At 41.1% G+C, this 144179-nt stretch overlaps 1 protein-coding gene and 1 long non-coding RNA gene across 7 annotated transcripts; both read left to right on the top strand.

Moving 5' to 3' along the window:
* Positions 1-5607: 5607 nt before the first annotated feature.
* Positions 5608-92052, top strand: esrp1 (epithelial splicing regulatory protein 1). Of its 6 annotated transcripts, none has more exons than XM_048529482.2 (16): positions 6351-6711; positions 6885-7013; positions 8217-8330; positions 8665-8779; positions 15044-15142; positions 15222-15276; positions 20413-20523; positions 26448-26580; positions 28644-28686; positions 29541-29842; positions 31854-32072; positions 32923-33121; positions 42765-42939; positions 60365-60509; positions 84728-84850; positions 87473-87587. In XM_048529482.2, the coding sequence occupies exons 1-15, from the start codon at positions 6574-6576 to the stop codon at positions 84815-84817; spliced, it is 2067 nt and encodes a 688-aa protein (XP_048385439.1). In that variant the 5' UTR covers positions 6351-6573; the 3' UTR covers positions 84818-84850; positions 87473-87587. The 6 variants fall into 6 exon arrangements, with proteins under 6 accessions (XP_048385441.1, XP_048385439.1, XP_048385440.1 ...); XM_048529483.2 differs by having other exon boundaries at positions 84728-84854; positions 87473-87492; XM_048529484.2 differs by lacking the exons at positions 6351-6711; positions 84728-84850 and adding an exon at positions 5608-6105 and having other exon boundaries at positions 87473-92052.
* A 14007-nt stretch (positions 92053-106059) lies between these two features.
* On the top strand, positions 106060-116929 carry LOC125452052 (uncharacterized). The gene is made up of 2 exons (XR_007247447.1): positions 106060-106134; positions 116717-116929. It is a non-coding gene; the product is annotated as an uncharacterized LOC125452052 (long non-coding RNA).
* The last annotated feature ends 27250 nt before the right edge of the window (positions 116930-144179 follow it).

Raw genomic sequence — 144179 nt, forward strand, 5'->3', positions numbered from 1 at the left:
GGAATTGCTGATGTAGACCAAATTAACTGTTAAGCACAGGAAATGTTTGCTTTACACTCAGACATTTCCAGGGATTATGATACAGAAAAATACCATACCAGTGCATGAGATAGCACAGTGTGGAGCTGGAGGAGCACAGCAGGCCAGGCAGCGTCAAAGGAGCAGAAAAGTTGATGGTTCAGTTCGTGACCCTTCTTCAGAAAACTTCCCTGCTCCTCTGACGCTGCCTGGCCTGCTGTGTTCTTCCAGCTTCACACTCTGTTATCTCTGACTCCAGCATCAGCAGTTCTTACCATCTTTGACACCGGTGCGTGAGTTGGCTCAGAAGCAAACGTGCAGAAGTTTCAAAAGTTATGTAAACAGCCTGGACAAACCACATTGAATTTCAAAGGATTAAGTGAAGTAATTTTGACAGGTGGGAGGAATATTAGAAGTTGAAAAGAATTTTAAGAACACACTATTAACTGTTGAAGACCAGATAGGCAGCAGTAATGCCTGAGGATTATGATCTGATCCTCAAAACTAAATCTTTTTTTCCTATGATAGTAGGAACTGCCGATGCTGGAGAATCTAAGATAACATGGCGTGAAGCTGGATGAGCACAGCAGGCCCAGGAGCAGGAAAGTTTGACGTTTCAGGTCGAGATCCTTCTTCATTTGTCTAGTCATTTTCTCACATTTCTGAAGAAGGGTCTCGACCCGAAACATCAAACTTTCCTGCTCCTCTGATGTTGCTTGGCCTGCTGTGTTCATGCAGCTTCACACTATGTTATCTCCTTTTTCTCTTGTCCTCTCTGTAAACTTTAGCAAGACTTCCCGATTTGTATTCTCAATTTCTTTTGTAATAAAGGAAAATTCTTTTTCCCTACTTTCGGTTGAACTTATCTGCTAGATTTCTGTGATTTATGCATGAAGACTGTTCAAATCCCTGTGTGCTGCAGCTTTCTACATTTAAATAGTATTCAGCTCCTCCATTCTTCCTGCCAAAGTCCATTACCCCTCAATTCCCACATTATTTCCATATACTAAGTTTATACATAATATACCTAACTAAATCCCTCTGCAGATTCTTTGTGTCATCCTTACTTCTTGCCTTCCCAACTATTTTGTGTCATCTGCAGCTTATTGAATTCTTCATGCCTTGTTTATTCTGTAATCAGCAACAGGTAATCAATAGATTCTTAACTGAATTCAAATTCCGTCACAACAAGGCAGAATTTAAACCCAGATTCCCAGATCTTTACTTTAGTTTCTGGCTTGATGGATCTGGCAATAGTACCACTTGGCATTGCCTCCCACACATAATTATACTTATGACAAATGTTAAGTGTATTATACAATTGAAAGCTAGGTTGACTACAGAAGCTTCAAAACGAAATTGACACAGCAAATTTAAAAGAAAAGAGAATATGAAAATGACACTGACAACTAACATACAAAAGTATCCTAAAGTGTTCTATTGTCATTAATAGTTTGAACAGGGAGGGGAAAAAAGATCATGTGCAGGCAGATGGAATTAGCTTAGAATGGAATCATGGTCAGCGTAAATAGTGAGCCAAAAGGCTTGTGCCTGTGCTGTTCTATTTTTTTTTGTTTATAATATAATATAAACTATATTATTGTCTTTTTGTCAGAATCTGGCTTTGCTGATGAACACCTAACCGAATTTATCTTTTATTCATTCATAGATTGTGGGTACCACTGGCTGGGCCAGCGTTTACTGTCCATCCCGTATTTCCCTTTGATCTATGGTCATTTCAGAGGGAGGTTCAGAGTCAATCACTTTGTGTGGGTCTGGAGGCCAGACTAGGTAAAATATATGGTTTACAGAGAGGACAGGAGAAAAAGGAGATAACACAGTGTGAAGCTGGATGAACACAGCAGGCCAGCAGCATATATATATTCTTTAAAAAGTTAGTAGTCTCACAAGGATTTGTCCTTGTCTCTTTCTGTTTCTTATACACCAAGAAAATGGCTAGATAGTGGACCTCATTACCACTAAAAGTAATTGAGACAAAGTATGTAGATGCATTTAAGGGAAAGTTAGATAAACACAAAGGTGAGAACAAAAGGGTACCATCTGCTAACGGATCTCTACTATGCATGTCTTAATGTACAACCCTTCTGATGCCAAAAAACTTTTCTGTCCTCATGGATATGGGGAATGCTGTGGCAAGGAAGATGGAGAATAACATTGGCGTGTTCACATTGTCTTGGTTGACCCTGGTTTACAAATATATTGGATCGTTGGTAGATCTGTTGGTGAAGATGATTGCTTGAATGTCCTTGTGCAGTGGACAGGAGAAGGTGATGAATTTCTGTAGACAGCCAAATTTAAGAAGGACACTCCATAATCACTCCAGGGTGATAGGGTTGAAGGCTTTTGTCTTTTTGAAGCTGCCCCTCTCTATACATTTTGTGAATTTGTCTTGCTGTGAAGATCACATCTACTGTGCTTCTTGATCGGCGGAACCCCCATTTTGACTGTAGTAGGAGCTTTTTATCCACTGGTAGGTTCGGATGAGAAAGAGTTTTGCAATAACCTACCCTGTGGTGGATAGCAGGGGTGACCCATGAAATTTCTGCAATCAGTCTTATCTCCTTTCTTAAGCATGGTCAAAGTTGCAGCATCTCAGAGATATGCAGGCTATATGCTCTTTTTTCCAGATGAAGGAGTTGAGGTCAGGAGTACTTGCCTTATTTCAGATCTCAGCAGGGATTTGAAAAGTGATGGAGACCTTACTGGTTCACAGCTGTCAGATGGCCTTTTCAGTCTGGTGTCAAGCTGAGTTTGTGATGCAATGTTGTTTCAGCTAGAAGGGTGTGCAGGGCATTTGAAAGTGAGGTGAGAGAGAAAACAAAAACACAAAAAGGCGTATATGTATGTAGTGTCTTCTACAACCCACTGTACCTCCTAAAGTGCTTTGCAGCATTTGCCACTTTGTAGAGAAGAAGAAAACACAGCAGTTAATTTACACACAAGCTCCCACAAACAAGAAATGTGATAACCAGGTGACTTAATAGTATTAATAGCAATACTAATAGTGATACCCTTCGTTGACCTATTGGGGCACCAAGAAGATCTCCCAGCTCTTGTACAGAGTAATGTCAAGGAATTTATTATGTTCACCTGAAAAGGCAGATGGGACCATGGATTTAGATCTCATATGGAAGATGACACCTCTAACATTGTTCTGAAAATGTCTTGATAGCTACGTGTGTATTTTTGTATTATTTCTCATCACAAACAAGAAATGCCACCCATTGTCGCCATTCAAGAGTCTGCTGTTCAAAATAACTAATTCACCACTCCTAGACCCAAAATTGAGGATGGAAGTTTTTTTTTCGAAGAATCTAGCTGATTTCGTAATTCAGTCCTTGTTCCAATTTAATATTCTTTTAAACGATTCCCACAGTTTGACCACCCATTGAATATTTTGAACTTGTAAGTACTATAGCTATTTAGCGAATTAATACACTGAATAACATAGAGCCCATGATTTTCATTTCTTAGCAAAATAGAATGCATAGCGGGAAACTTTGGAACTGATTTCCAAAGTGATTTCCGGGAAGTTAGGGCATCGGCTTCAAAATTTGGCTACTTAAAATTAACACCTTTCTTCTTTTCTGAAGTACTTCCAGTTGGGATAACAGGATTTAACAAAAAACATGGCCAGTTGTATCAATCGAGATTTAAGTAATTCTTGTCCTGTGACACTGATTGTGACCATTTCAAATCTGCCCTTAAGAAAAGATAACAAGGTGTCGAACTGAGCACAGCAGTCCAAACAGCATCAGAGGAGCAGGAAAGCTGATGTTTTGAGCCTAGACCCTTCTTCAGAAATGGGAGAGGTGAAGGGGGTTCTGAAATAAAGTGGGAGAGAGGGGGAGGAAAAGAGAAGATGGATAGAGGAGAAAGTAGGCGGAAAGGAGACAGACCTGTCAAAAAGGCAGGGATTTAGCCAGTAAAGGTGAGTGCAGGTGGGGAGGCAGGGAGGAGATAGGTCAGTTCAAGGCGGACGGACAGGGCAAGGGGGCGGAATGAGGTTAGTAGATATGAGATGGGAGTGGGGCTTGAGGTAAGAAGAGGGGATAGGTGGGAGGAAAGACAAGTTAGGGAGGTGAGGATGAACTGGGCTGGTTTTGGGATGCCTGCCTCTTTGTAGGTTACATGGAACAATCCCTCTTCCGTACCTACAATGGCCCTAAACCCCACCTCTTCCTCTGTTACATTGTTGATTGTATCTGCGCTGCCTAGTGCTTGCACGAGGAGCTCAAACAGTACATGCACTTCACCAAAACCTTCCACCCCAACATTAGGTTCACTTGGACCATCTCTAATACCTCTCTCTCCTTCCTGGAGCTCTCCGTCTCCATCTTCAACAACTTCCTAGAAACCAATATCCATATCAAGCCCACCAACTCCCATAGCTACCCAGAATACATCTCTTCCCACCAACCTTCCTGCAAAAATGCTATCCCCTATTCCCAATTCCTTCACCTCTGCCATATCAGCTCCCAGGTTGAGGCATTCCACTCCCATACATCTGATGTCCTTGTTTTTCAAGGACTGCAACATCCCCCCATCAGTGGTCAAGAATGCCCACAACTGTGCCTCCCGCATTTCCCACAACTCATCCCTCACCCCCCCCCACAATAACAACCAAAACAGAGTCCCCCTCATCCTCACGTACCATCCCACCAACCTCCGGATCCAATCATCATCCTCTGACATTTCTGCCATCTGCAATCCGACCCCACCACCAAGGACATTTTTCCCTCCCCAACCTTACCTGCTTTCCAGAGGAACCACACTCTCCGTGACTCCCTTGTCCGTTCCACACTCCCCTCCAGCCCCACCTCACCCAGCACTTTTCTCTGCAACCGCAGGAAGTGCTACACATGCCGCCACGCCTCACCCCCATCCCAGACCCCAAGAAGACTTTCCATATCAAGCAGATGTTCACCTACACGTCTGCTAATGTGATATACTGCATCCGCTGTACCCATTGTGGCCTTCTCTACATCGGGGAAACCAAGCCAAGGCTTGGGGACCACTTTGCAGAACACCGACACTCAGTTTGCACTAAACAACTGCACCTTCCAGTCGCAAACCATTTCAACTCCCCCTCCCAATCCTTAGACGACACGTCCATCCTCGGCCTCCTGTAGTACCACAACAATGTGACCCGAAGATTGCAGGAACAGCAACTCATATTCCGCTTGGGAACTCTGTAGCCCAATGGTATCAATTTGGATTTCATAAGCGCTCTCCCCCTATCGCATCCCAAAACCAGCCCAGCTCGTCCCCACCTCCCTAACCTGTCCTTCCTCCTACCTAACCCCTCCTCCCACCTCAAGCCCCACTCCCATCTCCTACCTACTAACCTCATCCCATCCCCTTGACCATTCTGGCCTGACCTATCTCCTCCCTACCTCCCCACCTACACTCACCTTTACTGGCTCCATCCCTGCCTCTTTGACCGGTCTGTCTCCTCTCCACCTATCCTCTCCTTTATCCATCTTCTATCCGCCTCTCCCTATTTATTTCAGAATCCCCTTCCCCTCCCCCATTTCTGAAGAAGGGTCTTGGCCCGAAATGTCAACTTTCCTACTCGTCTGATGTTGCTGGGCCTGCTGTGTTCATCCAGCTCTACACCTTGCTATCTCGGATTCTCCAGCATCTGCAGTTCCCACTATCTCTGAATCAAATCTGCCCGTATTCTCTTGACCTTGAGAGTGCAGTTAAAGGTGTGGACACACCTTCCCACGGGATCCAGTGAGAAAAGATCACGCCCGCATCCAACATCCGACGTGAATGCCTGTCACGTACATATTCACCTTGATCTTGGGATTCCTTCTATTCTCAAACCTCTACCTTGATCCAACTCCGATCAACCCGCTGGAATTTGGCTTAATGCAATAACCGAGCAGGTTCGATCTCGGGATAAGATCCAACTTTTCCATTTTGAAACGGTGTTCTCAAAAGTTGCTAGGCGGGATAAAACGAAAACAGAGATCAAGTTTTGACAACTGAAACTTTTTTGGATATATATTTAATTCAATGAGGATCTTTAATCTGAATACCTATTCGTTTGTGTTGCAGGTAAATGGCATGAACTCGTCACGGGGGTGCATCATTTCCCTGCCCACTTTGCAAACGGAACAAAGTCGGCTTTCCAGTGTCTGCCACTGAGCGCAGTATTTTTTCTGTTCTGTTCTGTTCTGTTCAGTCATAATGCCACGTACCTGCAGTAACGCAGCCAATGGCTCCTGTTGTGTTGGAGCCAGGTACGTTTCTCAACTCACGTGGTTGTGGGCAGGTAAATGCAAAACAAAACGAGCCCGTTGAAGGTGGAGCAGCGTATTTGCATGGATTCTCACGCAAGCGAAAAAAAAATTCGAGCGACCTCCCCTCCTCCGGGCCGCTGTATTTTATTTGGGTGTAGTTGTCCTGGTGTAGGTGTGGGGTGGCTTTGTCCTGTCTGCTTTCCTGGGGGGCGGGGAGCGTTTCGTTTAGGGTCACTTCTCGGGTTTTAATTGGTGTTTAGAGTTCTGTGTTTCTCTTTTCCTCATGAGCATGACGGCGTCTCTTGATTATCTGGTTGTTTTATTTGGGGCAACTGCGGGGGCACATGGGAAAAAGCTGGGATCTGATGAGAAGGAGTTGGTGCTTCTGTTGTGGCAAGTGGTGGATTTGGTCAATCAAGAGGTACGGAACCATTTTATAACTCTCACTGCTGTGAGAAGTTGTGGAATAAAGAAAGAAATCGTTACTATTGCAGACAGAGAGGGAGAGAGAATGTCTAGTCTCCCATCCCAGTCCCGAAATGTGAATACAACTGTTTTGCTTTATCTGTTCTTGTATGTGTTTATCTTCCCTAGGCGGGGGAAGTGCACAAAGTGTATGTAAAGCCGAATAACTTGGAGCTCACAGAGCAATGTTCGGAGCGCACTAACATCACTGTGGAGGAGCTGACCACGGCAGAAAGTCTGGAACAAGCCCTTCAACAGGTGATTGTACCGCCTTCGCTGCTTCATCGAGTTTGTGCTATTGGCAGACAGAATCCGGGCTACTCGCCGGCGGGGTGGTTTCGGCGTGTTTTTCTTTCCCCTTGCCACTTGGACGGTTTTTATAATTTTCATGTCAGTACGACTTGGAGGGGGCGTAGAAATTGTTTCGTTCTACTTTTGAAATAGTTTTAGTTTGGGAAACTTCATATTTTGTTCGTGGAAAGTAAGCGTTAAAAAAGGCTGATTCGAACAGTAGATTGAACTCGAATGATGCTGTCAATAAATTCGATCTTCTAAGTTCTGCTATTTTTTTAATCCCGAACAAGACGTAGATAATAAGTTGCCATCCGGCAGAAACAAATGCAAACTGTTTAACTACGGCATTAAGGAGTTTGGAGAATGACTATTTAAATGATTTCAGTAAGGCGCATGATAATGAATAAAATGTTGTAATGATGTGTTTTTTTTAGGCAGTGTGGTGCGGGGTTATTTTGAATACTAAGGTTTACGTCTGAATGTTGTTCGGCGATGAATAGTTAGATGTATGGAGCGGATAGATGCAGACTTGGAATCTGTTGAACTATGCTTTTGTACCGATCTGTTTAACCGGCAACACAGCTGAATCGCACTGTCGGCTACAGTATTAACAGCACAACAGTGTTCCAGGCTCCCAGTAAAACCACTGTGCAAGATTCCTTGGAGCACACGAGAAACTGAACGGACCCTTTCTGCAAGCCCTAGTAACAAGATGACCCTCGACTTAATTTAGCGCGGCAAAATGAACAGACTTGGATGGCAAGATTCGAAAAATAAAAAGATTGATTATACAATGTATCGAAATCCGTTTTTGAACATTGTTTCACATTAAATCATTTGAGCAGAAGTGATTCAGCGCGTTAATCAACGTAATAACGTTTCAAATAGGAGCATAAAGGTTAGCTCATAGACATGCAGCGATCAAAAGCAACGCCCCTTTAATGAACAGAAGTTGTCAATAATGATTTGTGTTTTATAACGTTCTCGTGGACTACTTTAGGATTACCTCAAAGGTTCCACAGACACACAAATTGAGGTGAAGTTTCATGCTTGATGTTTGTTTCTCCCCGTTTATGTGGAGAAGGGTGTGACTTCCATTGGTGGATCGTTTATTTTGTGGAGCTCACGGGCAAGTGCTGATATTGATCATCTATTGTTCTTACGCAGTTCAATCGATCTGTGAGCACTGAGTTGAATATCGGAGTGGGCACTTCCTTCTGCCTTTGTACAGATAGCCAACTACTAATTCGTCAAGTCTTCCACCCTGAAGCTTCCAACAAGGTCTGCACATTCACAAACGAATCCTTTTTTATTTAAAAAAGTAAATGATTCTAATGTCTATTTCAAAGAAAATTACAACATATCAACTTTGGCCTCATGATATGGGGTCAAACCTGATATTAAACCTGTGTTTGAGATCAGTTTAACAACCATGTTTAAATTGTGTTTTTACTAATGTACTGCGGCCCATTGCCCAATAACTTTACTGTGCTTCCTGCTGGTGTTAGAAATTACTTCTCCTTGTCATTTCTAATACACGAATACGGTCTTTTGTGAATTACATTTCATAAACCAAGGGTTGTGACTTCCATTTCGTAATTGCTTCCTCTGACAGAATGTCGTGTTGCCAGAATGCTTCTATTCTTTCTTCGATCTGCAAAAAGAGTTTAAGAAATGCTGCCCAGATGCGCCAGCTCTGCAGGAGCTCGATCTCCGTGCTATGTCCAAATGTATCCTTCACAATTTTTAATACTCTCTTTCCACCCCACCCCCATCACAGCAGGCAGTGGTTTGTGTTTCACATGCGGAAGTGAATTTCTCCGAAATTCCCCGGCAGGGCTCTTTCAAAGCCATAAGCGAAATCTGGAACATTTGCCACCCAATAATACCGTGCCGGAAAAAAAAACAACCTGCTGGACATGGTGAAATTCAGAAAACCAAATCCATTTCAAGAGATACGGTGTTTGGCAAAACGCATGTCTCACTTAGTTTGCAAACAAAGGCGTCCCATAAGGTATCACACATTAGGCTAATTATTAAGAACCCATGTGTTGGAGGTAATATATTGGAACCAATTTATAAATAATAGAAAGCAAAGCTGGGATAAAGGGGATGTTTTCATAATGACAACCTAAAACTAGTGTCAGTGGAATCAGTGCTAGGGCCACAATTTTCTACAATATATATTCATGATTTGGATGAGGGAAGTGAATGTAACATTGCCAGGTTTGTGCTTGGCTTAAAAATAGGTAAAATGGCAAATAATGAGGATGGCATACAGACTCTGCAGAGGAATATAGATAGGTTAAGTGAATGGGCAAATATTAAGTGAGATATAATGTGGGGAGAGGTGGGTGTGTAGTTTGACAGGTAGAATAGAGGGGCTGAATATTATTTAAATGGAGAAAGACAGCAGAATGCTACAGCACAAAGAGATTTGAGTGTTCCTGTGCATAAATCACAAAAATAAATTGGCATACAATTTCAGCAGGCCAATAGAATGTTGTCCGTTATTTCAAAGGGAACGGGCCTAAAAATAGGGAGGTCTTGCTAAGACTATACAAGGAGCGAGTCAGATTAGATCTAGAATTCTATGAACAGTTTTGGTCCCCTTACCTAAGGAAACATATACCTGCATTGGAGGCAATCCAGAGAAGGTTCACTAGGTTGATCCCAGGCATAGAGGGATTTTCTTCCAAGGTGAAGTTGGGTAGGTTAGGCTTGTTCTCATTAGCATTCAGGAGAATGAGACAAGACTTTATTGAATGATGGAAGCTTCTTAGGGGACTTGATAGGGCAGTTCTAGAGTGGTTGTTTCTTTTTGTGAGAGTCTGGGAGTAGAGGTCAAATCTCAGATTAAGGGGTCACCCATATAAGACAGACATGAAGACATATTTCTTTCTCTGTGGATAGTGAATTTGTCAAATTCCTTGCCTGGGCTGACAAGGCTTTGTCAAAGTATATTCAAGCTGAGTGGACAAACATTTAAATAGTAAAGAAATCAAGCATTATAGGCATAAGGTAGGAAAGTGGAATTGCAGATTGTCAGCTCAGCCCAGCCATGATCTCATTGAATGGCCAATCAGACTCAGTGGCTTCTGTTCCTGCATTCTATGATCAGATAAGAAATGCATTCTTGTAAACTGTATAGCAACACAATGGTGATCATTCTGTGGATGATGTGACTGTGGGGGGAAAAAAAACCATCATCTTGTGAGCCACCATTCCCCAAACATCAAGAGCCCCTCCTGCCTTTACTCTAATATTCTAGTCTTGATGAAGTCTTAAGTGATCCTCTCCTCAAGGACAATGTGCTATGTTACTAGAAATGTGTGATGATGATGAGGTAATGATAAAACATGCCTCATCAAAATCTGCCTACAAATTCAGCACTGAGGCATTAATTGTTTTACAGAGATCTATTATTTCAGCAAGCAAATAAAAAGTGCTAATTTAGAATCCTCAAAAGATTCCATGAAGGCTGTATACAAATGCATAGTGCACTGAAGCACCAAGTCCTACAGACCAAATTAATTCTATGCTCTGTACTAGCTTGTACACCAGTCAATTGTATGTAGTGGGAGGTAACTGCACTGGACCAAAGATTCTTTGTGTAGATCAGAAAAATCAGCAAAAGTAGCTCCATTGCACTCATGACCAGTATTTTACCTTCTCCCTGGCTAATACCAAAATGTACCCATGTCCCTACTTTTACTAAGTTGTACTCACTGATCCATGTTGGAGCCCAGCAGAGCAATTCCTTATTTTATAGACAGATAAATCTTATTTTTCAAACCCCTTTGTGACTGAAGTAACTACACAAAGGCACGGAATGGGTAGCAAGCACCCTTTGTTTACTAGTGTGCAGTACACTGGCTGTGGCTAGCCAGCTTGGAGTCAATCCTCAACTGTGGTGACTCTAATCTCCCACTGGTCAGCCAAGGCTTTACTGCTTGGTTAATAACCACAATCAAGAACCTCATTGTCAATGAGGTCTATCTGGTCCCGATCACTCCAGTGATCTATCCCGTTCTGTACCAATCCAATTCTGTAATCTCTTGCATTCCCATAATCCATGAGGTGCTTTCATTCTGGTGTTTTGGGCATCCTTGGCCTTAATTTTTCCACAATTGGCATCTGTATCTTCACTATAGATCCTAGGCCCTGAAGTTGCTCACCATTCAACTTCACTTGCCACCTTTAAGACATTACTTATACTTTTCTTTTTGGTAAAGCTTTGCCTATCTAATATAATGTCTCCTTATTTGGCTTGATGTCATACCTTGGAATGGTTTTATTCCATTAAAGGCACTATATAAATACAAGTGACTTGTTGGAATGACTTGTGCTAAAAATGTATTTGTGTTAACATTGGGTGAAAACAGAATGTGGTGCTGATTAATATTTCCATAATCCAAAAAGTCTTTCTACTCCATCATCTAGTCTTGCACGTGAATACTGGACAGATGAGAATTTTTTCAGTGATCCAGGTTAAAGGCTTCCAAAATCACCATAGGCTGTTATAAGTTTGAGCCACAACGTGTGATGAATTTTCTGAAATGAGCCAGAGTTTCTGCTATTATTCTTGCTGTTTCTTAGTTAGAGGTGACAAATCAGCTGTAGTTTTCATTGCTGATTGTACCCAGTCACCCTTGCTGTGAACATGGTGGTGAGACCCAGACAAAGATAGCCAATGATGCACATTCAAATCTCCCAATTAAAGTCACTGGCTTAGGTTCATACAACCTTTTTCTTTTCTGTAGTCAACTAGTCATACTAGGAAATCATTTCACAAATGACAAACCAAATTTGAGGTTCAATAAATTCTTTGCAAGATTACGGTTGTGTTGAGGTTGAGTTTGAGCCAAGGCACTCAAATTTCAGCTAGCTGTGTTGATTGTGAGAGCCTAATCATGTCCTCATTTAGGGTCAGTATATCCACTTTTCAAAAACTAGGTGTCACTGGATCTAGAACAAGGATACTGCCTGTTAAACTACCCAGTCAGAGGTAATGCTGTCATATGTGTTCACCATAGCTGAGCCCTATTAAACTGGAACAAATGTGGTTCACTAGTAGGGCTATTGTGGTGGCAGTTGCCCTACCTCTGAGTCAAGAGACCCAGGTTCAAGTCCTAGTTGCTCCAGAAGTGTGTAATATCATCTCTGATCAGATTGGTTTGATCTTGTTTACGTAACTCAATACCATATCATGCAGTGCAATTCTTCACTAAATTAGCCACTTGGAGTTTAACATTGGTTTTGAAAGTCTCTAATGATCCAACGTAGAATTTGTTTTTCTTTCTACCACCCAAGGATACAGTGGAGATACTTGGATGGCACATAATTTTTCTCTTGGATACACTTTCACGTTAATAATTTAAACAGGTATTTTGCAGTTAACCCTTTAGCTGTTCAATCACCTCATTACAGAATGAACTTTTGTAAGAGAGCTGAAAACAGTTGATTGAAAAAAAAATTTCCATCCAATAAGTATGTCTTAAATGTTTCAAGGTAATGGGGTACCTTTAACCTCACATTGGTATTCATGAGATTTTTCAACATATTGCCCCCTTGATTAAGTTCACATTCAGTCCTGACCTGATTATTTAAAATGTATCAGTTTATTGCTGCTTAAACAAAAATGTATCCATTTTTCTGGATGCTTCAAGCAAATGTCTCAAGTTTGTAAGTTAACAAATTTTAGTAGATACTCTTCAATTATGCAGTCACATTTTACTAATCAGAATCCGGGATCCAGTTCTTTTCTGTGATACTCCAAATTGAATTTACTTCAGTAAAGGAGATTTTTAAAAAAGAAATAACAAAATTTCCCTGAGGTGGGTGATCTCCATGATGCATTTGAGTGCAAATGTCAGTATATTTTCATTGCGAGAAATTGTGCTCAAAGTAATGAAGCATATTTTATCTTTGTCAAAGCTTAACGGCACCCACATTGTTCGTTAAGTGTAGGACACTGATACTAATACACAATAGGATCAATTGTGCAGTGTGTAAAATACAAAATATTGGTTTTCTGCCTCCACATAGGGTAAAATAATGTCAAAGACTTGATCAAAGAGTGGACTCATTTCAAGGACAATTATAGGATAGTCATGATCTTTTGACAGTGCAAGACATTTCACTGTTCCCCACCCCCGAAGTTCCCTCTTATTACCCCCTTTCCCTCTCAGCAGAAGTGGTGATATACTCCAATAATGGTATCATAATGTGGACAGATTCCTGTTAACTCATTGTAGTAGGTGTTAATTTGGGAACATTAACTGTGGGTTGCCAGCAAACAAGAAAGATGTCAGAAACAAAAACAGAAGTTGCTGGAAAAACTCAGCAGGTCTGGCAGCATTTGTGAGGAGAAATCAAAGTTAATGTTTTGGGTCCAGGGACCCTTTCTCAGAACAGAAAGATGTTAGAGATAATGGTAACTGCAGATGCAGGAGAATCCGAGATAACAAAGTGTGGAGCTGGATAAACACAGCAGGCCAAGCAGCATCTTAGGAACGCAAAAGCTAAGGAGCGTTTGTGCTCCTAAGATGCTGCTTGGCCTGCTGTGTTCATCCAGCTCCACACTTTGTTATCACAGAAGGATGTTAGTTGCTTTCGGAGCTGCTCATATCTATCGTCCAGGCATGTGCAGTGAAAATCACTCTATAGTATTTTGAGCAGGAATCCTAACTGATACTTTCGTACTGGCTCAGGGTGCTTAAGTCCATTATGACTATCTGACAAATTTCACTGCCTGCACTAATACAAAGCAGGTTGAAGATAAAACCTGGTATCTTTCCAGCCTGAATGCTCAGTACCAATTAATAGAATAGAAGAACAATTTATTGTTAGGGCATTATTACAAAAAAATGGAAATAAGTCACTGTACCATGGGACCTAAATTAATGACAGAATTCATAAATAAGAAAAAAAATGTAAAAGTTCTTTGCAATTCTGACAGTACAATCATATCTTCAAGTCGTGTACGTAGAAGGAGCAGAGCACTGAATGCAGGAGTTGGGACACTGTGTTACAGCTGTACAAGACACTGGTCCAGCCACATCTGGTATATTGCACACAATGCTGGTCACCCTGGTGTGGGAAGGATGTTATTAAAGTGGAAAGGGTGCAAAAAAGATTTGTGAGGATGTTACTGAGACTGGAGGGTTTGTGTTATTAGAAGAGGTTGGAGAAGCTGAGACTTTTTCCCCCCCTGGAGTGTTGGAGGCTAAGGGGTGACCTTGTAGAGTTTGACAAAATCATGAGACATTGACCAGGTGAATAACCAAGGTCTTTTTCCCTAGGCAGGGGAGTCCAAAAATCAACGGCATAGATTTAAGATGAGAGAAGAACAAAGAAAATTATTGCACAGGAACAGGCCCTTCAGCCCTCCAAGTCTGCACCGATCCAGATCCTTTGCCTAAACCTGTCGCCTATTTTCCAAGCATCTGTATCCCTCTGCTCCCTGCTCATTCATATATCTGTCTAGATACATCTTAAATAGGCTATCATGCCCACCTCTATCACTTCCGCTAAGAGGAGAAAGATTTAAGATGGACCTGAGTGGCAACTTTTTCATACACAGGGTGGTGTGTTTGTAGAATGAGCTTCCAGAGTAAGTGGTACAGGCAGGTACAATTACACCATTTCAAAGACATTTGGACAGGTACATGAATAGGAAGGATTTAGAGCGATACGGGCCAATTGCAGGCAAATGGGACTAGTTCAGTTTAGGAAACCTGGCTGGCATGAACAAATTGAGCTAAAAAATGTATGTCCCTATGACTATAGATGGGGCTGCTTGTATTTAGACGTTGACATAAATTTGCGTCTATGCCATGTCATCCAATTAAGCAGTAAATTCATGGTTTGTGTCATGGATAGATCTTATAAAATCTGCAATCAGTTCCTCAGATGTCTAATCCTACATTGCACTGTTATGATGCTGTTGGACCATTATTTTTAAGCACTTCTTTCCTTGATAATTTCTGCAGATCTACACCTTGAAGATAGATCGGACTCCTTCCAGTTTGGTGTTTCAGATATTATGACTTCAAGTGACATTATATTAACCATTGTAGCTGAACCCCACAGTAAGGCAACATCAGCTCAGCAGACTTCTGTTTGTTTTAATGTGAATGAATTGAATTTATAACACTTTGTTCTGTTTAGATCACAGGTTTATCAATCCAGAAAGAGTGAATCACAAATTTGAAACAGGCACTTGGTAAGTCTTCAAAATCTAATAATCATGAAGCTCAGAGACATTCCATGACAACGATATTTAGTGTTTATTTCTTTATGCCTTATAATTTCTGCTGTATCTTTATTCCTACTGAAACGTGAGTGTTATTTAACAGTGGAACAATTGGAATTGGTGGCAAAATATTTCGGGTTAAGCTATTATTTAGGATGCAGGAAGTAGAGTAGTGCAACAAGTCTTGTATTCCACTTGCCAAGTGATGTCCTCCAGGTGTCTGTAGTGAAGGGTCAGCTTTTTATGATATTCTTTCAATGTCATTTTAAAAATATAGAACCTGCTGTCCAAGATAATTGGTTTTAGTGGGGATAGAAACTTACAACATAACATATGAAAACAGGAATTGATTCTGCTTTGCCATTGAATACAATCATTGATCTTTTGATTTCAGTTCTACTTTCATATCCATGTCCCATATTTCTTAATTACCTATAAACAAAATCTATCTCTCAGATTTAGATCCGTTCAAAAATGAAGCATCAGCAATCTCTGCAAAATGCTGTTTCATAGAATAGAATCATAGAATCCCTACAGTGTGGAAACAGGCCCTTCAGCCCAACAAGTCCACACCAAACCTCAAAGCATCCCACCCAAACCCATCCCCCTATAACCCACCTAATCTACACCTCCCTGAACACTACAGGCAATTTGACATGGCCAATCCACCTAACCTGCACATCTTTGGACTGTGGGAGGAAACCCATTCAGACACGGGGGGAATGTGCAAATTCCACACACAGTCACCCAAGGCTGGAATCGAACCTGGGCTGTGAGATAGCAGTGCTAGCCACTGTGCTGCCTAAATTTGTAGTGTATGTGACTAGTCAGTGCTGTGAGAGGTGAAGTTAAATGTGGGAAACTTATGAAATCATCCCACCTGAAAATCTTTCTCTTTTTTGCCCCCCAAAAACAGACTAATAGAAACTTTCAAAACTGAAATGAATAAATATGTTGGACTGGGATGTTTGCAGCAATAGACCCAAGACAGGTAGATGTAGTTATGATGGAGACCATCAATGATCTAATTGAATGGCACATCAGACTGAAAGGGCTAAATGGCTTATTTTTGTTCTTGCTTTCTGATTTGAATATAAAGAATTCATTGCTGTGGTCCACATCACAGGCAATTGTTATGAAATTTATGTTGCAAAGTCAAGAATGATAGATCAGAGTAGTTTAACCATCATGAGCAATCAAAGTGCAGAGCAACAGTGAGGTTTAGTGGTCTCCTGTGAAGATGAGGATAGCTAGACTAAATAATGAAAAACTCTTAAAATACTGACCTCTTTCTCGAGGTCTGAACTTTTAAGTAGTAGAAGTTATTTTACATACACGTGAAAATCTGATTAGACTCCATTTAGACTATTAAGTTTAATTCTGAGCAGTATGCTTCAGGAAGTGTATACTAACCTTGGAGACACCACAAGGCAGAATCACTAAAATAATATTAGGATGAAAAATTATAATTATGAGAAATGATTGCATAGGTGAGCCCTTTATTCCCTTGAGTGTGGGAGTTTAATTAATAATATAGTTGAGATGATTGTGTTAATGAGAGGTGTTGGCATGATAAATAAGGAAAAACTACTTCCTCTATTGGTGGTTGGGTGTGGTAGATAAGAGTCCAAAACAATATCTTTAATTAATACTAACAACATTCAGGTGTAAAATTAAGAAGCATTTGTTCATACTCGGTACCGAAAAACCTGAAAATCTCTTTCTCTCTGTCCCAAAAAAATGATCAATGAAAAATTTTAAAATTGAAGTCGACAAATATGTTAGACCGGGAAATTCACAGTTATAGAGCCAAGGCAGGTAGATGCAGTTATAATGGAGATCAACAGTGATCTAATTGAATGGTAGAACAACTAAAGAGGTTAAATGGTGTTTTTCTGTTCTTGTCTTCTCATTTGGATATAGTGAACTCATTGCTGTGGTCCACACTGCAGGCTGTTGTTATGAAGTTTATATTTTACTGTGCACAGACTAGTGAAGGAGTTTGAGTAGAATTGATTCTCTCCCTGTTCTTACCACTTACCACCACGTGCACTTTACAGCAGAGACAAAGAAGATGTCTGTGCTGCTCTGAGGACAAGATTAAACTGACCTGTTATTGACATACCTTTTGTTGTGTTTCATTTCCTTCCCCTCTCTTGGAGAAGCATTGAAAATGAACTCCACCATTCCCTCGTTGGAAGATTGGAAATTTGCTTTATGGGCTTTTGAGTCCAAAGTAGAAAGCACAAATCCATACTGTGAAATAAATTTAAAACATTGTCACTGCATCATACTGTTTGCCATTGCACAAGAAGTTTGTAATTTTGATTCCAGGCTTTGATTCCACCTACAAATAATTGTCTTCAACGATTGCCTTTAGCTCTTCTACAAATTCCATATCCTTGCCACACATTCCCTTCCTAACCTGTTTCTGGTTTAACCAGGCATTTGACAATTTCAACATATTCACCCCTAAGCTAAATTTTTGATCTCTTATTCTCACCATCATAATAACTGCCCACTTACACATAAATAATTTTGCCTGCATATACTATTGAATATTTATGACTGAAATATTTATTCCTGCTTTAAAGTGATCAAATCTGGATTCTTAATAGTCTTCGTACTGCCTTCCCATTTTGCAGCCTTCAAACATTTAAGCTCATTCAAACCTAAAATTATGGCTGGAAGAGCTGCTCCTTTTTTTTTTGAGGTATGAGGTATTTTCGGTGTTGGAACTGATTTCCTCGAATTCTAGGAGCAGTAATTACTGTTTTATAAGCAGTTACATTGTTTTGGAATATTGGGAGAAGATCAAAACAATGGCACTTTCAAAAAATCAGGAAGGGAGACAAAGACAGTGACTATATGGTGGAAGTAAATCAGCGGAGAATAAAACCTACACTGCTGTCTGACCCTGCAATGAACCTTTACAGCGATTGTCTCTGTTGTTTGGTTTCAAGTACCTAAAATCGTGAGGAGCATGAATAGGGTAAATAGGCAAGGTCATTTTCCTGGTGTGGGGAGTCCAAAACTAGAGGTCATAGATTTTAGGTGAGAGTGGAAAGATATAAAAGGGACCTGAGGGGCAACTTTTGCATGTAGAGGACAGTGCTTGTATGGATTGAGTTGCCAGAGGAAGTGGTGGAGGCTGGTATGGTTACATTTAAAAGGCAGCCGGATGGGTATATGAATAAGAAGAGTTTAGAGGGATATGTACACAATGTTGGCATATGGAACTAGATTTATGTAGGATATTGGTCAGCATGGACATAGGGTCTTTTTCTGTGCTGTACATCTGTGACACTTCCTGTATTCATATCCTGTTCCAAAGTCGCTCACAAAACTTTAGGTTCAAGTCCCATTCTAAAGCTTGAGTGTTTTTTAAAACGTTGATGCTTTTGGAGGTGCCACATTTGAATAAGAATTTGAATTAAGGCCCCATCTGCCTCCACTCCCATGGCATTATTTCAAAGATGAGCAGTGGAGTTGTCCCCAATGTTTTAACCAATTGGCAACACAAAAAAGCAGTTTATCTGAACAGTTTTACATTGCTTTTTGTGGGTATATGTTTCGTACAGTATAATAATGTTTACTGTTTTAATAAATACTTCCATTAGCTGCAAAGTGCTTTGAGTAATCCGGTTATGAAAAGTGCAATTATAAATGCAAGCTTCCTTCCCTCCTTTTAACCTTAGTTCCTTCTCCACTGCCTCCAATTTTAAATTCTTATCCTTGTTTTTAATTTTCTCTTCCAGACATTTCATCTCTTCCAAGCACTTCAATCTTCTAAAGCCTACAAATTCTTCTCCTTGAAAATTATTCTTACTCCAATCTAATCTTCTGTGAGATTTCCGTCCCTGCACCTCAGTTGTCAGAGCCCTGTCTTCTGCAGAGCAGGCTGGCTTATTTGAATTGAACTTGATTCTTCCCTATTCCTACAGATAAAGGGAATGCTGATAACACTGCCAACTATTGAGGTACTAACAAAATGCTCAACTGCACTTGCAACGATACCACCATATTTTCGAATTCTCTCTCCAAACCTCTCCACTTCTCCATCTCATCCATTTACTGTAAGACCTTTTATAAAAATGCACCTCTGGCCAAGCTTTTTGGTTTTTTTATTTTCGCTTTCTTTTGCTCAGTATCTGTTTTTCCTTGCACCTCTATAAAAAGCCTCGAGATAATTTTCTAACTGCAAGCTGTCCTGGTTAATTTATTTAACATGTAATGTCTGTGCATCTTAATGATTTACTTCACAATTATTTGAATAAATGATAAGTATTTAAGCATGTTGATCAAATGTAAATGCCTACTGTGTAAATGCTAACTAGTATGATCATTGTGTAAATTGTTCCTTGCTGTTCTTGTTGAGGAAAGAAAAATGATTATCTCTTAATTTGACACACACCTCAATATACTTTGAATATAAGAATAGAGTATATATTGTAAAATACTTAGCCATTTTAATTCAGATTTGTCACTGTTTATTTTAAATGAATTAAACAAGCTTCAATTAAATAAAAGTTTTTTTTCCCTACAGAAATGTGAAATCTTTTTACATCAATACATGAAAACTCAACTTTGAGATGAAAGCAGGTTTTCCTCTTAACAACCAATAAGAATTCATGAATTTGCCTAGTGGAATTATTTCCTCAGTTTTTTTTGAATCGAAAAAAAAAAAGCAGCTGTTAACTTCATTTGTAATATTCAGTCCAGATTATTTAATATTTCTTCATGATAAAATACTGTTTTCAATATCAAAGTAACTTAGCTGTTACAAAATCTCTTTCTGACTCAGTCCGAGCATTAATACTAAAGCAAGATATCGAAATTCTAGACTTATGAAGTAAAAACAAAACAGTACCAGAAATATTCAACAACCTCTATTTCTAGGACACGAGAAAATGTTGAAATATTAATATCTTTGTCACCATGGATGCTGCTTGACCTGGGTATTTCCAACATTTTCTGTTTTCTATTACAATTGGCTAATTTTGAGTGTGTAACAACTGAGCACTGGTTGTTTGAAATTTAAGCCTTACAAAATATTTCTTGTATTTTTAAAATTTACAAATATTTATTTTCTTAATTTACTGACAGCAGCAAGATGGAGATCATTGATGACAATACAGTAGTCAGAGCAAGGGGGTTACCCTGGCAGTCATCTGACCAAGATATTGCCCGATTCTTCAGGGGTCTGAACATAACCAAGTTAGTATTTAACAAAACAACAAAAAAAGGTTGTAATAATGGTACAGTAATACTACTTTCCAAACAATTATCCTCTAGTTCTAATATATATAATAGTTTTAAAATGTAATTGTCATCTTGTTCAGGTTGGCCATCTTTTTCTTTTTCTTCTGTCTCTGCATGTCAAACTTTATCTTCTCCCTTGTTAAGAGAGCATGTCTTCTTAACCTGTTTCCACCCCACCAATGTCAAGTGCACAAATTTTAGGTGAACACTTCTCACCAAAAGGAATTGACAATGTGAGAAAAGAATCTTTTGGATACAAGTCAAAAGGAGAGATTGCAAAGGTCTGTCCTGGCCTTGTGATTAGTTGTAAATGAATTGAGAACATTGGAGTATAGTCTTTGCATTTTGCACTTCTGGTATCAAATGAATATTTCCAATCCCTGCTCTGCGCCTCTGTGCAATGTCATTGTTGGAATCTGGATTTAGTCCTTTTTGAAAAATGTGATGCAACTCTACATAAATTCCAGTTTGTTTAATCTCTTTCTCCCATAATTCCTTTGAGTTAGAATCATGGAATAGTACAGTACAAAACAAGACTATTCAACCTATCAAGTCTACATTAGCTCTTGAATCTAATTAATGTCACTCCCTCTTTCCCATGACCAGACATTTTTTTTCCTTCATTGCAATTCCTTCATGAAAGTTACTATTGAACGTGTATGCACTACCCTATCGGTACATTTTAAAAAATCCTCAAGTCACCCCTGCTTCTTTAATTAATCACCTTATTACATATGTTTCATTTGACTTTAACAGGGTTTGACTTTAAAGCAAAGTTTCTCTTCATTTACTCGGTAAACAGTATATAATTTGAAATCCCACTCTCACAGCTCCCCTTTGCCTTCCCTATTCTAAAGACAAAAAAAACTTCTCCAATCTAACCATGTAACTAGAACCCTCGTTCTTGAAACCATTTGAGAAAGTCTCTTCATGTCTCTAAAGCCTTCAATTTTTCTGAATGTGTGATGCTCAGACTTGGGCCCAAATTCTACCTGGGCTGAATTAATATTTTTATTTAGGTTCGGCTGCATAATTGTATATAGATTTTTGTTAATGGCCTAGTTATGCAGGGGCTTAGACTATTGACCAAAAAGCATCGATTTTATGCGCTCTCATCAAGTGTATTTTCATTGGGGGAGGGTGTGGGAAGAACTAAAATAGGCCAGATGGCTAGCCCGTCACCTTTCTACCCATAAGCTCCTCTGCTAATACTGAGGCTGGGCAGGAACTGAGATCAGCAGCCCACCGACCATACGTAAATAAATAATTAAAGGTCAATTCAGCATGTTAATAGCACAGTTGGCCCCAATATTACCTTGCTTATGCCAACGTATGTTTGGAGCAACCCATCTTTTAAAAAAGCTTTTGAAAAAAGCATGAAGGAAGGGATACATCTTTTGAAGTGTACTCTTCTTTAAACCTACCATGGTACCAATGTTACTCATGAGCTATGCAGCCATGTGCACATGTGTGTGCAGCTAGAGTGTTCGTGTACAGCGTTTGGCATGCTGATGTCATTTGCAGGGTTGATTCCGGTTGTGAATGTCGATGACTTTGGAGGACTATGCAGAAGAAAAACACTATTAACAAGAACACTTCCTTCAGCCACCCATCGCTCGCTCCCTTAGGTCACACACCCCACCCCCATCACCACCTGCCTAAAGCCCTTGATTGACCAGCATCTGGCATCCATGGGGCCTACTAAGGGACCTATCTGGAGTTTCAGCAGTGCCTAGGATGGGATTTTGAGCAATCAATGTATTCCTTGACCAGGAGCCCATTGGAAATGTCTGGTAGCTCCAGATAATGAGGCCTCCTCTCCATTGAGGGGATGAAGTCCCATTTTGCATTAATTTTACCCATCTACAGCACTTAATTATTGCTAGGCTCATTCTTCATCGGTCAGTTTACTGACATCTGTCCAACCCTTGTCTTTCCTCATACCTAGATTCATAGAAAAACAGAACTCAAGAGCCAAAATAAACCACTTGGTCATGTGAATCTGCTCTGCCATCACGATTATGGCTGATCTGATTGTGGTGTCAATTCAACTTTCATGCCTTAGTGAATCACTGCAATTCAGCCTTGGTGAATCACTGCAATGCATATTGAGGACGATGCACACTGTTGCCACTGTCTATCAAAAGATCAATTTTTCTGCCTTGAATAAATTCAATGACCTAGCCTCTGCTGACTTGAACCTTCTTATATGCTCCATAAATTTGAGGTAATCAGAAACTGTGCTGTTCATGCCGGACCTCTTAGCAAATTCATTTCATATTTCTGTTCCTCTACTTATGTCAGCACCCTGTCAAGCAAAATCTTGCTTTTAAAATTCTTATCCTTCTTTTCAAATCCTTCTATTCTTTCATTTCTTCTCCAGCACCACAACGCTCCATGATTTCTGTCAAACCTTCTTAAATGGGTGTGAAACATACTGATCAAGAAAATATGCCTGAACACACCTTTGAAATATCTCCCTCTCCCATCCTTAATATAATCACTGATCTAGTCAATATTGGAGACAAATAAAGCTAAAGTTCAATTAGAAGGAATCTAACTCACATTATTGTGGCTCTAAAGATCTTGGATGTCTTGGTAGTACTTTGTAGACATGCTCTACTACATCCTTCACATTATTTGGTTGTCAGTATGATACAGTGAGTAGCATATTTACTCTTCTTGTCTTTTGCTTCTCAATAGAGTCTTTCCTCATCCTCCCTTCAAGCTGTGCAATATTTTATCTCCCTACCTTTGCTGACACTTATGGATATTAGCCATCCAGTCATCCTTTTCTTTATGAGATAGGTCTCCGTTATAAGTACCACCTACAAGATTCAAGTCAGGAGTGTGATGGAATACTCTCCACTTGCCAGCATCAATGCAAGAAGGTTATTACCATTTAGGATAATACTGCTAGCTATCCCATTTGCTACCTTCAATATTGTTCACTTCACCACTGATACACAGTGGCAACAGTGTGCATCATCCTCAATATGCATTGCAGTGATTCACCAAGGCTGTTCTGACAGCACCTTCTACCAGCTAGAAGGAAAAGGGCTGGAGATGGTACGTGAACACTACCACCTGCAGGTTCCTATCCAAACCATAATTTTCTTCACGTGGAACCTTTCCTTTGCTGTCAATAGCTCAAAATCCTGAAGCTCCCTCACAGCACTGTACTTAACTGTACACCCCAAGGATGTGTTGCATCCTTGCAGGGTATTGAAGAAACAGCACATCATCACCTTCTCTAAGGCACTTGGGGATGGGTAACAAACACTGGCCTAGTTAACAAGGCCCACATTCCATGGATACATTTTTTTAAAAAAAACAAGATGCACAACTGGCCTGGCTGTCCACTGGAATATCAAATTAGCACCGCATATCTGCTTTTGTCTCATAGGACCCGACACCTTAAAATTTTGTTTCCATTAATGGTGTGCAATGCTGAATACTGGTTGAGAAATAGCATGTTTTCAAATCATTTGTTCACTGCCATCCTCTTCCTCTCCTTTGTGGTTCCCACCTACTTACAACTTTGAACTCTTAATGTTAACTTTGATTTTTTTTCATCACAGATGCTGTTAGACCTGCTGAGCTTTTCCAGCAACTTTGTTTTTGTATCTAGAGACTGACTACTTCCTGCAGCCTTTAATCAGGAACCTTTTTCGCTGATCAAATGCTGTGCAGCAGATCCAATTGCACCTCAAGCTCAGAAATCCCTTAGTGTGCGTTGAGGCAGCTGGTGGTATTTCCTGCAAACGTAGGCCTCCAGGACACACATTTTGTTGTTGCTGCTTGATTCAAGTATTGCAGTTTGCAGCTCATGTATGTGTCTTAATTCTAGTTAGAATTATTAAAATAAAACTTATAGATAAAGGATGATATATGTGGTTATAGTTCCTCTAGGCATAAACTATATCAATCTTCTACATTTTGCCCAAACTAAATCAATCAAAGGTCAAATTCTTTACCTAAATTTAACAAGAAAATGAGATACTGGATTTGTATATTAGAATCCATGGATTCTATTCGTTGAAGATTCTGTAAGCTGTTGCAGTCATTACAGATATTGTGTTATTCCTTCTGGGGTTGGGTATTGAAGGCTTAGCCAGCATTTTTTTTAAATCTATCCCTAGTTACCTTGAGGAAGATGGGAATGAGCTGCCTGCTTAAATCACTTTGCTGTGCCCAGCTAAGTCTACAAAATCTGTGTTTAGCCTTATTTTATATATCTTTATGCTACTTTATTTTACAATAAGACTCATGCTGGGTATGGTTTCGCGAGAGCTGAATACTCTTCAGCAACTTGCTAAAATTGCTACTCCTCATATGTGTACCTGGTCATCTGAGAATAAACAAACTTCACAACCATAAAGCCAACATCCTACCTACACCCTCTTCTCCCAGCGTGTGCTTCAGGGCATTTTCCATAGAAATCATTGGACAATGATCATAGACTCATAGAATCTCAGTGTAGAAGAAACCTATCAACCTGTTGTGTCTGCTGACATTTTTTAAAAGATTTGTGCTTAGTTTCACATCTCTGCTTCTTGTCCATAGCCCCAAGAAGTTCTTCATTCCCATTGTTTGTTAGTGTTCTTTGCTCCCAGGATAATAGTCCTAACTTTGAAACTTCAGTCTCTCATCCCTGGCAATGTGCTTGTAATCCTCCACTGTAACCTGGCTTTTACATCAAATAAAACAAGTTTTATTGATGTTCTCCACCTTCCTCTGTTGTCCCATTCAACTGCTAACTTTGAGGTGCTGAGTTGCCTCTATCAGTGTCCTGGCTACATGTACTAGGCCTCAGTGCAGATGAAAGGTCAAACCTGGGACCTTATGTCTGTATGGCTTGCTTCCACACTGGATTGTGAACTTTGTAGCAAAACCATTGAAGAACCTTATATTATACTTTGTTTCATCTGCATTTGTTGTTTATTTTCAGCTTATTAGTTCAAAACAAAAATGTGGAGAATTATATATTTGGGATGAAATGACTCCTTGATTTTGCAACTTTTGTTGACATGCAACTGCTGCAAATATCAAGATTATAATTCACTAAAGATTTGCAAATAATGCGTGAGGTCTCATTTGCAAAACTATTACAACTTTGAATTTTACATTACCAGTGGTACTCATTGAATCCTAATTTGACAGACTGTTGATAACTCAAGATATGGTATCTTTGGCGATCACCCATAATGTGGTATCACAAATGCCAAAAATACATCTTATTAAAACTAAAACGATTAAGTAAAGAAAAAAGCTTTTGGAAAACTTTTTTAAAAATGATAATAAATAACAATTCATAATTATTACAAATAGGTAGCTGCAATAAAACTAAAGTATTCAATGTTCGGATGACAAAGATAAGTTTCTTGAATTTAGTTCTTTCAGTTGCTGATCTCTTCTGGAGTGATCTGTTGGTTAACTATCAACTAATTCACTGGAAATGTCTAATGCCCTCCATACAGAATTATATTGTTTACATTTACTTTAAATTCCATAAGTTCACAAAAACTATTTAGCAAGGTCTTGAACTGAATTTAGCTTTTAAATTTTTTAAAATTATCTTTGTACTGCTTTAGATATAGTTTCCAGTGGTGTTTTATTTTGAGGGTGATGTAAGAATAACAATGTTAAATTAAATGCTCTGCTGCTTCTGAAGAGTATTTGTTTGAGGAAATAACTGGTACTTTAATGATAGTGATTGTTATCACCATGAGATTTTTTTATTCAGCCTAAAATTTATGCTTAATCAGTTACATTACTTTTTTTGAGAGAAAATGTATTCACTTCATTTTCTGTCAATGTGTTTGTCTGAGTAGTATTTTTCAGCCCTTAGTTATGAATGTTCCAATGCTTATTTAAAGGGGTGGTGCCGCATTGTGCCTAAATTCACAGGGAAGACGAAATGGAGAAGCTCTTGTAAGATTTGTTAACGGTGAACACCGAGACCTGGCATTGCAAAGACACAAGCATCATATGGGAAACAGATATATTGAGGTATCTATCATGAATTCCTTGAATCTTTGAGGATTGCTGAGTGATGGATAATCTGTAACCTTTATGTTTACATATCATACGCTGTTAAACCTCTGTAACATTTCTCCACATTTTCCTGCAGTGTCATTTGTGAGCGTGACATTTTCACTGTGTATCTCGCTGTTACAATTACAGTTGATAAATTTCAAAATCAGTAGTTTCCATTTATTGATCCTCTTAGTCAATGTTTACAGTTAGGAGGAATATTTAATTTAGCACAAACTGATTTTGTCTGAATAATGCTGAAAGCTTTGCAATATTTGAGCTATGAAACATTCACATTTACAGAAATAGATACATTCATGACTAATGAAAGAGTGAATGGCCACCGGAGAAATGTCGGAACACCAAGTTTAGTTCGTACTCCTATCAGGCAAGATCTAATTGAATGATGGAGCGGGCTGAATTGACTACTACTGCTCCTAATTGGGACGTTAATTGTACTAACTTGTATTGAATCGTGAAATGAACTACTTTTAAAAAATAACTATCATTTATTTAGAGTAATTTAGAATGCTTATTTAAAGGGGTGGTGCCGCATTGTGCCTAAATTCACAGGGAAGACGAAATGGAGAAGCTCTGAGAATAGCCATTTCTAAGGGGGCACATCGTGTGCAATCTATACAACTGATGATTTAAGTGAAGTTTGACAATGCTGTATAAATAATCAGAATCACCAGGGCAACATCTCTACCAGTTGGCATCAGTTTGCCAACCAAGTGCCAACCAAACAGCACTCTCATCTCAAGCAATGTAAATGTCATTTACCCTTTACGTTGGCATTGCTTGAGGAGTCATATTTTGAAGCTTTTTGTTTTACACTCATTAGGACAACCAAAAGCAATGCCAATGTAAAGGGTAAATGACATTTACATTGCTTGAGATGAGAGTGCTGTTTGGTTGGCACTTGGTTGGCAAATTGATGCCAATTCGTAGAAATGTTGCCCTGGTGATTCTGATTATTTATACAGCATTGTCAAACTTCACTTAAATCATTAGTTGTATAGATTGCACACAATGTGCCCCCCTAGAAATGGCTATTTCTCAGTTTTACTCTAAATAAATGCTAGTTTTTTTTAAAGTAGTTCATTTCATGATTTAATACAAGTTAGTACAATGAACGTCCCAATTAGGAGCAGTAGTAGGGAATTCGGCCCACTCAATAATTCAGTTAGATTAGATGAAACAGTGGAGGCCAAAATACAGGTATTATTTCAGAAATATTGAATGCTGCAAGGGGTTCAGAATATAAAAAAGTAAGATGGGTCAGTTATCATAATTTTTGAAAATCAACTGGATTGTACAGTCTACTTTTTTTTCTGCTTTTCAATACTTTACACCTCGGGGTTAAAAAGAGTTGTAAATGGCCTTTTCACTTATCTTTCTACCTAAGTTAACTGTGTCTCACATTGCTGTAGCATTGTAATTTTCTTATATTGTCTGAGTGCAGCACAGATTAGGTGTATGGAGGTAGCAAGGTGTACAGCTGGATGAACACAGCAGGCCAAGCAGCATCAGAGGAGCAGGAAAGCTGATGTTTTGGGCCTAGACCCTTCTTCAGAATTCCATTTAAGATATTGAATATGTTAATTTACAGCTAAACTCATATATACAGTAGCTAAACTCATATATACAGCACAGAGTAATTTCCAGATATACCCTGTGCTTTCACGCAGACAGTCTGTGGTCACGTGATGACATTTAGGTACTTCATTCCTTCATTAAAGGGGCATCATTCCAAAGTGATAATGCACTACCATGCACCATTTTTGTTCTTTTATTTTGTGCTTAATGTATTTTGAATTCACAAATAGAGTGAATTTCATGTGACAACTTGACTTTAAAATTGAATGTTTATAAAACATTTATGTGTCAATGATAGAAAAAAACTTGAATTTGAACAGTGCCTTTTACAATTTCTGGGCATTCCAAAGCACTTTACAGCCAACAAAGTGCTTTTGAAGTGTATATTGAAAACACAACAGCAAATTTGCACAGTATTCTCATTGTTAAATCTTCAACAGGTATACAAGGCAACGGGGGAAGATTTTCTGAAAATTGCAGGAGGTAAAAATTTTCGGAGCATATGTTTCTTGTACTTTGATGTTACTTTGCAATCCAAGAAAATAGAAATACACACTTTACAGATCAAATTTAACATGATAAACTGATAACATAGAGGGAAAAGTTGGCAGCTGTATAATCAAGATAATTTGAAGCACAGATTCTGTATTCAAATACAGAAATTTAATACTGAATGGCAAAGAATCAAAATATATGGAAAACTATGTGTGCTAATGAAATCTGGATGAGCATTTCTGGTTTGAATTTAATCAGGTTATTTGGATTTGCCAAGCTACCAACTGTCAAAACAAAAGCAAACAGACTTTAGGGTTTAACTAGGAGAATAATTGATACTAAGTTAATCAGTTGTTTGATTTTCATAAACCATTGACTGCTATATTTCCTTCTTTATCATCCCATATTTTTCCCTATCTCCTGATGAAGCTGACAAGGGTACAGTTCTACAGGAATCTGCCATTTATAATTTTCTCCCTTCATGTCCCTAAAGCAACAAAGTAGTCAGGACATCTCAATAAATTATGATCCCATATTTGTCATTGTTTGTGCACGTCAAAGACTGTGGTGTAGACTGGCAGCCAGTCACTGATCTATTGACCCAGAATAAATTCAAAGTAGAAGATTTCAAACTTGAAAAAATTATGTATTCTGAAAGTGTGAAAAATGCCCCAACTACAGACACGTATCAAAATAGTTGCTTCAGAACCTATGGTTCAAATCATTTGTTTGGCCAATTTTTGCTGTACTGTTAACTTATAATTAAACCTTCATATGATATGCTTTATGTGAATGTATGTGTATTATTTTCTTCTTCTATTAGTCACTTTGAAATTTTTCAGGTACCTCCAATGAAGTCGCACAGTTCTTATCAAAAGAAAATCAGGTTATTATTCGTATGCGTGGTCTTCCATTCACAGCCACAGCAGAAGTCGTCTTGACATTTTTCGGATCAAACTGCCCAATAACAGGTGGAAAAGAGGGAATTCTTTTTGTCAAATACCCTGATGAGAGACCAACGGGTGATGCTTTTGTATTGTTTGCCTGCGAGGAGTATGCCCAAAATGCTCTCAAGAAACACAAGGATATCTTGGGCAAGCGGTACATTGAACTGTTCAGAAGTACAGCAGCTGAAGTACAACAGGTTAGTCTTGTCATACTTTTTAGGTTCACGTCAATTAACTTAATTCATGAAATGGAGGATTGAAAATATCCTGACGGCACCCTTTTTCAACTTCCACTTTTTTATTACAATCATTGTCTTTGAATTGTTGAGCCTCCTTTAGTAAACTCCATCAATAAAGATTGTGTGTTAAATTTCAGATCTGCTCACAGTTTTGCTGTTACTTAAAGCACCAAAGTGAAGTGCAACTAGAATTCTAGTATAGTCACATGCTCTATTTTGATATTTCTTCAAAATCATTTGCCTGTTCATGTTCTTTTTCTGCTTCCTGATTTCATCAGATGGCACAAAAGAGAATGTCATTCATATTGTTTGTATATATTTTTGCAAATGGTCATACTCAGATACAACAACGTGGTTTCATGAATGCTATGTAGTGCAGTGAATACAGGATTGGGAAAATTGAAATCCATCAGGCCAATTCTATAGTTAAGAGATATGGTGTGGTTATTGTGGCTTAGTTTGCCTGTTTGCAATGCTAACCCTTTTAAAATGAACTGAGTAACAGTCAGTGATGCAATTGTGAAAACCTAAGGTTCCTTTTCAGGTAAAGTTTAATGACCTCTTCGCTAATAGTTTGGATGCTCTGTCTGAGAAAACTAATCACATCATGATCATGCATCAACAAATTTCAGAAATGGGCCTAAAATAGAAGTTGGGCTCGCTGATCTGCACAAGCAATGGACATATCACAGAACCTGGTGGATCCTTCAGCTTGAATTTCTTGGTCTGACTATTCAAATTTTATACTAACAGGATGGCCATTTATCCAAAATACGAAATAACTGATATTACCGCAGGAATTTTACCAAAGCATGAAGAACAGAAAGGAGACTATGGTGGTTGGAAACCAAAAATATAAACCTGCCTCTGGCTTCAATCCAGTCTCAGTTCACGTTAACTTTGAGCTCTCTTTCTATGCAAAAGTAATATAAAGCAAAGAGAATCAAATTTAAAAACCCACTATAGTTGGCACTGAGTTTTCAGTAAAGCTTGATGAGACACAGGCATCAAGTAATGGCTTTCCCAGCTGTGCTTTGTTACTAATGATCTGGATGGATTGTTAACCCCAATACCAAATTTCAACTGCTTTCCCAGCTATATGAATAAAACAAATTTGTTTGCCAGGGTTGCAAAAAAATTTGAATTTTCAGGAGTACAATGCGTTATTGTGATGTAGTGAATAAATACAAGAAGCATGTCAAGCCGATTTAGTGACAGCATTACCTACTTGTGCCCTCTTCCATAAGGATAAAACTAACACGGGGGAAAATGTAGATCCAAAGCAACACTGCTATATATTGGCAGTACCGCAACATAATGGTGAGGTGGCACTCAGAAGCAAGGGCAGGGACTTGGTTGTCAATTGCCACCCTCCCATTCCATGTTCTTGCCCTCATTCAAGCAGAAATTACAGCCTGGTGAGAGCCCCTGCCTCCTCTTCAACTAGCAGGCAACCTGCACAGAGTAGCTGAAGTGAATAGAATCGATGCATTCAAGGAGCAGCTCAATTAGCTCATGAGGGAGAATGGAATGGAAGGATATGCTGATCATGTTGGGAGATTTAGAATAGACTAGTTATGCCAATGGCCCATTTGTCATAGTTCATATTTCATAACAAAATATGTAGAATCACTTTACTTCAACAAGACAGTTCAGACATATAAGGTCTCCTTATGTAGATTTTTAATATTTTAATTTGAACAGCAAGACCCAATTCAATAAGTAGTTACTGAGATAGCAGGAACTACAGATGCTGAAGAATCTGAGAAGGGTCTAGGCCTAAAATGTTGGCTTTCCTGCTCCTCTGACGCTGTTTGTCCTGTTGTGTTCATCCAGCTCTACACCTTGTTATCTGAGTAGTTACTGAACTAGTTTTAGCAGTTTCTAAAATTTGAAATTTAAGGGAATTTTCCTTAGGTATTTGCTTTAGAAACTTAATATCCTTTTTTGATGTTTAAATTCTCTGCAGGTCTTTAACAGGTATACTTCCACTCCTCTCATGTCCATACCTACTGCTCCAATCATTCCTATGATCCCCCAGCCATTTGTGCCATCTACTAATCTGCGTGACTGTATTCGTCTACGAGGCTTACCTTACACAGCTACTATTGAGGACATTCTACAGTTCCTGGGTGAATTTACTTCTGACATACGACCTCATGGAGTGCACATGGTGTTAAATCAGCAGGTAAGAAAGTAAATCAAATTTTATTGAGAATCTCTCATCAATTTTAGAATGTTAGTAGCGGTGTGTTAGATGTGATATATGTCAGGAGGGAGACTCGTTCAAAGGTAAAATAACAAGTAATATAATAGTATTACTTCTGCAATTATGATCTAATGCTCATTATCTCGATAGATTTATTATGGTTTACTCAGTTATGGAAAGTGCTAGTTTTTGAAAATGCAGCACTCTGTATCAAATTGTGGAAGAAGCTTGGCAGGCCTCTAGAGGCAGCCTTCCTGCATTAGCCTGGCGGCCAGTACAGCCTCACTATTTTAGTAAACATAGTGATGGACTGGTAAATCATTTTCTTTAGAGGATTCCTCTACTTTGAAGAACCCTTATGTTAATTTTCCTGTAGCATTTTTCAGCTCCTCTGGGTGAGCTGCTGGCAAGACAAATTGGCAAATCTGCAAATTGACCTAATAATGGATGAGTCAATCGGAGACAGACCGGCCAATTAGTTGTCTCCGGTATGATTACACACATGAATAAATAGGTATCAGCAGGGTTCAGTTCCCTTAGTCCCAAGTTCTGAAAATCTTTAAAGGAGGTAAGATTCCACTATATGAAAAATGTCCCCCAATGAGTATGTATGAGATGGAATGTACAGACTGACAAATTATCCAAAAGAATAACTTCCATCAAAACTAGCTTTCTTCCCAGTTAAGAGTAGATTGGAAACTAAGTCTGAGTTTATTGAATTTCTTTAGTTCTTCAAGCATGGTTAATAAAGCTATATCAGAGAAGGGATTTCTTTCTGAGGAGGGAGAGTTTTGCCAGACTTGCTAACAGAAGCACAATTACCTTTTAGGGTCGTCCTTCAGGTGATGCCTTTATCCAAATGAAATCGTCAGAGCGAGCATTCCTGACTTCTCAGAAGTGTCACAAAAGAACGATGAAGGACAGATATGTTGAAGTATTCCAGTGTTCAGCTGAGGAAATGAACTTTGTGTTAATGGGTGGCATTTTAAATCGAAATGGGTTGTCCCCACCGCCATGTAAGTTACCATGTAAGTTTGCTTAGCGCTTGATGGTGCTCTATGCTGCTTGCTGGTAGGTGCTGGAGCTTTGATTCTTTACATTCTGGGCTCTTTGATTCAAAAGGTTTGGTGCTATGTTCTGAATTTCAGTGGTCTGACTCGCACTCGTTTATTTTGCCTTTGGTTGCGGCTGGCTAAATTAAGAAAATGTTATTCTTTTAGGCTAGCCATGGAATTTGATGCAGTATATATTCTATTTAATGCTGACCTTGCCAATTCAAATCAGGTTATTAATGTTCTTAAGTTCAAGTACAATCATTAAAGTCATGATGACTTATTGAACAATAGTTTAACAACTATTTCTATGAAAAAAACATTATAAGCTCCCAGAAATAAAGAAAAAAATGTGCTGGTGTTAAATTTACCAAAAGGTCCCAAGTTTGATGGTTGATTGTACTAATGTAGCTGGTCTCTGTCAAGTGATCTTAATGTTATCCTCCCTCTTCCAGGACAGACAGTCCAGTGATGAAGCGACAGTGCTCGACAGACTAACCTCTCCAGCACTGAGTATCATAAAGAAACTCCCATACTATAATAGTGTATCAATATGCCAGCAGTACGAACTGCTGAATAAAGATATTGTAATTAGTACCCTACGGCCAAAAATTAATGGTGAACGTAAAATCAATGCTGCAGATTGGTCACCAAACAACTCCCCTATCATTATCTCAAGTTTTATTCAGCAGTCTTGTGCAAAATGAGTGTTCTACTTGAATGAAATCTTTCATATTGCTCAAAGTTTTAAATTCATAGGCGATGTTTATAGCAGTTATACATGAACTTCCAAACCGATCTTAATTTACGTTTACAGACGCTGATGTTTTAATTCCATGGCAAACCTATACCTAGTAGTTCCTCTATTTCTGACTGGGTTTTTGCAGGTCTCCTTTTTGGAACAAAACCAATCTGCTGAGATAATAATTGCAGTGAGGGTTAGGTTGAGTAGTAGCTGCTTGGTGAAATAGTAAAAACGTCTTTGTTTAGTTCAGGAAGGTTGGTGTAAATGGGAAGTATGGGTGAGAGACTCCCCAGTTAGATGTTCTAAGGACTGTTAAGCAATTTTGTGTGTGATTGCAGCAATTAAACTCATCCATAAGTGTTACAAAGTGTTCTTTGCCAATCAAATGGGCTTTCTAATGTTGATACCTATTTTTCAGTTACATGATGCCCCTAGTCAGCATTATCCAAAAGCATTACTTTTTATATCAACAATGATGATGGCTGGCCATCCTCAACAATACTACTTTTTTAATTTATCCATTATTGCTAAACCATGAGAGTGATTATCTAATATCTACTGCTGGGTCAGCAGAAATTTCCTCCAATTAAATATTTGGAAGACTGCACCTATTGTTTCCCATCCTCACACCAAACTTTGTACCCTAGCTACCAACTCAATTCCTCTTCCTGACAACAGTCTAAGATTAAACCAGTCTGTTCACAAAGTATGTAGCATGTTTAACAACCTGACGTGAACGTCTGACTTCATTCTTGCCAGTATTAAGTCTGCCTCTCTTCACCTCTATAATATTGCCCGACTTTGTCCTGCCATCTCAGCTTATCTGCTGTTGAAACCTTCATTATCTCCTTTGTTATTTTGACATGGAACCATTCTGATGCACTCCTGGCTGATCTTCCACATTCTATCCTTGGTAAACGTGAACTCATTCAAAACTCAGCTGTCCATGTTGTAACCAGTAACTCGTCTCATTGGCTGACTTTTGCTCACAGTCAGTGTCTTGATTTTAGAATTCTCAGTTGTTTTCAAACCTCTCTGTGGCCTTGCCCTCCCAATCTCAACTCTTCCTCTCAGATATCTGGGCTCCCCTCATTCTGGTCCACTGTTGGTGACCAATTTTTAATTACCTAGACTCCCATTTTCTAAAATACTTTCCTACATCTTTTCCTTGATTTCCTCCTTTTCAGAGAATCATTAAAGTTCTTTTCTTTTGGCCAAGCATTTGATTATCTGACACACAATATTTCCTTATGTGGCTCACCATTTTGGTTTGTTTTGTAATACTCTCCAGAAGTGCCTTGAGACATTTCATTGCATTAAAGCACTATATAAACGTAGATTGTTAGAATTCAACTAAATTAAAACCATTAAGTGAATGCAAAAAGATAGTGTAAAATTTTTGATTACTTGTTTGGATTCTTTCTATCAGGTTTCTGACAATCTGAGAATAGAAACTGCTCCAACTAAAATGACAGGTGATGAGCTGTAATGCATTAAGTCTCCTGTCATCCTTGACTTCTGCACATCTTTTGGCATAATGGCTACACCAGGTTCCTCAAATATTCCTACTCCATTTTCCAGTTTCATGAAGTGCAATCACTTAGTTCTATTATTGCTATTTAACTGGAATATTCCTAGCAATCACATCCCACTCCCATATCATTACCCTTGGAAATCCTCAAAATATATTCTTGGCCCAAGATCTTTCTGATCAAAGTTCTCTTCATTGATCCCCATAATCTCAAGACATTGAGTCATTGTTCACCTCTACACCAACCTCTGGATTCCTTTGTTAAATCTTTTCTCCTGGTACCTAGATTTGGGAGAACTATTACTCTAATTGATTAAACATTTAGGCCAGACCAGGCATTCACTTCACTTACTATAGAATATTAGGAGCTTCTAGCTGTTTAAATCATATAAGGAATGGACACTCTAGCACAAACAATATTGCCTATAAACTATGTACAGAAGTACAGACAATCAAGCTTAGTTTCTGCCTCCAATCAGGCCTCAGTTCCATGTGGTCTGACATCACAGTGACACAGTTACTAAATGTGTGTTTAATGAATCATTATTAAAATATTTGTATAGTTAACCCTTTACTTCGCACTTTCTTTCTGTTTATTGCCTCAGTATTGCTGGACTGTAACAAAATGTTCTGATTAATCTGTAATTACCTAACAATTAGGAAGGTTGCCGACATCCACCTCTATGACAATATAAACTTCTTTCCCTATCTTGGCTAATCTGCTGTTGAAACTCTTCTACATGTGTGTCTTTGTTACCTGTGCAGACTCACTTGTTCAAGTTATTGGCTGATCTCTCATCCTCATTCTATTTGTTAACTAACGCATTATCTATATTAATATACTACTCTCAACACCATGAGCTGTTTTGTTATTAGGTAGCTGTGCATGTGGTACTTTATCAAATGCTTTTTGGTAATTCAAATATATAATATCTACTGGTTCCTATTTGTCTATTCTGCTTGATATATCCTTGAAGAACTTTAATAAATTCCTCAGCAAGATTTCCCCTTCATCAAGCCATTACAACTGTCCTTGATTATCTTGTGTATTTCTAAGAGTTTTGTTATTACATCCTTTATAATGGACTCTAACAAATTTCCAATAACAGATGTTAAGCTAACTGTCCTATAGTAATCATTTTTTGTTTATCCTCCGTCCCCTTTAAGTAAGGGTCGGGCTAGCTCTCTAGCTATTTTCTATACAATTATATGATGCAACCCATCAGGTACAGGATTCTCATTGGTCTTTAAGTCCAACTACTGTTGCTTTCTGAGGATGGAAATACCAGAATAGATAAGAGACTACCGGTGAATTTGTTGTATTAGGACTTCAAGAAAGCTTTAAATGAAGCTCCACTTCAGAGATTATTGTGCAAATTGAAGCTTGCCCACTGTGCTGGGGAAAGCAATGGCAGAGTATTTTTTTAAATGATAGATTGGGAATGTTGATGTCTAATGGGCTGTTCTTGTACACGGTCATTGAAAAGAGACATGCGGGTACAACAAGCAGTTTGGAAGGCAAATGGTATTGAGTCCTTTTTTGCACCAGGGTTTGAGCACAGGAGCAAGGAAATCTGAGGCTCTACAGGACCCTGATGGGATCACTCCTGGAGTATTGTGTGCAGTATTGGTTAGATGGATTGGTCATTTTAAATTGCCCATAGTGTTCAGGGGTCTGTAGATTAGGTGGGTTTTAGGGGAATGGGTCTGGGTGGGATGTTCCAAGAGTCGGTGTGGACTTGTTGGGCCAAAGGGCCTGTTTCCACACTGTAGGGCTTCTATGATTCTATTGGTCTCCTTACCTAAAAGAAATACCTGGCATATTTGGAGTACAGCAAAAGTTTGCCAAACATTGCTGGGATGGTAGGCTTTCTATATGAGGGGAGAATGGGTTGACTGGACTTGTATTGAAATTTGTAAAATTCTAACAGGGCTGGACAGACTGGAAGCATGGATAATATTTCTGCCAGCTGGGTTGGGGTCCAGAATGCAGGGTCATTGTCTCATGGTACATAGTAGGCCTTTTCGGCAGAGATAAGGAGAAATTTCTGCATTGGAGTGGTGAACTTACGGAATTGTAAATAGAAAGGAAAATAGAAGGCTTTTGAGGCAAAATCACTGGATATACTTGAAAGTGTAGATAGATTTTTAGAGGCCAAAGAATTAGAGTGAGGAGAGAGAGCAGGAGGATGGTGTTATGATAAAGGATCAGTTACGACTATATTGATATAGAAAAGTGATGGGCCAAATAGCCTACTCATCTTCCTACTTTCCACATTTCTATGATATTCAATAGCATTAGCATTGCTGAATTCCCCCATTGTCAACATCCTGGTGGTTATCTGTGACTAGAAACTCAACTTGACCAGCCGTATAAATACTGTGGCTCTAAGTGCAGGCTAGGAATTCAACACGATCTCACTTCCTGACTTCCCAAAGCTTGTTTACTATCTGCAAGACATACATCAGGAGAGTGATGGAACGCTCTTCACTTGTGTGAATGACTGCAGCTCCTACAACACTCAAGAATTTCAATATCATATAGAACAAAGTTTGACAGTCATTGCATCTAGCAATTTAAACATTCACTCCCTCTTACACCGGTACACAGTGGTGGATGTGTGTACCTGAAAAAGAAAACCATCTTGACTTTAACCTCTCGCCGTCCTTCAATGGCATGGACACATTCTAATCCAAGGAGTGGTTTCTTGTAGTAAGATAGCTTGAAAGATTTATGATCAGGACAACTCCAATGGCTCACCTAACATTCTTTACAACTCTACTCTGCAAATTACCTGGTTCTGGAGATTTGTCACTCTTTACTTGCGTTACTTTTTTCATTGTTATTTTGCAACACTTGAGATGAGTTCCTATCTATTATTCAATATTGGCTCATTTGGGACATATGGTATGCTATCCGCTTCCTCTGAAGTAAAAAAAACTTATTTGATATATGCAAGGCCCAATGCATGGCATTATTCTTGCAATTATTAAAATATATTTTCCACATAGAAAATTAAATAAAATAGGTTTTAAAATCTCTATAATGCAATCCTTTATTTTTAATTTAAAACTATTCTGGTCATCAGTAGGTCACTAATTTCTTTCAACTAATGGTTCTCAAACTGGGTTCTGCAGAGGTCCTCAGGGGATCTGTGACACAGTTCACATGATGCAAGTGAGTGATCACTGAGGATGCCTTAGTCAAGCATCAGCAAGTGAACCGAAACTGAAGGTATAAACTGCTTTGCCTGTTCTCTAGCACTCTCCTTTATTCCTGTCTTTGGCATTCTGCTGTCCATGTGCTGTGCTTCCCCAGTGCTCTGCTCCTCTCCCATCCCCTTACTTTTTCCGGATGCTTTTTTCTCCATGTACTTCTGATGAGGATGGACAGACTTTACAGAAAGACCAGCTGCAACTTTCCCAATGATCTTTGTGAGTAAAGATCATCTGTTTTTTCCAAAAGCATTACATCATTCACATGCAGTGATTTCATGTTATGAATTCCATTATTAAAGCTGAGTTGGTGTTTCTTTATGGAAAGTTGACCTTCAACCCAAAACAATTCGATTCATTGCTTTAAGCATCTCAAGATCAAGCTAGAATTATTTATGATCTAGAATGGTGGAATGGGCAAGCATATGGGGAGAAAACAAAGGGATGGCACTAGGTTTCACTGATAGGCATAACTGGCCAAATGTCCTCCCTTTTGCGCAGTGACAATTCTATGAAAATGCACCTACATTGGTGCAATCTGATAAAATGTGCAGATGTCTTCAACCATCATCAACATTTAAATAATACTAACATATCTCTAATGTCATTAGCTACAGTGAGTCAATGTAGCATTGTTTTCCACCTCCCCAGTCTTTCACATTTAAAATAGTCATCATGTCATTGCATATAGACATCGTATATGTAAACAAGTTGTAACAAGGCATATAAATAAGTTCAAGGTAATCAGGGAGAGTCAATATGCTTTGGTGAAAGACAATTTAAATTTGACTAATCTATTGGAGTTCTTTTGAAGTAGTAATACATCCTCTGGATGTAGGGGATCTGGTAGATGCACTATACTTGGATTTATAAGAAATTTGATGAAGAGTCATATCAAAATTAATTGCAGCAAATAAAAGCTCAGTGTAAAGACAGTATATTGACATGGACAGAAGATTTGCTAGCTAATAAGTAGCAGAGGGTAGGTGTAAGTGGGAGTTCTTCAGGCTGGCAAGATTCAATGATTAATGTGCCACAGGGATCGGTGCTGTGATTTCAACTGTTCACAGTTTTTGTAAATTACTTAGATGCATATTATTGGTCACCTTCTTTAAGGAAGGACATAAACTCACTGGAAGCAGTTCAGAGACAGTTTACGAGACTAGTACCAGTAATGGGCGAATTGCTTTATGATGTGAGGTTGGACAAGCTAGGCTTGCATCCACTGGATGGATGGATCCACTTAGAAAAATAAGAGATGACCCAACTGAAATATATAAAATTCTGAAGGATTTTTACCGTGTAGGTGTGGAGAGGACCTGCTATGGGAGAATGTAAAACTAGCGGTCAAGGGTTAAAAATGAAGCATCGCATATTTAAAACAGAAATGTGATTACATTTTGCCTCAGTGTCATGAGTCTATGGAACTCTCTCCCTGAAAATGTGATGGAAGCAGAGTCATTGAATATTTTTAAGGCAGAGATAGATAGATAGCTCTGTTTTGTTAAGCAAGAGTTTGAAAGGCTTTGGTGTAGGCAGGAATGTAGATTTGAGGTTACAATCAGATTATTCATGATCTTTTTGAATAGCGGAGCGGGATCAAAGAACCAAATGATCCAATCCTGCTCCTGATTGAAATGCCATACGTAGCAAAGCTACAATTCAATTACCTTATCTCTATCAACAAAAGAGATCTATCAACCAAATTCATTCATATTTCTCAATCTTTAATGTCAAAACAAAACTTCTTCAATAAAGATTGAATAATTGGTTAACATACACAGTCAGCAATACCTAACCATAAATTCTTATCCCTATCAATGTTTCCAAAATACAAACTTACTCACTTCAGGTAAAGAGGAAATAAAAACAGATTTATCTGCAGGGATTGGCTTGTTGGCCAAAGAATTTTTGTTTTCAATGAGGATAAAAGGATAACATGTATCATGCTCCAGAGTGTGTTTCTCTTTTCTGGCACGTATGGTCAAATCACAAATTTCACAATGTCTTGCAGACACAGCTTGTTCAGAAAGTACAATCTTTAGATGCTCTTTCAATCACTCATTAAGAAGAACAAATAGCTTTTACCCTGAAATGACATGAGAGTTTCTTTTCAGGAGTGGGAAGGATCAGCTGGGCAACTCAGTCAGAGCAAGCTTTTCTCAAACTCAGTTTGTTCATAGCAGGTTTCCCTCCAACTGAACCACATTAAGGAAGAACCTCTCCAAGCCAGAAATTAGACAGCCCAGTAGTAGTCTTCAGCAAGCAAACAGTTAACACCAATCAAATGATTTCTAGAAAGCCTTGTTTAAAATAAATCTTAATGTCCACAGTGAACATTCAATGACCGCTTTTTAAAAAAAAATCCACTTCAGGCATGCGCACTAAGTTTCACATAAAATTCTTCAAATCTTAAATCTTCCAATCTGTATTAAGTATGAAGCTTCTTCATAACAGTGTTTATGTTAAATCCATGCCCGCACCTCTAGTATTCTGAACAAAGATAAAATGTATTGTCTAGGTGTCCCACTGCTAACCATCAAACCACTTCAATAAATTCCAGTCTAGTCTTCAATTTTCTTACCAACAAACATCTCAGCCCATTGTCCAGCATGCTCGTTTCCTCATTGTTAACAGGCAGCAGTAGTTATCTACAACTTCACATTTAGGCCTTTCCCAAAGAGGCTTCTGCCTATATTTAATAGGAATACGCACTTAATACAATTCCCTCTTTGTATGGCTGTATATATCCATGAAGTATGCCTCTGATGACAAAAAAAATTCTGAAGGAAAAGAACCTAAATTCTCCAACTTAGCTTCTTGCAAAATTATGAACTGACTCTATTTGATGTTTCTTTTTGTGTGTAATTTGGAGTGACTTGATAATCCCCAGTAGGTTTTACTTAATTTTGAAATGGTCTGAATGGGGACTGCTTGACAAGCACTGAAATGTGTTGCCTTGACAAAGTGGCACAATGATAAGAATGCACCTTGCCTGAGTTTCATTAGACTGGGACCGTTTCCCTGAAAATAATTGATGGAACTTTGAATTTAGCTGTTTGTATTTGCTCACTCAGTAGTGACCATGAAGCAGACTGTATTTACTTTAAATGTTCAACCTGGAGTAAGGCATTCAGGATGTACAAAAAATATTTTAAATAATTTTGGAGAAGTGTTAAGAATGGAATTAAAACGTTTGTTTTCAAAAAACAAAACATGTCCTTTAAAAGATGATATAAAATGTAAACAAAATACCAGACATAAGAGATAATGGGAACTGCAGATGCTGGAGAATCCAAGATAATAAAATGTGAGGCTGGATGAACACAGCAGGCCAAGCAGCATCTCAGGAGCACAAAAGCTGACGTTCCGGGCCTAGACCCTTCATCAGAGAGGGTCTGATGAAGGGTCTAGGCCCGAAACGTCAGCTTTTGTGGTCCTGAGATGCTGCTTGGCCTGCTGTGTTCAAAATACCAGACTTCAGTTTTATTAACCAGAGTACTTGCAAATAATATACAACCACAGCTTTATTTTTAATAGTTAATCCACTTATTTGTAGATTGAGTTACTGATACTGAGCCAAGTAAGGATGCTGAATATTAGGACCAGTGACTGACAGCTTTGTGAAAGTAACAGGCTTTCAGGAATGTTCTTTATAAACTGTGTAGAAGAAAAGTGAAGCAATTTAGGGTTAATTTCCAGAGCTTGGGTCTGGTTGGCTATAAGCTTACCTTCCAGTTTTGGGGTGCAATAAAAGAGAAAATTTGAGGCCAGAATTAGAGTAACATAGAACTCTTGGAGGTTTGTAGAACCAAAGGCAGTGGTGGTGAATGGTGAGGCTGTGAAGGGGTTTGAGCATGAGAATTTTAAATTTTAAATCCTAACTCTTGCATAAACCATATAGCCACTTGATCAAAGTACTAGTATTTTCTTTGTCACTGAGAAACCCTGGTACTGTGAACTATTTGGCTTCAAAAGGGGTATGGGAGAAAGAAAAATAAATTGCTTCTTAGATATTCATGAGATTGCTTACTATATGTAATGGGCAAGGTGATCTAGAAGTTTACAGCTTCAAAACTCTCTACACATGAGTAAATGTTATGATTTTTCTCCACTTTCCTGTCTAGGCTTGTCACCATCAACATACAATGCATTTACAACACAGGCAACTGTCATTTCAGCTGAATCTGCAGCTGTCTATCAGCAACCTGTGTTCATCAGTCCACGAGCTCTTCCACCTTCTACAGCATTCTACCCAGCTGGTGCCCAGTTCTATGTGAACTGTTCTGCATTCTATCCAAGGTGAGATTTTACATTGTTTGTTATTATTACAAGCTTCTCAATGTCATGTCTAATTAGTGAGTCCATTAATCATGTACTATAGGATGGCTAATCCAAAACCAGAAAAAGTTAGTTCCTTCTTCAATGACATACTGTTGCTGTTGCTCTGACTCAGTCAAAGCAATCTTGCCTGAAACAATAGCACATGGGTTCAAGCCATGTTCCAATGACTTGTTCACAATCTAGGCATGTATTTCATTGCAATGCTAAAGAATGACTATACTGCTAAAAGTGCCTTTCTTTGGATGAGACCAAGGCCTGTTCTCCCCCCTAGATGAGTGTAAAATATACATAATATGACTCAAAAAAAGGAAGCATTCCTTGCATCCAGCTAACATTTAAAACAGGACCTGGACATTTATTTTGCTGTTAATGGGATCTTGTAGCGTGTAAATTTGTTGCCCTCTTTCATTGATCACACGCAATAGCGATGAAGTATATGAGCTTTGACCATGTGGAATCTATATGACTAGAGCTGAGAAGCATTCAGGGCAAAATACATTAGTGGGCATTTTATATAGACCCCCAAACTGGACAGTATGTTGGGAATGGCATGAAACAGGAAATCAGAGAGACATGCAATAAAAGAACATCTTGTAATTATGTGTAATTTTAATTTGCAAATAGATTGGGCAAATCAAGTTAGTAGCAGTACCATAGATGAGGAAATCCTATAAACAGGATGATTATCTAAAGCAAAATGCTACAAAACCAACTAGAGAACAGGCCATCCTAGCCTAGTATTGTGTAATGAGAAAAGGACAATTGGAAATCAAGTCGTGTGAGGCCTCTTAAAGATCAGAGACCACAGTATGATGGAATTCTTCATCAAGTTGGAGAGTGATGTAGTTGATTCTGCGAATAGAGTCTGTAATGTAAACAGAGTAAACTACGGTGCTTTGGGATATGAGTTACTTGTGATAAATTGAGCAACATTATTCAAAGGGATGATAGTGGAAAGAGCACATAGGTGAATTGCAACAACTGTTTATTCCCGTCTGGCGCAGAGTAGAATGGAATATTGACCAAATCATGGCTTATAGGGAAATTAGACATAGTATTTGTTCCAAGGATGTAATACTAATTGGCAAGAAAAACAACAGACCTAAAGAGTTTAGAACTCATTAAAGGAGGACAAAGAAATTGCTTATGAAACGAAAAATAGAGTGTGAGAGTAAATTTGCAAAGGATATCAAACTGGCTGAAAAGTTTCTGTAAGTATGTGAAAAGAAAAAGATCGGTCAAGACAAATTTAGATCTCTTAGAATGAGAAACAGGGGAATTTGTAATGGGAATCAAAGGAATGGCTGACAAGCTAAAAACACACTTTTGTCTGCTCACAGAGGAGGACACAAATGGCATGTCAGAAATGTTGGGGAACACCGAGTTTAGTGACAGGGAGGTACTAAAGGAAATCAATATTTGTAGGGAATTGCTTTGGGGAAACTGATGGGATTAAAGGCCAATAACTTCCCAGGCCCTGACAATCTATATCCCAGAATACTTAAGAAAATGGCACTAGAAATAATGGATGCATTGATGGTCACCTTCCAAGATCCTATAGACTGCAAAACAGTTCCTCCACACTGCAGGATAGCTAATGTGGCTCTTCTATTTAAGAAGGCAGCAGAGAGAAAACTAGGAGTTATAATCCATTCAGCCTGACATTTAGTAGTGAGAAAAATGCTAGAGTAGGTTATAAAAGATTGCATAGATGAGCATTTGGAAAACGGTAGCAGGATTGGACAGTGTCAGCCATATTTACAAAAGGGAAATGATGTTTGACAAATCTACAAGAATTCTTCGAAGATATAACTAGTAGAACCAATGAGGGGAAGCCAGTGGATGTCGTTTATTCGAATTTTCAGAAGGCTTTTGACAAAGTCCACAAGAGATTAGTCACATTAAAATGCATTAAATTAAAGTGTATTGAGATGAATATAAAATGAGTTTGCAAACAGGAAGCAAGTAGTAGGAATAAACAGACAGGCAGTGACTAGAGGGGATACTGCAGGGATTGCTGCTTGAACCCTATCTATTCATAATATATATTAATAATTTGAGGGAACTAGAGGTAGTATCTTCAAATTTGTAAATGACCCAAAGCTGGGTGTGAAGATGAGCTGTGAAAAGGATGCAGAGATGTTGCAGTGTGATTTACACAAGCTGATTGAGTGGACAATGTAGTCTAATGTGAAAAATTGTGAGGTTATCCACTTTAGTAGCAAAAAGAAGGCAGCAGATTATTATCTGAATGGCTGTAAATTGAGGGGAGAATTTGCAATGAGACCTGGGCGTCCTTGTGGTATAGATTGATTCCTGGGATGCAGGACTGACATATGGGGAGACATTGAATCAGACAGGATTCAGAAGAATGAGGGGTGATCTCATAGAAACTTCTAAAATCCTAACCAGACTAGACAGAATAGATGCAGGAAGGATGTCCCCAATGGGAGGCGAGTCCAAAACCAATGAACCATTTAGGACTGAGATAAGGAGAAATTTCACCATCCGTAGAATGGTGATCCAGTGGAACTCGCTACTACAGAAAGCAGTCGAGGCCAAAGCATTGTATGATTTCAAGGAGGAATTGAAAATGACACTCAGTGCTAAAAAGGATCCAAGGATGTAGGGGAAAGTGGGAATGGGCTGTTGAGTTGTTTGCTCAACCATGATCATAATGAATGGCAGAACAGGCTCAAAGGGATGAATGGCCTATTGATGCTCCTATATTTTTTGTCTCTGTTTATTTGTTTCTCAGTATCCTACTCTGCTCAAGTTCAGCATGATGTGCAAAAGAGCCTCCTTGAAGGGAAATCTTTTGATTTGGGAGTTGCAAAACAGAACATGAATTGGTTTGATCGGCTTGGTTCTTTTTCTAGATTTTTTCTCGAGATTCTCACCGACCCAAACGTTTACTCAAATACCCTCCTGAACTTCCTGCCTTTTACCTTAAAATTATTCCCCCTTGTTATTGACCCTTCACTTAAGGGGAACAGCTACTCATTATCCACTCGGTCCAAGCCCCTCATAATCTGATACACCTCAATCAGGTTGCCCCCCCCCCCCCCTCCTCGTCTTCTCTGTTCTAAAGAAAACACCCAAGCCCGTCCAACTTCCCTGATGACTTAAATTTTGCATCCCAGGCAACGTCCTGATGAATTTCCTCTGCACTCCATCCGGTGCAATTGCATTCTTACAATTGTGCTATGTCCCAAACTACACATAGTACTTTAGCTGTGGCCTAACCAAAGTTCTGTACAGCTCCAACATAATCTCCTTACACTCATAATCTATACCTCAACTGATAAAGGCAAGTGTCCTTTTACCACCTTAACTACCAAATTAAACTACCTTCAGGGATTTGTGGACAAACACCGCACGATCCGTCTCTTCCTCCAAACTTCCTAGTGTCTTACCATTCATTGAGTACTCCCTTGTCTTGTTACTTCTTCCAAAGTGCATCAGCTTACACTTCTCATGGTTACATTCTATCTACAACTGAACTGCCTATCTGACAAATCTGTTTACATCCTCCTGTAACCTAAGACCTGTTTCACTGTCAACCATCCAGCCAATCTTTGTATCATTAGCAAACTTACTTACCATTTCAGTAGATTAAACAGAAAAGAGTCAATGTATGACACTTGTTTTAAAAACATCACTGAAAAACCAACTCCACTCACAAAACTGGCCACACTACCAGATTGGGTCAATTGCAATGATGAGTTTTGTCAAATTGCACCCATTTGTGGGCCTTTCTGGGGCTTTAGAAATCTGGTGATATTTTCAAACAAGCACAATAAGAGGCATATTTTAAAAAGTGTTCTGTATTTTAATTTCAATTTACTGAGAAACTGACTACAGTATACTTACGTAACCAATACATAGTTTTGTGTAATTTTTAAGTTCTTCAGTAATTTAAAATTTAAGTTCCTTAGTCAATGGATTAAACACAGATTTGATGATGCTTTTTTCTGTGATAGGCTCAACCTCTGCTACATTAATCAAATATCACCAAGATACCTTCTTGAATGTATCAGAAACTCTTAAATGCATTTTTTTTTTTTCAAAAGTGTTTTAAAATACTGTCCACATGGGTTGGTTCCTGGAGTTTGTCTTCAAGTATTTGAAGAGAGCCAAAAAAATCCAAACACAACTTAAACGTAGCACATTTTTCAGATCTAGAATGTGGAACCCTTGCACATCTTTCAGAAAAGACGTTACATCTGCCACCTTACATTCCTAATTTCATATCAGTTGATCAGCAGGCAGTGAAGAAAGCTAATGACATGCTGGCCTTCATAACAAGAGGACTTGAGACTTTAGGAGCAAAGAGGTCCTTCTGCAGCTGTACAGGGCCCTGGTGAGACCGCACCTGGAGTATTGTGTGCAGTTTTGGTCTCCAAATTTGAGGAAGGACATTCTGGCTATTGAGGGAGTGCAGCGTAGGTTCACGAGGCCAATTCCCGGAATGGCGGGACTATCACATGTTGAAAGATTGGAGCGACTGGGCTTGTCTACTCTTGAGTTAAGGAGGATGAGAGGGGATCTGATTGAGACATATAAGATAATGAAAGGATTGGACACTCTGGAGGCAGGAAGCATGTTTCCGTTTATGGGGGAGTCCAGAACCAGAGCACACAGTTTAAAAATAAGGGGTAGGCAATTTAGAACAGAGTTGAGGAGAAACTTCTTCGCCCAGAGAATGGTAGATATATGGAATGCTGTGCCCCAGAAGGCAGTGGAGGCCAACTCTCTGGATACTTTCAAGAAAGAGATAGATAGAGCTCTTAAAGATCGTGGAATCAAGGGTTATGGGGAATAAGGCAGGAACAGGATACTAATTGTGGATGATCAGCCATGATCATAATGAATGGTGGTGCTGGCTTGAAGGGCCGAATGGCCTACTCCTGCACCTATTGTCTATTGACTTTTAATTCCAATGGCACTCCAACTGGTAAAAACCAAAAAACCACGGAAGCTGGAAATCTGAGACAAAAGCAGAAATTGCTAGAAAAGCTGAACAGGTCTGGCAGCATCTGTGGAGAGAAATCAGTTAACATTACAGGTCCAGTCACCCTTCCTCAGAATGGTAATGTTTGTTCAAACAAATTTGTCTCCTTTTGTGTCATGGAAAAGGAGTATACCAGGACATCCTGGATTTTGAATAACATATCACAGAAAATGTAAACAAGGACCGTCTGCCAAATGTAAAGACAAGTATAAGAAATAATTTACAAGTCAGAGGAGGGTCTTCAGCCCATCACATTTACACCGCCTCTTTGAAAGAACAATTCCTTCATCTGACACCCTTTTAGTGCTTTAAAGCGTTAAAATAATTCTGTTTAAATATGTCAAAGGCAAGTGTTTCCTCCATAATTTTTGACAGAATTTCAATACATTTTGTAATCATTTGTCAGGCTTTCTTGTAACTGTGGTATCCAATAGCTGCAAAAACTTTTGTTTCTTCCAAGGTTATTACTACCAAGGCTGGAAAGTACACTCTCTCTAGTCCCATCATTGTGTTGGTCACAAAATAAATCTAAATACTTTATCCAGTTACCATTGTGACCAGTTATATATTTGAACTACATCAAGCTTGGATTGAACAATAAACATCAACTAGGTTTCTTTAATGAACATCAAAAGTATTGCTTTATTGTGAAAATAGTAGTTATTCAACAAAAATAACAGTTTAAAGTAGGAAAATATAACATTTTACCCTCTAAATAATCCATAACACACAAAACAATTACAAGAAATAATAAAAACCTTTCTCTGCATTAATTCTGGGGGAATAACTTTGGCCAATAATTGTTTGTCCTTGAAGGAAAGTGTGAGATATTTTAAATGTTTTTCAAGCATATGTCACTAAACAAAGGCCGTTACCGCTGGGATCGTTTTAGATACTGTTTATTCAGAAATCACAAAGAATTCAAAGCGATTTTAGAAGATTAGCTGCATTGGTTTCAATTATTACATTTGAACTACTGAAATTATTCCCTCGGAAAGGCAGAGGATATGCGAGGTAGGTTTTCTCTGAGGACTGTACCTGAACTGAACTCCAAATAACAGCTAAAAGAAAGCCATACAGCCAGGCATGTGATTTCCAGTAAACAACCAGTAGCTTAAACAATGTGACTTCCACTAAGTACCTTTTTAAAAATATGCCTTTTTATTGACCATATTTTTAGAAACCATTTGTTCCAGATGCACCTCTGTCCGCAATCATTTAATATGCATCTTAAGTGAATAAAGAAGTACCTTTATAACAATGGTCCTGATGTTTAAATTTCCATATTTCAAAGGACATGCAGAATGAGTTAGATAAAGCAAAATGGAATAAATTGAAAATCTTTAGCAATTCTGATAGCATCTGTGGTTAGAGAAAGAATTAAAATTGCTGGTATTTGAATTTTGATCAACACAGTTCTGACCTGAAATGTTAATATAGAGTCTCTCTCCAAATGTGATGCCAGATATTTAGTCGCTCCAAGATTTTTCTGTTTATTTCAGATTTCAAGCATCTATAGTATTTTGCTTTTGTTGGATGAAAAACGTTATGGAGCATAAAATTACCACTACGTTTGGATATGCCAGTTATAGGATTTTGGCTCTCATTGGCTGTTACACTCATTGATACTATACAATGACTGAGTCCGAAAGGGAAATCCACTCTAGTAATACCTGTCTAAAATGACGTCACACCAAGTCTATGAGTAAGTTTGGGGTGGTTGGGAGGGAAGGATGGTGTACTTTTTAAAAAATACCTTTTTGTCCCTGCAGCACTGGGTTTGCATCTACTCCAGGCTGTTGTAAAAAAATTGTGTCCATGTCTGGAGCAGTTTACAAAATAATTATGCGGTCTTTTTGTGGCATTTTGGGTTCATTAGAAAATAATTTGTCCACCTTTTATTGTGTTGAAGATAACAAATAGATAAATTCAGAGAGGTGAGTAGGTACTGCTTTATCTTTCATACTATGAACAACATTATTTAACAAATAACTGCCTACATCTACAGTGGGAACTCCTATTTCCTCAGTCTTGTGCTTTCGACTACAATGCTCAGTCATTACTGCAGAGGTGCAATTACTCTGATCCAACCCACATTATACTTAATTTGAGGATATTAGGGTTAGTATTAGATGACGTAAATGAGGTGCTCCATTCTATAATATTGGTGCCTCAATATTTGTTTGAGCACATTGTATGTTTTAAAAACATTTATGACCTTGTGTTTATTATGTTAAATGCGCTAAATAAATGTTACTTGCAAATGCTCACCAGCAAGAATTTATTTGGATTATTTTATTTCTCTATTTCAATGTTTAGTACGAAAAACACAGGCACACAGGGGTGAAAATGATCAAGCATTTCTTGTGAATTTTGTGTTACTAGCACAAGGTGAATGGAGTGCTTCTTCTATTCCAGGTCTTGGTCCAAGATTTTCACCTACAAAGCAAGAATCTAGTTTGGGTCTGTTTCCAAAGTTGTGATCTTACCTCCAGCCTGGAGCTAATAACGATGGGAAATCTTTAGAATGCTCATGCAACTGCTATAGGAAAGATGTTGTCAACGGGTTCAGAAAAGATTTACAAGGATAGTCAGAGCTGTAGGGTTTGACCTATAGGGAGAGGTAGAATAGGCTGGGATTATTTCTCCTCGAGCATCAGAGGCTGAGGGGTAAATTTATAGAGGTTTATAAAATCCTGAGGGGCATAGATGGGGCAAAATGACAAGGTCTTGCCCCAGGAGTGGGCATTGGTTTAAGGTGAGAGGGGAAAGAATTAAAAGGGACCTAAGTGACAACTTTTTCACAGAGCATGTTGTATGTTTGGAATGAGCTGCTAAATGAAGTGGTGGAGGCTGATACAATTACAACATTTAAAAGGTATCTGGATGGGACTATGAATAGGAAGGGTTTAGAGGATAAGGGCCTAATGCTGGCAAATGGGACTATGTTTATTCAGGTTATCTGGTCGGCACGGACAAATTGGACTGAAGGGTCAGTATCCATGCTGTACCTCTCTATGACTCTAACTGTCAAAACAGGCAAACACTCATTCAGCTCTATTTGGAGGAAAGCCTTTAATACTCAGGCACTCGTAAAACTGTTAAATCAAACATAGTCATTCAAATTTTTACTTGGAAATGTAGTCCTATTCAGTGGTCATATATTTGTCAAAGTAAACCCATATTCAGAAACTTTTCCAGGAGACAATTCTCTTGTGAGCTCATTTAATCATTGATCAAGATAAACTTACAGTCCCACTGAAGCTTCCTCCATGGGTGTGTGGGGGGGAGGTGTTGGTGGTGGTGGTATGGAATTGGACCTCAGCCAAGTACCATTGAACATAGAACAGTATAGCATAGTACAGGGCCTTCAGCCCACAATGTTGTGCTGAACTTTTACCCTAATCCTAAGGTCTATCCAACCTGCAACCCTACCTTATACTATCATCCATATGCCTATCTCGTAGCTGCTTAAATGCCCTGAATGAGGTTGACTCCACTACCCTCTCTGGCAATGCATTCCACGCCCCGATGACTTTGAGTAAAGAACCTACCTCTGTTACTCCCCTATATCAACCTCTATGCACTTTAAAACCACGCCCCCTCGTAATAACTACCTCATCCTAAGTATTCATAATGTGATTCAATTACATAACTGAATTAACAAAACATTGTGTCAGAGGGTGAATACATAAAAGCTTTTGAAGTTATGGAACAGACACTAATCTGAATCAAAGATTGATTCGAACCTAACAAACAGAGGAGAAGTCAAAGCTTAGGTGCAGCTGACATTGTGAAATTAGAATGCCACATTATTCAAGATAGAAGAGCACCCTATCCGGTGAATAACGTAGTATGACTTGTCTGAATACTTTTCTACAATGATAACCACTTTCTAAACAAAGCCCTATCAAAAATCACTGTATTGAGAACATATTCAACTTATCATACAGAAGTGAATTATGACGAAAATTTGGCAGCTCCTTTTGAACTCAAAACTAGGATGTCTTCTGTGATTCATGACTCCTTTGAGATGCTGTGAACCATGTTCTGTCAACAGGCTCAACTCCATGAAACTGGAGGCAATCTGAAATGTCTACCCCAGCAATGGGATCAATGTTCCAGCCTTATCCTCTTGCACTGAGAGTATCCAGTGATGGAAGTAGGGGTGGGAAACCTGGAATCAGGACCCTCGCATCATTTTAAAAGCCACTAACCTCTATTCTGACATGGATGGAGACATGACAATTTGATTTGTATTAAGCACTTTGAATAAGATAGGTGAGGTTAAATGTATTTTAAAGGTTTTATTTGTATTAACATTGTACCTTACCTCCAGTTTCATTACACCAACCTACACCAAACAGACAGAATTGATTCCACTCTTGCCAATCTTTTGGATTGGAGATGTCAATGCTGTGCCGTTGTCTTTTTCCCATTTTGAACTGAATTGAGAGACTAACTATAATCACTTTATGTAGACCCCTTCCATCAATAGATTGTTATTTTAATTAATTTGGTTTGGACTTGTAAGCCTTCCATACATGAAGGTGGGAAAACAATTTGTACTCTAAACTTCAACTAGAACAATCAGTTTAATGTGCGTATCTCTCCGTGTTGGTGTATGTCTCAACTTTCCTGCTAAGCTGCATGATCATCTGCATTTTTCAATTGACATGCAGATGCATTGACTTCTGTTTCCAGAGGTCACTGCCATGTACAGACCTTGCAGATCAGCACAGTGGCAGGAAATATTCGACAGAATACAGGGTTAAGTCATCTCACAGTATGAGCTCCAGTATTTACTTAAGTGTTTACAGAACTCAGCCCGTACCTACAACTTTTGACTTGAAGATAGGACTGTTAATATTAAGCCCAAGACTGACTCTCAAGTAATTTACTGTGACACACCTATTAAGTAAGCTTGCCATGCAGCATTTTAAGTAATGAAAGCAACCAGTCATTATTTTGGTCTGACTGTATCAGAGTCAGGCTTAACCAATTAATGACACTGTTATCTTGAGTTAAGATCTTTAAATTCATGGACATGGAAAAGCAATAAAAGTATTTATAAAAATAGAGCAAGTTAATAACTAAACTGCAACCAATAAACTAACTGTGTTACCTTTATCATAATGTCAAGAATGTTTTGACCCTTCATACAGTTGTGAGCTACTTCTTGCTTTTTACTTACAAGGTCACATATTATTGAGCAGTGGTTCAGATGATCATCAGCTCCTAATCTCTGGAAATAAACAAGCAGCTTTCCTCAGTAAATTGTTTTTTTGTGCAGATGATTGTTGTTTAAGTGGAGAGAATGTAATAGTTGATAAGCATACTAAAGTTCTACATGTGTGGAATGCTATAATACAGGTCTGTGCCTGTGTAGCCCACAAAGTGACCTCAGTTATGTCAGTGTTGGGAAGCATCCAATTAGAAGCCTGCAGAAAAGTATGGAGCAATTGCACAACCGTACCTTCCGAAGGCTAGTAATTGAACCAGACCAGTGTGGTACGTATTGCATGTTCGGTCCTGAGGAAGCTTTGCTGAGGGGTTTGGGTGAGGTGGAGAGGTGATCAATACAGAAGATGAAGAGAAATTAATATTTATTATTTAAGTAGATGGAAACCCTGTGAACTCTTTTCAAATAAACATAAGACGTAGGAGCAGAAGTAAACCATTCAGCCCCTCAAGCTTGCTCCACCATTCAATGAGATTATGGCCAGATCTGATAATCCTTGCCATCACAGCCTTGCCTTTTCTCCATAACCCTTGATTCTCTTACTGATTTTAAAAATCTGTTCATTTCAGCCATGAATAGACTTGAAGACCCAGGCTCAACAGCTCTGTCCAGTAAAGAATTCCACAGACCTTCTGAGAATTGAAATTCCTCCTTATCTCTGTCTTAAAAGAGTAACACCTTCTTATTTTGAAATTATATCGCTAATCCTAGACTCTCTGTCAACAGGAAACTTTTCCAAATCTCTACTATCAAGTCCCCTGAAAGCTTTTTATGTATCAATAAGTAACTTCTCATTCTGTCAAACTCAAATGAGTACAGACCTAAACCACTCAACCTTTTTTCATATGGCAGTTCCTCAATACCAGGAATCAGCCTAGTGAACGTTCTCTGCACTCCTTCCAATGCTGATTTATTTTTATTCTTAGAGAAGTTGCCCAAAACTGTTCAGTTCCAATTGTGGAACAAAAACAGAAGTTGCTGGAAAAGCTCAGCAGGTCTGGTAGTGTCTGTGAAGAAGAAAATCAGAGTTAACATTTCAGGTCCAGTGATGCTTCCTCAGAACTCAATTCCAACTGTGGTCTGACTAGTAACTAGTATAGTTGAGCAAAATTTCATTCTCCTTGAAAAATAAAGTCATTTCCATTTATCTTCCCTGTTATCTGCTCAACTCATATAGTAGCTTTTTGATAGTTGTGCACAAGGACTGCTGCATCCATCTGTTCGTAGCTTTCTAACATCTGCAAACTTGTCTACAGTACATTCCTGCATGATTTCTGAAGAAGGGTCTCGACCCGAAACGTCACCTTTCCTGCTTCTTTGATGCTGCTTGGCCTGCTGTGTTCATTCAGTTTCACACCGTGTTATCTCTGATTCTCTAGCAGCGGCAGTTCCTACAATCTCTACAGTACATTCACTTTGTTTATCGTTAATGTATGTTACAAATAACTGTACTCCCAATGCTGATCCAAATGCTCATGAGTTACAGATTGCCATTCTGAAAATGCTCCTTTTATACTAACTGTAGTTGACCAATTCTCTATCTGTATTAGAGATATGCTACCTGCAACGCCCTGTGCTCATCATAATAAGTAGCTTAAAATGTGGTACCTCATCAGTTGCCTTTTAAAAATTCAAATATATTACAAAGCCTCCTTCCCTTTCCTCAAAGAATTCAAATTAATTTGCCATGCATGATTTCTCCTTTGTGAAGCCAGACTGACTGACTGCTTGATTACATTCTGTATTTCTAAATGTTCTGCCTGTGCATCCTTTCTAATAGATTCTGTCATTTCCCAAGAACAGGCACTATGCTAACTGACCTATTGTTACTGACCTATTGTTACCTGTTTCATTTGTCCCTTTCCCTTTCTAAATGAAGGTGTCACATTGGCAGTTTTCTCATCCTCTGGGACTTTTCAGAGTCGAAGAATTCTTGCAAGATTACTACCAATGCATCTACTATCTCATTTAGCACCCATCAAGTCTAGAGTACTTACTGATCTTTAGCCCCATTGATTTCCCTAGCACTTTTTCTCGAGAGTCATGGATTCAGATAGCACAGAATCAGACTCTGGGGACTGGTTTAGCTCAGTTGGTTGGACAGTTGGTTTACGAAACAGTGTAATGCCAACAGCACGGGTTCAATTCCCATCACCGTCTGAGGTGACCATGAAGGACTGTCATTCTCAATGTTGATCCAACCAGTCCATGCTGCATAATCCCAAAGTAAACTAGTTCCACCTGGCTACTCCCAGCCCATATCCCTCCAAACCTTGATAACAAAGTGTGGAGTTGGATGAACACAGCAGGCCAAGCAGCATCTCGGGAGCACAAAAGCTGACATTTCAGGCCTAGACCATTCATCAGAGAGGGGGATGGGGAGAGGGTTCTGGAATAAATAGTGAGAGAGGGGGAGGCGGACCGAAGATGGAAAGAAAAGGAGATAGGTGGAGATGGAGAGGAGAGTATAGGTAGGGAGGGGATAGGTCAGTCCAGGGAAGACGGACAGGTCAAGGAGGCGGGATGAGGTTAGGAGGTAGGAAATGGAGGTGCGGCTTGAGGTGGGAGGAAGGGATGGGTGAGAGGAAGAACAGGTTAGGGAGGCAGGGGCGAGCTGGGCTGGTTTTGGGTTGCAGTGGGGGGAGGGGACGTTCTGGGCTGGTTTTGGGATGCAGTGGGGGGAGGGGAGATTTTGAAGCTGGTGAAGTCCACATTGATACCATTGGGCTGCAGGGTTCCCAAGCGGAAAAGGAGTTGCTGTTCCTGCAACCTTCGGGTGGCATCATTGTGGCACTGCAGGAGGCCCATGATGGACATGTCATCTAAAGAATGGGAGGGGGAGTGGAAATGGTTTGCGACTGGGAGGTGCAGTTGTTTATTGCAAACCGAGTGGAGGTGTTCTGCAAAGCAGTCCCCAAGCCTCCGCTTGGTTTCCCCAATGTAGAGGAAGCCACACTGGGTACAATGGATACAGTATACCACATTGGCAGATGTGCAGGTGAACCTCTGCTTAATATGGAAAGTAATCTTGGGGCCTGGGATGGGGGTGAGGGAGGAGGTGTGGGGGCAAATGTAGCACTTCCTGCAGTTGCAGGGGAAGGTGCTGGGTGTGGTGGGGTTGGAGAGGAGTGTGGAGCGAACAAGGGAGTCACGGTGAGAGTGGTCTCTCTGGAAGGCAGACAAGGGTGGGGATGGAAAAATGTCTTCGGTGGTGGGGTCGGATTGTAGATGGTGGAAGTGTCGGAGGATGATGCGTTGTATCCGGAGGTTGGTGGGGTGGTGTGTGAGAACAAGGGGGATCTTCTTGGGGCGGGGCGTGAGGGATGTGTGGCGGGATATGCTGGAGACGCGGTCAAGGGCATTCTCGACCACTGTCGGGGGGAAAGTTGCAGCCCTTGAAGAACGTGGACATCTGGGATGTGCGGGAGTGGAATGCCTCCTCCTGGGGGCGGAGGCGGAGGAATTGGGAATAGGGGATGGAATTTTTGCAGGAGGGTGGGTGGGAGGAGGTGTATCCTAGGTAGCTGTGGGAGTCGGTGGGCTTGAAATGGACATCAGTTTCCAGCTAGTTACCTGAGATGGAGACAGGTCCAGGAAGGTGAGGGATGTGTTGGAGATGGCCCAGGTGAACTGAAGGTTGGGGTGGAAGGTGTTGGTGAAGTGGATGAACTGTTCGAGCTCCTTTTGGGGAGCAAGAGGTGGCGCCGATACAGTCATCAATGTAACAGAGGAAGAGGTGGGGTTTGGGGCCTGTGTAGGTGCGGAAGAGGGACTGTTCCATGTGACCTACAAAGAGGCTTTCCTATTCACATAACCATCCAAATGTCTTTGAAATGTTGTAATTGTCCACGTGTCCACCATATCCTCAGGAAGCTCATTGCGCACACAAATCACCTATTCTTTAAAGAAATGTCGTCCTTATGTCTTTTTTTAATTCTCTCTCCTCTCATCTTAAAAATATACTCCCAGTCTTGAAATGCCCAATCTTACAGAAAAGACAATTACTATCAATTCTATCTCATTATTTTATAATCTTCTAGCAGGTCATCTCTGAACCTCCTATGCTCCAGTGAAAAAAGTCCCAGCCTATCCAGCCTTTCTTTATACCTCAAACCTTCCATACTCGGCAACATCCTGGTAAATCTCTTCCAAACCCTCTCCAGCTTAATAATAATCTTCCTATAAGTGGGCGACCAGAACTGGACACACTGTTCCAGAAGAGGTCTCACTAATGTCCTGTACAATCTTAACTCCTATACTCAAAGGACTGAGCAATGAAAGCAAGCATGCCAAATGCCTTTTTAACCATCCTCTCTATATGTGATGCAAACTTTAAAGAATTATGCAGCTGTACCCCTAGGTCCCTCTGTTCTACAACACTACCCAGGGCCCTATCATTAATTGTATAAGTCCAACCCCTGTTTATTGCACCAAAATACAATACCTCACACTTACCAGACTGAACTCCATCTGCCGTTTTCCAGCCCATTGACCCATTTGATCAAGATCCCTGTGTAACCTTAGAAAACCTTTCTCACTGTCTACAATGCCACCAATTTTGGTGTCATCTGCTAACCAAGCCTTCTACATTCTCACCCAAATCATTTTACATGAATGACAAACAAAAGAGGACCCAGAACCGATCCTTGTGGAACACTGCTGATCACAGGCCTCCAGTCCAGAAAGCAACCCTCCACCATTACTATCTGTCTCCTGTCATTAGGCCAATTAAATAGCCAATTGACAAGCTCAACCTGAATCCCATGTGACCTAACTTTACTAATTAGTCTACCACGCAGAACCTTGTCAAAGGCTTTACGAAAATCCAAATAAACAATGTCTACTGTTCTGCCGTCATCAATCTTTTTGGTAACTTAGTCAAAAAACTCAATCAAGTTTGTGAGACGTGATTTTCTTAGTACAAAACCATGCTGACTATCCCTAATCAACTTTTGCCTCTCTAAATGCCCATAAACCCTACCTTTAATAACCATTGCCAATGATTTGCCCACAACCAAAGTCACGCTTGCAGCTCTGTAGTTCCCCAGTTTCTCCTTACAACCTTTCTTAAACAAAGGTACAACCTTAGCCAGCCTCCAGTGATCGGGCACCTCACCCATAGATGATGCAGATATTTCTGCAAGCGGTGTCGTAATTTCCTCCCTTACTTCTCATAACATCATTAGATCAGGTCCTGGAGATTTATTCAACTTTATATTCTCTAAGACCTCCCGAACTGCTTTTCTGTAATGTGAACTGTTTCTGAAACAACAAAGTTTATTTCTCTGCATCCTCTAGACTTTGTTTTATTTTGTCACATGATAGTCCAATGATAGTTCTTGAACCTACTGCCTCTCCTTTTTTTTGCCCCTGATTATTTAGTAATTTTGGAATGCTGTTACTGTCTTCTACTACTAAGCCTGATGGAATGTATTTAATCAATTGCTCTGCCATTTCCTGGCTTCCCATTATTTCCCTAGTCTCATTCTCTAAGGAACCTATGTTCACTTTGTCTTCTCTCTTTCTTTATCTATTTAAAGAAGCCTTTGCTACTGTCTTGATATTACTTGCAAGTTTGCCCTCAAAGTTTATCTTCTCCATTTTTTGATGATCTTTTGTTGTTTTTTTCCAAACTTTCCCAATCCTCTGCCTTGCCATTAATTTTTGCCACATTAACATAGAATAGTACAGCACAGGAACAGGCTCTTCAGCCCGCCATGACAATGCTGACTAGGGTGCCATTCTAAACTAATCCCATTTCTTTCAGTTCGATACTAGCCTTAATCTCCCTGGTTAACCATGGTTAGTTTTATTTCCCTTCCCAGAATCCCTTTTTCTCCCAGGGATGTAACGTTGCTGTGAACAACTAACAATCTTCTCAAATGTCTGCCTTTTTTTTCTCAACCGTCTTTGCTGCTAAATTCTTCTCTCTGCCAACTCCAGCTTGCTCTGGCCTCATTCCTTTGTAATTGCCCTTATGTAGGCTGAGCACAATTCTTTCTAACCGAAGATCATCCCCACTCAACACTAAATTCTGCCATATTATGGTCACTGTTTCTGAGATCTTTTATTCTAATATCATTTATTGCATTTGCCTCAGTTCACATCACCAGATCTAAAATAGCCTGATCCCTCGTTGGATCCACAACGTATTAGTTTAGGAAGCAGTCTCATACTTACTGTGTGGAAATTGTTCCTCATGGCTACTTTTACCAATCTTTACTGAAGAGCTATTGTAGCTTTGAGTCATTAAATATATTCAAGTTTATGATAGATTTTTAATCAGTCAAGAAATCGAGGGTTTCATGAAAAACAGCAGGAAATTACGGTCAAGGATTATCAAATCAGCTATGATCTCATTGAATGGCAGAGAAGCCGTTGATGGGCTGAATGGCCTACTTCTGTTCCAATATTTTATGAACATTTGGTTTGAACAAAAAAATATCATGGACAAAGTTTTTTTAAAAAAAGTGTTTAAAAACAAAATTGCTGGTTCTTTTTACAATTAGGAAACTTCCAAAATTACTCAGACGAAAATCCGATTTATTGTAGTGCTGTTACACAATTAAAAGCTAGAAACATAGTTGAGAGAATCATTATTTGACGGGATTTCTGTATTTCAAAGTGTTTAATCTGTTGACTTTTGAAAATGCTGCATCTCTGTGTGAATTGTTAGACATTTTTAACTGAATTATTGGATATTTTGTGCAAATTCTCAGTAGTTTATACTTGCATGGTTTCTAGGCATTGCCATCTTTTCCTTACTGAATAGGAAACACTTTTATAACAAAAATCATTCACCAATATGATGGACTAAAAGGAAAAGCATAAATGGTGTGAACTTGAAATTTTCCTATATGGTATTGTAAATGACAGCAACCAAATGGGAAAGAAAGCTTAGCATTTCAGATGTAATCTTTAGTTAGAGCTGACATAAATAACAAGGGCATAAACATGGAGATTTAAATATATTGCTATTTATTTTCATTAGAAACAACAGCTGGAATGTTAACCCGTCTCTAAGATGTTGGTCTGCCAGATGATAGTTTCTATTTCTGTACCAATGTATGCTTCAGATAACCTCGCGAGGCATCTTTAATCTTTACTTGTCATCACTTTATTTCTAGTCCTCCTGGTTCCCCAACCAACATTGGCTATTTCCCTTCACCTGCTGCCACTTTGCCAACCCAGCATGGCACCATTGTCAGGATGCAAGGACTAGCTTACAACACTGGAGTCAAGGAAATCCTTAACTTCTTCCAGGGCTATCAGGTTAGTAGCTTCATGATAAAAAATTGGATTAGTGTGTATATTTAAGACTGAGAAAGTAGATTCTTAATCAGTAGGGGAATCAAGACTTAGAGGAAAAGGGCAGAAAAGTAGCCTTGAGGAGAGTCAGATCAGCCATGATCCTATTGAATGATGGAACAGGCTCTAAGGGGCCAAAAGGCATACTGCTGTTCCTATTTTTTATGGTCTGTCAGCTCATGGGACTTTTACTCAGTTATGTAAAGATAAACTTAATTGCATCTGCAAAACTATTACAGGAACATGCAGAATTTCCATCATAATTGGATCCATTCCATTGTACAAATTGTGTTGAAACAGTCTTATTGATTGGCATAATATTGTGTGTTTCATAAGAACCAAAAGAACTGTGGATGCTGTAAATCAGGAACAAAAACAAAGTTGCTGGAAAAGCTCAGCAGGTCTGGCAGCATCTGTGGAGGAGAAAAAATGAGTTAACATTTCGGGTCTGGTGACCCTTCCTGAAAGGGTCCCTTCCACCGGACCTGAAACGTTAACTCTTTTTTTCTCCTCCACAGATGCTGCCAGACCTGCTGAGCTTTTCCAGCAACTTTGTTGCGTGTTTCGTTCTCAGTTTGTGCAGTGTTCACTGATGTCAGCTGACTATAGCATGTGATCTTGCGTCATAGCCCTTCTGTGCAATAATCATGGTTTTGGGGTCTTTGCACTTGTGTTTGATTGTGATCACTGTACAGTTGAGTGACCTGTTGCCTGACGCAGTCCTGGTGTACTAGTGATAATGATTAAATGGGTGGGGTACTGGAGGTTTGCTACCACTAGTGCAGCCGCAATGTATTAAGCTCATTAAGGAAAAGAGGAACAAAGTGGAGACAGAATTGTATTTGCGTTTTAAGTGTTCATTGGATTGTGATATGACAATAGGTTTATTCACCATTTGACTCCTGGGGCACAAGCTCTTCACAGATTTTGGAACTCTAGTTCAGGTTTGATTGTGCTGAAACCTTTTTACATTTTCATCAACAAATTTTGGAAACCAGTTGCCAACTTAATGTCAAATTTTGTTGGTGGCAAACAGCTTCTTAAACATTTTTAGAAATACAACATGAAATTGCAACAGGACAAAAAACATAATTATGGCATCAGTGGACAGGATAACCAGAGATTACCTGTGACAATGCTCGGATTCACTTAAATCTCTAATGACCTATGGTATATGATACGTTGGTATGTGTGAAAGTCAGTCAACAATAACTGCTGTAATACCATCCCTTTTAGCCTGTTTACAGAAACATGATCATGAAATTGATATTCACTATCAAAGTAGAATTATTTCATATTTACAGAGCACAACATTATTGGAGCATTATACCCAACTGACAATTTATAGCAGCATGAATACATGCATTATGTTTCTCTCATTTTAAAAATAGGGTGGAATCCTCAATGAATCCTGTACTGCACTTGTTTATGATTGTTTCTAACTAACAAAGATATGTGTAGATATTAATTACTATACAATGTCTCATTGATTCATAGTTCAGGTGAAATAACCACAAGAGTGCCAATTATTGCTAATAGTCTAAGTAGCAATTCTTCACAGTGAATGTTGACCAACTGTTGGGTTTGTTGATATCTGATGCCAAAGTTCATTATTCAAATAATCATTTCCAACAAGAGTTACTGGAAGCAAAAACATCTGACTCTTGGTATGAGCACGTTTGAGACCAAATATTGTATTTGTTTTGAGCTAGCAGATGGAGTAACCTAGTATAAAATAGAGATTCTTCCCGGGCATGTATTAGACAATGTCACCTCATACAGTGCACATGCTCACTCTGTTCTTGATGCTGTTTGTATCATCGTACTCACCCCCATCTTTAAGAAGAATGAAGTTTTTTGAAATACTTCAATGATAACACCTTGTTACGTATGTGGGGATAAATTATAACACATTCCTTTAATGCAAGCAGAGCAGTGTCAGCTATATTATTATCTGTTGGACTAGCTGATCATAAAATGTTATTTTTTTTTGTCATAGAATCCCTACAGTGTGGAAACAGGCCCTTCAGCCCAACATGTCCACACCGCCCCTTGAAGCATCCCCCTATAACCTACACACCCCTGAACATTACGGGCAGTTTAGCATGGTCAATCCACCTATCCTGCACATCTTTTAACTGTGGGAGGAAACCGGAGCACCCAGAGGAAACTCTCACAGACATGGGGAGAATGTGCAAACTCCACACAGACAGTCACCCGAGGCTGGAATCGAACCGGGTCCCTGGCGCTGTAAGGCTGCAGTGCTAACCACTAAGCAACCATGACGCCCTTTGATACTTTTATTTTATCTATCTTAAGTAATAACATTATAGCAACAAACATTTCAGAATATTTAGTGTTGACTGTTTACTTCTCTTTTCACCAGTGGTTCCAGGAAGCCAATTTTAAGGCCTTTGGAAAATTGGACATTACAAAGTGTTTCAACATATGTTATTGGCTTTGCCACTTTGTGATTTTACCGAGCATTATACTGATCCGAGTGTGCTAAAGAGAATTCCATTCACAAAGAGTTATTTGTGTGAATTGAGGGAAATGTCAATATTGTGTAATTTGTTCCTACACTGCCATGTTAATCATCAACAAGGATAGAAATAGTCACATGATAGCATTATCTCGTTGGTGTAATGGAAATTTGACTTAACCAGGGATACAAATGGCAGCTCAACATCGATGGACATTGAATTTTTCAGGCAGGATAGAGAAGGGAATAAAATTGGGGTGCGGCATTATTGGTTAAAGAAGGGATTACGGCTCTGAGGAGTAATGATATATTAAATAAAGCATCAAATGAGTATGTTTGGTTTGAGGTCAAAACCAGATGGGGCAGTTACACTATGAATTATGTACTATAAATCTTAAGTGTGAGACAGAGATAGAAAGCAAATATGTCTGCAGATTGTTAAATGCAAAAACAAGATGGAAATAATTGTTGGGGCCTTCAACTTCTCAATTATCAACCAGAACACAAGCAGTGTGAATGGCAAAAAGGGCATTAAATTCTTAAACTGCATTCAAGATAACTTTTTGAGCCAGCATCTACTAAATCCAACACGAGGGGTGTAATTCTATATTTGGTCTATGGAAATGAAGCTGGCCAAATGGATGAAGTAGCAATGGATGACCATTTTGGAGACAGTAATCTCAATACAGTTAGTTTTTGTATCATTTTGGAATAGAACAAAGATAGTACAGAAGTAACAGTTCCAAATTGGGAAAATCAAACTTTACAGGATTGAAGGATGATCTTGTAAAGGTGGACTGGTTAAATCAACTTTAAGTCGGCACAACATTGTGGGCTGAAAGGCCTGCTCTGTGCTGTACTGTTCTATGTTCTAATGAAGTCAGTAGCAAATAGTGGAAGATATTCAATGCAAGATTCTATGGCCACAGTAAAGGCAAATGAAAGAAAAGTACTGCCAAAGCTAAAGCCCTTTGGTTATCCAGAAACACATGGCTTAAGATGAAACAGAAAAATAGAGCTTCTCATAATCCCAAAGAAGTGTAAACGTGTATAGAAAGGATGGAGGTGAAGTTTTAAAAAAGAAACTAATGGATGTGAGTTTGCTTGCTGAGCTGGAAGGTTAGTTTTCAGATGTTTTGTCACCTTTTTTTTATTTGAAAAAATACACTTTATTCATAGAATGTACAAAAAATAAAACATTTATACACCTACCCAGTCATGCAAGCCACTCCGGGTTACCCAGGGGGTACGTACACCAACTAAAGGAAAAAAAACAAACAAAGAAGAAAAAAAAGCAAATGAAAATACCGTGGCAGTCGTCACGCCACACAGTCCCAGTTGGCCCCCTGACCAGTTGGGGAAGGCGCCAGCTGGGCCCAGTTACCAGATAGGATTCTTTTCCCTTTTCTGGACGAGGGGTTTCATACCGTGGTCTTTCCCCACCGCGCCTTGGCGGAGGCTGCCCCAAGCTTTAGCACGTCCCTCAGCACGTAGTCCTGGACCTTGGAGTGCGCCAGTCTGCAACACTCGGTCGGGGTCAGTTCTTTCAGCTGGCAGACCAGCAAGTTGCGGGCAGACCAAAGAGCGTCTTTCACCGCATTGATGGTCCTCCAGGCGCAGTTGATGTTGGTCTCGGTGTGCGTCCCCGGAAACAGCCCGTAGAGCACGGAGTCCTGCGTCACGGAGCTGCTCGGGACGAACCTCGACAAATACCACTGCATCCCCCTCCAGACCTCCTGCGCATAGGCACACTCCAGAAGGAGGTGATCGACAGTCTCGTCCCCCCCGCAGCCACCTCGAGGGCAGCGTGCGGTGGTGCAGAGATTCCAGGCATGCATAAAGGATCTCACTGGCAGAGCCCCTCTCACCGCCAGCCAAGCAATGTCCTTGTGCTTGTTTGAAAGTTCTGGCGATGAGGCATTCTGCCAAACGACTTTGGCAGTCTGCGTGGGGAACCACACGACGGGATCCACCCTCTCCTTTTCCCGAAGGGTCCTGAGGATACTACGTGCTGACCACTGCCTGACGGCCTTGTGGTCAAAGGTGTTTCCTTTCAAAAATTTCTCCACGAAGGACAGGTGGTACGGAACGGTCCAACTACTCGGAGCGTTCCGCGGCAACGAGGCCAGGCCCATCCTTCGCAACACCGGGGACAGGTAGAACCTCAGTAAGTAGTGACACTTGGTGTTTGCGTACTGAGGATCTACGCACAGCTTGATGCAGCCACACACAAAGGTAGCCGTCAGGGCGAGGGTGGCGTTCGGTACGCCCTTTCCCCCATTTCCCAGGTCTTTGTACATGGTATCTCTGCGGACCCGGTCCATCCTCGACCCCCAAATGAAGTGGAAGATGGCCCGGGTGACCGCAGCGGCGCAGGTCCAGGTAATAGGCCAGGCCTGCGCCACATACAACAGTACCGAAAGCCCCTCGCACCTGACAACCAGGTTCTTACCCGCGATGGAGAGGGACCGGAGCGTCCACCTGCCCAGCTTCTGCTTAAATTTGGCGATACGCTCCTCCCAAGTCTTAGTGCATGCCCCAGCTCCACCAAACCAAACACCCAGCACCTTCAGGTAGTCTGTCCTGACGGTGAAGGGGATGAAGGAGCGGTCGTCCCAGTTCCCGAAGAACATGACCTCGCTCTTACCCCTATTGACTTTGGCACCCGAGGCCAGTTCAAACTGGCCGCAGATGTCCTACTCACCGACCGACGATCGGTGCAGAAGACGGCGACATCATCCATGTACAGGGAGGTCTTGACCTGAAGGCCTCCGCTGCCTGGGATAGTCACGCCCTTCAGGCTCACGTCCTTCCTGATGGAGGCGGCGAAGGGCTCCACACAGCACACGAACAAGGCAGGAGAGAGCGGGCAGCCCTGCCTGACTCCAGATCTAACAGGAAAACCGTCTGATTCCCACCCGTTGATCGAGACTGCGCTAACGATGTTGGCGTAGAGCAGCCGGATCCAATTGCGGATGCCCTCCCCGAACCCCAATTTGGAGAGGACGTCCCTCATGTAAGCATGAGAGACCCTGTCGAAGGCCTTCTCCTGGTCCAGGCTGACGAGGCAGGTGTCCACCCGCCTGTCCTGTACGTAGGCGATCGTATCCCTGATGAGCGCGAGGCTCTCAGCGATCTTCCTGCCCGGCACAGCACAGGTTTGGTCAGGGTGAATCACTGACTCCAGGACAGACCTGACCCGGTTGGCAATGACCTTGGCCAGGATTTTGTAGTCCACGTTCAAAAGTGAAATGGGACGCCAATTCTTAATTTCTTCCCTCTTCCCCCTTCCTCTTGTAAATGAGGGTGATGATGCCCTTCCTCATGGACTTGCACATTTCCCCTGCCCGAAGCGCACTATCGTACACCTCCAGCAGGTCCTGGCCTTCCAGGCCCCACAGAGCAGAATACAGCTCGACCGGTAAGCCGTCACTTCCGGGAGTCCTATTCCTCTGCAAGGACATGAGGGCTCTGGCCAGCTCGTCCAGGGATATCGGCCGGTCCAGCCACTCCCTCGTGCCGTCGTCTAAGATCTCCGTGATAGACGACAGGAACGACTCGGAGGCCGTGCTGTCCGTGGGCTTCGTGTCGTACAGTCCGGCATAGAAGGATCTGCTGATCCTCAAAACGTCAGGCCGAGATGACGTCACCGAGCCGTCGTCCTCCTTCAGCCGGCTAAGCACAGAGCTCTCTTTGTGCACCTTCTGAAAGAAGAAACGCGAGCACGCCTCGTCCTGCTCCACGGAGCGGACCCTGGACCGGAAGATTATCCTGGAGGCCTCCGCGGCGAAGAGCGAGGCTTGCTGGCCCCTCACCTCGCGGAGGTCCTCCGTGACATCGACCCCCATCAACTGCAGAAGGAGCAGGTTCTGCACCTTTTTCTGGAGTCGCGACAGCTTTCCCCGCCTCTCTCTTGCCTTCTGAACACCCTTGAGGACAAAGAACCTCTTGATGTTCTCCTTCACCGTCTCCCACCAGTCGCCTGGAGACTCAAAGAGGGGTTTCACGGTTCTCCAACCGGCGGACTCCCTCTTAAGCTCCTTGACGTTCTCTGGGGTCAACAGAGTTGTGTTGAGCTTCCACGTCCCCTTGCTGGCCGGCTGGTCGTGCTGTAAGTGACAGTCGGCCAACAGGAGGCAGTGGTCAGAGAAGAACACCGGCTCGACACTGGTGGATCTGACCGAGAACGTCCATGACACAAACAGGAAGTCTATCCTTGAACAGATAGACCCGTCTGGCCGCGACCAGGTGTACCTCTGCTGCGCTCCGTCTGCAGGGGTGCTGAAGACGTCGAGCAGCTTGGCGTCCTTCACCGTGCCCATCAGGAATCTGGACGTGACGTCCAGTTGAATCCCCCCACCCGCTGTCCCCACGCCAGATCTTCCATCTGCATCAATGATGCAGTTGAAGTCTCCGCCTAGGATGACCGGCCTGGACGTAGCCAGCAGGGGTGGAAGCCGCTGCAGGACGGCCAACCGCTCACTCCGTACCGCTGGGGCGTACACGTTGATCAGCCTCGGGGGAGCATTCCTGTAGGTGATGTCAGCCACTAGGAGGCGCCCCCCCCCACCACCTCCTGAACTTGAGAGATGGTGAAGTTGTGCCTCCGCAGCAGAATAGCCAGGCCCGAGGAGCGACAGTTGTTACCCCCCGACCAGATCGAAGGCCCACAGGTCCAGGCGCCGGACCATTTCCCGTACCTGCCGAGGTGCGGTATCCCGCACTCCTGCAGAAACAGGAGGTCCGCCTTGATGGTGGTCAGGTAGGCCAACGTGGACACACATCTCGCGGTTGACTTGACGCTGCGCACATTAATGCTCGCAATTTGTACCCCCATTGTGGGCAGTGACCGCAGTACCCTCCCCAAGTCCAAGGTCCAACCCCTCCATCTGTCCCTTCATGCCCATTGCCCGGGCTAACTGCTGGACGCTCTCTGGGCTCAGGAAACCGTCCGTGCTGCCTTCCGGGTGGCATCCCCCCGTCAGGGGTGCGGAGGCAGGAGGGTCCGGCTCCGGGTCAGGCTGGGGACGTGCTGTTTCCTCCTTCCCGCCTGGAAGTTCCGGGGGTCCCTCCAGTGCTCCAGCGGCACTTGACTGGGTGTCGGAGGGAGCCTCAGGACGCCTCCCGTCACCTGGAACCGGGGTGCTGCATTCCTTCCCCCTCGAGACCTTTAACTTCTGCTTCGGGTGGGCCCTCTCCGAATCCTCCTCGTCAGAGGAGCTCTTATAGCCCCCCCTGTAGCTGCCTCTTCCCGCCTGATTGTTGCGGTTCCTGGGCCCGTTGACGCACCTTCCTCCTCGCTTTCCGGACTGTTGTCCACTCCCCGGGTCACCTGTCGCCGCCTCCATTGGCTCCGGGTTGTCGGGGGGGATCGGAGCCTGCAGGGGTGCTTTGCTGGTCTCGGGCCCATCCTGCAGGGCTGGGCCCTCCTGCACGGCCTGGCCCTCCTGCACATTAGTGGGGTCCTTGCTGGGCCCTGGTGCCTTCCTCTCCTCCGGGGGGCCTGGCCCCGCATTTCCCCTGCCGGCAACCTGGACGTAGGTGGTACCCCGCCGCGGGCATGCCCTATAGAAGTGGCCCGCTTCCCCGCAAAGGTTGCAGCTTCTCTCTCGTGGGCAATCCTTTGCAAGGTGTCCCTCCTCCCTGCAGTTCCTGCAGATGGTGGCTTTGCAGTCGGCCGCCATGTGACCTGACCTACCACAGGCATGGCAAACTTTAGGTTGCCCTGCATAGGTCAGGTAGCCCCTGCTCCCGCCAATCGCGAAGCTGGACGGTGGGTGTGCGACATTCCCGTCTGCGCCCATCCTCAGCGTCACCTTGACCTGCCTCTTACTCGTCCAGATGCCAAAGGGGTCCACAATGTCAGTTAGGTCCCCTTCCACCTTCACATACCTTCCGAGGAAGGTCAGGACATCAACTGCTGGCACATGCGGGTTGTACATGTGTACAGTCACCATACGGCTCCTCTGTGCTGGCATCACAAACAGTGGGACAGCGGTCAATACAGAGAGGGGGCCCTCGCCTCCTTTCTCCTTGAAAACCTCCAGGAAGCGCTCGCAAAGCTTGGCACTCCGGAAGGTCACATCGTAAGAACCTCCTCCGGGGAAATCCTGCAGGCAGTAAATGTCCGCAGCAGCAAACCCACAACAGTCCAACAGGACCCTCTTCACGAAGAAGGTGCGGTCCACAGGTGCACCTTCATCCACCTTCTTTACAGAAACACGGGTGGTGTTCCGGACCCCCTGACCTGGGGCACGAGCACTTGCCGCAGCCATCGTTGCAGGTTGGCTGCTTCCCTGAACCAGCGTTAGGCCGAAGCCAGCATTAAGATCCACTGGTCGCAAGGGTGCACAGCCAACCCGACGTCCTCCTTTCACCTCCAAGACAGCACTCTCCTCCTCTCGGTCCACAAGAGAGTGGGTCTTTATTGTGTTCGAGATGTAAGCTGGTTCACTGAGCTGTAAGGTTTGTTCCCAGATGTTTTGTCACCATTCTAGGTAACATCATCAGTGAGCCTCCGACGAAGCGCTGGTGTTATGTCCCGCTTTCTATTTATCTGGTTAGGTTTCCTTGGGTTGGTGATGTCATTTCCTGTTCTTTTTCTCAGGGGATGGTAGATTAGCTCCAAATCAATGTGTTTGTTGATGGAGTTCCGGTTGGAATGCCATGCTTCTAGGAATTCTCGTGCGTGTCTCTGTTTGGCTTGTCCTAGGATGGATGTGTTGTCCCAATCAAAGTGGTGTCCTTCCTCATCTGTATGTAAGGATACGAGTGATAGTGGGTCATGTCGTTTTGTGGCTAGTTGATGTTCATGTATCCTGGTGGCTCGCTTCCTGCCAGTTTGTCCAATGTAGTGTTTGTCACAGTTCTTGCAAGGTATTTTGTAGATGACGTTCGTTTTATTTGTTGTCTGTATAGGGTCTTTTAAGTTCATTAGCTGCTGTTTTAGTGTGTTGGTGGGTTTGTGGGCTACCCTGATGCCAAGGGGTCCGAGTAGTCTGGCAGTCATTTCGGAAATGTCTTTTATGTAGGGGAGCATGGTTATGGTTTCTGAGCCCGTTTTGTCTGTTTGTTTGGGTTTTTTGCTGAGAAATCAGCGGACTGTGTTCATAGGGTACCCATTCTTTTTGAATACGCTGTATAGTGGCAAAAGGAATTCAATGCAGAGAAATGCTGGGTAGGGCAAACAAATCAAGGTAATACACAATAAACAAAAGGGTATTGAGAGTGTTAGAGGAAGTGTGAAATCTTGGAGTTGTATGTGCACAGGTCCCTGAAAGCAGCAGGACAAATCAATAAGGTGGTAAAGCAAGCATATTGGATGCTTCCTATAATTGGGCAGGGTACTGAATACGAAAGAGAGATGTAATATTGCAATGATATAATAGACTGATTAGGCCATAGGTGAAGTTTTGTGTACATCCTAGTCACCACATTACAGGAAGAACATTTTTGTTTTAGAGAGAGTACAGAGGCAATATACTCAAATTTTGCCAAAGCTTGAAAATTGCAACTGTGAGAAAAGTTTGGATAGACCAGTGTTACTTTCCTTAGAACAGAAGGAGCTGAAAGGTGTCTTAATTGAAGTGTACAAAATAATTGAGGAACTTGGATAGCATGATAAGGAAGTCCCGTTTCCCCTAGTGAGGAAGTCCGTTACCAGGGAGAATTAAGGTAGGAAGATCAGAGGAGACACAAGGAAGCAGTTTTTCACTCAGGCAGAGGTGGGTTTTAGGTCAGTTTAAAGTTGAGGCAGAAACCCTCAAGACATTAACAAAGAATTTGGATCTGTATCTGCAGCATTGCAATATGGATCAAGAGCTGGGAAGTGGAATTTGAATGGGTGGCTAGTTTATTTAGCTGGTGCAGGCGCAATGGGTTGAATTCTGTACTATAACTTTTCCATCAATTTTGGTTTGAGTGTGTAGATAAAACAAGTGAATAAGTTGGTTTTTAACAAGGATTCAATGATCTCTTTCAAGAAATTTGAATTCCCAGTAATTGAGTTAGAAGAACTGCACAAGATTTCAAATATTAAGCCTTTATCTCAGTTTTCCAGAAATCCTAAGCCAGTCTCCAACAGTAGTGTTCATTCTCTTGATTCCTTCCTCTGGCCAAGTCAGGATTAATCATCTAATATCTTTAAATGCCCAAAGATTCTGTCTGTTTGAACAGAGATCACCTTCCCCCACTCATTCTGTCTGATAGTTAACAGACAGCAACTTTGTTACTCATAGTCTGTGCCCTGTCGCTCTTGCCCTCTCTCTCTGGTCTCCCTGAGAGTCTGTTGTATTTAACAAGATATAGTTTATTGAATGTTGGGCAAAATACAGATTACATTGACATCATTGATTTGAGAGACTTTGAAGTGGACCAGATGTTAGTCTGGAGGGTTATGTTGATATTCTACAACATGCCAACATTTAAAAAAAGGAGGGTGTTGGCTATTTGTGCTTTGAAATGCATTAAGGTAAACAAGCCCCTAAGATCTTATGGGATGTACCCCAGAATACTGATGAAGGCAGGTGAGGAAAATGGTAGAGCCTTGTACGAAATTTTTATGTCTCCTTTAGTCATAGGAGAGGTCCCAGAGTACTGAAGAATAGCCAACGTAGTTCCTTTGTTTAAGAAGGGCAGCAGGGATAACAGGGAAATTGCATGCTGTGAGCCTTACATCAGTGGTAGGAAAATTATTGGAAAAAATTTTTAGGAATAGGATTTACTCACATTTGGAAAAATATACTTAACTAGCAATAGGCATCATGGTTTTGTGTATGAAATATTGTGTCTTACAAACTTGATTGTCATTTCTTCAAAAAAAAACTCAAAGATTATTGATGAGGGCAGGGTGGTAGATATTGTCTATATAGCCTTTAGCAAGGCCTTTGACAAGATCCCTCATGGTAGGCTGATAAAAGGTGGAAGTCACATAGATCTGCAGTAAGCTGGTAAGATGAATACTGTTGTATAGTTGGATCGAGTATTTGTGGATTGGAAGGCAGGACATTGGGATTTGATGTTTGTAAAACGATGGGGGGGAAGCATGTGTGGTTTCTGTAAAAGATGCTTTTTTTTTAGGCTTGAAGGTATAGAAAAAAGTCTTCAGGCATCTGCAGATGTACAGAGAGTTCTTGAAATCGAAACATTGTATAATAGGGCTATACTCCTTAGCAGGCAAAGCAGCATTTTTTTAAACCAAGAAAACAGGTTTTTGAATTTAGCCAATTAATTTAAACCAGGCCCTAGATACCAAAACCAAATTAAATTTAAATCTGATGGTTTTGACAACCTAGGACCAACCTTATTATAAGAAATTGATAGGTCATCAAAGGTGTAGAAGAGAGGGCATTTGAAAATCAGGTGAAAATCAATTGTCATCTGCCAAGAGAACAGCTCTCAGTTGTAAAAGAAATAATAACTGGCTCTCATAGAATTCTCCAAGTTCTCAGAAAATCATCATCTAAAGAAACAGTACAGTGCACTCTTAGCTAATATTCCTAACAGAAGAATTTGACAGAGAAAGGTATTCCTGACAGAGGAATTCGATGGAGAAAGGCATTCCTGACTGGACAACAGTGGAGAAGGCAAAGAACATTCTGGAGGACTTATCCTGGCTGTAACTTCAAGAGACTACATTTTAAGTTGTTTTTATTAATTTGGTTTGTATAGGTGGGACTTATATTTATTGGAACAGCATACCATTAGAAATTTGTTTTATGCAGGGATAGTTACTAGTTTAGGGGGAATTGTTTGCTTTGTTAGTAGATCTGTTAATTTGTTTACAGTTAGAGTTAGATAAATAAATTTTTATTTATCGAGTATCAAGTGAGTATCAGGGAGTTCTTTCATTTTACCAATCCTTTATAACATATTGAGTAGGTGAGAGGCAGGTTTTACCACTCTTCATTCTTCCTCTAATAGATTACAAGGCAAGGCAAGCTTCTCTATGTGTTTTGGTTTTAGTTATCGGGGTGGGGGGTAAACCTCTCCTCCGCTTTATATAGGACTGGCTTAGTCACAGAAGACTGAGAGTTGGGGTGGAAGGGTATTTTTCAGATTTGAGATCTGTGACCAGTGGTTTTCCACAAGAATCAGTACTGGGACCCTCTTGTTTGTAACGTATATAAATGACTTGGAGGAGAATGTACGTGGCCTGATTAGTAAGTTTGCAGATGAAGCAAAGATTGGGGAAGCTCTGGATAGTGAGGAGCATTGCCAGAAGATACTTCAGGAAATAGAGAGACTGGAGACTTGGATAGAGACATGGCAGATTGAGTTTAATTGGAACAAGATGATGCATTTTGGAAGATCCAATGCAGGAGGGAAGTATATAGTAAATGACAGAACCTTTAGAAGAATTAATATACAGAAGGATCTAGGCATCCACAGTTCCTTGAAAGTGGCAACATATGTGAATAAGGTGGTCAAGAAGACATATGGCATGCTTGCCTTCATTTGGTCAGAGCATAAGTATAAAAATTGGCAAGTCATATTGCAATTATGTAGAACCTTAGTTAGGCCACATTCGAAATAGTATGTTTGCATCTGGTCACCACACTCCCTGAGGATGTGAAGGCTTTGAAGGGGGTACAGAAATGGTTTCCAGGATGTTGCCTGGTTTGGAGAGTATTAGCTGTGAGGAGAAATTGGACAAATTTGATTTGTTTTCACTTGAATGTCAAAGGAGAGGGGTGACCTAATAGAAGTTTACAAGATTATGACAGACATGGATAAAATGGATAGTTGGAGTTATTTTTCTCAATCTAGAAATGTAAATTAGTAGAGGACATAGGTTTAGGTGGAAAGGAATGGTAAAGGAGATGTGAGAGGCAGGTTTTTACAGAGTGGGTGATAAGTGCTTGGAATGAGGTTGTCGACTTGCTCGCCAACCGAGCTTGCTTGTTTTTGTTCAGACGTTTCATCACTGTGCTGGGTAACATCATCAGTGAGGTCTCACTGATGATGATACCTAACATGGTGATGAAAACAAGCCAGATTGGCGAGCAAGGCAACAACTTCGCCTACAACCCAAGCTACAAATCTTTGCTAAAACTTTGAAGTGTTTGGAATGTGCTGCCTGAGGAGGTGTTGGCTTCTTGACAGGTATATGAGTAGGCAGAGAGGAGAGGGATAAGTATAGCATAGGGGCAGAAAGCTTTTGGTTTGGAAAGGCACCATGTTCCACACAGTCTTGGTAGGCCAGAAAACCTGTTCCTGTTGCTGTGCTGTTCTTTGTTTTTTTTGTTGCTATGGTAATATTTCAAAGAATCAGCTGAACAGAAAAAGTAACAAATGAAGAAGTGCAGAGATTCAATAAATAAATGTGTTGCATGTATTTATGTAATGGTAGAGAGCCTAGAAAAGATGCAACTTCAGAGGGAATGGACGAGTAAGATACATCAGAGGAAAGACCTTTTTTTCTAAAAAAAAAAGGGACGTTTTCCCTTGTGGGTGAACCCAGAACAAAGGGCTCTCTTTTTAAAGCTTATGTCCAATCTTAGATGACTTGCAAACTGAAAAATGCTGTTGGGAAGTGATAGGACCTGCACAGGACAGAAACAATGAGAAGATTGAGTCAAGGACCTGCCTTGGAGGACATAAGAAACTGATGTTGCACAAGTCATATTCTCTCCTCTTTTTCACATTTCCTTGTTAAATAATGTATGTTGACACATTAAAATGCTTAATGTGCCATTAATCTCATGACAATTTGGATTTAAAGTTATATTTGGATGCATTCTTAGAATTCCAACTTTCTTGAGAATGGGAGCTCACTTCACTTTATAGGATGACTTTACTTTCAGTTGTTCATTGTGTCAAATCTTCTTTCTCATGCTGACTTTTTTTTACCATTCTTCAGAGGTGTGAGTTAGAACACTTCTTGGTTTGACATGGTTAACTTTGTTAAGAGCAAGGTTGCTGATCTCTGATACCTTAGGCTTTCTGGTGCAAGCAAATGTAAATCACAAAACCAGGAGAAATGTTCTGCCATAATGTTTCTTACCATCAGGAGTCAGTAATCCCTTTGTTTTCCTTTAAATTCAGGTTATGTCATGAGGATGTTGGTTTTTCAACAGTCTTTGAGCCACCTTGTTCAGATTTACTCCTGACTTCCATGTTTGCAAGATTTTAAATGTAAAAATCTAAAGAAATCTTCAAACAGCAAAATATATGAATCATTCTCCTGTTTACATGTAGGATAACTTTTAATGTTAAACTTATTTCCAAACTGTAAACTTTATGTTCTTTTCCAGGAAATGTTCTTTAGTAACTGGATCAAGGGTTACAAGTGAATATAGAAGAGGAAATATCAAAAGCATATCATGATTGAAAGGTGGAGCAGACTCGATGGGCCAAATGGCCTAATTCTACTCCTAACTATTATGGTCTTAACAGTACCTCCAGTGTAAACAGTTTGTGCTTTTGTCAGGCAGACCCTCAACTGCTTTAAGAATGTTTGTTTTAGGATTACGTTAATAAGATAAAATATCTTCCTATCTTTCTAGTTAGCTTATGAATTTGTTTAAATTTCTGTTGCACTTTCATTGACCCACTCAGCACCCAGATTTTTTTTTCAGCAGTTCTTTTCACATACGAGTAATGGCTTCCTGGAATACTTGCAATGAGTAGGTTGATTTGGTTGAAGGGTGCAAGATCCAGAATAGTCTTGATAGAAAAGATGTTTTCCTTTGTGGGTGAATCCAGAACAAGAGAACTTTTTTTTTAAATTAGGAGTCACACTTTTAGGACAAAGATGAGCAGAATTCTTTTGAGGATTTTGTGATATCAGAAGGCGCTTCCAGTAGGTTAATGAAATATTTTTACAATAATAGCAGATTCTTTTTATGGAAGCGGGTCAATGGTTACGTGGGTGCTGGGTGTCAATGGGAATGTGGAATTCAAACACATCCAGATGAGACATGATCTTATTGAATGGAGGAGGGGCTGAAGTAGCTTTTGTGATGATTTTGTTATATTTGTTTGTCCATCATTTTGAAGTTTTAATGCATTATTGAAGAATATACATCAGAGGCACCTTTATTGATGCATAGCTGAGTCTTTGATTTATATGCAATCCTTCCCTTTTATTTCGTCATTAGCTTGGAAGATTGCAATTGCCTGCCCTGAAACCTCTCACTCTGACTCTACAGGCATATTTAAATCAGACAGAGATAATGGGAACTGCAGATGCTGGAGATTCCAAGATAATAAAATGTGAGGCTGGATGAACACAGCAGGCCAAGCAGCATCTCAGGAGCACAAAAGCTGACGTTTCGGGCCTAGACCCTTCATCAGAGAGATGGGTCTAGGCCCGAAACGTCAGCTTTTGTGCTCCTGAGATGCTGTTTGGCCTGCTGTGTTCATCCAGCCTCACATTTTATTATTTAAATCAGACAGGTTCAATTTAGCTCCAACCTTTAATTGCTAATTGACAGTATGAAGTTGGAATGTTCCTTTAAAATCAACAGCTTGAGCTTTTTTAATTCTTTGAGCACATCTGTCATTGAAAACAGTAATTTTCATAGCAGGAATACAGAAAGTCGTAGATTATTATACATCACATGATTCCCTCTTGAACATTTTCAGTTTCAGCAACTTTATTGGTCTTTTCTGAAACTACTGGAAACACCAACACCTTACCTGCAGCCAGGTTATTTCCCAATATAAAATCAGCATCTTTTATGGGCTACATTATGTACAATCCCCATAATTATAGTTCTGGAAATAAGCCACATTTTAAGTTTGATTTATGAAATGGAGCAGTTAAACAACTTCCATTAATACTGTATATCAATTTTCTATAGTTAATTTTCTGGCCTGAAATCCCTTCACCTGAGACTATCAACAATTGATCACATTCCATATCTCTAAGAAGATTAGTTCACTTGTCTGTTTTATTGGACTATTTATCTAGTCCAACGGAAATTAGATTTGATGCTGATGTTATCACAAGCTCCCCTTACAGGGACAGCATGCCCTCAAGACATACACTCAAAAATGCAACAATTTTGGCTTTTAGTTTCCAACACACAGTGCTTATGTACTGTATTAAAACAAAAATAATATGGTGACCTTCCTAAATTACCCTATCTTCAATTCTGTCTTTTTCACTGTCTTTTCCTTTCTGCTATCTTCATCACTGCAACCAATATACTGTTCATTACCAGACTGCAAACCCACAAAGAAACTGGAGAGACAATCAAAGGTTTACAGCTGCTCATATGGTTGAGATAATTCGTAATCACCAGCCGTTATTGCAGTTTATGCAATTTTTCCTGATTTTAGAAATGGTATTTGTTTCCATGTGGGATCTGGTTCCTAAAAGGATGCACATATTTTTCATGTTATTCCATTAGCATTACCTACTTAAGAGTTTCAATAACCTTTAATCTTCATAGATATGTACCACTTCTTGAGAAAACGTCACAGGCGTTTGCCTCTGTTTCTTACATTTCTTAACCGTTGCCATTAAACTTCCAGAATTAACTTGTAGGCATTGAGAACAATTGTTCTTACTGGACCATAAACACTCGACAATGTGTTTGAAACAAATGAATATACTTCAAATACGTTCCCCAGAAACATAATTTGCAAAAAAACTATCCAAAGAATTGGCAGATGGAATACAATGTGGAAAAATGTGAGGTTATGCATTTTGGTAGGAAGAATAGAGGTGTAGATTATGTTCTAAATGTGAAAAGACTTAAGAAATCTGAAGCATAAAGGGACTTGGAAGTCCTAGTTCAAGAATCTGTTAAGATTACATGCAGATTCATTTGGCAGTTAGGAAGGCGAATGCAATTTTAGCATTCATTTCAAGAGGGTTGGAATATAAGAGCAGAGACCTACTGCTGAGGCTGTGTAAGGGTGTGGTCAGATCGCATTTGGAATATTGTGAGTAGTTTTGTGCCCTGTACCTAAGGAAGAATGTTCTGGCATTGAAGGGGGTCTGAAGAAGGTTTGCAAAAATAATCCAAGGGCTGAAGGGCTTGTCATATGTGGAGTAGTTGAGGGCTCATGTTTTGTACACAATGGAGTTTAGAAGGATGAAGGGGAATTTGATTGAAACTTACAGAATATTGAGAAGCCCGGATATAGTGGACATGGAGAAGATGTTTCCATGGGTAATTGAAACAAAAACCCAATGGCATAGTCTCAGAGTGAAGGGATAATCCTTTAGCATTGGGATGAGGATGAATTTCTTCAGCTAGAGAATGGTTAATCTGTGGAACTCATGGCCATGGAGGGCTGTGATGGCAAAGTCACTGAGTGTATCCAACACAGAGAAAAATTTTTGATTAGTAAGGGAATCAAGCGTTACAGGAAGAAGGCAGGAAAATTGAATTGAGAAACATACCAGTCATAATTGAATGGCAGAGCAGACGCAGTGGGCTAAATTGCCTAATTTTACTCTTATATTTTATGATCTAATGGAAATCAATCCTTTTCCCTTTTATCTCTTATTGAAAAATTCTTGTTCATTCACTGTGTCCAGGGATTTTATTTTAATCAGATGGTCCAGGAGTCTGTAAATTTTCCACGGCAGTGTCAGTTATTGTATCCTTTGTTTTTTGATGTTTAACATGGAATTTGGATTTCTCTAGCACTTGACACAGGACACTTATGCCCTTGACAACCCTGTGCAATCTAGTAAATTATAGCAGATCCCGATTTATAAACGTTTGACTTATTTATGCTCGTACTTATGAACGCGATCCCATATTGGGGTGTGATTTCAAATATCCAACATATGAACATTTCCTATACTTATGAATGGCTGCTTTATACTGTCCTGCATGCATACAAATCAATGTGCGAATGGACTCAGGAATGTTTGCAACCTGGGAAATACCTGTAGTAACAATTATGATGGAAATCAGCAAGTAAATACATTTATTCCTTTCCCTGAATTCAGGGTTGTAAGATATACTGACACTTTAATCTAAACAACGTTACTTTTGAGCCTTGCTCTCTGCTATGAACAAGAAACCACTGAATTTGCTATAATCCCATCCAGGAACTCAACTGCAAGAAAATCTAAGCCCCTGGTGATAGGCTTTTAGTTCTAGATTGTGCTACATCTTATTTGATGGCCAAATTTACCTCCTTCCATTAGCTGTTTCATGATCTGCACCTTCAAGGGCTGTTGTGGTGAATTAGAGTGAAGCAACAGCTGGGTCACTGGACACAAAACATTAACACTGTTTTCTCTCCACAGATGCTGCTAGACCTGCTGACTTTCTCGAGCAGTTTTGGTTTTTGTTTCAGATTTCCAGCATCCTCAGTTCTTTGCTTCTGGTCTAAAAAACAATAAACAAAACCAAAATACTGCAGATGCTGGAGATCTAAAATAAAAACAGAATGTGCTAGAGAAACTCAGCAGGTCTGACTGTTCCTTCTGAAGTAATTGTTGGACTCAACTCTAACGCCGTTTCTCTCTCCACAGATACTGCCAGACCTGTTGACCTTCCCCAACACTCTCTGCTTTTCTATTATTTATTTACAGTTTTACAATGTTAGTACCCTTAGGTGTTGAGCTCAAACCCACCTTCTAAATAAAACCTACTTGCCCAGTGTGTTACAAATAGACTAAATCTCAAGAAAGTTTGGCAAGTTTTCATTATGGAAGAGAACTGCTGTGGTGTCAATTCACTGCAAGCAGAAACATGGTCTTGGAGGCAGGGGTGGAGCATCAAAAAATATACTGAGAAACATCTATAATTAACTGTTGAGCCTGATGTTAACATTAATTCTGGCCCCCAACAAATGACTAAAGCAATTTGCAAATAAGATTGGAAACAAACTTTAAAAATGCTAATCCAGGTAAGACTGCAGAGTCTAAAAAACTTAGTTTGGGTGGAGCCTTGACTGATTTTGGTAGGCAGCAAGGTCTATTGCATAATCTTTCCAAAATAGGCCAACTACCATTATTCTATTGTTGTGATGCTTTATTTTCAAAAGTGTGTGAGAATATCCGATGCAGTCATGCCCAATAATTCTTTAAAGTTAGGCTTCTTTGATGTAATTAGCACTCCGTTTTCAGTGCACTTCGGTGTCAGTATTGTTGACAATATTGTTTACTGTCTGATATAATGTTCACCCCTACAAATCGATCATGTGTTTGATCATGCGCACAATTGTGGAGTCGTGAGGGCTTCTTTGAGCTCTCTGAGCTTGAATAGTGCAGTGCTAGAACAGTTCAAAATCTATAGTTTTGGTTTTTACTCAAAAGAACACTCCGGACTAAATCTTAAAATTGCCAGGAGCATTTACGGGAAACTTACTATTATGCATTACAGTTTTGAAAAATTCTTCATGACACAATCTCTCATTTGTACATTCCTAAAATTCTAGTGAAAAGGAGGGAGAGCTTTGTTCAGGGCACCTAGTCATCACTGTCACCATTGTAAGCTTTCTCATGATTAGTGATGCCTTGGGCTCATGTAAAACACAAAGTGGAGTGCCATTTACAAGAGGCGCATTTCCAATCCAGAAGGAGCATTTACTCACTGTTTCCTACTGTAGCAAATAAACTTCTGACAGTTGGGTGTTAAATGGTATTGGAACTATCAATTGTGAGGAAATCTAAATTTTCTTTGGTTTCTTGTACCAGTTCTGGAAGCCCACAGAAAGTAGGTAACCTAGCTGCAGAGAGGAGAGTTAGGAATTCAACTAGAATAAGAAAAATTGGAAAATAAAAACTGTGCTTCTTAATATAAAATGCAAGCATAGATGTAAAATGATCATCAATGAAAACTAATGTAGCAGTGTTTACGGTTTACACACTGTGTGCCTAATCCTCTAATGTTATCACTGTAAACTTTTTCTCAACTGTGTATGTCCAGATGATGTACTGAAGGGTAAGAAATTTACAATGAAGGAGACAGAACAGATTACTAATCGTGAGAAACCTACATTTACTGGTTAAGGGCACAGTTTAGGTGACCTGTGACATGGAGGAGATGGAACATTGGTCTTGGATGGCTTGGTTGTTTCAGGTCAAATGTTCATTTTCTAACTATTCATCAAAGGCAGGGCACTGTGCCCTGATGTGTTGTTTTTTTCCCAAAAGTGCCATTGTTTTTCAGAGCATGTTGCCACGTCATTGCACAAATTACTGCCTTGTGATTAGCCATATATATACCTTTTTCAAAATTTAACTGATGACCACTTTTGTAGTTGTTCATGTGGAACACCAAATATTCAATTGATGGGTAAAGGAATACCGAACTACCAGTGCTACAGTCCTCATGGTGCATCTTGTATGAGGTAAACTAAATTCCTTTAAACTGAAGAACAGCATTCTTAAAGCTCACTTATTCACCTTCTATTACTGAGTGCAAAGTCAAAATCTTAAACGTCCTTGGGCCAGAAGTGTAACCTTGCCAGGGTTTCAAGTTGCACACTACTATTCAGTGACTAAGTTGGGACTTGTGGGATGTCTGTTAAGGACAGGACTATACTCAGCTATTAATGTATGTGACTGCATGGAATCTAACTGTCTGCACTCAGGGGTGCATCCTAGTGAACTGGGTGGAGTTGACCCAGAGCTGGCAAGCATCTGTTGAACTGTAACTATGTAGGAAGCCCAATGTTGAGAAGTGATAAATCGAGTGGAAAATTGATAAATGTTTCTTGTTTTAACTTTGGCTGATAGCTTCAGCCGTTCCAGCTGAGTGCAACTGATTTGTACAATTCTGATGTTGTGTTAATTTCTCAAACAGTCATATATTTTGATCTCACCAACTGAGGTATCCTATCCGCTTATTTATATAAATCTGATGTGTATGCTTGATATGCTTGTGCTGCAGGGGCATTATTTTCCATTTTTTCTCCATGGGTTTTCAAGATGAAAATAAATGCAATTTAATCTGGTATATTTCCATTGACTAGTCTAGTTCAGTGGCAGCTGGTGATATTTTTGACAAATAACAGATAGCTGTACATGCATAGTCAATAATTATCCTTTCCTGTGGAGCTCTAGCACAAACCCGATTTACTTGTGATTTATATTGCTATCAGGCACAGGAAAATACACTGTTACAAATGTGCAGTTTTTCAGAGTTTTTTTAAGTACTGATGTATTTGTTATTTGCAGTGTATTTCCGTAAGGACAATTTGTAGGTTTTTAAATCATTGTTTTGTTTTCCATACAGCCATTTCTTAGTCAAAATCTGCAAGTTCAGTTATAATTTATTGCTTGCTAATGTGACCTGTTCTCTTGGGATTCCTGGCACTCTAGTCTTTTGCTGCAGTTGATGAATTCACATCTGAGCACTTGTGCTTTTGCTACTGCACCTCCAATTGTAGTAGCTGCTGATCTTCAGGGAAAGCAGCTGCTGTTTCAGTTAGCAGTCTCCACCATTAATCAGTCTGTGACCTCCTGAATCCTTCACCCTCCCTTTTTTTAAAACTGAAAACAGAGCAGAGACTCTCTTACACCTACCTCGGGTACAATTTTCAGATATCCAGGTTATGTGCCTGAAGCAGCTGTTAGACTATTTAAAACTAGAAAGGCCTAAGGCCTATTTTAGACCATATTTACCAAGGCTAGGCTGTACTAAACACTGATACTCGTAGTTGCTTTCAGTATAATCAAGTCTGTGTTATACTGTTTTACCAGTGACATGGAGGCCCCTGCCAGAAACTTAAGTCTTATATGAAACATTTGCTTGACTGTGAAGACGGAAGAAATGAGAGTGTACGTGTATACAAAAGTGTGGGGACTATCAGTGAAAGTGGCCATAAAGCTTTGGGTTGCTATTTAAAAACTGAATTGAAGCACTTCTGTCCTTTCAGGTTGGAAACGCACTGTTCTCATAAAAGCAAAATATTGTGGATGCTGAAAATCTAAAATAAATAGACAATGCTGGAGAAACTCAACACGTCTGGTAACATCTGTGGACAAAAATGGAGTTAATGTTTTGAGCCTTCTTCAGAACAAGATAAGGTGAGATGAAGAAGTCACACCAGACTCAAAACATTAACTCTGTTTCACTCCACAGATGCCGATTTAAACCTGCGAACTTTCTCTAGCCTTCTTTGTTTTTTATTTAACCTGCTATTTTTATCCAGCCTCTGTGTGTGTGCCTCTAGTCCTACACCAATGTGCTTTGATTCCTAACTGTTCTCTGAAACCTAGCAATCCAAAATGCTGCCAGTAATTCAAGGTGATGGCTCAACATCGTCTATTCATGGTTATTAAGGAAGCTCAGTAACTACCTAGCACAATGCCTACATTTCAACACTGAACTTTAAAAATCTACTTAAGAAACTGGTGTTGTTTTTGGAAATCCATAACTTTTGGAATTCCATAACTTGAAGTAATTGACTATTTTGAAGTCTCAGAGTAACTAATGTCATTCAAAATGTTGTCCTGGCGTCCTATGAATATTCCTCAGCAGAAACAGTGGAATGTATACCAGATGTAAATCCAAAAACCAGGCCATTTAGGGTGGCATGGTGGCTCGGTGGTTAGCACTGCTGCTTCACAATGCCAGGGACCTGGATTGAATTCCAGCCATAGGCAACTGTCTATGTGGAGTTTGAACATTCTCCCCATGTTAGTGTGGGTTTCCTCTGGGCTCTCTGGTCTCCACTTACAGTCCAAGATACGGAGATTAATTGGATTGGCCATGCTAAATTGCCCATAGTGACCAGGGATGTGCTGGCTAAGAGGACTAGCCATGGGAAATATAGTGTAAGGTGTAGGTCTGGTGGGACGCTGTCTGGAGGGCCAGTGTGGACTTCCTTTATTCATTCATGGGAGGAGGGCGTTGCTAAGCAGCATTTATTACCCATACCCTAAATGCCCAGAGGGAAGTTGAGTCACCCACACTGGTGTGTGTTTAGAGTCACATGTAGGCCAGATCAGGTAAGGATGGCAGATTTCCTTCAAGGACATTAATGAACTAGATGGGTTGATCCAACAACTGATAATGGATTCATGGTCATCATTAGATTCATAATCCCAGATAGTTTATTGAATTCAAATTCCACCATCTGCCATGATGGGATTTGAACCTGGGTCTGCAGAACATTATCTGGGTCCCTGGATTAACAGCCCAGCGATAATACCAATAGGCCATCATCTCCTCAAATGTTTCAGAGATAGTAGGAACTACAGATGCTGGAGAATCTGAGATAGCAAGGTGTAGAGCTGAATGAACATAGCAGGCCAAGCAGCATCAGAGGAGCAGGGAAGCTGACATTTTGGGCCTCGACCCTTCTTCAGAAAATCTGATTTTCTGAAGGGCCTGGGCCCAAAACGTCAGCTTTCCTGCTCCTCTGATGCTGCTTGGCTTGCTGTGTTCATCCAGCTCTACACCTTGTTATCTCCCCAAATGGCCTGCTTCTACCCTCTAGGGAGTCTATGATATTTGAACTAATTTAATCTGGCAGTACAACTGTATAAGACCAAGATCCAGACAGAGTGCTAACAGTAAAATATAGAGCTATGGAATATTGTTTGGAAGTCATAACATGTGTCACTTGCATTCCAGTTCTGACATCTCGCCTATTCTGATATCTGTACTCAGAACTCACTGACTGAGAATTAAGAATCATCACACAGTCTAAACTTTAAAAAAAACTGATCGGACCCAATAGCAAACCACAGCGTTATTTTGATTTTTTTTTATTTGATGAGACAAGTGGTGCAAATTTAATAGATTTTTATATATGTTCAACCTTGTATCAGTATCCTGCTGAGGAATGCCAAGGACTTGTACATGCGCATGACCAAGCCAGGACAATGTTTACACATCCCAAAGAATGGGTCTGTATATAAATGGCTCATGAGCTAGACTTCTTATAAGAGAAGGTAGGTAAGGAAGTGCTATGTCCACCTAACTGGGTCACTCTACCTGTATTGTTGATGCTTTCACAAATCATGTGGTGTTGGGAAAACTAACGGTGTACATGTGTGTGCAAAGCATTGTGGATCAGCTGTCCGCTTTATTCTTCATTTTTCTGGGTTTAAGGTTTTACAAATACTGTTGTTGCTGCTCTGCGTTAGGACATGTGTTTAAGTATCTGTTTAAAAATATATACAGTTTCCTTTTTAAATCTTTGATGTTTCTAAATTAATATTGAACACTATAAAATGAAATGTGAAGTTTTTATTTGAAAGCCAAGCAGCAAAATAATCTTGAAAACATTGGGTGCAGCCATTTTACGGCTATGATGGGAAAATAAGTGGGAATCCTTTTAAAATAAAATGTATGCACCCTGTGTAAAACGACTGGAAGAACAATTAGGAATTTTCTCTGTCTTCTAACATTCATTGCTCAGTCAATATTGCCAAAATGCTTTGTGTATATATATTTAATTGCTGATAGTGGGACTTCCTTACTGGAATTTAGTTACTGTATTTCCCTAACATTACGCTTCAAAAAGTGTTTCACTGGCTGTGAAATGATTTAGATGTCCAGCATTTACATAATAGATATTCTTTCTATCTTTGCACACACCTAGATGGATAGGGTAAACAAATGGATTATTTCAAGACCTCTGCTAGCTCCAAGGAGTTGCTCAGACCATCTGGTATGGTTTGGTCTTTGGCTGTCTTCTTCTGTCACTCTCGAAGTGACATGCTTTCCTGTCACTCCACAGCTTCTCATAACATTACTTCTAGGATGGGCAACATGGCAAGCATAAGTCTTTATTTTTTAAAATATAGCTGCCTGAGATGAAAGTGAGGTGAGCACTTGCATAGCACTGACACATCATATAGAGATGCTATACAAATAATAATTTGCCTAATTCAGTGCCTCTGCATGATCACTTAAATCTCATTTAATTTTTTAAAAATCCCACTTCTTTTATAGTAGCTTGTTTCTGATCTTGCAACCTATTTTACCTTTTCTTGCACATTTGCTTGTGATTCAGAGTTTCAAGTTCTAAAATGGGAAGAGTGTAGTCCGATCACAGCAGTTACTATACAAATCATTTTGCATATTTAATAGTGATATAATAGGGCACGTTAGCCTATACCACGAGATCCTGTTCCTGTAAATTAGGAATTTCTCATTTTGTTTACTGTGCAGCAGGGATCATTAAACAATAACAGGCACTTTCCCACAAAGAGTAAGTCATCCTGAACCTACTCTGTCTTTTGATGGTATAGAGAAGCATTATCAAGGGCTTACATCGTTACAAGCAAGGTGAAATCTGAAGATTGGTGGAATAGCAAATAATGAAGGGGACTGTCCGAGATTACAGCAGAATATAGATAGATTGGAGAGTGGGGCAGATAAATGGCAGATGGAGTTCAATCCGAGCAAATGCAAGGTGATGCATTTTGGAAGATCTAATTCATGAGCAAACTACACAGTAAATGGAAAAATCCCAGGGAAAATTGATGTACAGAGAAATCTGGGTGTTCAGGTCCAATTTTCCCTGAAGGTGGCAATGCAGGTCAATAGAGTGGTCAAGAAGACATATGGCATGCTTTCCTTCATTGGATGGGGTATTGAGTTCAAGAGTTGGCAGGTCATGTTACAGTTGTATAACACTTTGGTTCGGCCACATTTAGAGTAGTGCATACAGTTCTGGTTTCCACATTACCAAAAGGATGTGGATGCTTTGGAGAGAATGCAGAGGAGGCTCACCAGGATGTTGTCTGGTATGGGGGGCACTATCTATGAAGAAAGGTTGAGTAGATTAGGATTATTTTCATTAGAAAAATGGAGATTGAGGGGGGACCTGATTGAGGTCTACAAAATCATGAGAGGTATAGACCAGGTGGATAGCAAGAAGCTTTTTCCCAGAGTGGGGGACTCAATTACTAGGGGTCATGAGTTCAAAATGAGAGGAGGAAAGTTTATGGGAGGTATGCGTGGAATGTTCTCTACGCAGAGGGTGGTGGGTGTCTGGAACTCGTTGCCAGCAGAGGTGGTAGACGCAGACACGATAGTGTCTTTTAAGATGTATTTGGACAGGTACATGGATGGGCAGGGAGCAAAGGGACACAGACCCTTAGAAAATTGGTGACAGGTTTAGACAGAGGATCTCGATCAGTGCAGGCTTGGAGGGCTGAAGGGCCTGTTCCTGTGCTGTAATTTTCTTTTGTTCTTTTGATGCTCAGTCTTGGGATGTAACAGTGAAACTATTTTGTGTTTGTCTTTCTTTCACAACCTCTGACTATGATTTTCCAACCTGTCATTAAATTGTTGTGATTCCCTGTAATATCTTCAGATACTTATCCATATGAAACACAGGTGCAGCAGCATTTTGAAACAGAGTAGGGTTTATTGGTGTGTTCTAAATTAGCAACACTCAAATGTGGACAATAGCAAAGTAAACCTTAAGGTGATGGGAATTGAAATAACTGAATAAAAGTAACGTGTCTGGTGTTGGGTTTTTACCTGTTGAATGGCTCATGTTAGTGTAGGATATGTCTCCAGTTAATTATTATTACATTGTATTTATTCACTTGATGCAGATTCCCCCTGAGTCCGTGCTGATCATGCCCAACTTGTATGGACCATCTGGCGATGCTTTTGTGATATTCCCATCACTAGAGGCTGCCAAGCAAGCTGTGGTAGAGAAGAACCACCAACACATTGGTAGTCGTTATGTAGATCTTTATGTGTTGTAAAATATATGATACACTCAATGTGAAAACATAGGTCACAAGCATGCAAAACAAATAACATTTATAACAAAAATTCAGAATGAAGATGCCTCTTAAGATAAATTTTTATACCAACAAAATTAGAGTAGTGCCATGTTCATTCTACGTTAGAGGATAAGTGAAGTTGGACATTGAAAGAATTCATAATATCTCCAAATAATGATTTGGTTTAGTTAGCACAACCAGCAAGGCTAAGGCTTTTAATGAATATTAAAACTTAGATGCCATTGTGACACATAAACACACAAATCCACGTCAAACAGTTTTATTGTGGATGATGTTTATAACAATGATCCAAACTGACCTTTATTATTGTGCAACATGTATTGAGCACATCCGTATCAGACATTATTGTAACACCTCAGTACAGGCCACTTCCAAATGAAACAATATTATGCTTGTGCAGAGCATTTCCTCACTAACCATTACCATATTCTGCAGGGCTTTTGCATGTCACTTATTGTAGCTATTTTAAGGGAGGTGCGCTGTGCACTAATTACACAGCTGTACAAGAATCCTCCACGCCAATCACTACCGAGGCTTGCTGGTAAAGATCAGTATACTTAGTGTAACACACACATATATATATATAGGGAATTTCCATATCACTAACACAAAAAACTTGATAGGCATGTCTATGTTCTTGTTACAATAAAGCATCTGAACAGCACTCATCCATGCCAAATCTTAATACAATGGATATGTACAGAACATTCTACTTTGATAAATGCTTCCATACTTCTTTGGAAGCCTCCACAATGTCTCTGTATCACACCTGTACTCAGGATCTTCCCTATCACTTGCTATTGTAACAAATTTTAAAAAGGCTCATTTATTAAAATCATTAATGTAACATAACATAAAAGATTCTTTGACTCCACTAGTACAGATACAGGATGCTTCCCAGATATGAGTGTGGAATGGATGACATTATTGGACGTTGCTTCAGCTTTATTCAAATGCAAATACAAGCCTCATATCTGCCAACTGTTGCTCTGACAGCACAATTCCATGCCAATATCCTGCTGCAGTTGGAAGTTTATTTATTCTGCTATTTAACATTTAGGAGATTTAGTCTGTGAACAATCACTTTCTTTTCTAAGTATCGTATTGTATCTTTTAAGTTAAATGAAAGTCACAAATATAAATTTTATATGTATAAATGGTTTACAGACATAGTTAAGTGCTGTTAAAACTGTGTGCCTGTTAAAATAATCAATATGAAGTACTGACTAAAAACGCTCCAATATGTATTTTGTTTAACCTTGGAACAAAATGGCCAAAATTATATATACTAACACTTACATTTTTCTGAATGGAATTTTATCCTAGTTACATTCAAATCTGAATATTAGTGTCAGTACAGACAAACAAATGAAAAGGCCAAAGACATAGATAGTGTTAAAGCATAATTGTTTGGTAGTGCAAAGCTTAAACCTTGCTAGAAAGGAACATAAAGCCAAAAACCTTTGACCTTGTTCTCATCAGGACTGGAATGTGAGAAACCAATTTTTTGAAAAGTAATATCAATTTATACAGCACAAACAACAATATACATAGGTGCTGATTGGCTAGCATGGAATGTGGGTGGATCAGTTAAATTTGTTTAGTTCACTGATTAACCACAGATTAGGCAGGTAGACTCTAATTAGACAGTCCCTATAACAATTCCATAGTGAAAAAGATGCAACTCTGGCCATGGGCACCCGCATGGGCCCCAGCTATGCCTGCCTCTTTGTAGGTTACGTGGAACAGTCCCTCTTCCGCACCTACACAGGCCCTAAACCCCACCTCTTCCTCCAGTACATTGATGACTGTATCGGCGCCGCCTCTTGCTCCCCAGAGGAGCTCGAACAGTTCATCCACTTCACCAACACCTTCCACCCCAACTTTCAGTTCACCTGGGCCATCTCCAGCACATCCCTCACCTTCCTGGACCTCTCAGTCTCCATCTCAGGCAACCAGCTTGTAACTGATGTCCATTTCAAGCCCACCGACTCCCACAGCTACCTAGAATACACCTCCTCCCACCCACCCTCCTGCAAAAATTCCATCCCCTATTCCCAATTCCTCCGCCTCCGCCGCATCTGCTCCCACGATAAGACATTCCACTCCCGCACATCCCAGATGTCCAAGTTCTTTAAGGACCGCAACTTTCCCCCCCACAGTGATCGAGAATGTCCTTGACCGCGTCTCCCGTATTTCCCGCAACACATCCCTTACACCCTGCCCCCGCCACAACCGCCCTTAGAGGATCCCCCTCGTTCTCTCACACCACCCTACCAACCTCCGGATAAAACGCATCATCCTCCGACACTTTCGCCATTTACAATCCGACCCCACCACCCAAGACGTTTTTCCATCCCCACCCCTGTCTGCTTTCCGGAGAGACCACTCTCTCTGTGACTCCCTTGTTCGCTCCACACTGCCCTCCAACCCCACCACACCCGGCACCTTCCCCTGCAACCGCAGGAAATGCTACACTTGCCCCCACACCTCCTCCCTCACCCCTATCCCAGGCCCCAAGATGACATTCCACATTAAGCAGAGGTTCACCTGCACATCCGCCAATGTGGTATACTGCATCCATTGTACCCGGTGCGGCTTCCTCTACATTGGGGAAACCAAGCGGAGGCTTGGAGACCGCTTTGCAGAACACCTCCGCTCAGTTCGCAACAAACAACTGCACCTCCCAGTCGCAAACCATTTCCATTTCCACTCCCCCTCCCATTCTCTAGATGACATGTCCATCATGGGCCTCCTGCACTGCCACAATGATGCCACCCGAAGGTTGCAGGAACAGCAACTCATATTCCGCCTGGGAACCCTGCAGCCTAATGGTATCAATGTGGACTTCACCAGTTTCAAAATCTCCTCTTCCCCTACTGCATCCCTAAACCAGCCCAGCTCTCCCCCCACCCCCCCCACCCCCCGCCACTGCATCCCAAAACCAGTCCAACCTGTCTCTGCCTCCCTAACCGGTTCTTCCTCTCACCCATCCCTTCCTCCCACCCCAAGCTGCACCCCCATCTATCTACTAACCTCATCCCACCTCCTTGACCTGTCGTCTTCCCTGGACTGACCTATCCCCTCCCTAACTCCCCACCTCCCCACCTATACTCTCTCCACCTATCTTCTTTACTCTCCATCTTCGGTCCGCCTCCCCCTCTCTCCCTATTTATTCCAGTTCCCTCTCCCCATCCCCCTCTCTGATGAAGGGTCTTGGCCCGAAACGTCAGCTTTTGTGCTCCTGAGATGCTGCTTGGCCTGCTGTGTTCATCCAGCCTCACATTTTATTATCTTGCAACTCTGAGCCGGCTGGCCATAGCCGGTGTACTGTGCACAAGTAAATGAAGGGTGTCTTGGTAACAGGATACTGACCTTTATTTCACCACTTCATGCCAGACATAATCCCAAACTAAACTAGTCCCACAGATAGTAGGAACTGCAGATGCTGGAGAGTCTGAGATAACAAGGAAAGCTTTCCTGCTCCTCCTGATGCTACTTGGCCTGCTGTGTTCATCAAGCTCTACACCTTGTAATCTGAAACTAGTCCCACTGCCTACTCCTGACCTATACCCCTCCAAGCCTTTCCTATCCTTGTACTTACTCAAAATAAGGGATCCAACAGTTGTAGGTCATCTCTTTAGCCATCTTTGTTTCCTTTTCATCTCTCTCACTCTTGTTGCCATTGTTTGATTTATACTCTTTTTTTCTTGGCCTATCCCACTTTTTCCCTTCTGTAATAGTATACTGGTGTCACACAGCTAAGAAGGAAAAAGAAGAAAAAAATGAAAAAGATGCAATGTAGGCACTAATTCCTTTTACCTGCACAGAACAGGGTGAAGGTATTTAGCTTCTTTTAAATGCAAGTTAAATGCACTGCAAGGTCAACTGATAATCTTAAATTCATTCCAGGAGTGGGTTCAGCCAATTAGCACTCTCAACACATAGTGTATAAATTGATGCACTAATTTTAAGGTGTCCCAGTCCTGATGAGTGCGACATGAGATGCTTTGCCTTGATGTATTTTTTTTAGCAAATGCTGCAAAATGTATAGGCACGATTCGATTATCAATTACTAGGCTTTAACTATTGAATATTACACTTAAAATATTGTCAACAAAATATTACCAATTTGATAGTAGGCGATTACTTTGGTATAAAATATTAGAGACAAATGTCTATGAGCACTAAAATGCTGAATAAATATTTTAATATGGCAACAGTTAGCTCAAGGAGTGCAATACTTCAGGACAAATCTGTGAGTTACAATATGTTCAACTAGTATCCTAATATTTGATTCTATGAAATGTCAAAGGAATGATTTTTAAAGAAATACTGTAAATGCGTACAATTATATATTTGTCAGTACATTTGTATATTAAATTCAGTGTTAAATAAAATACTTTAAGTATGTTTGCAATAGTTCTTTTATTAGTCAATATAAATTTATCTGTCAAATTAAGACTGTCAAGTACCTAAGTGGAAAATGAGGTGCTGTTCTTCCAATTTTCACTGGGCTTTGCTGAAACACTGCAGCAGGCCTCGAACAGAAATCTTAATGTGGGAACAAAATGGTTTACTGAAATGGCAAGAAACTGGAAGGTCAAGTCATTGTTACGGACTGAATGGAAATGTTCTGCAAAGCAGCCACACAGTCTGCTTTTCATCTTACCAAAATAGAGAAGACTGCCCTTTGAGTAGTGAATACAGTAGACTAGATTGAAAGAAGTACAAATAAATCCCTGCTTCATCTGTAAGGGCTGTTTGGCACCATGGACATTGAGGAGAGAGTAAGTAAAATTGTAAGTGTTATACTTCCTGAAAGCTGTGTCTACGTGCAAAGAAAGGTGCTGTTCCTCTGTATATGAATGGCTTAACAAGAAACTTCTCTTTTCAGGTGTTAAGAAATGCAGCCTTGAAAAGCTCACAGGTACCGACACCCTTCTGGATACTTCTTTCAATCTAACGCCATCCCTTCTACTTCCACCTTGTGTTCACTGTACCCTCTGCATTTTGACATTGACCTATCTGAACTCATCAAAGAACTCCATTTACCCCATTCCACTCTCACATCAATTAAATTTGCATATGACCCATTGTTGAACACTTTTTATTGGCTATGTCTCTGTGCCCAGTTCTTCAGTCAAGAGTCCTCCGCTCAATCCATGCACCATGGTCTCCAGTACTTTCCCTCCATTCAGACCACCCTTTCCAATTTCTTACCTAGTCTCAACCTCTTTTTCAAGAACTGTCAATGCGACAGTGGCCACCTTAATTTCTCTACACCCCTCACCGACTCTAATTGGTGTCCCTTTGAATTTGCTGCCCTTCATTCTCTCCAGCCTAACCATGACTTTATGATCAAACCTGTGACAAGAGAGGATCTGTTGTTATCTGGTGTGCCAACCTTTACCTTGACAAGGCTTACAGCCAACTCTCAGACACTTCCTTTTATCCCCCCTGACCTATGTGTTCCATCACTGAACATCAAGCTATTATTTCTAGCACTGTCATTGACCTCATCTCCTCTGCTCTTTCCTATCTCAGAGGCCCCTTAAATCACACAACTTGCTTCCACCTTCCACCAACTAGACTGTCCTTGAAGATCCATTGTTTTAGCCTATTCCTTCCCCACTGGACAGATTTCTTCCTTTCTTGACTCCAAATCTTCCACTTTTTCCTTGAAAAGAAGACAAAACAGTCTCTGTCCACCACTACCGTTCTTCACCTGGCTGAATCATTCCTTTCAAACAAACACTTCCTTATGGGTTTGCTCTCAGCAGAGCTGACCAATTTTCTGCTGTTAACAGTTGCTATTAACATCTAATGTTCATCCAAATCACTCCTCTTCTACCATTAGCTCTCTCTTTGTCTTTTGTTCTGGATGCCTTTACCATCTACTCTATTTGTCCCTCCTCCACCATTGTTAACAGTATAAAAACAATTAATTTCTAGTTCCTTACAGATTCAAATCAGATATTGGACTCAAAATGTTACCTGTTTCCAAATACTCCAGACTTGCTGAGTTTCTCTAGTGCTTTCTGGGTTTTCTTGACTACATAGCCAAGTTTGTTGATGACACAAAGATGGGCATCATTGTCAGCAATTTAGATTGAAACATAAAATTACAAAGAGATAATTGATAGATTAACATGATTGAGCAAACTTGTGGCAAATATTGTGGAGAGTATTGTAGGTAGTGTCACTGGACGATCTTAAGGCCTGGGCTAATGCTCAGGAGAGGTTCCTACCGAGGTTCAAATCCTACTATGCAGTTGGCAGAATCTAAATTCAATTAATAAAAAAAACTTATAATATTGGCAACCATAACTGTCATCATTTTGGGGATGGCATGGTGGCTCAGTGGTTAGCCAGCTACTTCACAGCACTAGGGGCCTAGTTTCGATTCCTGCTCAGGCAACTGTCTGTGTGGAGTTTGCACATTCTCTCCGTGTCTGTGTGGGTTTTTTCTGGGTGCTCTGGTTTCCTCCCACAGTCCAAAGATGCGCAGGCTAGGTGGGTTGGCCATACTAAATTGTCCATAGTGTTCAGGAGTGTGTAGATTAGGTGGGTTTGAGGGAATGGATCTGGGTGGGATTCTCTGAGGGTTGGTGTGGACTTGTTGGGTTGAAGGGCCTGTTTTTACATTGTAGGAATTCTATGAATTTCAATATAGACAATTGTAAGGTCATCCATTTTGGAGCCAAGAAGTATTGAACAGAATACTTCCTAAATAGTGGAAAGCCAGAAACAGTTACAATCCAAAGAGACCAGGCTAGACCCAGGAAAGGGGTAGGAAGACACTTACCCCCAGAGTGTTTGTTACAGGTGGTCCATTTTGCAACAGTCAGCTGCATCCTACTTCATAGCTGGAAGGTCAACTGCGCCCAGTCAATGACACTCACTGAAGTTCTTATTAATGTCCCAACATAGGAATGTGGCCACTCACGCACACAAGAAGCTATGTGGTTCACAAAGCAAGCCAGATGAAGGTAACCTGTGGTCTGGTGTTCACATGTGTGGGAGGGTATCTATCTCTAAACACTCTGCTGACACAGAACAATTGTCCTAATGGCTGTAGCAGAAGAAGTGAAATTCCATTACTGTTACTGAAACAACAGCTCACTACTGCATGGATAACTGTAAAGTTTAATGACTCGGCCACTGCGGGTACTGCAGATGACCACAACTCTGGTCATTGTTACTTGTAAAGCCATTGCAAACCGATGTTGAAGACTGAGAGTATGAGGCTGGCCATGCACAACCCATCTACAATTCTACTAATATATTTACTATCCAGACCTCACCAACTCCCTCACTTTCATTCGTGTCATATCTGGAAATGTACTCCCTTAATACTCACACAGACACTGAAACATGTTGCACTCAAGACAAGAAGAAAAAATAAAAACTCTGCTTCTTTGATTGTATGATTTCGACTTGACAACGCCCGAACCTAGCCACACAGCTTTGTTTGGTATGCGGATATCACCATAAGACAACCAGGCATTCAACAAAGTGCCACATAAAATATTATTACATAAGACAGGAGCTTATTGTACTGGGGTTAACATATTAGCATAGATTGAGAATGGGTTAACATACAGACAACAGACAGCTGGAATTAATGGAACAATCCTAAAGGCTCAATTGTTTATTATCTATATTAATGACTTGGTAAAGGGTTAAAGTGTTATGTATCCAAGTTTTCTGATAATGAGGAATGTTGTCTGAGGACATAAGGAATTTGCGAGGGTTATGGATAGGTTGATTGGGCAAAAAAGTATACTCCCTGCTTCTGAAAATGCTATCTCCATTGTATGTCTTGTTCATTGTTCTCAATTAAAAAGCCTGCAAACAGTGAACTAGTGATAGTAGCTTTTGTTGGCTTTTCTTTACAGAAATAGTTTTGTTAACTCTTTGTATAGCCTGTAAATGTGATCTGCTTTGCTAGAAGGCTACAGGATTCAGAGATTATATTAATTACATCAACTGTTAAAACAGCATTACTGATTGGCAGTAAATATGTGGTTTGGTGTTGCATTTGTTCATACAGACTGTTAGATATGTTACTGGAAGTTTTCACAGTAAGTCAGTAAGGATCATGTGTAAATTAAGTCAGCTTAAAAGGAATGGGCTGTGTTTGCTTCTTGTCTGGGTTGGAGGGAGTGCCTGTCTGTTTTACATTGTTTTTTTTCTGGTACAGGTGGTAAATACTGGCAGCTAGTGAAGTACACAGCATAATGCTGCAGAGTTACCTTGCACTGGAACTGTTGAGGGACCACACAATGCTATGGCAGTCCAAAATCTATGAGATCAGTTAGCAACTCTAAATTGATAAATTTACCAAACACTGCGTTGCTCAAATTAGAAAGTTTGAGTTCCATTATTAAAATATTACCAATCAGTTCATTTCAGTTCAGGCAACACTAATGAGCTTGAAGCATTTCAAACCTTGGAAGTTGAGTTGGGTCCCAGTCCTTGAGAGTCGGACAGTCTCCTGGCTATGGCAGCAGCAGCTGGAATATCGAGGCGATGAGGCAGATTTGGCAGAGGTGGCATTCTGGGTCCAGTCAATGGGGCTGCTTCAGTGTACTTCCTCCTTGGTGTTGTGAGCTCAGGGAATAGTTTGGCAGCAGAATGTAACAGCGTCCTGTAGCCACTTGGTAAATCAAGAAGCCATGTATGAAACAAAAAAACAAAATTTTGAATGATATGTTGCCAGTTTATGGCAATTAATACAGATTTTACTGTATTTTCATACATGTGTAACAATAAATTACCATCAATATAACTGTACTGACAAAGAATTCTGTGACTGCTCCATTGCTCCTGACCTCTTGCTAGAACCATATCATTTTCTGATGCTAATTCAATTTTTGTACCTCTCCACTTCAATTTTTAATCTAATCCAGAGGGAAATATCTGTCAGGATTACCCCTGACCAGTACTTTAATGACGCTAACTGAAACACCACCTGGATAAATTTTGAAAATAGCAGAATAGGAGCAGGGCAGAGCGTTGTTTAACCATTTAATTGCTGATCAGTAAGTTTTGATTAGCATTTCCAGTCTGTATTACGGACACCCGATCACAGACTGAGTACAAAGTTCAAGCTAGGATTTTACTGTCATGCAGTTCTCCCCAGCTGATTACTTTGCTATAGTTCTGGTCACTGTTATGGCTCTATCTGTTGTTGTGGTTGTTCCCAGGGGCTGTTATAGTTTGCATTTTGTGTCTTTCTTCTTTTCATCTCCAACTATTTCTAGCCAATAAATTCAGAGCAAAATGCAATGCCGTAAACTTGAATTGGCTAGAACCAAACCCTGTATGGACTTAAGATTTGTTTGGAAAAGTAATTAAAAATATTTACAACTGTGATTTAAGAAATAAAATAGTTTTCTTGCTTTTTGCACAGTGCAAATGAATTATAGAATGTAAATATACACACAGCACGGTGGTGTGTGCGTGCGCGCACGCGCGCATGTACAAGAATCTAAAATGTTGATTAATTAAGGGATATTAAATTACAGGTCTGTTTGAATTACAGGCTTTTGGATTTTTGAAGTTGGATTGCATTCAAAGACAATTTCAATACGTTTATCTTAAAACATTTCCTTCACCATTCCATTAAACAACTGTACTTTTATAAGCATGAGTTATAAGCAATGTTCTCCAAAGTTGTGGAATGGAATGCAGCTATACAAATTTAAAACATGACTGTCCTCCGGCTTTAGGTGTAGCCTTACAAGCACCTTAATCTGTGAATTTAACACATTTATTCCCTACTCAAGAAAACGTCTAATGTTGACTGATGCTGATCCTCTTGAAAATGGGAAATTTCAGGAGAACACTGAGTGCTACCTCCAAGCGATCCAATTGTGTTCCCAGCGCCCTGAGGCTACACATGGTAGAAAGTAACATTAAAAAAATCAGCGTTGTTAGCTAGCTAAATATCGTTTAACTCTTTCAAGCCTATACTACCATTTCTACAGTACATTTGAAATCAACTTTTTATTTTAACCTCTTATTGATAGCTTCCTGTGTAAAGATGTTAATTTGTGCAAAATAAGTGCCAGAAAATGGGTATTTTCTCATGTACAACAATAAGTTATATTTTTGTGGCACATTTAATGTTATCAGCCACCTCATGGGATTTCACGATTGTTTTATCATAAATTTTGATACCAAGCCACACAAGGAGTGTAACAATCTCTAATGAGGGATAACTTTTTAAAAGAAATTAATTCTATAGCAATCAATGGAAATTACCTAACAACAAAAAATCATGCTTTAAGATTACTACTATAACGAACAAAATAAAATTGCCACAGACTAAACAGAAATCTAGGCAATTAATGCATAAATTAAGAAAAGGATGCTTCCTAACGCAACTAGAATATACTTTATGACGTTTTTACTTTACTGCATTCTACCATGGATAAGTTGTGGGGTGGGGGCACGGTGTCTCAGTGGTTAGCACTGCTCCTTCACAGTGTCGGAGACATGGGTACGATTCCACCCTTGGGCAAGTGTCTGTGCGGGGTTTTCACATTCTCCTCATGTCTGTGTGGGTTTTCTCCGGGTGCTTGGGTTTGTCCAAGGATGTGCAGGTTAAGTGGATTGGCCATGTGATATGCAGGGTTATAGGAATAGGGTCGGGATAGGCCTGGGTGGGATGCTGTTTGGATAGTTGGTGTGGACTCAATGGGCTGAATGGCTTCCACACTGTAGGGATTCTAATGATGTAGCTCTGAAGTTTCAGGTAATCAGTAGGCTCCCATTTCCATGACATGCCACATCACACGTTCCAGGTTCCTTTGCAAACTAATCCACTCAGTCTTATGAATGCCCTCAAACTGACATGCTACCTCAAGGCCCATCTTCATGACTCTTTATTGCCTAAATCCATTAGGCTCCAATCCTTCAGAGAAACAGTTTTCACAAACATTCTTCTTGGTTGTGAACAGGAAAGTTGTACATTTCTCTGCTCTTCACAGCAGCAACTGTTTCTGTTTCCCTCTCTCTTCACATTCTGTGCCTCTGTATTCCAGGTGTGAAAAATGTCACTTGATTTTCAGAAGGTTTTAGTCGCAGATCATACGGGCCTGCCTACAGGCAGACTTAATAAAATCATCACGTCCCCTCAGTCCATTCAATTACAGGAGGCGTTTTAAGACATAACTATCTTACATGGGCTACGTTCGTAATAGGTTACACAAGGGCATTATGACCATAAAATCATCATCATAGTGATCATTTTTAATGCAGTCTTAAAAGTGGAAAGAAAGTTAGAGAAGCAGAGAAATTTAGGAATATAATTTCACAGCAGATAAAGGCACAGCCACCATGGTGGAGCAATTAAAACTGGGGACATGTGAGACCAAAATCGGAAGAGTTCAGAGGTTGCGGTTAAGTAAGGATTGAGATTATGAAAGGACTTCGATGCAAGGATTAGAATTTTAAACTGAGACATTATCAGAGGAGGAACTAATTTAAATCAGCCACTGCAGTGGCAGGCATGACTTAGTGTGCCCACTCCCCATCTCAAACTTGTCATACTTTGGCTGAGGTTAAACACTGATCAGCAGAAATTTCTTTCCAGTAGTTAGTGGGAACAGTGAAGACTTTGTCTTCACACAAGTTAAGGAGAGGGAGGAACAGTTTACCACAGTCACTTAGGTTGCACTTGTGACTTTGATGAGGCCATTTCAAAGCTGTGGAAGGGGCTGATACTTGATTGGATGAATTCAAACATGAATTCGCGGAAACTTACTCATTTGGGAGATGAAAATCATACAAAAACATTGGATGGAAAGATAGATCGGGGATGGGTAATATTTGCAAGGATGTAGGATGGGTTTTGAAGAGAGGGCTGAGCATTGTGGCTTTGAAAGTTATCATATTACATTGTGAAATGATTCGAACAGTGTGCAAGTGCAACATGTGTGAAATAAACATGTTTCACTGTTGAAATACAGGACAACAATGTTGAGAAAGCAAGAGATTGCAGAAATTGCAGATGCTGGAGAATCTGAGATATCTGAGAAATCATGTTTCTGAAGAAGGGTCTAGGCCCGAAACATCAGCCTTCCTGCTCCTCTGATGCTGCTTTGCCTGTGTGTGCATCCAGCTCTACACCTTGTTAACTCAGAAAACAAGAATTGTCTTTGAACAGAGTTTAGAAAAGGCTCTGTGGCTCGATCAGATTTCATTCTTTTTTTACTAACACAAGAACACAAGAAGTAGGCTCTTAATGAGACCCCGTAAAGCCAAGACTGTTATTCAGCACAGTCATCGCTGATCACACACTGTAGCTCAATTACCAGAGCTTTGCTGTTAATGCAGTGCATGTGGATGTCCATAAGGCTTTAGATACATTACCTCACAACAGACGTATAAGCAAAGTTAAAGCTCATGAAATAAAAGCGACAGGAAGCAAGAGTAATGGTGAATGAATATTTCCCAGCTAGGTGAAGGTTTGCAATAGAGCTCCCTTGGGACCAGTGTTGGAATCTTTCCTTTTCCTGATTCATATTAATGATCTAGACCTTGAGATACAGGGCATCATTTCAAAATTTAGAGAATACAAAATTTAGAAACATTTTAACCTATAAGGAGGATGGTGTTAACTTCAAAAGGACATAGACAATTAGGTGGAAAGAGCAGACAGTTGGGAGGTGAAGTTTAATTTGGAGAAGTGCGAGGTGAAAACATTCGATATAAGAACATGGAGAGACAGTATAAAATAACAAGCACATCTGTATAGAATGTGAAGGAGCAGACGAATCCGAGCACATATGTACCGAACCCATTAAGAGTGACAGGGCAGTTTTTTTTATTTCATTCTAAGGTTGTCGGCTTTGCTGTCTGGGCATCCGCATTTATTGCCCTGACTGTCCTTGAGAAGGTAGTGGTGAACTGCCTTCCTGAACTGTTGGAGTCCACACCTACAACCTGCATCCCAGGATTTGTGCCATCGATACCGAAGGAACCTTTATATATATTCCTAAATCCAAATGGATTGTGGATTGGAGAGGAAATTGCCGTTGGTGGTTTTCCCATGTATTTGCTGCTCTTGTTCTTCTAGATAGCAGCGATTGTTTGTTTAGAAGGTGCTGTCTGAGGCACCTTTGTGAATTTTTAGTAGTTCATCTTATATGAGCAAATACACACTGCTGCTAATGTGTATTGGTGGTGGAGGGAGTGGATGTTGTGAACGTGGTACAAACAAGGGGCCTGCTTTGTCCTGGGTGGTATCAAGCTTCTTGAGAGTTCTTAGAACTGCATTCACCCAGCAAGTGGGGTGTACTCCATCATGTTACTGACTTCTGCCTGTAGATGATGGACAGCATTTCGGAAGTTAGGAGGTGGGCTACTTGCTGCAGGATTTGTAGCTTCTGATCTACTCATGTAGCCATTGCATTTACAGAGCGAGTCCACTTCACCTTCTAGTCAATGGTAACCATCAACCATTATTGTCCCATCCAAGTACATCTGCAGGAAGTGCACCCAACTCTTGCTCCTCCAAGACCACAATAGGGAACTGGAGCGGGAGCTGGATGAACTTCGGATCATTCAGGAGGCAGAGACTGTGATAGACAAGAGTTACAGGGAAGTAGTTAATCCTAAGCATGAAGAAAGCTGGGTAACTGTTAGAAGGGGGAAAAAGCAGTCAGTGCAGGGATCTCCTGTGGTCGTTCCCCTGAAAAACAAGTATACCGTTTTGGATACTGTTGGGGGGGACGACTTACCAGGGGCATGCACTGGGGTACAGAGTCTGTCCCTCTTGCAAAGAAGGGAAGGGAGGATAGGAAGAGAGTGGTAGTCATTGGGGACTCAATAGTTAGAGGGACAGATAGAAGGTTTGTTGGAAACAAACGAGACTCTTGGTTGGTGTGTTGCCTCCCAGGGGCAACGGTCCATGATGTCTCAGATTGTGTCTTTGGGGTCCTGAAGGGAGACGGTGACCAGCCCCAAGTCATGGTCCACATAGGTACCAACGACATAGGTAGAAATATGGATAGGGATGTCAGGAAGGATTTCAGGGAGCTAGGGTGGAAGCTGAGAGCTAGAACAAACAGAGTGGTCATCTCTGGTTTGTTACCTGTGCCACGTGATAGCAAGGCAAAGAATAGGGAGAGATTACAGCTGTACATGTGGCTGCAGGGATGGTGCAGGAGAGAGGGCTTCAGGTGCATGGACAATTGGGGCTCATTCTGGGGAAGTTGGGACCTCTACAAACAGGACGATTTCCACTTGAACCAGAGGGGCACTAATATCCTGGGTGGGAAATTTGCTAGTGCTATTCAGGTGGATTTAAACTAGCTCAGCAGGAGGATGAGAAACTGAGGTGTAGTTCTAGTACACAGAAGGAAGAAAGTAGGGAGGAAATGGGGAGGATGTCACAGAAGTGTGCTGGCAAACAGCAAGCTGGTTTGAAGTGTGTCTACTTCAACGCCAGGACTATTTGGAATAAGGTAGGTGAGCTTGCAGCATGGATACGTACTTGGGACTTCGATGTTGTGACCATTTCGGAGACATGGATAGAGCAGGGTCAGGAATGGATGTTGCAGGTTCCAGGGTTTAGATCTTTCATATAGATCAGGGAAGGTGGTAAAAGAGGGGGAGGTGTGGCTTTGTTAGTCAAGGACAGTGTAACGGTGGCTGAAAGGACTTTTGACGAGGACTCGTCTACTGAGGTGGTATGGGCTGAGGTCAGAAACAGGAGTGGAGGGGTAACACTGCTGGGAGTTTTTTTATAAACCTCCGCAAAGTTCAGGGATGTAGAGGAGAGGATTGGCGAAACGATTCTGGGCAGGAGTGAAAGGAACAGGGTGGTCGTTATGGGAGACTTTAACTTCCCTAACATTGACTAGAAATGGTATAACTCTAGTACGTCGGATGGATCAATTTTTGTCCAATGTGTGCAGGAGGGTTTCCTGACACAGTACGTCGAAGGGCTGACAAGAGGGGAGGCCACAGTGGATCTGGTACTTGGTAATGAACCAGGCCAGGTGTTTGATTTAGTGGCACTTTGGAGAAAGTGGCCATAATTCGGTTACATTTAGTTTAGCGATGGAAAGGGATACGAACATGCCACAGGGCAAGCATTACAGATGGGGCAAGTGCAATTATAATGCGATTAGGCAAGACTTAGGAGGGATAGAATGGGTTAGCAAAATGCAGGGGATGGTGGAGCTGGTTTAAGGAACAGATATTGCATGTCCTTGACAGGTATGTCCCTGCCAGGCAGGGAGGAAGTGATAAGGAAAGGGAACCGTGGTTTACTAAAGAAATTGTATCTCTTGTTAAGCAGAAGGGGGAGGCTTATGTGACAATGAGACGAGACGGTTCAGATGAGGCGATGGAGAGTTACAGATTTGGTAGGAAGGATTTAAAGAGAAAGTTAAGGAGACCAAAGAGGGGACCTGGGCAGACTTTAGCAGGTAGAATAAAGGAGAACCCTAAAGCTTTCTGTAGGTATGTGAGGAATAAGAGGATGACTAGGGTAGGAATAGGGCCAGTCAAAGACAGAAGGGGGAAGTTGTGTGTGGACGCTGTGGAGATCAGAGGTGCTAAATGAATATTTCTCATCTGTTTTCACTCAGGAAAAGGAGAATATTGTAGAGGAGAAGACTGAGCTACAGGCTACTAGAATTGAAAGGATTAAAGTTAGTAAGGAGGAGGTACTATCAATTCTAGAAGGTGTGAAAGTAGATAAATTCCCTGGGCCAGATGGGATTTTTCCAAGGATTCTCTGGGAAGTTAGGGAGGAGGTGGCTGAGCCCTTGGCCTTGATCTTTGAGTCCTCATTGTCTACAGGATTAGTACCAGAGGACTGGAGGATTGCAAATGTTGTGCCCTTGTTCAAGAAGGGCAGTAGAGGTGACTCAGGTAATTATAGACCTGTGAGCCTTAAGTCTGTTGTAGGAAAAATGTTGGAAAGGATTATGAGGGCTGGGATTTATAATCATTTAGCAACCAACAATTTGATTGGAGATAGTCAACATGGATTCGTCAAGAGCAGGTCATGTCTCACAAACCTCATTTTTTGAGAAGGTGACCAAGCATATGGATGAGGGTAGGGCAGTTGACATGGTGTTCATGGACTTCAGTAAAGCCTTTGATAAGGTTCCACATGGTAGGCTATTGGAGAAAATACGCAGGCATGGGATTGAGGGAGATTTAGCAGTTTGGATGAGAAACTGGCTTTCTGTAAGAAGGCAACGAGTGGTGGTTGATGGAAAATATTCAGCCTGGAGTCTGGTTACTAGTGGTGTGCCTCAAGGATCTGTTTTGGAACCACTGCTGTTTGTCATTTTTATAAATGACTTGGACGCAGACATTGGTGGATGGGTTAGTAAGTTTGCAGATGACACTAAAGTCAGTGGAGTGGTGGACAGTGTGTAAGAATATTGCAGGTTGCGGAGAGACATGGATAAACTGCAGAATTGGGCCTAGAGGTGGCAAATGGAGTTTAATACGGATAAATGTGAGGTGATTCACTTTGGGAGGAATAATAGGAAGGCAGAATACCGGGTCAATGGAAAGATTCTTGGTAGTGTGGATGTGCAGAGGGATCTTGGTGTTCATGTACATAGATCCCTGAAAGTTACCACCCAAGTTGCTAGTGCTATTAAGAAGGCTTACGGTGTGTTAGGTTTTATTGGTAGAAGGATTGAGTTCCGCAGCCATGATGTCATGCTGCAACTGTACAAAACGCTAGTGCAGCCTCACCTGGAATATTGCTTGCAGTTCTGGTCACCCCATTACAGAAAGGATGTGGAAGCATTGGAATAGGTGCAGAGGAGATTTACCAGGATGTTGCCTGGTCTAGAGCGAAGGCCCTATGAAGAAAGGCTGAGGGACTTGGTCTGTTTTCATTGAAGAGAAGAAGGCTAAGAGGGGATTTAATAGAGACATACGAGATGATCAGAGGATTCGGTAGGGTGGACAGTGAGAGTTTTTTTCCGAGGATGATGACGTCAGCTTGTATGAGGGGGCATAGCTACAAATTGAGGGGTGATAGATATAAGACAGCTGTCAGAAGCAGGTTCTCTACTCAGAGAGTGGTAAGGGCGTGGAATGCCCTGCCTGCCAATGTAGTGAACTCAGCCACATTAGGAGCATTTAAACAGTCCTTGGATAAGCATATGGATGATGATGGGATAGTGTAGGGGGATGGGCTTAGATTAGCTCACAGGTCGGCGCAACATCGAGGGCTGAAGGGCCTGTTCGGCTCTGTATTGTTCTCTGTTCTATGTTGATGGAAAGGGATTCAGAAATGGTAATGCCATTCAATGTCAAGGACATTTATTCAATGCTTTCTTTTTGGAGATAATTATTGCCTGGGACTTGGATGGTGCAAATGTTAGTTGCCAATTATCTTCCCAAGGCTGGATATTGTCCAGGATTTGCTACATTTGAACACAAACTGCTTCAGTATCTGAGAAAATGGTGTTGAATGTTGTGCAATCATTACCAAAAGGCCAACCGAGAGAGAGCAGTTATAAAGCATTTGTGCCGTCGACTTTATTATTAGGGGCATAGAGTGTAAGAGTAAGAAGGTTATGCTGAAGTTGTATAAGATACTAGTTTGGCTTCAGCTGCATTATTGCATTCAGTTCTGGTTACAGTAACTAAGGAACAATATGAAGGCACTGGAGAGAGTGCAGAGGAGGTTTACAAGAATCCTTCTACAGATGAGGAATTTCCATTAAGAAATTGATTGAGAAACTGAAATTATTCTTTTTGGTGAACAGAAGCCTGAGATTAAATTGTTGCATCCAAAATCACGTGAAACCTGGACAGAGTAAACTGGGAGAAAATATTGGCACTTATGACAGCATTAAGAATGAGCGTGCAGATAGTCAGACTAATTAATAAACAAGCACAATGGATTTGAGGAACATCTTTTCCACACAGCAAGTAGTTAGGGTCTGTATTTTACAATGTAGTGGAGGCAAGTTCAATCAATGCATTCTATTGAGAATTAGATGGTTAATTCAAAAGGAACAATGGGCTAGATCATGAGGAGAAGACAGGAGAAAGGCACGAAGTAAGATGTTTGATCTGAGAGCCAGTGCAGACCAGCCTTCTTCTGCCTAGTATTAATTCTGTATTAAAGAAGCATTCTTCTGTCATGTTGCAAAATTGTGCAGCAACAACAAAGATTATTCCTTATTATTGCTTAACCTCAATTTGAAAATGTGTGAGACTGTGAGTCTGTCAGTGACTCAGAATCTGAACTATTAAACGTCAAAGCTAATTGCTGCAAACAACCTAGGTGAGTTAAGACGAGTCTACTGCCCACTTTAAACCGCATTTCACAGAACCTGTCTTTCCACCTTCTGCTGTGAATAGGAATTATTTGACTAGTAATGAGACAAAACTTGTTCACCACAGCACTGTTGCTTGTTATTCTATTACTCCTGGAGGAATACTTCAACATCAAGTCACAGGTGTGTAACGAGAGCTTCAAGATCATTATAGTTAATTTGGGAAATGTTTATTCATGTTATTCCTTAGTGATGTCAGTTAAAATATAATCAGGAGCCTTAGGATAAAAGTTAAATGCTGTGGATGTCAGAAGTATGAAACAGCAATGGAAAAGGTAGGAAATATTTTACAGGTTAGGCAAGATCTGTGGAAAGAAGCAGGGTTCATACATCAAATCAATCACCTTTTCAACTGATTTGGAAACAGTTCAAGATGTAACAGGTTTTAAGCAGTACAATGCTGGGGACAGGTGTGATTTGCTGGAAGGTGGAGGTGAAAGAAGAGCCAAAAGGTCAGGTCTATGATAGTTTGGGAAGTGGCGTTTTTCCATTCTTCTGAGCGGACTGGATGTGATGGACCAAATGGCCTCCTCCAATGCCATGAATCATTCCCTGTTTGAATGAAGTAGCAAGACAATATGTGGTTATTACCAAATGATTCCTAAACTGTGTGTGCTCTACACTGTATTTGTGATCTCAGTCGGACAAGTACTGCTTTCCATGGAATGGGGGAGAAAAGTGAATTGTCCTGAGCTGCCATTCATAAACCTGTTAGTGATAGTCCAAGATTACCGTTAAAAAAAGCCAAGAACAACTTCCTGCTTTGTTGATCAGGTAATGCGCATGGACTGAAGAGGCTATTTTTCTGCAAATAGCCCTCCTTAACTTCATTTTTAGTTTTCTTCCATAATTTCTTGAAAACCCACTCCATGCCACAATACAGACTCAAAGGTCTCATAAATGGACATTCTTCATTTTTAGGGTATTGCCACATTGGTCAGCACATTCACCATCAAACCAGGAACTGACATTATTAATGAAATGTTACTTTTAGACCTTAAGACATAGGAGTGGAAGTAAGGCTATTTGGCCCATCGAGTCCAGTCTGCCATTTAATCATGGCTGATGGGCATTTCAACTCCACTTCCCTGCACTCTCCCCGTAGCCCTTGATTCCTTGCGAGATCAAGAAATTATCAATCTCTGCCTTGAAGACATTTAACGTCCCGGCCTCCACTGCCCTCTGTGGCAATGAATTCCACAGGCCCACTATTCTCTGGCTGAAGAAATGTCTCCTCATTTCCATTCTAAATTGGCCCCCTCTAATTCTAAGGCTGTGCCCACGGGTCCTAGTCTCCCCGCCTAACAGAAACAATTTCCCAGCTGCCACCATTTCTAAGCCATGCATTATCTTGTATGTTTCTATTAGATCCCCCCTCAGCCTTCTAAACTCTAATGAATACAATCTCAGGATCCTCAGCCATTCATCGTACATTAAATCTACTTTTAATACAAAATGTGATTCCACTTTTCAACTTTCCCTTTCAATCAACAAGGAACAACTGGATAGCATTCAGGAGCAGAAAAAATGACCTTTTAGCTCATCCAGTTAAACTCCTGTTGAGTTCACAGCCCCTGATGGTGTCGACTAGTTACAGTCAGTCAATGCAGATGGCAAATCAATGTCAGGAATTTTTTGAAGTAAAGAAAAACTGGGGAAATTCAGCTGGTCTATCCTTGGAGATGGGGTTAGAATGGGGTTTTGAGTCCAACATGGTTGTATAAGGTTATGTTTGCGAAGAGTTAACACAGAAGTTGCATTTCAAATTGTTACATGCAGAAGAAGGCCATCAGCCCATTGCGTCAGCACCAGCTCTTCAATGACCGTTATGACTTAATGTTATCTTTTCTGAAGGAGTCATAGGCCTTCCTGATATATCTCAGTCGTGAAATTTTCAAACTAGCTCGGCACATATGTTTAAGGATTTCGAACAATTTTTGAGTTTGTGTGAAAATTCCTACCTATGATTCCCAAAACAGTAATGTTTCCAACTGGCATGCTGTGTAAGGGAGATACAAAACAAACATAATGGATGAATGTATTTCAGGCAACTTATGCTTTGTTCTTGGGTAAAGGTTGTTTTGAATTACTTTTTGGAAAAGTGTGTAAATGTGATTAAAAGCATGATCATTTAAATTGTTGAAATAGAGAACTAATGTATTCATTGAAAATTTATAATGGTTCATAGGTTTAATCTGAAGCACAATCGCTCATTCTTAAAAATTGATTGGCTCTCAAACCAAATGCTTGAAGCAAACCAGTTCAGACACATGCATTTTACTGCCAACAACCACTAGATTTCAAACTCAACAGGCAAGTTCCCTTTCTGATGCTAACCATTACTACAAATCGCTATTCTACTCTTGCAATTGGTGTCATAATTTATCCTGGATAGTCATTGGTGTCAGTCTTAAGAGTTCAGACTTAATATTTTAGCCAAGTTGCAACATGGTTACAAGATCTGTCCCAGGTGTCAACTCCTCCTTTGTGCCACCCTTCATTGTTATCAACTCCCCACTGTTTCAAAAATCTATCTACCTCCTTTTTAACTGATCTAGCTCCACAACCATAAAATCATAGACTTTAACAGTATAGTAGAAGGCCATTCAAAACATCATGTCTATAACGGCTCCCAAAAAAGCTACCCAGCTAGCCCCATTCTCCAACCTGATCTCCATAGCCCTCTAAACTCATCACTTTCAAATATATAATCTTAAGATAGAGGAGCAGAAGTAAACTATTCAGCTGATCGAATTTGCAAGGCATTCAGAGATCATGATTGAACTTATAATCCTCAATTCCACTTTCCTGCCTTTTCTCTATAACCCTGATTCCCTTACTACTGATCTATCTGTCTGTCTGCCTATCTATCCTTTTAATATATCTAACGGCCTGGCCTCAAAAGTTATCTCTTGCATAGAATTCCACGGATTCACTCCCCTCCAAGAGAAGATCTTCCACCTCATATCTGAGCTTCCTGGGTGACACATTACTCTGAGTTTACTGCTCTGGCCTAAGGCTGATTTACAAGGAGAAACATTAACCCTGTCATGTCCCTTAAGGATCTTGAGTATTTCAACGAGGTCACCTCTCAATCTTTTAAATTCCAATGAGTACAACTTACTTAATCTATCCTCAAATAAAAATCCTTCCATATCTAGGATCAACTGAGTGAACTTTCCCTGAGCTGCCTCCAATGCTAGTATATCTTTTCTCAGATAAGGGTTCCAAGACTGATGTTAACGCCACTGACTACCAAGAAGTTGTGGTTAATTGTCACTTACTGGAGATGCTTACTGCCTGGCATTTGTGTAGTGCGAATGTTACTTGCCACTTGTCATCCTAAGGCAAGACATTGTCCAGGTTTTGTTGCATTTGGATATGAGCTGGTCCAATATGTGAGTAGTTGCAAGTTATGATGAACATGTTGAAATCATCAGCAAACACCCCTACTTCTGACCTTATATTGGAGGGAAGGTCATTGATGCAATAGATGAAGATGGTTGAGCCTAGCTCTGAAGAAGGGTCCCAACCAGAAAAGTTGACTTTCCTGCTCTTCTGATGCTGCCTGACCTGCTGTGTTCCTCCAGCTCCACATTGTGTTGACTCTGACTCCAATATCTGCAGTTCTTAGTATCTTTGAGCCGAGGACATTACTCTGAAGAGCTCCAGCAGAGATATCCTGGACCTGCAATAATTGACCTCCAACAAACACAACTATCTTCCAATGTGCCAGGTATGACTCCAACCAATGTAGAGTTCTCCACTTGTTATCCATTGCTTCCAGTTTTGTTAGGGTTCCTTGATGCTACATTTAACGAAATGAAGTCCTGATATCAAGGGGATTCACTGTCCCCTTACCTTTCATGTGATATTTTATTGAATGCCTTCTGGAAATCAAAAGACAATGTATCTGCTGGTTCCCCTTTATCAACTCTGTTATATCTTCAAAGAACCCTAGAAAACTTGTCAAACATGATTACTCTTTCACAAAACTATAATACAATGTTGACTCTGTTTGATTGCATTCAGTTTTTCTAAATGCCCTGTTATTTCCTCCTTAATAATGTGCTTTAGCATGTTTCCAATGTCAGAGGTTAGGTTAACTGGCCTGCTTTTTGTCTCCCTTCTTCTTGAACAGAAGTGTCACATTGGTGGTTTTCATTTTCACTGGAAACCTTTCGAAATCCAATAAGATCCGGAATCTTTCTCCCATAACCTCCACTGCCAATATAATCATTTCCTTTAAAATATTATATAGATCATCAAGTCCTGGCAACTTGTCTACCTTTGGTCCCATTAGATTGGCAAATATTTTGTCCCTCAGATCGAGTCCATTGCATTATTTTTCTTCCAATTAGCACTTTGCTTAAATAATATCTTTGGGTTGATTTTAGTGACTTGCACCATGAAGATCAATGCAAAATATTGGTTTAAATTACTTGCCAATTCAGTATTATTAATTCCTCATTCATACCCTGCAAGAGTCCCACACACACTTCAGCAATTCTATTGCAATGTATCTACCTGTAGGATTCCTTGCTTTTTGTTTTTATAATTGTTGCCAATTTACTTTCATAATCAAATTGTTCTCTTTTTTATTAGCTTTTTAGTCATCCGCTGCTGGTTCCTAAAACATTCCCGATACTCTGGCCTACTGTTAATTTTTGCCACTTGTATTGTATGTCCTGGGTTTTGATTGGGTACTCTACTTGAACATTGCTGTTAAAAACTTTGGTTCAACCTTCACAACGAGTCCTTCTTTTTGATTGGAGCAAACTTTTGTGAAGCATTATGAAATATCTGCTACAGCTCATCTATTGACCTTTCCGAGTCTATTTTCCCAATCCGCTTCAGTCAACTCTTTCTTCATACATCTGTCATTGCCCTTATTTGATGACAATGGTTTGAGACTCAAGATGCTCTCCCTCAATTTGAAATTCTGCCATATTGTGATCATTGCCCCCGAGAGAATCCTGAACTATGAGATCTCTTATTAGTTCTACCTTAATGACTATAAAGGAAATTCCAATCCATTCTATTTTACCCATAATTGGAACTAAATTAGCCTGGTCCTGAGTTGTGCTGTGTATGGCTCTAAGAAATAATCCCTGATGCATTCTGCAAATTTATCTTTCATTTTACCCTGTGCCCATCTGACTTGTTCAGTTGAGATTTTGTTACAAATGCTGAGTGCATTCAGATACACAGACATAGGTTTTGATTTTTTGCCAATAATATTTTCTGGTTCTAATTTCTGCTGCGCTCTTTTGCTTATATTCATGTCACATTTTGAATGTTGCTTTCCTCTTCATTGCGTCTCTGCTCTCTTGTTTCTTTTTATTTTTTTAAACTAGCTTTCAGTTGAACCCTCCTCCCCCACCCAAAATTAGTTTAAATTTCTAACTACAACCTTAGTTGTACGATTTGCCAGGATACTGGCTCCAAAATGGTTCTTATGGAACTTATCTCAACAGAACAACTCTCACTTTCCCCAGTACTGGTTCCAGTGCCCCACAAATTGGAATCAATTTCTCCCTTACCAATCTCTGAGCCATATATTTACCTGTCTAATCTTATTTATTCAATGCCAATTTGCATTTGACTGATATAGGAGTCCAGAGATTATTTTCTCTGTTGTTCCGCTTTTCAATTTACTGAGCTATTCAAAATCCTTCAGTAGATTTACTTTCTTAGTTGTACCTATGTTCATGGAACCAATATCGACTGCAACAACTGGAATTTCCTGTTAGTGTGACTGCCTTCTGAAACATTGTGGCCAGGTACCTCTCCCCTTTTCAATCAATTTGTAGGTGGCCCTACTCTGGAAGGAGCAAAGCTCAACCTCCTCTTGGGAAATACAGCAGGGCAAGTGACTGAGGTGTTGGTGGGGAAGCACTTTGGGACCAATGACCATAATTCTATCAGTTTTAAAACAATTATGGAAAAGGGCAGGTTTGGTCCACAAGTTAAACTTCTAAATAGGGGCAAGGCCAATTTTTAGTGATAGTAGACAGGAACTTTCAAATGTTGATTGGGAGGGCTGTTCACAAGTAAAGGGATAACTGGCAAGGGAGAGGTTTTCAAAAGAACATTGAGAGTTCAGGGCCAGCATGTTCCTGTTGCTGCGAAGGGAAAGGCTGACAGAAGCGGGGAAAATTGGATAGTTAGAGATATTGAGGCTCTGGTCAAGAAAAAGAAGGCATATGGCAGGTATAGGATCAAGTGAATCCCTTGAGGACCATAGTGGGTGTAGGAGTACATTTAAGAGGGAAATCAGGAGTGCAAAATGGGGACATGAGGTAGCTTTGGCAGAGAATCCAAGGAAATTCGACAAGTACATTAAGGGCAAAAGAGTAACTAGAGAGAGGAGGACCACTTGAAGATCAACGAGGCCATCTATGTGTAGAATCACAGGAAATGGATGAGATCCTAAAAAGATATTTCTCATTAGTTTTCTTATGGATTAAGGCATAGAGGCTGGGGAACTTGAGAAATAAATAGTGATGTATTGAAAAGAGTCAGTGTTACAGAAGAAGAGGTGCTGGAGGTCTTAAAACACTTAAAGGTACATAAATTTCCTGTGCCACATCAAGTGTTTCTGAGGACATCGTGGGAAGCTAGAGAAAAAATGGCAAGGCGGAGATATATGTATCATCAATAGCCATGGCTGAGGTGCCAGAAGACCAGATCGTGGCTAATGTTGTGCCTTTATTTAAAAATAGCTGCAAGGAAAAGCCAGGGAACTATACACTGGTGAGCCTGAATAATTGGTGGGGAAATCACTGGAGGGGTTTCTGTGAGACAGGATCGACATGCATTTGGAAAGGCTAGGGCAGATTAGGGATAGTCGGAATGGCTTTGTGCATGGGAAATCATGTCTCACAAATTAGATTGAGTTTTTTCTGCAGGGTAACCAAGATGATAGATGAGTGCAGTGTGGTAGATGCAAAGTACTGCATGGTAGGTTGTTGAGTAAGGTTAAATCTCATGGGATCCACAGAGAGCTTACCATTAGATACAAAATTGGCATGATGGTAGGAAACAGAGGATGGTGATAGTAGGTTGTTGTTCAAACTGGAGACCTGTGACCAGCAGTGTAAGATCAGTGTGGATCCACTACTGTTTGCCACTTACATTAATGATTTATGAGGCATGATTGATAAGTTTGTGGATGACACCAAAACAGGTTTAATTTATTTGTGATAATGGGAACTGCAGATGCTGGAGAATCTGAGATAACAAAGTGTGGAGCTGAATGAACACAGCAGGCCAAGCAGCATCTTAGGAGCACAAAAGCTGACATTTCGGGCCTAGACCCTTCATCAGAAAAGCCTTTTGGGCCAAGGAATGGTAGATGGAGTTTAATTCAGATAAATGCAAGGTATTGCATTTTGGTAAGACAAACCAGAACTGGACTTAACAGTTAATGGCGGGGCCCTCGGGAATTTTGTCAAACAGAGCAGCCTAGGGGTAGAGGTACTTAGTTGCTGGATAGTGGTGTCACAGGTGACAGGGCAGTGAAGTAGGCATTTGGCACTCTTGCCTTCATCAGTCGGAGCACTGGGTACAGGAGTTGGGCCATCATGTTACAGCAGTCCAAAGGCATTGGTAAGGCCACATTTGGAGTATTGAGTACAGTTCTGGTCGCCCTGCTTTAGGAAAGATTTTATTAAACTGAGTGAGTGCAAAAATGATTTACAAGAATGTTACTGAGATTGGAAGGTTTGAGTTATGGGGAGATGCTGGGGCTTTTTTCTTTGGAACATAGGAGGCTGAGAGTTTATAATATCATAAAGGGCAGAGAGAAGGTGAATACTTAAGGACAGGGGAGTCTAAAACTAGAGGAAATAGGTTTAAGGTGAGGGAGGAAAGAGTTAAAAGGGACCCAAGGGACATCTTTTTCACACAGTGGATTGTGCATATATGGAATGAGTTACAAGAGGAAGTGGTAGAGGAGGCTACAATTACAACATTTAAAAGACATTCGGGAAAGATTTAGAGGAATACAGACAGAAAAATAGGATTGGTTTATTTTAGGAAACCTGGTTGGCATGGATGGGTTGGGCTGAAGGACCTGTTTTCATGTTGTCTGATTTTATGATTCCCCAATTTCTGGCACCAATGCCTCAAATCTGAGACAAAGTTCTTGAACAGCCAACACTTACTGCAGATGTGATCATCATGGATTGCAATGGCATTCACCTGCTGTCACATACCACAGTTGCAATACATCGCCTACCCAGCCATATCTATTTGTACTGAAAGAATTTTAAAAGTGTCCATCCCAAGTGTACTCTTCAGCTGTAACAATATCTCCTGACTTAAAACAAGGGAACATAGCCCCAGCCTATTAAGCTTCTTCCTATAGCTCAAACCCTCCAACCATGGCAGCATCCTTGTAAATCTTTTCTGAATCCTTTCAAGTTTCACAATATCCTTCCTATAGCAGAGAGACCAGAATTACATGCTGTATTCCAAAAGTGGCCTAACCAATGCTCCATACAGCTGCAACACTTCCTTCCACCTCCTACACTCAATGCACTGACCAATAAACACAAGCATACAAAACACCTTCTTCACTATCCTCTTGACCGGGAAGTCCACTTGCAAGGAACTGTGAGCTTGCACTTCAAGGTCTCTTTGTTCAGCAACACTTGCAAGGATCTTATCATTAAGTGTGTAACTGCTGCCCTGATCTGCCTTTGCAAACTGCAACACCTCGTATTGATCTAAATGAAACTCCATCTGCCACACTTCAACTCATTGGCCCAACTAATCAAGGTCCCCTCTGAGGTAATCTTCTTCGCTGTCCACTACACATCCATTTTTGTTAATTGAATTTAAATTCCATGAGTTGTCATGGTGGAATTTGGACCCATACCCCAGGGTATTAAACTGGGGCACTTGATTATTTGTCTATTTCCCACTACACCAGTACCTCCTCCCAGGGTGAAAACAATGATGATAATGCCATTGAATGGGAGGTGGTTAGATTATTTCTTGATGGAGATGATCATAGTTGAAAATTGAGGGTTTGATGGTGGTAAATGTGTGAGTGCAAAGATAAGGAAATGCAAAGAAGTTTGGTCTTGTTATTGAAGGGAAGTGATGATGGATAATGTTGTGACAAATCCAGCTGGAGGTGTGAGCAGAGAGTAGGGCTGTAATACATTTTTATATTGACTACTTTGATCAGGTCATTGTACTTCTTCAATCATTACAGCTATGGGTTGGGAGCTAATTTCCTGGCATTAGTTCCTCTTTAATATTTTGCCACCAGTGGTGAAATTGCCCAGAAGGTGCTCTTCCTCCTTTCATTCACCACCTGTACCTTGCGCAACGTGGCACTGAAGAGCATGAGTGCCCTGTCTTTATCCAGACCTTTGTTTTGCTTCTCCATATACACATGCAACAGTAGCTACTTCCTGGCTGTGATAACCCAGTTCGTTGACTGACTTCATTTCCCAGTATTATATCAAAGTGTGCTTGTAAGACTAGAACAAGAGAGCTGAAATCTTGAGACCAAGATCCCCTTCTTTTCTTCCCACATGAGTAGGGATTATCACAGTAACAACCATTTGAAAAGCAATAGGACTGAACCGATTTATTACAGGTCATAAAGCTACATATTTCTTCTGAAAACACTGCAATTAATGTAGGGGGTGAGAAAGATAACACCTTTCCTTTCTGCATAGTTTTACTTGTTCATTCTTTTAGTTTAGCCAGCCTGAAATGTCGTTTTAATGCAATAGGTAGTTATCCTTTAGTTCTGTGTGAACATCTGCACCAAACCTATAACCAAATACATCTTCCTCAGACATAAAGGATCAATGGGTGGTCCTCTCCATTACTATCATTCCCATTACTTACAAATGTTACTGAGCTCTGCTGTATAATTACAAAAATTAAAAAATCTTAACATTTTTATGTCCTTATTTTATCTGAATTACTGGGCAGAAATGGCTTGAAATAATTTCAACTACTCTAGAGACAGGAAGAAATCAGCAAAATATGGACCAATACATATAGTAAATGTTCTTTCAGTAATTAATGCAGAGTTTAAAGTTGTTGACATAACTCCTGTATTTTCTGGTCACCTAGCTGCAGCTTTCATTTACTTCTTGAACATTTCTTCAACAATATGGTTGACTCTTAACTGCCCTGTGGGCATTTAGGGATAGGCAATAAATGTTGACCTTGCTGGTGATACCCTCATTCTGTGAATGAATAATAGAAAAACATTGGTGTAACTCCTGTTTTAGAAATTCAGACGAAATGTCTCCCAACTCGAAACATTAACTCTGTCTTCTCACTGTTGCTGCCAGACCTGCTGAGTTTTTCCAGTAATTTGTGTTTCTGTTTCAGAAATTGGTTTGTCCTGAGCACAGAAGCTCATTGACCCCTGAAACTATGTCACCAAAAACCTCAGATGAAAAGGTACATTTATTACCTAAATGTGGAGCTCAGGATTTTCAGGATGATAATCATTCTGTTCGGTCATGTTACAATCATAGCATCCCTAGCCATCAAACCCCAAAGGGGTTTGCAAATCCTGAAGGCAGTGAGAAAGTCTCACTGTCAGCCATGTTTGAAGTTTAGTGGCATCCTTCAAGATCCGGTGACAGGCTAGTGGCCTAGATGTGGAAACAAGTGTAAGTACATGTTTTGTCCTCCTCTTAGATTAATTCTGCTTATTTTTCAGAACACACCTCATCTAATCAGTGGCACGACCACACCAAACTGCTTCATGAGTGTCTTTCACTTGGAGTTCTTGATCCTTCTGGCTCCACAGGAGACTTGAAAATGGAGTTTCTAGTTCAGAAGCAGAGATGCCAGCAATGCACCACAAGACCTGCTACAAGAGAGGGCATGCTGTTAAAATTATTAACAAAAATTATATAATCTATATTTTACACTCATACTGTCACCAGTGTTTTGTGGCAACATTCACTAACTCATGTAACCATAGTTAGCTATAAAGGCAAACTAACGAATGGCAAAAGTTTAGATCAGTTTGGTCTATATTCACTGGAGGTTAGAAGAATGGAGGTGATTTCATAGGAACCTATCAAATTCTAATAGGACTAGGTAGTGTAAGTGCAGGAGATGTATGTTCCTAAAGGAGTCCAGACCCAGGGTCAAATCCTAAGGGAATTTTCTAGGGCATTTAGGACTGAGATGAGGAGAAATTTCTTTACCCAGAGAGTGGTGACCCTGTGGAATTCTCTGCCACAGAAAACGGTTGAGGTCAAAATACTCAATGTTTTCAAGAAGGAGTTAGATACAGTTCTTAGGGCTAAAGGAATCAGAAGGTATGGGAGGAAAGGGGAAACAGGGTACAGAGTTGGATAATCAGCCATGATCATATTGAAGGCAGAGCAGGCTTGAATGGCCTACTTCTGTTCCTAAATTCCACGCTCCTGTGTTTCAATGAATCATTGATTCCCTGATGTGAGTGATACAGTTTCTATATTTTTGCCCAAATTCCCCATCAAACCACACTCTATCCTGGCAAGAAACTATACCAATGGTCAACACTCCCCAGGGCTATACCATTAACAGTATAAATCCTGCTTTGGTTTGCCTCAGCAAAATGCAACACCTTACATTTATCTAAATTAACATCCAACTACCACTCCTCAGCCCATTGATCAATTTGATCAAGGTCCCGTTGTACTCTGAGGTAACCTTCTTCACTGACCTCCGCCTACTGAAAGAAAAGAGAAACTATTGATCATGTAAGTTAAATTTTAAAAGACTAAAAGTTGTCTGAATACAACACAAAATGCCTAGCTACAAATTGTATCTTTTCTCCCTTTCTGTTGTGAGTCTATTATAGGTATTAGAAGATAAACATATTTTTTAGCACCTTTCGGAATCTCAGGATGTGCCAAAGCACTTCACAAATAATTTTTTTCTGTGAAGTTGCTATTATGACGCAGAGACAACAAACAAAAAAAAAAAAAAAAACAATTTGGAACACGGTTTCAAAAACAGCAGTGCCATAATCTGTTTTGAATGCTAAGAGATAACTATTGAATGTTGAAGATAACTATCAAAGAACAATTGAAAGAATTGCCCTCCTCTTGTTCAAAATAGTACAATGAGATCTTTAATGCCTAAATGAGAGGGCAGGTAGGACCCCTACACCTCCCCCTTCACTTCCATCCCAGGCCCCAAAAACACCTTTCACATTAAACAGATGTTCACCTAAGTATCCGCTTATGTGGTCTATCGTATGTGCTGTTCCTGATGTGGCCCCTTCTACATCGTGGAGACAAAGAGAAGGCTCGGAGACCACTTTGTGCAGCATCTACGCTCGGTTCGCTACAAACGACAACACCTCCCAGTCACGAACTACTTCAACTCCCCCTCCCACTCCCTGGACGACCTGTCCATCCTGGGCCTCCTCCAGTGTCACAACGATGCCACCCGGAAACTGGAGGAACAGCACCTCATATTCTGCCTAGGAAATCTACAACCCAACGGTCTCAATGTGGACTTTACCAGCTTCAAAATCTCCCCACCCTCAACCTCATCCGAAGACCAGCTCCTCACATTCCTGCTGCCTTGACTTGTCGTCTTCTCTCCCACCTTTCTGGTCCACTATCCACATATCACTGCGCCTCCCCCGCCTATTTATTTCAGATCCCCCTTCTCCTCCCCCATCTCTGGAGAAGGGTCCAGACCCGAAACGCAGCTTTCCTGTTCCTCTGATGCTGCCTGGCCTGGTGACTTCCTCCAGCTCCACACCTTGTTATCTCAGACTCCAGCATCAGCAGTTCCTACAGTCTCATTCTTCAAATCTAAATATTTTCTTTAAACACTTTAAACAAACAGAAAGACTGTTAGCATTTATTGATATACAAATTCACAGACATACAAAGATAGGCTAATGAGCTGAAATTTAGAAGCTAGGTAAGAACGATTGCCCTCGACAGCAAAGTAGCATTTGACCAAGTGCGCCAACAGGAAACTTGGGAAAGGTGAAATCAATGGAAATTGGTGGGAAAGCCTTCTGCTAGTTGCAGTCCTTCTTAACCCAAAGGAATATGGTCATGGTTGTTGGTGGATATTCGTCTCGGCCTTAAGTGGTTACTGCAGGAAATCCTCAAGCACTGTCTTAGGTTCATCAATGCTTAGCTAATTTATCAATTACCTTCCTTTCACAAAGAGGCAGGATTTTTTTTTTACATGGTGGGGTTCCCAAAGGTTGATAGGGAATGCAGTTTAAATCACCACAGTCCCAGAGACTGCCCTATCACTAGAAGGAGGCACAAGAGGGAGATGACAATTTAACCTGTGTGTCCCCCCACCCCAGACAGGCCATGAGGTTGAAAAGGTGAAACTTCATGATTACTTTGGCCAGTGCAGGAATTGAACCCTTGCTGTTGGCATTATGCTGCGTGGCAATCCAGGCGAACAGTATCCCTTCTGATTCTGGCAGACCCACAGCCATTTCATGCTCTGAGGAGCATTAATTGGCTCAGGATGTGATTCACTGCATAGTAAGACCCACTTTTGGGAGTTAATAGCCAAACCAACTGACTGGTTGCACTGGAGCATCAGCAATACTATCGGGAATGTGACCATTGCTGAGGGAGGAAAGGATTCTTTGGCCTACAGAAATTAGACCAAAACTATTATTCTTAAAAATGACCACTGATACAGGGCACACCCCTACAAGTCAAACATGGGGGCCACAGGCACTGCCTTACAAATACAACGGCTCACCAACATCAACTATTGAGCTGCTGCTGGGAGGCATCTATATTTCGCTGACAGCCTCCAGCGTGTGGTTGATTCACCATCAGCAATTTGCCAAACAAAATTTCCCTTAATTATGACTCACATTTTCAAATTAGCCCCCTGCCTCCTCGTGGAGGGATTTCCAATCCCTCATCTGCCGTTAGCAAAATTTTCCTTTGGAAAGGAACAGTATCTTTTCTAGAGAAGGGAGATCAGAATTGAATACAGTATTGTAAGACTAATCTCACCAATGTCCTATATCGCCACAACCTGCTTTCATGCAGCAAGACCTGAAAAGTATTCAGACTAGGGCAGGCAAGTGCCAAGAACCATATACCAGCATGCCTCAGACAAAAGCCATCTCAATAGGTGAGCCTAACCACCTCCCCTTAATATGGAATAGCATTACCATCATTAAAGTCCACACTATTAACATTCTGGGATTACCATTGGCCTGAAACGCTAATATTATGGCCATAAGGGTGGTTCAAGAGCTAGGTATTCTGAGACCAGTGAGATGGGGCAGCATTTTGGCTCAGTGGTTGGCGCTGCTGCCTTATAGAGCCAGGACCTGGGTTCAATTCCAGCTTTGGGCGTCTGTCTCTGAGGAGATTGCATGTTCTCCCTGTGTCTGCACAGGTTTCCTTTGGGTGCTCTGGTTTTCTCCCACAGTCCAAAGATGGGCAAGCTAAGTGGATTGGATGTGTTAAATTGCCCAGTGTGCAGGCTAGGTGGGTTAGCCATGGTACATGTGGGATTACAGGTACAAGAGAGGGCTGAATGGCCTAGGTGCACACTGCAGTGATTCTATGGGTGACTCAAGACATGCATCTCAAAGTTTACACTGAATATAAGACACACATTCTGAAGGGAATACTCAGCACTCGTCTAGATGAGTATTGGTGCAGCAACACTCAAAACATTTGACACCAACAGGAGGAAACAGTCCTTTTGTTTGGCATCCCCAACACGGCCTTAAACATGCAGTCCCTCACCACCAATTCACAGTGGCAGTAATGCATATCACCTGCAAACGACATTCCAAGCCTCCTTTGGCAGCACTTTCCAAACTTTTGACCTCCAGCTGACAGAAGGGCAAATGCAGCAGGCACATGGAGAAAACACCACCGGGAAGTTTGTGTCCATTCACACGCCATGTCCTGACCTGGAAATAACGTTGACATTTCTTCATTGTAGCTGGATTAGTATCCTGGAACTTAAACAACACTGCGTATCTGATTCAACCACGGTGAAGGCTAGTGTTTCAAGAAGGCAGGTCATCAGCACCAATGCATTGTCGCATTGGGAGGAACCTTATAGGGTCTGATCAACGTCGGCTATGGTGAGATGTGTGGGAGAATTAAATTAAGGGATGGGCAATAGTTCCTAGTGGCACTCGCAACACATAAATGAGTTTTTAAAATGTCCATTTAGTGCAGAATTCAAACAACCTCAAGCTTCTGTTTTCCTGAAATGAAGCTCTCCACTGACCTCTAGTGTTGTCCTGAAGTAACTGCAAATCTGACTCCAGCATCTGCAGTTCTCTCTCTCAATGGAATCATAACGTTTTGCCGTGGGTGGTCTTTGAAAGAACTCGGAGTATTCCCAACTGTATCTCCATAACACTATGCTTTTTCTCCCCATTTCAAGTATCTGTTTACTAATTTTTCCAGCTGAGCAACTTTTGAAAAGTGTTGCTAAATTCCTTCCACTGTTTTTTCAGTGCATTTCAGAACACAACATCTCAGTATTTTAAGAAAATTTGAACACTTCCAGTAAATCCCCTCTTCTCTTTCATGGAGAGCAATCAAGAACTTCTCCAATCTTTTTTAATAACTGAAGTTGGCTTTTAGTCTCTGATTTTGACTATACATTGTGTTTTATGGGAAAGATAATATTAATGTGGCATAACACACGGGGATCCATAATCGAGAACTGAATCCCTACTATGGGCTGCTAAAACGTTCCAACTTCGTGCATTGTTTATAAGTTTACAACAATAACCCCAGGTGCAGGTACCATATGTGGAGATGGCGAACTGTTTCTGTGCAAGACTCATTACAGCGGCAATGCTGAAGCAACTGAGAGGAGGACCCCAAAATAAACTTGGAGCACCCGAAGCTGCCTCAGATGCTCAATGCTCCTATAAAACAGCAGCTCGATTACACAGTTCTTGTTCTCTGTTGGCCCCCCTCTTTAAGAGGTGGATTTTTGTTTCTGTGGTAGAAAGGAAAGGTGCAAATTATCTTGTAGTTTAATTGGCAACTTCTTATAAATCTCTGTTTTCAAAGAATAATCCTTGTGGGCTGGTTCGAGATTATCTGTACTTTGTGTTTTGGAGGAGGTTCACAGGAGACCTGCATTGTTGCATTGGGAGGAATCTTATAGGGTCTGAGCTATGGGCTATGGTGAGATGTGTGGGAGAATTCAGATCAAAGACAGGCAAGGGCCAACTTGACATCCCCTTCACTATTTTCTGCGTATAAACTGACATATTCCCCTGCTTTGAATTTTCTCAGGATCACAGATAACTCCGTGATGCTCAATGTTCTACAGGCAGCGGCTCTCGCCGCATCGTGGGATCCACTCTCAGTATCATGCAGTACCACATGCACACTCTCAACATTTCTCTCCGACAGCATCGCAATACACTGGCTCATGGCTGCACCACTCCGCAGTTCCACTTCGGCTCATTCCTCATGCTAACAAGAAACATTTTCTTTTCCTTTCAGGCATCAAGGCCCTCAAGATTCGACAACTCAAATATACCTGTGGCCCTCTGGAAACTTCCTCTCCTCCCATGCGCTCGATCTGTTCATTGAGAACTGTCGACGTGATACTGGTCGCCTCAATTTCTCTTACCCCTCCCTCACCAAATCCAACCTATCTCCCTCTGAACTGCCTGCACGCCATGCACTTAGATCTGAGCCTGACTTTGTATTAAGCCTGCCAATAAAGGGTGGACCTATTGTAGTGATACTTTACACTGCTTCAAAACTTCCTGTTTGCATGTTTCAGCCACCTTCTCTTTACCATGGATGTGCAATCCCTTCACACATCCATTCCCTCCCAGGAGGTTCTTAAGGCTCTCTGCTTCTTCATGGACTAAATGCCTGAACCATCGCCACTCCCCCGACCACCCTCCTCTGCTCGGCCAAACTCGTCCTTACCCTCGACAACTTCTCTTTAACCCCTCTCATTTCCTTCAGTAAGAGGGGTTGCCATGGGTACCCTCATGGGCCCAAGTTATGCCTGTCTCTTCATGGGGTACATGGAACATTCCTTGTTCCTGTCCTATCCTGAACCCCATCCACAACTTTTTTCCCAATATATCAATGATATCATCGGTGCTGCTTCCCTCTCTTGTCCGGAATTGGAAAATATCAATCGATTTTGCTTCCAATTTCCACCCTACCCTCACTTTCACCTGGACTGTCTCTGACTCGTCCCTTCCCGTCCTCAACATTTCTGTTTCCATTTCTGGGAATAGACAGGCCACTAATACCCATTGGTTCCCACAGCTATCTAGACTGTGCATCCTCACACCCTGTTTCCTGTAAAGACTCCATCCCATTCTCTCAGTTCCTCTGTCTCCATAATATATGTTCAGATGAGGCCAACTTCAACAAGGGAGTCTCCGAAATGCCTATCTTCTTCCTCAATCAAGGATTACCCAGCTCCACTGTCAATGGGGCCCTCAACTGGGTCCGACCCATCTCTCGCACTTCTACCCCACCACCTCTCTTCCCTCCCGCAACAGCGATAGGGTTCCCCTCATCCCTGCTTACCGACCCACCAGCACCAACATCCAGAAGATCATCAGATGCCATTTCCACCACCTCTAGTGAGATGCCACCATCAGACACATATTCCCCTACCCTCCCTTGTCTGCCTTCCATGGGATACCTTGGTCCACACTTCCTTCACCCCCAACACTTCCCACAGCCCTATGGCACCTTCCCCTGTAACCGTGAAGGTGCAACACCTGCTCATTTACATCCTCCATCCCCATTATCCAAAGGCCCAAACATACCTTCCAGGTGAAGCAACACTTCACCTGCACTTTCCAGAACCTAGTCTATTGCATTTGCTGCTCATAATGTGCACTCCTCTACACTGGGGAAAAGAAGCATAGACTGGGTGACCACTTGCGGAACATCTATGTTCTGCTTGCAACAAAGACGCTGAACTAGCTGTTGCCTGCCACTTTAACACTCCACCCTGTTCCCTGGCCACCGTCTCTTCTCAGGCTTGCTGCAGTGTTCCAGTGGAGCTCAACCGAAGCTAGAAGAACAACACCTGATTTTCTGCTTGAGGGCCCTGCAGCCCTCTGGACTCCACATTGAGTTCAATAATTTTAAGGCCTAAACTCTCCAATGTCTTTGCCTCCAACCCCACACACCAGGACTTATTATCACACAGTCTGCCATTACACACTACCTATTATTCATCACTAACAGTCTCCATTCACCTTGCTAGCCAGATCATTATCAACTCCTTATCTATCCAACTGCCCTTCTCTCTTTTCGGGCTCTATTCTATCAATTAATCTCTTCCCCATCCCCCTCCCTATTTTCTGCATATAAACCAATGTCTTCCCACCTACCATCAGTTCTGAGGAACAGTCACCAGACCCAAAACATTAACTCTGATATTTTTCTTCACAGACACTGCCAGATCTGCTGAGCTTTTCCAGCAACTTCTGTTTTTGTTCTTGACATCAGGAGATCTCTCTTCAACTTTATTGATGTTCACAAGCAGTGTTGTGAGATTTTCATAAGGTAATGGTGAGCTGCCAATTGATGGTGATTATTGCTTGTTAAACACTTTGTTGAAGGCCCAATTCATCTCGTTATTATCCAGCCTCTTTCTAAACTTGCCAAACAAGCTTGATGTTGTGAAAACCTGCCAAGAAAACAGAGTGTAGATCTGGCAGGTTCAGCTCACCACATACTCTGAGCAACCTCCATGTTGTCAATAATCAAACTCTGGCTCAGGGAATGAGTCATAAGCACCAAACCCTGGTCCATGGGCATTGGCAACTTGTATCTGCCAACCCTTACGACCATCATGGCCACCTCCAAAACACTGAAGAGGCACAGTCTTGCTTTGCAGTGCCGATCAGTAAGTATCATGAAAAGGCTGCAGCAGAAACACAAAGTGTGCCTGGATGGGCACCCAGCTCAAGAACTGGGCCAGGCAGCATCTCAGGGCTGCTTGCTTGCACTCTTAGCACTTGTCCACTTGGTGCCTACCTACACATTCCCAGTTTCCATGCCTCACCATGGAATTTAGTGTGTTGATGCTTCAGCCAAAGCCAAAGGATGTCACTACTGCCTTTTTTAAATTCATTCATGGGGTGTGTGTGTTGTTGGCTAGGCCAGCATTTATTGGCCATCCCTAATCTCCTAGGGGGCAGCTAAGACTCAACCGCTTTGCTTTAGGTCAGGAGTTACATGTAGGCCAGACCAGGTAAGGACAGCAATAAAAACAGAAATTGCTGGAAAAGCTCAGGATCTGTGGGAAGAAAGCAGAGTTAACATTTCCAGTCTGATTCCGCTTCAGGACAGCAGTTTCCTTCCCTAAAGGACCTTAGTGAACCTGACGGAATTTTCCTAAAATTAACAATAATTTCACGGTCAACATTAGACTTGTAATTCCTGATTTTTATTGAATTCAAATTCCATTCTCTGGGATTCAAATCTGGGTCTTGAGATTAATAGTTGAGCAATAATAACATTAGGCCAATTTTATGTAAACATGCAGGCAGGTTGCTTGTCACTTTTATCAGTAGGGATTTGGGCAGGGAAGGATAGCAGTGCATCTTGGTGAATGGTCATGACAGAGACTGTGGCCTCTACTGGGGGTGTATGGTGGATGCTGGGCATCAAGGAGGTGTAATTCTGGGGTTCAGGGCAGTAAAGCCTGTTAGAAGCCAAGTTCATTGTTGTGGGTCTCCATAAGGGGGTGGAATGGGTTGGAATGAACTCTCAGGTTAGTGTGAGATAAAAGGGAATATGGAGGCTTTGGGAGTGCCCTGGCAACAACCAGAGCCAGTGCTAAACGTGTCCACATTGAGCCACATCCCTTACCAGCACTTTCAATTGTCTAGATGGAAAATGGCTGGGCCAAGGGAGAGTATAGGCAGACTCAGTGACAGTTTGATATTCAAAAGCATGGGATTGCTGGGCGTTAGGATATTGTAGCCATAAATGCATGATGCAGTCTCTTGTGAAGATCATCTATATTCAATTTGCAATCATTTCATCACCTATTTGCTATGCATGTAGAATGAGGGTGCTCAGAGATCAGAACCAAAAGAACTGCAGATGCTGTAAATCAGGAACAAAAATAAAGTTGCTGGAAAAGCTCAGCAGGTCTGGCAGCATCTGTGGAGGAGAAAACAGAGTTAACATTTCAGGTCTGGTGATCCTTCCTCAGAACGCTTAGAGATCAGATGCTGGTTCAAGGGGATTTGCCATTGATGTCTGCAAATTGAACTCAGGCATCTCAATGATGGTAAAGTTAGAAACAATGATGTTACAAAAGACGAATGCTGGCCAAAGAGGTATTACAATTCATTCAACTTCCAAAGGTCCTGTGTGTGTAACACATCGAACCTCAATTGTCTTTTAAGTGTTCTGATAGTCTGTACTGAAAATAGTGAGAAGCTGAGCCTTTGATCTGGGTCCCAGGTAGAAAGAATGTTGCTGCATTGCAGACAGTCCCTTCTGGATGACATTGGTACCTTCACCAAGTTGCTGCACATGCTGAACTTGAACATGAATGGAGAGAAGAGACATGGCCCTCGTTATCCTGTAAAACTTGTTTCACTGTATGCAGGAGTGTGATCAGTCTTCATCTGCAGGTTATGCTTATGAAAACTGTTCTGGGATCCGAGATCTTCTTTTGCTCAGTCTGCTCCTATTATAGGCCATTACCACTGAGAATCCTGGGCACAGCCACTAGTGGGATGATAGCTGCCTTCCTAAGAAGTTGAATAGAGCAAACAGCAAGCTGAGGAGCAGCATCAGACCATTGTGGAGGACAAGGAACACCCAGCTCACGGATAGTTTGCTGCTATAGGCCCCTTAGGATGTGTGAGATGTGAATGAGGCCCAGAGTTTCCCAGGCTTGAATCCATTTCCTGGGGCTGAGTGAGATGAAGTGTTGATGCAGACTCTGTGTGTCCTTAGACATGATGACAAACTGTGCCAGATGCTGGATTGGGACTAGGGAACTAATGGACTGGGAAGCCATCTTCTCCCCATGGCTGTGAAGGTCAGTGTGATGCTAAGCCTCTATGTGACAGGCGTCTTTCAGACAGTGATGAATGGCCTGTGTGGGGTCTCTCACAAATAAACCAAGGCAATAAAAAATGCCATTTGTGCAGAGTCATACTGGGTCCTTTCATCTGCCCATGACAAGGTCAGTGCTGCAGGCGGAGCAATAGGAATCGGGAATGTAGCTGGGATGGTGCAGTGTACCATCGTTCATACACAGGACACTAAGCGGGCTGTATCAGAACATTGCAGAATTCATCAACAGGAAGGACATTTATTCCATTAATTTTTGGGAGATCAGTGATCAACCATTACCACTTCCTGAAGGTGCGTGCTTGCTATGCTTGCAGCTGAAGACGTGGTTTGATTGCTTGGACCGGGCTGGGGTGGGGGTGGGGCCATGTTCCTGTACCGTCTGGACAGAGAGTGCAACATCAGAGTTGTCACAATTGAAGCAGGCTACATGGCAACTTCCTAGATGCAGAGGAACTAGGAGAAAGGGAACAGTCTTTCAAGGAAGATGATGAAGGGAAAAGGGAAAAAGAAGCTGTCAATGTCCATGGCTGAGCTCAACTGTATCAGGTGCACCAAGCCAGACAGAAACTCATTGACAAAAGCCAAAAGAACTGCGGATGCTGTGAATCAGGAACAAAAACAAAGTTGCTGGAAAAGCTCAGCCAATCTGGCAGCATCTGTGAAGGAGAAAACAGAGTTAACGTTTCAGGTCTGGTGACCCTTCCTCAGAACTGTTCTGAGCTCTGAGGAAGGGTCACTGGACCCAAAACATTAACTCTGTTTTCTCCTTCACAGATGCTGCCAGATCGGCTGAGCTTTTCCAGCAACTTTGTTTTAGAAACTCATTGACACTGGCTTCCAATAGGTGAGTTAGGATTAGTTTTAGGGTTAGGGTTAGGGCTAGGGTTGGGGTTAGATTTAGGGTTAGGGTTAGGGTTGGGTTTAGGTTTTGGGTTAAGTTTAGGGTTAGGTTTAGAGTTAGGGTTAAGTTAGGGTTAGGGTTAAGTTAGGGTTAGGGTTAGGTTTGGGATTAGGGTTCGGTTTAGGGTTAGGGTTATGGTTGGGGTTAGGTTTATGGTTAGGGTTAGAGTTAGATTTAGGGTTAGGGTAGATTTAGGGTTAGGTTTAGGATTAGGTCTAGGGTTAGGGTTAGGGTTACGATTAGGGTTAGGGTCAGGATTAGGTTTAGGGTTAGGTATAGGGTTAGGTTTATGGTTAGGATTAGGGTTAGGGTCAGGATTAGGATTAGGGTTAGGGTTAGGTCTAGGGTTAGGTTAAATTAGGGTTAGGGTTAGGTTTGGGGTTAGGGTTAGGGTTAAGTTAGGGCCAAAGAAAAGATGGCTTCCATTTCTCCTAAACTCAGAAGGAATTTGGTTAAAATTAATGAATGCTGATAAGTCCGCCTCTGGCTTTAAATGTGTTTATATTTACCCACAATGCATGTATTATTTTTATAAATATATTTTGTAATGTTACATTAATGTTATAGTGACAGATAACACATCTCCATTCCAGTACTGCCACAATGCAGTGCAGCATCCTTGTATAATACTGTGTATAGAGTGGAAAGTTTGGTGACGACAAGTTACGGAGCAAAAGAAAAATACTGTCGTTGCTTGAAATCTAAAATGATTATCCCTTTACTCAACTAACCTTCCAAAATGTGGCATTATAATCCCCAATGCAACACTTTATAAAATAGTAAAAATGTGTGTATCACACCACTAAACAAGCTTCAATGACATTCAGAAAAATGCCCCTATTTAGACTGCAAAACATATGAAGTTATTGCACAATCTAAAGTTTTGTGAAGCAGCATTAAAGGAATTGATATCATGTTAAGCAAACTGTAAAACATTCAGTAAGTATAATTATTCTGATATACAATCACACTCAACAAAATAGCTTTGTTTATGTAATGAAGATGTAAGAATTTTCAATAAAGAGAAATTATGCACATGACATGGTATTCAGTGAAAAAACTGTACAATGCAGGTAATGACATAACGCTACCGTTCACTGATATGACAGTATTCAAACTGTGGTGCCATTCAGTGAACTGTAACTAGACACAATCATACAAAATCCAATGCAAATCAATTAGTACCTGGTAATGCAGAACTAACCAAATTGTCTCAGAGATAGTGAGAACTGCAGATGCTGGAGAATCTGAGATAACAAGGTGTAGAACTGGATGAACACAGCAGACCAAGCAGCATCAGAGGAGCAGGAAGGCTGACGTTTTGGGTCTGAGCCCTTCATCAGAAAAAGTGCAGGTTGTGTGGAAAAAATTTTTCTGAAGAAGGGTCTAGACCCGAAACGTCAGCTTTCCTGCTCCTCTGATGCTGCTTGGCCTGCTGTGTTCATCCAGCTCTACGCCTTGTTACCCAAACTGTCTACCACTTTATGTGTTTAGCAAGGTACATATTAAATGGGCAGCAATGATTTTCAAGTCTTTTGGTCTCCAGCCTCTAGGACCTGCTGTGGAATAAAAATGGGTCATCTCAATGTCCTGCATTATGCATGCCTGACCTCACACAAAAATGTAAAATCCCAGATGATATTAGGATGGCTGCTGGTAGAACTGTCACCATCGAGGCACACCTCTGAATGTATTTGGTCCTGTCTCAGCCTAGAACCAGTCCAGCTGTGACTGGCCCTAGTTAGCAAACCCTGTCATGCTCATGTATACTTGGCCTGTTGTTAGGTAGGTAAGGAACCACAACCTTGCACAGGTTTAAATTGTGATCATGTAGCTTCAAGACAATACACTCCTCCGCTGTGAACTTATCAAATATTCCCAACAATTAATAATTGGGGGATAATAAAATGTGAGGCTGGATGAACACAGCAGGCCAAGCAGCATCTCAGGAGCACAAAAGCTGACGTTTCGGGCCTAGACCCTTCATCAGAGGGTATAATAATTGGGGACTGATTTTAACCTCACTTAGGTGTCAGGAAGCTGATGTGATTGTTTCAGCCACCCAATTGTTGGCTGACAAAATTGTTGGCAACGATAAAAGTTTCCAATGGAATCAAAACACTTTAAACCTATATGTTGTGTATGAACAGTGTACAGTACTGACAACACATCATTCTAGTCGCCACACAGCCCCCTGGTTTACACATACTTTCAGGAGTAATTTGGTCAGAGATCATCAATGGACAACTTGTTGATTTTCATTATTAAAAACTTTCTCTGTTCTAGGTCTGCGGTTAACAGAACTGACATTTCTAATCACCATGGCTGAAATCTAGAATGACCAGAGCATATTGCAACTGTTTCAGTTTAGTGTACATAAGATTTCTATTTTTCTTTGGTTGGAATATGGAGCAACAATAACATCTTGTACATATATATGAGTAACTTGGTGTAAGCCATGCTGCTGTCAACGTTGATGAGTGGTTGGCATCAAGCATCACCTCTATTCAGCAAATGATTAAGATGCACGTGGATCTGCTCAGCATGGCAAAGCTCTAAGTCACGTGGCTGTGGCTATAAAATGATGGTAAGTTGAACATTTCAAACAGTGTATTTTCCTTTAATCTTCTGGGACCATGATGCCAAGAGAATGTAGGCTGCTTCATTTGTTGTCTTAACTGCATGATTAATTATTCATTAAGACTGGAGGCTAAACAAACTATTCTGGGAAACTCATTATATAATTCCTTGCTTCTGTGCTTGACTGAAATAGAAAATTGTAATGTGCAATTTGATTTGTGAACAGAAATGGTGTTAAATAAAGAAATACCTACAGCGGGAGTCATTGCCAATATCATGAATGAATGCATCATGTCTCTGTGAGTAACAGATATGGGAGACCAAAAACTCCATAACTGCTGAAGGTCATGACATTGTGGTTAGTATTTCAAGATAGAATGTCAAAACTCTTGCAAATATTTGTTGGAAGAAGGTCTTTCAGCCTATCATATTGAATAAAATGGATTGATTCAGACATGCACAAGAGTGGACTTCATTGAAGGCTTTTTAAAATATTTTTGATGGAATTCCCCAATATTTTCCATTAGCTTCCTTTCTGTGCTCAGGAAAGACAAGTCTCCTATTTCTCAGATTGGAAATTAAGTAACACGTCAATATGATTTGAACCAAGCTGTGAACCAACCAGTTGAAAAGGTCACAAGGTCACTAATTCCAGAGTTTGTTTTGCACAGTTTAATCTCACATGTTTGTCCAACCCATTTTTTTCAATTCATTAAAAGGGTTGAGCCATATATTCCTTCACCCTATTTTTAAATAAATTAGCATTGTGATGAAATCAGTCATGCTGCAAACTTACCATCAGCAAATTAGCAATTAAGCAAATAAAGTTTTTGATCTCTCTGGAGGTTCAGCAAAGAAATTCACTAGTTCATGAACTATTGAGCCAAAATGTTCAAATATAGGGTCATGCCATAACCCTTGTTTAGTAATCTGATTCCCACTGGAAGAGAGGCCTCACAAATGTATTTTAAGGTAAAAGGAGAATGCTTGATAGTTGAGATCTGGAGGTGAAGCATGTACTGACTCTGATCTGGTTACACATCTATCCTGCATGATGAAATAATTCTATCTCCTACTGCTGAAATTTCTCCTTTTTTAATGAAAATGGACTTTAAGTTATCTTAGTCTAATTGACACAGATACAAAAATGAATTCCCCATTAATTGACATCTGCATAATGTATCAGGCATTTGGTAATAAGAATTTAAAATCGGAAAAATGTTAGTGATCACTGACTCCAACTTTTGTTCCAAACTTAAATCACCATGTAAGAAGCCATTCTTTTCTTTGTTTCTAATTAAAACAGAGGTGTGAAGATAATGTAATGAATGTGGTTAATGCGGTGTCTTCTTAGAAATTGAACACTGCAAGTTTTCGTTTGGCCGGATGTGTATATGTGGTTCCTTGAAAAGTACCCAAACAGATTTTCAGCAGATGTAGACGTTATTTTAGTGTATTCCACCTAACCTCCAGTGTTTGGAAAGAGTGACAATTTTCTGATGGCATTTGTGATGATGCACTGGCTTCACGCTCTCGCCTGTAATACCTGGAGTGGATTTTTCCAGCTTCTGAACATTGTGGGCAATGATAAAACGATTGAGAAAATATTTCAAGCAGGGAAAATTGGGTTTCACAACCTTGAGAGTAATAAGTCAGATTTTCTGCATAAGATTTTAACAGTGGGATGAGAAGCTTGCTAGTGAGCACATGGCGTATATTTACATGCATTAGCATCTCAATATTACCCAAGCTCGCCTTGTTTATATGCACATTGCCGTTTTCCCAGGTCACAGAGGGAAACTGGATGCTGTCAATTACCACCATCAAAGTCACTTGCATCTTCACCAAGTCTCTATCTGACCAGCGTTCCCCAACAGCTTGGGGCCCACTCCATTGCAAGTAACTCTTGCCCCTGTACTGGAGGAAATAATATGGCTGAAATTTGATAGGTCCCTTCAACTTGGGAATCTACATCCCAGAGTGGTGAAGTAGATGACATGAGATAGAGAGGAGTGACCGTCTAAAAAATTCCAAGATTCTGGAAAAAATACTGCAGGTTGAAACCTTGCAAATTTCACCCCACTATTTAAGAAAGGAACAAGAGAAACAGTAGAGAAATACAAACCCATCGGCCTTACATCAGTAGTAGGGAAATGCTGGCATCTGCCATAAAGCAGGAAAGCTGACGTTTTGGGCCTAGACCCTTCTTCAGTTCCTACTATCTCTGAAACAAATAAAATTGACCTGATTGGACATTGTCAGCGCAGCTTTGCAAATAGGATCTTGCATTTGACAAACATATTGCAGTTTTTTAAAGTTGTTGCTAATAAAATTTACAAAGGGGAATTGATGGACTCAGTCAATTTGGTTTTCAGAAGACCTTTGAAAAGATCCCCCACCAGAGGTTGGTCAGCAAAATTAAAGCAGGTGGGAAAAGCGGTAATTTTTTTAAAAAAATCATTCATGGGGTAAGGGTGTTGCTTGCCAGGCCAACATTTATTGCCCATCCCTAATTGACCTGAGGGCACTCGTCAGTCAACCATATTACTGTGGGCCTAGAGTCACATGTAGACCAGACCAGGTAAATATGGTGGTTTCCTTCCCTAAACGACATTAGTGAACTAGATGGGTTTTTCCAACAATCAACAATGGATTTGTTGTCATCATTAAACTCTTAATTCCAGGTATTTATTGAATTCAAATTCCACCATCTGCCATGACGTGATTCAAACCCAGTTCCCCAGAACATTACCTGGGTTTCTAGATTAACAGTTCAGTGATAATACCTCCAGGATATTGCCTCCCCTACAGTATACTGGTATGGATTAGAATTGCAGACTGGCAGAAAACAGAAAGAAGAAGAAGGAATAATAGGTCATTCTCATGTTAACAGCCAGTGACGAGTACAATACGACAGGGATCAATACTTTGAGCCCCAGCTGTTCATAAGGCGATAAGAACTAGGAGCAGGAGTAGGCCATCCGCCCCCTCGAGCCTGAATGCCATTTAATAAGATCATGGCTGATCTTTTTGAGACTCAGCTCTACTTACCCGCCCATTCACCATGACTCCTGATTCCTTTACAGTTCAAAAATTTATTTAGCCTTGCTGTAAAATCATTCAGTGAGGTAGCTTCAATTGCTTCACTGGGCAGGGAATTCCACAGATTCACACCCCTTTGGGTGAAGAAGTTCCTCCTGACCTCAGTCCTACATCTGTTTCCTTTTATTTTGAGGCGATGCCCTCTAATCCTAGTTTCACCTGCTAGCGGAAACAACCTCCCTGCCTCCACCTTATCTATTCCCTTCATAATCTTATATGTCTCTATAAGATCTCCCCTCATTCTTCTGAATTCCAAAGAGTATAATCCCAGTCTACTCAGTCTCTCCTCATTATCCAACCCTCTCAACTCTGGAATCAACCGAGTGAATCTCCTCTGCACCCCCTCCGGTGCTAGTATATCTCTTCTCAAGTAAGGAGACCAAAACTGCACACAGTACTCCAGCTGTGGCCTCACTAGGACCCTATACAACTGCAGCATAGCCTCCCTTTTTTTAAACTCCATCCCTCGAGCAATGGCAGACAAAATTCCATTTGCGTTTTTAATTACCTGCTGCACCTGCAATCCTACTTTTAGCGATTCATGCACAAGGACACCCAAGTCCCTCGGCACAGCAGCATGCTGCAATTTTTTACCATTTAAAACAGAGTCCATTTTGCTGTTACTCCTACCAAAATGGATGACCTCACACTTATCAAATTGTAGTCCATCTGCCAGACCTTTGCCCACTCACTTAGACTATCTATCTCCCTCCGCAAACTTTCAGTGTCTTTTGCACACTTCGCTCTGCCACTCACCCTAGTGTCATCTGCAAATTTTGAGACACCACACTTAGTCCCCAACTCCAAATCATCTATGTAAATTGTAAACAATAGCAGTCCCAACACTGATCCCTGAGGCAAACCACTAGCCACTGACTGCCAACCAGAAAAACACCCATTTACCCCTACTCTTTGCTTTCTGCTGGTCAACCAGTCCTCTGTTCATGCCAATACATTACCTGTAATACCATGCAAGTTTATCTTATGTAGCAGTCTTTGGCGTGGCACCTTGTCGGATGCCTTCTGGAAATCCAGATACACTACATCCACAGGTTCCTCATTGTCCACCATGCAAGTAATGTTCTCAAAGAATTCCACCAAATTAGTTAACCATGGCCTACCCTTCATGAACCCATGCTGGGTGTTCACAATGGGACAATTTATATCCAGATGTCTTGCTATTTCTTCCTTAATGATAGCTTCAAGCATTTTCCCCACTCCCGAAGTGAAGGTAACTGGCCTATAGTTACCTGCTTTTTGTCTACTCCATATTTTAAACAATGGCGTCACATTGGCTGTTTTCCAATCTGCGGGAACCAGCCCAGAGCCCATTGAATTTTGGTAAATAATTACTAGTGCAATTGCTATTTCCCCCATCACCTCTTTCTGTACCCTGGATTGCATTTCATCAGAGCCAGGGAACTTGTCTACCTTTAGCCCCATTAACTTGCCCAGCACTGTCTCCTCAGTGAAATACATTAAATATCAACAGTTTGGAGATGGGGACCAAATTTGCAGACAACGTAAAGCTAATCAGCTCAGTGTTATGAGGAAGATGTAAAACCTTTAAGGAAGACTTGAATAGGCTTAGTGATTGGGTAAGAACATAACGGATGGATATAATGTCAGAAAGTGTAAGGCTATCCAACTTTCAGAAGAGGAACAGATATGCAGAGTATTTCTCGAACGGTAAGAGGTTAGAAAGTGTAGATGTGTCAAGGAACCTGGATGTCCTTGTCAATGAACCACTGAAGACTAACAAGCAGGTGCAGAAAAACTATTAAGAAGAATAGTGGAATGTTAATCTCACCAAACCTTAGAATGTTAGTGATGTTAATTAAGGAGTCAATCACTGCAGTAACGATGGCTGATAACTTAAATGGTTATTCAATTGAGAACATTTGGTAAGAAAGCAATCCCAACCTATCTTCATAGCTGAAACACACTAGCCATGCAACTTCCTGGTGAATCTCCTCCACATCATCCCTGGAGAAATCACTATACAGCATTGACAAGAACTGCACACAATCTTCCATCTGTGATCTAACTAACATTATATACAGTTCCATCTTAACCCTGATCTTGTATTCAATGTCTCAATAATTAAAGACAAGTATACCATGTGCCTTACTTGGCTTCTGGGGCACAGAAGTTGATTTTGGTTTTGATCTTCTCCCACTAATTCAAGAATTGTCTCCCTGTAGGAGTTGAGAGACAAATATTGGCCACCCTACCACTCAGCTTGGTCCTTTCAGGCCTACAGTGTGTCCTTTTTCTCCTGCAATGAGACAAAGGAAGGGATTGAGTAAGATGCAAGTGGCTGTCACAGATGTTAGTACTGATGCAGGTGGAAGAAGGCTTAATGAGTGAGTAGGAAGTACAGAGGGCATGAAAGGTTAGTATTGTGGGGCGATCGGTTGTGGGAGACAATGAGTGAAAATACTGCACGTAATAGTGAGAGCAGTAAACTATGAGCCCTGGTGGGAGGTCAGTGCAGTAACAGAGATAGAGTGAGTGTGAGGTAGCAGAGAGAGAAATGGTGCTACTTACATTGCTGAGCATTCTTCTAGATTTCAGATACCATACTGACCTGTGTGGTTATTTCGATCAGGCTGGAAGGCTCTGTTGCCACTGTCTCCTCTGTCAGTCTAAGGAAAAGAGGACAGCCCCCTACTCAACCTCCCCATTCATGAGGTCCGCAAGATTACTGTCCATGAGCTGTGGTGTCAACTTGTCAGTATTAGCAATCTCCTTTAGAAATCTTCATGTGCTACAACTGTAAAAGACTATTCTCACCTGGCAGCATTTGAAATGGTGTACAACTCCGCTTTAAATATAGTTCCGGTGACATAATAGACACAAGGACCTGTCATTGACGAATACGTCTGCTGTAATTGATACAAGAGTGGCACTTTGAATTCGAAGTGCAATTTTAATCAGGCAAGCAGCATTATGCTGTGTATGAAAACTTGCTAGAACTCACAGACAGAAACCCTGTAAGAGACTCCCTGAAATTGACATTCAATTGTCAATTGAGCCAATGGAATATTCAGTTCCTGGTTACAGTTTTCTGTTGTATGAAGCCAGCATTGAACTTCCACAGAATAAATTATGGCGAAAGACCCAATGTGTGAGTTCTATGATAAAGGTAATGATAGGATTTATTGTACTGGGAGTGTCACAATTGTGGGGGTGTCAATGTAATGCCGGAAGTATAACTTTGTCATCCTGTGCCTTGGGAATGGTATCATTACTGTGTTGTGGGTAGGCACTGTTGCCAAAAACAATTGCTGCAAAGTAAATTACACGTTTAGCAGAACAGACTGAACATTGGGTGGGCTACTTGTTAATCTGTGGGAGAGGGTCAAAACCTCTAAGAATGACTTGATTCAAATGAAAATCTTTTGCGAATTGCTGCTGATGGTAGGTCCACGATTCTATTGGGAACAAATACCTGATATTGTGGAGCCCATGTGCTACCCAGATGTTTGCTTTCTGCAGGCCTGTTTGGATTAATTGTTTTGCCAATGTGCCCAGAAGAATTATAGATGAAGGAACATTCTTGCTATTCAGTTCTCAGAGGGTTAGAAGACCTGCAGAGACAGATTTGGCCGCAATTTCTACTTACGTTTTGCCCCTAAGAGAATTGTGAGCCAGAGTTTCACATCACTATTGATTTAACTTAAAGGATAGAATGGTGCAGGTGAAGTATGGGGACCATTACTTGGCGAACCCCATGACTAGTGAGGTGGAACTTCTTGCCTCTTCCAACTTAAAATATCATTTACGCATCAACATGGGAAACATAACATTTAATCTGCAACACAAAATGTGAAGAGCTGCAACTCACCAAGTTAAATGAAACAGTGGGCCGTCTGCCAGGCAAACAACTTAGATATGAAAACAAAATGACATAGAGATATGAATCCTGCTAGTGATCCTGGAAATTGCTGGCAATAAGATTGTGTCTGGCTTCTCAGCCTCTCTGAAACATTGCACTGTCCTTCTCTCATGAACTGCCTTCCTGGTTAATGTCCGGAGCCTCAGCCTCAAAGGATTGGTCTTGCTCCCTTATCTGCATTTTACCTTAAAACAATTGTTTTTGGCAATAGTGCCTACCCACAACACAGTAATGATACCATTCTCAAGGCACAGGATGACAAAGTTATTCTTCTGGCATTACATTGACACCACCACAATTGCTACATTCCCAGTACAATAAATCCCAGTCATTACATTTATCGTAGAACTCACACGTTTGGTCTTTCGCCATAATTTATTTGGTGGAAATGCAATGCTGGCTTCCCACAGCAGCAACACTGTAACCAGGAACTGAATTTTGCGTTGGACATCTCCCATTGTCTGCTCAAATTGTGAAGGGCACAGTGATGTGAGACATCTCTGTCTGGGCTTAACTGCAAAAGCCCACCAGAGCAGTCTAAGCGTTGAATCCTCATCTTCGGAAGATCTTTTGTCTGTTCTACTCTGATCATTGTGGAAGGCTAAGCAACATTCTACCTTAGCTCTGTGTCTGTCTGTGCAGTTCCTTCAGATATCATAAGCCAGATTTAGAAGGGGTACCTCTTGGTCCCCAGCAGCCAACCCTGTATGGGCTGAGTCTTTTAGAAAGAACTAGGTACCCGTGAATGTCACTGAATGGATGTGTGTTTGCCAGGATATCCGGTGCAGATCATTAAAATCATTAGGAGGCATATTTGATGGGTTATGCCTCCTACTGTGCATGTGAGAAGAGGCCATTTGGTGAACTTATTGGATTGGTAAGGTTCCAACTTTGTGTTCATTTGAGTGATTTGCAGGTTCTGCCAGTGATCCCCATTTATCACTTTTGCATTACTGTTGCTGAGATCCTGATAACCCCTCAGCCTGCCCACTATTAGGTGCCTGTTGTACCGAGAAAGTCTATGATCTTAGAGGCTCCCATGCTCTTGCTGCCCCTAGAGCAACTGTGATCCTGCAAAAGTTCCCAGTTCCCTCTGATCAATTTTGAGATTCCACCTGCCTATCAGTAATAGTTCCCTATCACTATCCTTATTCCTTCAGTGATACTCTACAATAATGCCCAGCCTCAGAAGATCTGTCGTGGACCGAATGCCCTTGGACACTCACAACCAAACCTCCAGAGCTCCCCTCCCCAACAACAGACTTGGCAGAACAACCCTGACTGACCGTCACTCATCTCCCAAACTGAAGGCTCCACAAAATCCTAATTAATCTCCATGTAACAATGGACCTTTTGAATTTGACTTTGAGAGTGACCATGGCCCAATCCCAGACTGCAAAGGCACAGAAAGGAGAGACTTGCATTGGACCAAATGTTTGACTAATCATGCCCAAGTCCCGGGACTAGAATCGGACCAGCTCCTTGATTGACTGTGGTAACACTCTCTTAGTGAGTGGAGCCCACCCTTACCCCACTGAGCATTTGTCCCCTTTGATTTTCTCACAGGGTCATTTTCTTGAAGCACATGAGGGGCAGCATGGTGGGTCAGTGGTTAGCATTGCTGCCTCATAGCACGAGGGATCAGGGTTAGATTCCAGCTTCGGTTGACTGTCTGAGTGGAGTTTGCGCATTCTCCCTGTGTCTGCGTGGGTTTCCACCCACAGTCACAAAGGTGTGCAGGCTTGACGGATTAGCAACGGGAAATGTAGGGTTACAGGAAAGGTTGGGGGTTGGGTCTGGGTGGGATGCTCTTCTGAGGATCAGTTTGGACTTGATGGGCCATATGTCCTGCTCCCTCACTGTAGGGATTCTATGATCACATGCAATGTGTTTGCTGCATAAGCTGCAGGCACATGGTGCAACTCTAACTTCGCCATAGCCATGTCACAACATGTCCAGCCTCTCTCTGGCTGAAATATGCAATCTTCAGTGCTCCCAATTGCCAGAAGCTGCATTTTTCTCCCTCTGTTCCAAGATTCAGGATAAACCACAGACGGAGCTGGCCTTAAAGTAAGTACTAAGGACCAAGTATGCTAAAAAACAGACTAAGACCCAGAAGTTGTACAGCTCCATGTCAGTGCTAAAGATCCTATAAACACACATATGATGCCTGGCTGTCCCTTAGCTGCAAAATACCTGCTTGAAGCCCTACAGTGTTTGCAGCTGCTGGTGTTCTTGTGCATCTACTGCCCTTGTCCTTCTAGGCAGTTGAGTTCACAAATTCGAAAGTTGCTGTCAGAGGAGCCTGAAACCATTACAAATTTGTTCAAGTTGTTGCTACACGGATGCATCCAGAACCTACAGCTCCCTCAGTGTTAGAGATAATGGGAACTGCAGATGCTGGAGAATTCCAAGATAATAAAATGTGAGGCTGGATGAACACAGCAGGCCAAGCAGCATCTCAGGAGCACAAAAGCTGACGTTTCGGGCCTAGACCCTTCATCAGAGAGGGGGATGGGGAGAGGGAACTGGAATAAATAGGGAGAAAGGGGGAGGCGGACCGAAGATGGAGAGTAAAGAAGATAGGTGGAGAGAGTGTAGGTGGGGAGGTAGGGAGGGGATAGGTCAGTCCAGGGAAGACGGACAGGTCAAGGAGGTGGGATGAGGTTAGTAGGTAGCTGGGGGTGCGGCTTGGGGTGGGAGGAAGGGATGGGTGAGAGGAAGAACCGGTTAGGGAGGCAGAGACAGGTTGGACTGGTTTTGGGATGCAGTGGGTGGGGGGGAAGAGCTGGGCTGGTTGTGTGGTGCAGTGGGGGGAGGGGACGAACTGGGCTGGTTTAGGGATGCAGTAGGGGAAGGGGAGATTTTGAAACTGGTGAAGTCCACATTGATACCATATGGCTGCAGGGTTCCCAGGCGGAATATGAGTTGCTGTTCCTGCAACCTTCGGGTGGCATCATTGTGGCAGTGCAGGAAGCCCATGATGGACATGTCATCAAGAGAATGGGAGGGGGAGTGGAAATGGTTTGCGACTGGGAGGTGCAGTTGTTTGTTGCGAACTGAGCGGAGGTGTTCTGCAAAGCGGTCCTCAAGCCTCCGCTTGGTTTCCCCAATGTAGAGGAAGCCACACCGGGTACAGTGGATGCAGTATACCACATTGGCAGATGTGCAGGTGAACCTCTGCTTAATGTGGAAAGTCATCTTGGGGCCTGGGATAGGGGTGAGGGAGGAGGTGTGGGGGCAAGTGTAGCATTTCCTGCGGTTGCAGGGGAGCTCCCTCAGTGTTGCCTGATTTCATCTGATGTTGGCATGACCGTGCCTAACAAAAACATGTCTGGTGGGTTTTTCTGGAAGGCCTGAAAACATTCCATGCTATTACAAAAATTCAACGTACAAGAAACGAAGGGAAAAAGCACTGCCTGAAAAGGAGCAGTCCTCGGACCTCTTGTGCTCAATGTCATTTGATGTCACTTTCAGAACTTAGCAAACCTAATAAAATAACACTTTGTGGGTCTTCCCCTCTGTAGACAAACTGTAGATTAAGTAAATTTCTGTTGTAATCGTTGATCTTTATTGAGTTGGAAGATCGCAGTAATAGAAACAAACTCAAGACCCTACAAGGAGAAAGGTTTTGGATTCTACTCGTCATTGGATCCTGATGATGGCTTGTCAGTAGTGTGGGTGAGGGCAGGAACATAGCCATGTTCGATCATTCCCCACGTCACAGTGAATAAGAAACAAAGAAACAAAGAAACTTACAGCACAGGAACAGGCCTTTCGGCCCTCCAAGCCTGCGCCGATCAAGATCCACTGTCTAACCTGTCATCTATTTTCTAACGGTCTGTGTCGATTTGCTCCCTGCCCATCCACGTACCTGTCCAAATATATCTTAAAAGACACTATCGTGTCTGCGTCTACACCTCCGCTGGCAACACGTTCCAGGCGTCCACCACCCTCTGTGTAAAGAACTTTCCACGTGTATCTCCCTTAAACTTTCCTCCTCTCACTTTGAACTCATGACCCCTAGTAATTGAGTCCCCCACTCTGGGAAAAAGCTTTTTGCTATCCACCCTGTCTAAATCCTTCATGATTTTGTAGACCTCAATCAGGTCCCCCCTCAATCTCCATCTTTCTAATGAAAATTATCCTAATCTACTCAACCTTTCTTCATAGATAGTGCCCCTCATACCAGACAACATCCTGGTGAGCCTCCACTGCATTCTCTCCAAAGCATCCACATCCTTTTGGTAATGTGGCGACCAGAACTGTACACGGTACTCCAAATGTGGCTGAACCAAAGTCCTATACAACTGCAACATGACCTGCCAACTCTTGAACTCAATACCCCGCCCAATGAAGGAAAGCATGCCATATGCCTTCTTGACCACCCTATTGACCTGCGTTGTCACCTTCAAGGAACAATGGACCCGAACACCCAGATCTCTCTGTTCATCAATTTTCCCTAGGACTTTTCCATTTACTGTATACTTTGCCCTTTGAATAACCAGTCTATAAACTCATGGACTGAACCAACAAAGAAGCCATATTTGTAGAGAGGAAAGGAAAAGAGTTTTTCAGTGAGTAGAACAAAACTTAGCAGCTGCATATAGATAGTGCCAATATTAGTTCTTCAATATTTCTATTAAATGTATCAGCCTTAAAGCTGATGACATTTCCAGTTCAGGCTATGTTCTAGAAACATTTCAACAGAGTGTCACTTGGATTGCTACCTCACTAAAGCTAAAATTTTATGGTCCAACCAAACCACTGTCCCCATCGTGTTGTTATGTCAATGGAACTCACTGTAATTAGCACATAATCCCTCCGTTCAACAGTACCACTTCCTTTAGATTAATTTATGCAGTCCTTGTTTTAACAGGGTTTTAGGTGGGAGTGGTGCTACTGATAAAAGTTTAGCAAACTGTTGCTAACTGTATTTTCCCTCACTCAGGAGATTATATGACTGTTGGAGGCGGTGCATTGCTGATTATCATTGGACTACTGGGCCAGTTTTCTGTTGCAAGTCATCAATGCCAGCAAGAACTTTTTGACTTTCGACTTAAATTATGCACCGGACTGATAATTTACTCACACTTGGAGTTTTAACATTTTTATTAAGTCTCACTGCATTGTGAGATGAATGTGGCTAAAATCCTTACAATAAAGAACAGGATGATATACTTTTCACATTAATAATCAAAATTTTGCTTTCTACCTTCAAAGTCATCATTTTCTCTATGATCACTCTTCCATCATCCCTTTCCAATGTGATCAAGATGGTGGTGGAGTAGCCATGCAACATTCTGGGTGCTGAACCCAGGGTTCGTCTGCTTCAGTCTACTTTTCTTTTCTTTCTTTTCTTGTCATTTTTTACTTTTGCTGCTTATCTTTTTTGCATTTTGCTGTGTTTTTGGTGGAGCATTGACTAAAGCAAGAACAGAATGGCAGCAACCAGTCTGGAGAGGCGATTCGGCAGCAGCAGCAATGGACTTGAGGACCAAGTTCCGAGGGCCTGTAGCAGCAGAGGTGGGGCCTGAGGGCCTGTGGGAGGGAATTCCGAGGGCCTGTGGGTGTGAATCCCAGGGACTTGTGGGAGCAAGTTCCAGGGGCTGCGATGGCGAATTCTGAGGTCCAGTGGAAGTGAGTTCCGAGGGCCTGTGGGAGTGAATTCTGAGGGCCTGTGGGAGTGAATTCTGAGGGCATGTGGGAGTGAGTTCCGAGGGCCTGTGGGAGTGAATTCCGAGGGCCTGTGGGAGTGGATTCCGAGGGCCTGTGGAAGCGAGTTCTGAGGGCATGTGGGAGAGAGTTCCAAGCGCCTGTGGGACAGAGTTCCGAGGTCTTGTGGGAGCGAGTCCCAAGGGTCTGTGGCAGCAGTGGCACTGATACTTGAGGGTTTGGGGAGGGAGGACCAGTTACCTTACAGAGATAAGACTTTTAGATCTGGACGCTTCCCTCATTCTTTTTGACATTTTTTTGTATTTTTGCTTGTTTTTGATCGTTTGGTTGTTTGGTTTTTGTATGCAGGATGGTTGTTTCTTTTTAATTAAGGGTTTTTGTACCAAAAATGGTGCCAGGAAATGATACCTTTGTAGTGTACTTCTGTACTTGAGTACATGTGACATAAACCTAATTCTAATCCAATGGCACCTTGGCATGCAAGCACAGCAGATGCAACATCTCTTTTACAAGAAAAAAAACCAAAGAACTGTGGATGCTGGAAATCAGAAACAAAAACAAAAATTGCAGGAAAACCTCAGCAGGTTTGGCAGCATCTGTGCAAAGAAAGCAGAGTTAGCATTTTGAACTAGTGGCCCTTCTTCAGAACATTTCCCTTTTTATCTGTTACCTTCCCATTGTCCAAGGGTCACTGACATTCATCTGGGTGAATTGTTAGTCTATTTGTGCTTCTTCAAACTTAGTATACTGTATTGGCTTGTCGTAATGTGGTGAGACAACAGGGAATACTTTCCTGACCATGTTCTTTCAGCCAATGAGCAGGACTCTGAACATCCAATCACAGGTCACTTTAATTTCCATCCCACTCCACTCTGGTACCGCTGTGTTTGGCCTCCTGCATTGTTCCAATGAAATTTGACAAACAGTCCTTAGATTC

Source organism: Stegostoma tigrinum, chromosome 5 (assembly GCF_030684315.1).
Source record: "Stegostoma tigrinum isolate sSteTig4 chromosome 5, sSteTig4.hap1, whole genome shotgun sequence".
Classification (NCBI taxonomy): Eukaryota; Metazoa; Chordata; class Chondrichthyes; order Orectolobiformes; family Stegostomatidae; genus Stegostoma; species Stegostoma tigrinum.

Coding starts and splice junctions, on each gene's coding strand:
- esrp1 (XM_048529480.2), top strand. CDS start 6,574: ATGAGCATGACGGCGTCTCTTGATTATCTGGTTGTTTTATTTGGGGCA. Junction 8,331..8,664: donor ACCCTGAAGCTTCCAACAAG/GTCTGCACATTC, acceptor TTCCTCTGACAG/AATGTCGTGTTGCCAGAATG. Junction 42,940..60,364: donor TGTTCTGCATTCTATCCAAG/GTGAGATTTTAC, acceptor CTTTATTTCTAG/TCCTCCTGGTTCCCCAACCA.